This window comes from Rhamphochromis longiceps, linkage group LG12 (genome assembly GCF_057381845.1).
Source record: "Rhamphochromis longiceps isolate RC_006_pf linkage group LG12, R_longiceps_female_GT1.1, whole genome shotgun sequence".
Classification (NCBI taxonomy): Eukaryota; Metazoa; Chordata; class Actinopteri; order Cichliformes; family Cichlidae; genus Rhamphochromis; species Rhamphochromis longiceps.
In genome coordinates, this window is record NC_140568.1 from 1,738,378 (window position 1) to 1,858,138 (window position 119,761).

Consider the following 119,761-nt stretch of genomic DNA (forward strand, 5'->3'; position numbering starts at 1 on the left):
ATGATAATAATAATAATATATTGCCTGGTTTGCAATATAGCCCCTTTAAGTCAAAAGTGTCCAAACAGATTACACTTATGTTGCAGTTCAGTGCAGCGAACTTCAGCGTTTTCTGCTCATCACATCTTTTTGACCATTTTCATGTTAGTTTCACTCCTGTAAGCTATTTGGTGGAGCAAACTAGAGCTTACAGGATATCACATTTTCAGTTTACTTTATTCTACCTATTCCAAAATCTAGGATGAAGGAGGAGTTGTTGATATGTATTAGTTGACTTACTTTAGAACACTTGCTATTCAGTATTTTGTTAAAGGGAAACCAGGAAACCAGCTCGCCTGCATGATTTGACTTGAAACCTCAGGAGAGGTTCTCTCTCTCCCGTTTAGCCTGTTTTGCTATGCTCGCCTAACTGGAGGCTTTTATTTTGAATTTAACTGGAACGACTGGGTGTTACTTACTATGATGAGCTTTACAGTAGTAATAGCTCCACTCGGTTTTCTTTGGAGAGCAGGACGCGCACTGACGGGATCATCATGGCACCGCTGGGACTAAAAGCCATTGTTGGAGAAAGTAAAAAAATTTTTATTCTTATTTAATTCTTATTTTTATTCTGATTGTTGTTGTAACGTGGGGCCGAGCTGCTCCTTACTTTTTATTAATGAAATGTTGGTGCGCTAAGACGCACGGAATCACTGGAGCAAAGCATCTGCTCATAACATCTGAAGTGTCGCAGGCAGTGAATTAATTGCACTATTCGCTGGTGTTCTGCTAAATTCTGCCGTTATTGCCCGTTATTGTGTTGTCAGTGTAAAAGCATGGAGCCCAGGTCCGATGTAAATCCGGTCGCGCTAATCTTTGTGCGGATTAAATGCTTTGACATAATTCTCTGGGGAAGACCAGAGGTGGAGGAGGACAGATCCGACTCTGGCTGCCTCAATAACCGAAGAAGCCTTAGTTTATACTGCCTTTACTATCCCAGACCTGTTTCTTCCCCTCGTGCATCGATTCCACGGTAGTTGTGAGATTTTCACTGATTTTCGATTTGTGTTAGTTGCGCTTAATAAATCTTTAGACTTCCAAAAACAGCACGCACCCAAACGGCTAAAGGGAGGTTCAGTGAACTTGGCAGTGATGCGCCTTCACTAACTCATTGAGTAACCATATTAATAAAACTGGTTACAACCTATCAAGCCTTTGGATAGTGACTGTGCAAGTTATTGAAATACTGTCACAATTTAAATACATGTTAGCAGTGACATGGCCGTACACGGACAGGAAAGGTCTGACATTTACTCTAGACCAGTATAACAGCTCTATGCAGATCATATTTCCATTTAAAGGCAGAGATTTAGGCTATTTAAAGGATGTTGAAGAAATTCATCAAAGAAAATCAAAAATCAGACAGTTGCTGTCAAACAGTCGTATTGTTTAGATTGTGATGGAAATGAGACAGCTATGCTGGAAAACAACCGAAAATCAAGTGTTATTTAAAAACAAAATCACAAGGTAACAATCGCTCAGAAAAATACTAATGCAATACTGTAAAGTACTTAAATCCTAAGAAAAGTCGTTGGATGAAAGCACAGGTGTAGGCGTCACGATATTTACGACACAAAGACTCGTCCCCTGCTCTCATGAGCATCCCCTGAAAATCGTCTATGTCGAGTTTCATTGGGTGGAAATTTCATGTTTTAAACCTTGAAATCTATGCAGAGAATTAGACAGCTGTAAGCATGTAACGCTCACAGCTGCCTTGGTTGAGGATCCTCAGAGAAAATAATGGTAACATTCAGCTGCACACATGCTTCAACAGAAGAAAACAAAGTATTCACATTACAGTGCATTCATGCTCTCATCTGAGAATGCGTCGTGATCACAGAGACTGTCTGCGAGTCCAGAAACTTCCAGGTGAATCTGAGCAGTGAAGGGTCACATCAGAATGAATGATAGTGAGGCTGTGATGTCAGAGGGAGTGCCCAACAGGTTATCTGTCTGCAGACCAAAGTCATGACCATAGATGAGGGATTTAGTTTATGTTGCCCAAACATCAAAACGTTGTCTCTCATGAACACACTGTACAACATGATGACAGTGTTTGTCAGGAAAGAGAATAGTGAATAGGAGAGCTAGAACTGAAGCAACAGCCGACTGTGCCTGCTGCCCGTCAGGCGGTGCTCCGTTCTTCCACAGGCACTTACACCTAATCCAGCGGACTAATTGGATAAACAGGACTATTCACTGACTTCACTGTAGTGTGTCTCTGACAATAGCTTTTCTCGTCATGTAGCTTGGTCTACCTGATAAAGGTGTATCGGCTCATTGAGGTGTTGTGTCACAAATAATGTGCCTAAATCGATCATTTACAGTTATTGTAAATTCCTGCATGAGATGGCTGGCCTCACTGTGTGACTGTCATGTCACTGCAATGTGCTTATGTCAGCTGAACAGCAGCTCTTCAAGCTTAACGATACCTTTTGGAGGAACATGATATGTAGACTTATTTTGGAGAGCAAGTGTTTGTGTTTATCAGTGTGTGTGTGTGTGTGTGTGTGTGTGTGTGTGTGTGTGTGTGTGTGTGTGTGTGTGTGTGTGTGTGTGTGTGTGTGCGCGCACACTGATGCAGCCATGTATGCTGCTTTCCTGTGATGTCACGTCCGCTGACACAGAAATAGCTGTGAGCAGTAGGGAGTAGTGGATGGGGTAAGAGGATTGGGAGCAGATTAGAGGCAACAATTGCAGTGGGCCTGTCTCTCAGTCTCTCCGTGCTCATTCTCACATCCTGGACATGTGCTTAAATCCCCAATAAGGGAAACCTTGACACATTTTAACAGAATATTGGGAAATACTAGATTTGCTCTGCTTAAAAAACAATAAAAGAAAAAAGAATGAACTAATATCTTTTAGAAATGTCTCTTTGTGTTACTCTGTCTCTGTGAAAACAGTATTTTTTCCCTTCCTAGTTCTCTAGTGTTTTGCAAATTCTTCATAACGAAATGTTTTAAATTGTCAAACATTAGATTTTAATACCAGACAAAAACAAACTGGGCAAAGAAGAAAACGAAACTTTAACAGAACCTGAATCCAAAGATTAACAAACATACAAAACTAGAAAGACTATTGAACTCAAACCACGACAGCTGCGCCAGAAGCTTGGACGCTTATGATTCACCAAATGTAACCAGTCGTTCTTCAGCCCGTGTCATTGGTCTGCAAATATGGAAATAACTTTGAAGTCTAATCAGTGTATTGTTCATACATGTTGCACTGCTATTATTTTCTATTTTATGGTTAAATTGTTATAATTTGTAATTAAAATTAGACACAAGCTCTGAAAAAGGATTTATGTTACAAATTTGACATCCACACAGCCAAACATGTAAAATCACTGACGTCAGTTCAGTGCTTACATTTCTGTGGGAGATCTCCTGAGCTGTGACCATTGTGAAAGTTCAAGTATCAAACCTGATTCAAACAGAAGATTCGCTGTTATGCATCTATCGGCGTAAGTGTTTGCATGATAATCAAAATGCTGTTTGAATGTGGCTTAGAGCAAAACGTGCTTTGACTGCTCAGAGTTGAAAAGTCCAATAAAAGTATCCAAAGTACATTAACCAATCAGGTGAGGGGACAGGTGGCTGCACACATGTCAGCAGCATCCTCGCAGTGAATGCACCAAGGTGAAATAATAAGCTTTGCTGCAATTTGGCAAAGTCTGGTGTCAAATGAATAGTTTCTGATTTATACCTGCTACAAGAGTATTAAAAATCTTCTGACCGAGAGCAAAATAAAAGCATCTGTGATGCCTGAATAGAACTAAAATTCAGCATTGAATGGCTCCTCGCATTATTCCTGAGGTGGCAGCAGCACGTCTGTGACCATGTTTGTGTGTTTCTCAAAGATGAGATTAGAGTGGAAAATTACCCCCAACTGATTTTACATGTGTACATAAAAGACCTGTAGAGGACTTGATGCCCGATGTAGCTTTTCTGAACCAATAATAACAGTTTTTGTTTCATCTTAGTTTAACTTCAGGACCTTTGCACACATCTGTTAGACAGTGTATAGAGTGGGAAAGGTTTGCTCAATCAGTGGCTCTCACTGGAATGCAGAGCTGCCATCAGCACAGCAGTCTTATTAAATGTCATATGCCAGTATAATGTGACCTAGTGGTAGCATATACAGTGTAGACCTTTGGGGGACTCCGCTGCATAATATGGAAAAACATACAAAATATGATTTAAACGACTGCAGAGCTGTCGTAGATATACCAACCCAGTGCTACAGCCTCACTATGAAACTGTAATGATCCACTATATTAAATGCTACACTTGGGTCACATAGTACAAGAACAGAACATTCATCAGTATTGCTGCAACACAGTGAGCTATGATATCACCCTAACAAGCACAGTCTCAGGACTGTCCAAACCCTGACTGAGATGTTGTTCTGACTGCATGTTTCAGAAGGCTGAAGACAGTTATAATAGATAAGATAAGATAAGATAAGATAAGATAAGCTTTCTTAGTCCCACACGTGGGAAATTTGTTTTGTCACAGCAGGAAGTGGACAGTGCAAAAGTTATATAGCAAAAATTAGAATACAATAAGAATAATAGACTGTACACAACTGTACAGAAGAGAATAGAATAAAATAAAATACAATATACAATAGGATAAAAATAGAATACAAATTCTATATACAACTGAGTAAAAATACAACTGAGGTCACTTTTATAGCATGTGGACTGTAATCGTAGCAGCCAAGGATGAAAACATCACTGAGAAGTTATGGGAAAATATTATCAATAAAACAAGCAAGAGTTAGAATTTTTTATTTGATTTGATTCATTTTATTCTTTAAAAAAGTTTAGAAACTTTAATCTTAACGTGATCATCAAAGCTTTCATCTCTTGGTGATGTATATGATGATGATTCATCTTCATCCATCCAGTTCCAGTCTGCAGGATTGTCTTTTAAGAATGTGAATGTCTTTATTGATCCAGGCCACCAACAAGCACCACATTTCTTCTTTACCTTAAAAGCTGCAGGAACCTAGAGTGGACATGCAAAGAAGGTTAAAATGATTCTCTAGTCTTTCCTGTCTGAGATAGAAGGAACATTTCTGAAAATGTTTCTCATTGAGAACGCTCCTGCTTGTTTACTTGGAAACATGATATCAAAGAAAATACCTAATTGTTCTGATACAAATAAATACATTTAATATGAACTCATTAACACTGAAGAATGTCCACAGTTATGTGTAAGCCCAGTAACATGCTTTATAAAATCGTGTTAATTTATTATACCGAGGTGTCAACATTAAGATTAAAATCCCCAGCTGCTCAATCACGTTGGCAGCTGCTAAAATAAAACCAATTCTGTCACAGCAGCACTTTGAGACAGTGATCCAGGCCTTTGTTAGCACTCAGCTGGACTGCTGGACTTTATAAAGGGGTCAGTGCTTCATAGGTTACTCGTCTACAGAGGAGGCAAAATGCTGCAGCTCGTCTTGTAACTGGAACTCGAAAGTTTGAGCACATTTCTCCTATTTCAGCTCCACGTCACTGGCTGCCCATTCCTTTTAGGATTCATTTTAAAATTCATTTATTTGCTTTTAAAGCTCTCCATGGCCTCGCCCCATGTTATCTCTCTGAGCTGCTACAGCCTCATACACCCGCTCTGTCAGGTCAGCTGATCAGCTGCTCCTGCATGTACCCAGGACTGGGCGTAAACTTAGAGGAGATCCTGCTTTTGCTGTAGCAGCTGCCAAACTGTGGAACGAGCTGCCTTTAGAGATCAGACGGCTTCTTCTCTGCCTGTTTTTAAATCACTCCTGAAAACCCAGCTCTTCACCCTGACCTTTGACACCACGTGAGATGTTGGTGTTTAGTTTAGTTTAGTTGATTCTATGTTGGTCTGTTTTAATTTTAATTCATTATGTGTTTTATTTATTTATTTATTTTTTATTTTATTCTATTGTCTTATTTACTGTATCACACTTTCATGCTGTGCTGGCTATTTTAAAGCTCTTCATAAATAAAGCACTTTATAAAGTGCTTGGATTACTTAAAAGAAACAAAGAAGGTAAGAAAACAACAAACAGATGGTGTCAGTAAGAGCGGTCTCTCTGCTGTGACACCAGCAATGCTTTTGTTTTGCCAACATGCAGAGATAGATTATTGTCCTTGCACCAAAGTGCCAGCTGTTGCACCTCCTCTCTGTAAGCAGCAGCATCATCATCGTCCCAGCGCTCTGGTGTCATCTGCAAACTTGATAATGTAGTTTTTGTTGGAGCTGGAGGTGCATTTGTGGGTCAGCAGCGTGAAGAGTAGCGGTCTCAGCACACGTGCCTGCAGGGTGGGAGGGGGCCATGCTCAGTGTGATGGTGTTGGATTCCAACCTGTGCTCTCTGGGGTCTATCAGTGAGGTCCAGGATCCAGTTGCAGTGGAGCAGGGCAGGCTTGCTGATCAGCTGTTGGTGAATGATGGTGTTGAATGCTGAGCTGAAATCAGTGAACAGCATTCTTACGTGGGCGTTACGTTGATCCAGGTGTGACAGGGCCAGGTGGAGTGCCAGTGAGATCGCATCGTCTGTTGATTTGCTTTGACTTCATGATGATTGGAGTAAGTATTAGTGGGCGGCAGCCTTTGAGCTCCGAGGCTGCAGCTGTCTGTGACACAGCAGCTTGGCTCAGGGCAGCGGTTCTTAAAGAGTTCTGACAGGTGGGGCGCAAGTTATCGTGAGGATTGGGAGGAGTTAAAATGGAAAAAATGGAACGCCACAAGGAAGCATAGTTAGCCCGTTATTGTTTTCACTGCTGATAAATGATGTGTTTAAGAACATAGAGGGTGGAACGGGGTTTTCACTTTCTTCAGACGATGGGGCGATGTGGGCAAGAGGACGACGGTTAGACTTTTTGGTAAAGAAAGTACAGGCGGCAATCACAGCTCATATAAATGGGGGTTTAAACTCTCAGCTGATAAGACTAAATAATGTTTTTACGAGAAAAAGAGTTGGTGTTGACATCAGGGTCAGATTATATGGACAAGCATTACAAAGGGTAAAACAATTTAAGTTTTTGGGGTTGTGGTTTGATGAAAGGGTGACATGGACTGTACATATTCAGAAAATAATAGACGGATGCAAGAAAGTGTTAAATATAATGAGGTGCTTAGTGGGAACTGACTGTGGGGCTGATAGGAAATCTTTAAAAGCTTTATATACTGGGTTGATTAGGTCAGTATTGGATTATGGGTGTGTAGTATATAATTCTGCTGCCAGAACAAGTCTTCGTAAGTTGGATAGTATCCAATATCAGGCGCTAAGACTCTGCACAGGTGCATTCAAAACAACATCTGCAGCAGCTGTACAGGTAGAAATGGGGGAAATGCCATTACAAACAAGAAGAGAGCAACTGACACTGACTTACTGGGCAAGTTTACAAGGACGTGGTCAAGATCATCCGACAAAAACTGTTTTCCAACCGTGCTGGGAAAAAGAGAAAACACAATTGAAGAGCTTTGGGTCTCTTAAATTCACATACAGTGCAGGAATATATTAATCAGTATTATAGTCAAAATCTACACAGATGCATCAAAGAATACAGCCAACCAAAGCGGGATAGCATTTATACTTCCTGAGTTTAATATCAAGGTGGGGAAAAGGATCAGTGACGATTTATCAGTGTGCACAGGAGAAATGGTTTCATTATTGTTAGCAGTCCAGTGGATTGAAGAAACAAAACCACTAAGATCTGTGATATGTTCAGACTCGAGCTCATCACTGGCCAGTCTGCAAGACAGTCACTCAGACTGCAGACTGACATTCTGATAGAGATCCAGCAAACATTGTTCAGACTTGTTATGATGGGGCTTATGGTCACATTCTTATAGATACCAGCGCATCATGGAGTTAAAGGAAATGAAACAGACTGGACAGCAAAAGTCGCAACGAGGAGACCGATGGTAGATATTAGTGTGAGTAGGACGGAGCTCAAGAGTAGAATACGATACAAAATGAAGGAAAGGTGGCAGAAGCAATGGGAGGAGGAGAGGAAAGGGCGATGGTTTTATAAAATCCAAAGGAAAGTGGGGGAAATGAGAAGTACAGGCCGAAACAGGAGAGAGGAGACGATTATATCTCGACTGAGATTCGGACACACTGGTTTAAATAGCACATTGTTTTTAACAGATAAACACTGTACAGGGGAGTGTGGCTGCAGCAGGGAACAGGAAACAATAGAACATGTTTCCTTGAATTGTCAGAGGTTTGATATTGAAAGGAGACAACTGCTCAAAAAGCTGGACGATATGGACGTGAAGTTGGACTTGATTGATTTGTTTCACACGACCTCTGTAAGTGAAAGTTATCGGGCTGTATTTTGGTTTTTAAGGCAGACCCATTTGTTCGAGAGAATTTGAATTTTTTTTTTTGTCATTTCGGTCCACACCATCACGCCCTGCCGCAGCTCTGCCGTCAAAAACAGGCTCCCTGCAGCCACTAACAGTGAGTAGTATTAAACTCTCACTAAATTATATATTTTTCATCTCTGCTCACCAGTTTCTGGATCTTTTGTTTTTATAAGACTAAGACTGAACTTTATTTTTCCATGTTTGGCGATGTTCACATTCTGTTTAACTTGTTGCTTTTTTGAAGAAGTGCTGCAGACGAATGAAGCAGTCGAGTGACAAAAGTTAGTTGCTTGAAATGAAAGTTGTTTGTTTAAAACAAAAATTACTGACGGATTCAGTGAATCCTTCGGGGGGATAATATTTCTGCCATGTGAGGAATGATGTAAAAAGACTGAGAACCACTGGTTCAGGGAGATGTTGAAGACGTCTGCTCGGACGTCAGTCAGCTGACGATGAGGCGGCCTACATGGATGAAGTGAAGAATCTGGCATCGTGGTGCCAGGACAACCACCTCCAGCTGAACGTCAGCAAGACCAAGGAGCTGGTGGTGGACTTCAGAAGGGGTCAGCACAGAGACTACAAGCCCATCATCATCAATGGAGCTCCAGTGGAGAGGGTGCAGTCCTTCAAGTATCTTGGTGTCCACATCTCCTCAGACCTGACATGGGCTGCCCACATTCAGGTCCAGACCAAAAAGGCTAGGCAGCGCCTGTATCACCTACGACAACTGAGGAAGTTCAGGGTCTCTCCAAAGATCCTCAGGATTTTCTATACAGGCGCTGTGGAGAGCATCCTCACACAGAACATGACATCGTGGTTCGGGAACAGCTGTGTGAAGGACCAAAAAGCTCTCCAGAGAGTGATCCGTACAGCAGAACGCTGCTGCAGGATTGCTCTCCCCCCGCTTCAGGACACCTACACCAGGAGATGCCGGACTAGAGCAGATACTGAAGGACCCGTCCCATCCTGGCAACAAACTGTTCCAACTTCTGCAATCTGGTAGAAGGTTCCGCATCATCCGGGCAAGGACAGAGAGACTCAAGAGGAGCTTCTATCCCCAAGCCATCCGTGCCCTAAACACACACACCCGCCCTCTCACATCATCTATAATTGACTGAGACAGGACTCTTCCAGACACTAAACCAAGGCACAATGTACATTTCAATTCCTTTAATTTTAAATATGTTTATATTGTCTATCCTGTAAAATAGTCAGATGTCTATTCATATTAATGTACAGAATTCACCTGCTTGCTGCTACTACTGCACATTCACCCAGTGTATATACTATATGTATGTATATATATATATAATGTTCTTCCTCTACACCCCCCCCCCCCCCAATTTTTGCACATGTCGAGGAGCGTGTCAGGCTACATTTCACTGTGTGTTATACTTGTATAACTATGCATGTGACAAATAAAGAACCTTGAACCTTGAACCTTGATCAGCACAGGCTGTGAGGACAGTATATTGTCTGGTGCAGCAGCTTGTGGGGTGACTTTAGCAAGACTCCTTCTCACATCGTGGACAGGGACAGCACTCGTTTGTCTGGCGAGGGGTGGTTTTCTGTGCTGGCTCCTTGTTTTGAGTCTCAAACCTGGCGTAGAATGAATTAAGTGCTTCTGGCAGAGAGGCGGGGCCTTGTAATGATGGCTTGGATGTCTTGCCACATTCGCTGAGAATCTCTTGAGCAGGCGAAGTAATCACTGACTTTCTTTGAGCACTCAGGCTTTGTTAGCTTGATGCCCCAGCACAGATCGGGTCTTGTCAGTCTGAGCGCTGCCTCGTCGTTGGCCTTGAAGGCACCAACCCGTGCTTTCAGTAGTTCTTGAACGCCTGCAGTAAAGCATGGCTTCTGGTTAGTGCATGTTGTGACAGTTTTGATGATGGTGGCATCTCCAATGCATATGTCACTGTCTCAGCATACTCATTTATGTCTATGTGATGTTCAGTGGTCGCCGCTTCTCTGAAGACGCTCAAAACTGTAACTACACTGCACTCTCCAGATTTTATTTTACATTTCTGTTATAAGACCAAACTTAGCCAAGGTGGACAGAAGTCACAATTAGAGCAGGGCGATATGGCCAAAAATATTTATCACGATATAGATTTGAAAATTTGCGATAACGATATAACTGACGATATAATTGATGTGAGACAAAATGCAACTCCACAACTTTGCTAGCGTTTACAGCATCCTGCCATGCGACTGTATTTGTCTCTAACCCTCAGGAACCTTCACATTAACTTTTATCGAGTGGAAAAGTGTTAGCTTAAATCCTGCAGCTTCACTGTTTATGTTATGCTAACATAGCTGTGTCGCTAGCGATCACGTAGCACATCATTATATAGCAGCTAGCCCAACTTCAGTAACTTTACAAACATCTCTGCTGTTTAGTTTCCTGTCTTCATTTATGTTGGAAGTGACAGCAGAGCTGTACATTTGAATTTTTTCAGAAATCTCTCAGTCAGAACATGCTATATCATGTTTAGGTAACTAGCGAAACTAGCGAGCTAACTTCCGTTAACCACCTGCTAACTTCTAACTCCGTTAAATGTAATAAATTCTGTTTTCATGGATGCCTGGATGCTAAACTTCATAGTTACACCTGGTAAAGCAGCAACGCTGATCGTTTTATTAAAGATGAAAGAATTTAGACAGTTTTTAACTCTCAGTGACGCTGCAGTGTTCGTTTGACTTTGGGACTGACGGACAAACACCAAACCACTTCCACATCACTGAAGTGGCTCCATTTTTACAAACCTATTCTGGTTCATCCGTTTCACTCAACGATCCGCTTTCTCCATTCTCATTCTCCGTTGCCGCCATGCTTTTTCGGCCATGTGCGTATGAAAACAAAGGCACTGCACATGCGGGTTTTACCCATATTCTAACGCGATATTTCATTTTCTTATCGTTGCCTAACATTGTACCGGTATTACCGTGAACGGTATGATATGGCCCAGTCACAATGGAATTGTAGGTTGGAAATTTTCAATTTCAGTTCAGCTGGGTTTTTTTTTATTTAGCAACAACAGCCGAACACTTAATAAACTGGACGAGGCAGCAGATTTTCTAGGTTTGCACAAACTAGTCTGTTAGTTATTAAGACTGGAATATCAAAAATGGGCAACTGGCAGATTTATGACCTGATGTGTGAAAATGCTCTAACTCTTGATTGAACTGTACAATATACACAAAATGTTTTGTTTACAGAGATAATGAACAACGTCATCAAGAAGGCAAGAGAAAAAGGAAAATGGAAGGTAATTGTCATTAACATCATTATTCATACGAAGTTGGATATCTGTGATTCAAAGATAAACAAAGACATTCATTAAGTATCAGATATAGTAGTTTCCTTTGCTATGTGTGATTTTATTATAGGTTTTGGTGGTGGACAAGCTGAGCATGAGGATGGTGTCCTCCTGCTGTAAGATGACAGACATCATGTCTGAGGGAATCACTAGTAAGTACTACCAACCCAGCCACACCCAGCTCACTTGTATGGAAGCCCGTTTCCGCCACAAAAAAAAAAAAAAAGGATCCATAACTCAAAATTTCGAGTTATTTTCTCGAAATTCTGAGTTATTTTCTCAAAATTCCAATTTATTAACTCAAGATTTTGAGAAAAGCAACTCGAAATTTCGAGTTAGCGCTGCCAATCAGTAATCTACGTGAATGACGTCATTTCCTCGTTACCCGGAAGCTGAAGCCTCAGCTACAAATGCTACAGCTAAGCTACCGGTATTACATCCAGTCGTGAATGCACAGATTGCTGAGTGTTTTCAGCCTGGCTTCACAAATGATGAAATCCCTGTGTTATTAGCTGAATCACATGGTGTTGCTATCAGCAAACGTACTCGCGAAAGCGCCAATTTGTTGGGATCCGTTTTTGAGTGTGCGTTCCTCTGCGCCATATGCTTCCGGGTAACAAGAAAGCGACCTCATTCACGTATATTTTTGATTGGCAGAGCTAACTCGAAATTTTGAGAAAAGTAACTCGAAATTTTGAGTTATGGATACTAGCTGTTTTGTTTTTATTTAGTGACGGAAACGGGCTTCCATACACTTGACCTGTAGCTGTGTAGTTAGTTTAATCTGTTTTAAATAAATCAAATTTAACTCTAATTTCTAATTAAGTTAAATGTATCCAACAGTGTTTACAGTGTGAAAATATTTCTATATTTATTTATTTTTTTGCAAGGTAATTGAAATATTAGAAAAGGATAAGATCAGCTGTGCGGTTCCTCGGTCGTTGATCCAGTGTTTAGTTTATTTTCCTCTGTTCTCAGTTTAAAGTTTCTTATTGATTTCCAGTGTTCTTGTAATTATGTTGTGAATTACATGCTGGAGTTCAATGTTCGTAGTTGTGATCTAGTCCCAGAGTTTGACTTCATGTTTATTTTTCTTATAGCAGTCTGTTGAATACCGGCTGTTTAGTCTTCCCTACGTATCCCATGCCCGGTGTACGTGTCTTACTTTCCAATCCATCAGTCATGTGCCAGTTTTACTTCCCCCTTTGTGTTTCGTTAGATTCTGTTCACCTGTTCATTGTCCTCATGTGTGTATTTAAGCCTTCTGTTTTCTTCAGTTCCTTGTTGCATTCTACCAACAGGTGTGTTCCAGTATTGTTTTTTACTTTTGCAAGTTCCAATAAAAAAAGCTGTCTTTTATGAGTTCACTATTTTGAATAAAAATGTCAGATTAAAGACAGGCTTTGGTATCCGTTCCCACCAGAACATTGCTGACTAAATAGTACTTTAACTGTGAGAAACATGGCACCAGGTAGTGACGGTGTGATGAAATCCCTTGAATGTGTCGACTTTTTCCAGCCAATTGCTTTGCCAAAAGGCAGATCACACGAAGCTCCGTCCAACAGCTCATTTGGGAGTACTGCTGCGATGATGCATGTGGGCTACATACCAAACGTAATGATTAGGGATGTTACTGGCCATTAATTTCTTAGTTGACTAACTGTGGAAAAAATTCCACTAACAACTAGTCTAAAATTAAGAAAAACTCAGATCCATCCATCCATCCATTCGCTTCCGCTTATCCTTTTCAGGGTCGCGGGGGGCGCTGGAGCCTATCCCAGCTGTCATAGGGCGAAAGGCGGGGTACACCCTGGACAGGTCGCCAGTCTGTCGCAGGGCTAACACACAGGGACAGACAACCATTCACACTCACATTCACTCGCACATTCACACCTAGTGACAATTTGGATTAATCAATTAACCTATCCCCACAAGCTGCATGTCTTTGGACGGTGGGAGGAAGCCGGAGTACCCGGAGGGAACCCACGCAAACACGGGGAGAACATGCAAACTCCACACAGAAAGACCCCGGCCTGATGGAGGAATTGAACTCAGGACCTTCTTGCTGTGCGGCAACAGTGCTAACCACCGTGCCACCCAAAAAAAACAACTCAGATATTAAGTTAAATTTAAGAACCATCCATTTAATGGAAAACGTCAAAACTAATATCAGAGGTGTTTTGGAGAAAGCTAATTTCCGCCACATGTAGAAGCTTCGTCAGTTCTAATGTCGAGTGGTGGAGAGTCCCAGATTTAAGTCCTGGGGGAGTGTCCCCAAGAGGGGATCCTTTAATCACACGAGTCAGCAGTGTTGGGCAAGTTACTTTGAAAAAGTAATTAATTATAGTTACTAGTTACTTCTTCAAAAAAGTAACTGAGTTAGTAACCGAGTTACAAGATTCTAAAAGTAATTAATTACTTGAAAAGTAACTATTTCGTTACTTTAAAAAAAACCAAAACGTTTAACCCTTTTGATGTTTCCTCCACATTTCAACTTTAAAAAGTATTTATTTGCCTTGTTTGGTATCATCCTTTTCAGCACAACCTCACGTGTCTGAATTTACAGTTATGTTTTCATTTTGACATATTGTATTAACACAATTGATCTAAAATCAGACAAAACACATAAAATCCGAGTAGAAAAAGTTATATTTTTACTGTAACAACCACAAACATGTTTAATGAATCATGTTTCATAACTTTAAATGCAAAAATAAATTGACAATTTTAAAATTATATGTACAACATCACAGCCTGATACCTGCAGGTCTGACAGCAGCAGGTGCATCACTCCTGTTTCTATCTGGAGACAGCAGTCACCTCATTGTTCTGACACACAACACAAAACTATCCACAACACTACACACTAACTACACAAGACAACACGTCACTCCTAAATCTTCCCCCTCTTCCTAAACAACCAAATGTCATGTTGCCATGTCATTTTTTGATTTGTGATTATATATCGTTGTTGGGATGATAAGTGTCTTATATTGGGATATGAGACTTTAACCAGCCTGATGAACGCACTGACCTTGCTCTTTATCCACTTCAGTTGTCGAAGATATAACAAAGCGGCGTGAACCTCTGCCCAGCATGGAGGCCATCTACCTGATCACACCCTCAGACGAGGTAAATAAAGCAGTTCCTCTACAGCAGGGGCGTCCAGCTGCAGTCCTTGAGAGCTGCTGTCCTGCAGCTTTTAGACGCATCCTTGCTCCGACACACCTGAATCAAATGGGTGGCTTGTTACCAGGCCTTTGTCAAACTTGATAACCATTGATTCAGCTGGTTGGAGCAGCGATGCATCTAAAAGCTGCAGGACGGCAGCTCTCGAGGACTGGAGCTGGACACCTCTGCTCTACAGCCTCATTATGTGATTTTCTTCATTGCAAATGTTTGTCCATCAAATTAGAAACGACACTTTCCTTTGATTTGAATCCTTTACTACAATACATTTAGTTTGATGTTTGCTTTCAGTGATATGTAACTCACTCAACAATGTAGCAATGAATTATTAGTCTGTTCGTCTTTGCTCTTTCAGTCTGTCGAGGGTGTGATTGAGGACTTCAGAGACCCTCGGACTCCGAGGTACAAAGCCGCCCACGTCTTCTTCACTGACAGTGAGTAGACCAAAATCACACCCACAACATACACGATTTAGTTTTATTTATATAATTCCAAGTCATAACACATGTGGTCTCAGGACACTTTATATAACGAGGTTAAGACCATATCAGGATCACTACTCTCTAACTCGAAGCACGTTTACTGTATTTAAAAATCTTCACAGGTGTCTTTGGTTTCTGTATTTTTTCATCTGTCAGTATAGTTTCACAGCTGTTACTGGCTGGATGATGCTGTTTTGTCTTTCTTTTTTCCATTGGGAGATAAATACAACTGAATAAATGTAACTGAAAGTAAAATATCCTAAAATTTTAAGTTTTACAAAATGTAAAATAATTAGCAGCTTTTAATAGTACAAAATAGGCTCTTTGAGGAGTCACTATGACTAATAAATACCACTGCTAGTCCAAAATAGTAGATCATACAATACTGAAAACACATTTTAATAAAGTCCAACACGCCACACTGCAGCGGTGCTTTGTAGACAAGTGGGCAAAGTTACAGTCATTTAACTCGTGCAAATCCACGTGAATTTAGTACGCCTACATTTGCTTTTCAAAAAAGGAATTTAATTTGAAAAAAACAGGAAAAGAGTCTTTATCCAAACTTGGTCAGAGGGGTTACAGTCAGAGTGAGACGACAACAACAGGGCCCCTGAACACATCCTGGTCCCCAAACAGCTACAGATGCTCCACATATTTCCAATCATGCATGTCTCTATCACAGTATTTCACTGTGTTAAATGACTTTGGTTGTGCTTTTGGCTTTTTTTCCATTCCTTTGGAGTGTTTTAGGTTTTGTGCATGTGTAATGTCTGCCCAGCTTCCACAGCAGCATGTTGTTTTTTCTCGCCTGTGAAAGCTGAATGAATAAAAGACCTCCACAGCAGTGCAGGCTTTTCTTCCCTTTATCTGCTTCAGTGCTATGTTACAAAGTGAGTTATGTTTTTAAAGGCAGACACATTCTGCAAATTTCATGACAGTTTGCACACACAGACACAGGTCTGGTGGAAATGTTTTATTAAACTCAGACATGGTCATTGCAACATGGCTCCATAACAACACCTAATTAATGAAGTAGGTCTTTAGCATCGTTTATGGTGAATGACGCATAAACTTAAATTGACAACTTTATGGGGCTGATTTGACCATTTCCAGGCATTAGACCGTTCCAAACTCCTCCTCTGGATTTTATTGGAATCATTGTTTGGAACTTAAGAGCTGGTCAGTCTGAACTACTGACCATTTCCATTAAATCTGTCTGTGGTGTCAAGCAAATTTTAATAATTTGCCATGGACCAAACGTGGCTGTTATAAGTCTTTGAGACTCAACACATCCACTGGTAATGTTTCATATTAGTCATAGCACCAGTTAGTGAGAACGGGGAGCAGGCGGGTCCCAGTTCTGACTGAACAGAGCCATCTACAATGTGGTCATGAAAGCCTTAAAAGGTTAAGTGTTTCTTTTTATTGCCACTTTATTAAGGACGTGACCCTGACAGCAGGGTGAACTTTGTTTACTGTAACTCAAAGACACGCGAGCTCCAAATGTCACATGTTTGACAGAAGTCAAAGTATTCAGTCGTCTGAACGTGAGAGACATCTCTTTCCTAATCCATATTAATATGACGTGTTTTATCTTTGGCTGTATTTTGTTTTAATAATTTCTATATTTGTATTCCTCTGTTTGACTTTGATAAGCTGCCCATTACTACTGTAAATATGGACAGAAAAACTACACGTGCTTAATTATACTTTTATCTAAGACTGATTTAATGCGGCTGAAGTTATTTACAATTTTCACTCAAAAAAACCCCCAAAATCACTCCTTTGTTCAAATGTGTATTTTGGACAGAAAAGGAAACAGAATCCAGAACCATAAACACCATGTTGAGCCAAGCAGATAAAATAAATGAAACATTTAATTCTTACTCTGTAAAACCTACAGTTTCTCTAAGTAAACCAATATGTTTGTCTTTGCTTGCAGCAATCCCAGACTCTTTGTTTGGACTCTTGACCAAATCCCGCGCTTCTAAAGCGATGAAGGCCTTGACTGAGATCCACATAGCCTTCCTGCCCTATGAGTCTCAGGTAAGATCCTGGCCACCATCAGTCATGACTGATGGGTAACAATATTCTTATTGAGTGTTTTGAGATCTTTGTGTTTGTATAATTTGAATACAGATGAATGAATAGTCAGTAAAATCTCAGCTGTCTTTCCACGATTTATTGAACTGAGCTACAAGTTGACTTTTCATGTTGCAAGAAAGTGAGAAGAAAACTGATTGTGCTGAAACCATGTAACACATTTATGACCAGATTTAAGAACGTTGCATTATTAATGAGTAGAAGGAGACGAATCAGCTTTGCACAAGGTTCACAAGGTACCAGTTTGATTTCAGGATTATATAAGACCACCAGTAACCACCCAGACTCAGGCCTGCATTAAACTGGGAACTGCTGTAACACTGAAACACTGTGCACATGGGAGGTGTTGAGGATGTATCCTGTAGTGTTGCCTCTGTATACCACTTTACAATATTAAATATTCAATCAAATAGTCAGCCCAGTTATTGTCCAGTTATTTCTGAGCCTGTGAAAACTGAGCACTATGTAAAGAAATGGCTTTAATTACTTAATGCTGAAATTCAGTTCGATTAAAGCTGAATCCCTGCACTTCAATCGAGTATTGCTGCGTCTAAAATCCAGTGTTGTGGTGCAGATGGGAAACTATACAACTGTGTGTCGTCTTTGTACTGTTTTCTGTCGTCAGGTCTTCTCCCTGGATAAAGTGGATGCTTTCCAGGACTTCTACAGTCCCTTCAAGGCTGACGTGAAGAATAACATGTTGGAGCGTTGTGCTGAACAGATTGCCACCCTCTGTGCCACGCTGAAAGAGTATCCAGGAGTTCGATACAGAGGGTGAGCTCCTTTTGATTTTTTTAAAGACTGAATTGGCTTTCTATTTAAAAAGTGGTGATCTCTGATCCTGTGGGTCTGCCCCAGTAGGTCTGCAGGGTTTGGATGGAGCCAACGGGGATTCGCCCAGTACTAACTGCCTCTCTCCTCTGGGTGTCTACCATGTCTCCTCTGATTAAAAATCAGGAGCCCTGAGCAGGCTCAGTGCTGGTGGAATACAACTGGAGAATGTCAACAGTGCAGACTTTGAATGTAGCAGACTGTAGCTTTAGCAGCAGCAAAGCACTTATACTTATCAGCCTGCTACAAGCCTATGCTGACTTTGTTCTGATCTTTGTGAGGAAAATGCTTGGAGAGGACAAGCACAATCAGATCTAAAGATTCACTTATCTAGCAGCATTCCTTGGAAATTCAATCCCCCAGGAATACAGTGGAAATCCAACATGGCACAAATGAGCAGAGAAAAATAGAGTAAAACCATCAAAACCAATTTGCAGCGTCACAGTTTGTGGTTGATCCCTCTGGTGTGGTCTGTGCTTCACATTCCAGCTTCTTATTTCCAATCTCCTGACCTGACTTATATTGTAGAAAAGAATGGGAAGAACGACTTATCTCCTCTGCACAGCACTTTTGACCTTCTGAACATTACATCATTCGAGATGACCTTAGTCCCTCTGTGACACCCGTTCACCGTTGTTGACACATAATGACCTGATGTCCTGATATCCAGCAGCTCCTCAGCATCCTCTCTCTGACTTTTCAACAAACATGATTTGAAACAAAGTTTAAAATCTAAACTTTAATATCACTTCATTTCATTTTCTGTCTTTGTATGATGCACTTTACAAGATTTTTCTGTGTATGTGTGTATGTGTGTGTGTGTGTCATAATATGCTCCATACTGCTCCCATCACACACACACACGTTTAAGTCTAGATCATGTCTACGCACACACTCATTTCTATTCTAACACATTAATCACACTTGTACTTTGATTGCATCTCTGATCAAGAATGAAGATGTTTCATTATTAGCAAAAGCACATTTAGACTTTTAACATAACAGGCTGGATGTTAAGGCCTTTTCCCCTCAGACATGATCGGAGGTGAACCATCAGACTTCAGTCTCTGCTTTCTGGACAGGGTGGTGTGCACATCTTTCTCAAAGCAAACTCTACCAGAAGACAAAGAGGCCTGAGGGCTTTGTGTTGTTCTGAGGTTTAGCAGTTTAGCAGAAGACACTGTTCTCTTCTGGACATAGGTCTAATTTTGTTCCTGGAAAATGCTGGAGATACTCTTGCAGTTTGGATGTATGCGGCACAAATGTTCTCGTAGTCCACTTGCTTGATCCAAGTGCTGACTCAGCTTGCATCGTCCCGTCCTGCTATCATGTACCAGGCTGTCTGCAGGCCGCCTGTGATAGACTCCTGTCTCTATCTGGATCTGTTCTTGTGCTGCCTTGATCAGAGCTTCTGTGTTGTCCTTTAGGCTGGCGTCTTTCCGTTGCTTGTAAAGCCACGTGATGCTGTAATTTTGGGTGGAACCCTCCATGCATTGTGGAGAAAGTGACATCAATATCCTCCTGTTGTCAGCCTATTATTTCAGTTGAGTATCTGCTGACTGGGATATGTGTTGATATTCCTGTCAAGGACATCCTTATTCCATCCCACTGAGCTGTCCTACCTCCTGGAGGAATCACACTGTGGGTTTTTGTGTATTTCTTGTGGTTCCTGTCTGAGATGCCCGGCCCCCTCCTCTATCTTGCTTTTAACAGCTTGAATTTGGATGACCGTCTTCTTCTTGCCAACACTGTTTTATTAGAATCTGATTTCTGGACGATTTCTCTTATTTCTAAATAAGCCAAATGTTTTCTTCCTGGCTGTCGCTTCCATGCTGTTTGATTTTTAAAATGTGCATGAACTAATACCTGGATAAATGAATACCTGTGTGTGTTTGGATTAGGGACTACAAAGACTGTGCAGTTCTGGCTCAGATGCTTCAGGAGAAGTTGGATGGCTACAAAGCTGATGACCCCACCTTGGGAGAGGTAATGAAGTGAAATGACTAGATAATGAATGGAAGAACCAGATTATGGTAAACATGTGGACATTTCTGAAACAAGAGAAAAACAGAGGAAATTACACACAATGTAATAAATCGTACCCAGCTCTAATCTGCCATAACATCCAGGTTGCTTTTATCGATCATTAGTTCTTTTACAAGCTGCATTAAAAACTGTACAGCTGTTACACGTGTTAATTAGAGTTAAGTAAGAAAAGAATAAACTCACATAGTAAATAGATTTTCACTCAGCTGTAGTTTTAGTTTTCAGTGTTGGGGGAGATCAGCTGGACTGCTCCCATGATTAAGCATCGACTACGTCACTGTTGAGTGGGTAACCATCCACAGAGGATGAAACAGACGTTATGGTCTGTCTGTGGGCTCCATTGTTCTTGGGGCGATAACTAAGCTGCTTCGGTTCTTCCAAAGGTTAAACTGATTGCTGTTGGAACAAAGACGTGTGTTACATGTTAAAGCAGTGTTTTCTATATGCTCTGGTGCCTCCAGGGTCCCGACAAGTCTCGCACTCAGCTGCTCATTCTGGACCGAGGCTTTGACCCCGTGTCACCTCTCCTGCATGAGCTCACACTGCAAGCCATGGCCTACGACTTACTGGGAGTCGAGGATGATGTTTACAGGTAGAGATGCTACTAAAGGAGGTCTGACACCTGCCACATGCATTTTTTAATGTTATGACTGAAGGTTTGGGTCACACAAATAGAAATAATAGCGACAATGTGAAAATCAAGCAGTCTGTTAACACGTGTCTGTTAACACGTGTCTGTGAGGTTTGAGACCAGCGGGATGGGAGAAACCAGGATGAAGGAGGTAGTGCTGGACGAGGATGACGATCTGTGGCTGAGTCTGAGACATAAGCACATCGCTGAGGTGTCGACGTAAGTGGCTTTCACCTCCTGCTCACAAATGCAGTCAAACAAAGGACCGGTCCCTGCTGTCACTAACGTGCTTGCTCAGGATACTGAGAACTTTTTCTTTTATGTGTCCTCTTTGTGTCTCACTATGCACAGAGCTGTGACTCGCTCACTAAAGGAATTCTCTGCCAGCAAAAAGATGAACACTGGAGAAAAGGTAAAGGCCACGGCGTGTCTCTGTGTTCGGCTTTCTGGATCCTCTGTTCGTCCTTCACATAGTTACAGTGAAAACAACATGACCATACATTTGTTCACTCATCTCAGTCACTTCCTACCACCAATCACTAAATTCTCAAAGATTCTCAGACAGTTCATATAATAATAATAATAATAATAACAATAATGGATTGGATTTATATAGCGCTTTTCAAGGCACCCAAAGCGCTTTACAATGCCACTATTCATTCACTCTCACATTCACACACTGGTGGAGGCAGCTACGTTGTAGCCACAGCTGCCCTGGGGCAGACTGACAGAAGCGAGGCTGCCATATCGCGCCATCGGCCCCTCTGGCCGACACCAGTAGGCAAGTAGGGTAAAGTGTCTTGCCCAACGACACAACGACCAGGACAGAGAGCCCAGGGATCGAACCGGCGACCTTCCGGTTACAGATGCGATTCCCAACCCCCTGAGCCACGGTCGCCCCGTATGTCGAGTTATCGAGCAAGTCATCAAAAGTCAGCATTATTAATGACTAATAACCTTTCATTCACACTAGTGAGTCTGTTGTCTTTGTAGATGAAAGGTATTTGTTCTGTGTGTCTCTGTAAGAAGCACAGCACACTAAGAAGCCTCTGTTAATGTGCACAAAATCTTCATTTTTTATCCATAATTGGAAACTTTTGTTCTTTGAAATCAGCATTAAAGCCACTTTTGGTTTATTCTGCCTCCTCTCAGTCCTGCAGCTAATGCCTGCCGCTTCAAATAGGATTTTCAGTTACTGGAAAAATATTCACAAACATATATCGATGTGTACGCAATAAACTGAGCTGTAAACTTGTACTTTACTCGCAACTATTTGTAACGCTAAGTTATTTAAGGACTAGTTTATGGCAATGGATGAATTTACTGACTGACGCACAGAAGAAATAGTTCTTTATGGAGCCTAGATGGTGTGAATGATGAGACCAAAAACTGCAATGTCTTGTACCAAAAATATATTGAATAAATAGGGGAAAGGGGAACAAAAATAATTAACACAACACACAACGTAAATGTCCACAATTAAATAATAAATCAATGCTGTGATTTTTCTGTGCAAGAGTCCTTTTGCTAAGAGTCCTTTTTTTTTTGGTCCTTTTCTTTTTAAAGTTCACTTTTAAGGTATTCCTCCTTAGGGTCCAGCTTCATACAATGGGGAAATATGTCCGTAATCCAAAGACGGCTAAGTGGGGGAAAAGAGGGGAAAACAAAGGATGGTCCTACCGGCTCGCCACTTCAATATGAAGAAGATCAATTCAAAGGGGGAAAAAAAACCTGACCTGTAGGTCAGAAAAATGTCCATTAGCACATCAAGTTCAATTCAGTTTACCGGTAAACAAATATATTCTTCTGCAAGTCTAGGTAACAATGCAAATCATAAATCATCATCAATCAATGTACAACAGTTAAATCATTAATCATCTTGGCTACGTAGCTTAATCTATACAGTCCAGTAGCGTTCGCTACAAACAATACAAAAACAACAATAAAGGAAAACAACTGTCTAACAGACAGCATAGCCGAATTCAAGGCAACACATAACAATAATCATTCAATCGCACTTTGTTTCAAAGTAAGCCCAGAAAAATGCTTAAGTAAACAAAAGTGTTCAAAAACAGCAGTTTATGAACCGGAGTTCTGCTCGCGGTGGGAACGCTGCCGCACAAAGTCATTTTTTAATCGTGAAAACGATCGGCTGGTTACTGACAACCAAAGGTTGAAAGATATTAAGGACACTTACCGCTGAGTTTAAAGTTTAAAGATGAATTGAGGAGAGAAAACGCTTTGTTTTCCAATACCGCTCTAAATGCCATAAGCTCACAGCCACAGCAGGAGTCGAACCCGGAAGTATCCCTCCACAGCCGGTTTTCAGAGTTGCCGCGACGTGAAAGGAGCCAATCAGAAGAGGGACCTCAAATCAGCTGACGTGGGTCATGTGACAGGCAGTAGTTGATATGGGTTACATATTACTCTACTAAGGAGTATTAGACACATTCAGAAAAAAAAGTTATGGTTTATTTTGCAAATAAACTCCAAATTTTGTAGATCAAACTTGAAATAATATTTATATTAAGTCAATGTGGAGATAAAAGGAGTTGTTATTGCAATTCAGCTCCAATGGCTGCCTTGTGTAAGTTAGTTGGTGAAATTGTGCTTCTACTACTACTAAACACGAGTGTGGTGTAAAGTAGGGTTGTGTGGTATAAGGATGTTGCAGAAACATGCATTCAATCAGAAGGCAGTGGGTGTAGTCATGGCGATGGCTAAGATGCATGTTACATCAAAAGACACAATGAGACAGGTGATCGAGCTGTCTCACTGACCCAACAACACGAGGCATGTGCAGAGTGTGTAGCTGCACTGGGAGTTGACTTAAAATGACAAGTTCAACTTTATCCTCAAACTGTTTCAACATTACTGTCAAAATGAACAATGTTTCCTGATCCATTGTGGATTTACACCTGCTTGATTGCAACCTCTCTACTGACAAATTCATGAATTTGCGTGCTTTGGCTTTTGCAACACTTCTTGCGCAGATACCTGAAACCCGTCATTCCTCATTAGGTCCAGCAGCAAAAATGAGGGTGAACAAGCATTTTGGCTGTCAGTAATAATGTTAGCTAACTAGCTCTCCAGCATAAATAACACTGATCAGTATGGTGCTGTGACATTAGTGTCACATCAGTGTGTTCTCGTGCAGTTTGGCTCGTTGTTAGCAGCAAAAGAGGACAGTCAGCTGAGCCCTCGCTCTCAACCACAGGACTCAGGGGCATCAGGACATTCCACTTTAAATGACGCAAAACTAGTCTTCCTCAGTACGTTCTTGCTTCATGCACCCATGGTGCCAGTGCGCTCTTCCAGCCGGCATGTAGGCTTTATCAAAAAAGAAAACAAAAATGATATTGACCCACAAGCTCCAGATTACCAGTCCAGCCCTGTTGTTACCAACAGCCAAGATGATCGTTCACTCTCAGTTGTGCTTATGTAGCAAGGACTGAGGGATTTCCAGTGTCTGCATTGATTCCAGTAAGAATAATGGCAGGGACTAGAAAGAGACTGTATGTTTCTCCCATATTAGCTCCTCTTCATCGGCTCCCTGTCAAATCCAGAATCAAACTTCAGATCCTTCTCATCACATGAAAGCTACCACGCCCCACCTTATCTTGGTGACCTTATAGCACTGCGTCACCTTCACGTGATGCACTGGTGGCCTCCCCTCCCGTGGCCTGGTTCTGGTGGAGGTTTTTCCTCACTGTTGCCCAAATGCTTGCTCAGAGGGGGTCATGTGATTGTTGCGGTTTTCTCTGTTTGCTTTGCATTGTTGTGGGCTCTTTATCTTACAGTATAAATCACCTTGAGGTGCTTGATTTGGTCCTATAAAAATACAATTGAATAGCCTGTCTTGCCTGTAGTGGGATATTGCCTGTTTTGGCTGATACTACTGTACAAATCTTTGGTGTTTCAATCACTGGCTGCCTTAAAAAAATGTTTTTTCTCTTTTTAAATATACAGAATTCTACCGACGACTCCTTTAAACATCTGCTCAGCCTACAGGACAAACAAAACCTCAAAAACTCATCAAACTGAAGTTCTTCAAAATTATTCTATTAATATAACATTACAGTAAATATGATAAAATTATATATTAATATTACAATCAATTAAATATTGATATTTGGGATATGAAAGGCTTTGTACTCCTTTATGGAAGACATTTAAATGAAGGTGCAGATAATAAGTCATATAAGTGAATAAAAACATGATCCTGGTCCTTATGAGGGTAAAAAGCAGATAAATGTATTCAAAACATTGTTCAGTCAGTGGAGAATAAAACAGTAAAAGCATTTGGTTTATTGTTTTAGTTGTGTAGCATCATTTGTAGCTGATGTTGTTGTTGAAAGAATCTTTCATACCCAGTGAGCCAATGAATGAAGACATTTTATTCACTGCAGGTGTCTCATTGTCTTTCAGACCACCATGAAGGAACTCTCGCAGATGCTGAAGAAGATGCCTCAGTATCAGAAAGAGCTCAGCAAGGTAGGAGCTAAAGTCACAACAGACAACAGCGTTCATGGAATACTGAATCTGCGTATATGTTTACCTCATTATTCAAAATTGTGGTCACATTTAATGTGAAATCATGATGTTGTAGAATTATACTGCAGACATGACAGAAACCAAAAGAAAACATTAGCAGCAGCTTCTTCTGCTATGAAGTACATACATACATACATACAACATGCTGCTTTCCCCTCAGCATAAGCATAAATTATTATAAAGTTTTTGTCTTTTTATTCTCAGTCCATATGAGAATATTTTGTTTAATGTGTTGAATTTGTTTATAGCTGTGAACTATATTGATGTAGAGATGTGTGGATAATCCACAACACATTTGGTTCTGACACTTCATGACAAACAGCACGAGGAAACAAGCTCATTTAGAAGCGTTATGTAGAAAATATTAAGATTATTATTAAAATTTAATAAAGTTTAGATCTGATGGTGGTCACTTTGTCAGCCTGACTGGCAGCGTCTCTCTCTCTCTCTCTCTCTCCTGCTCAGTATTCAACCCACCTCCACCTGGCTGAGGACTGTATGAACCGCTACCAGGGCACCGTGGACAAACTTTGCCGTGTGGAACAGGTAAATCATCAAAACTCTGTTGGATCTGTCAACACTGAGGGAACAGGCCTCAGGGTCTTGTTTCAGTGTGACCGCTGGGAGCATTTAGAGTGCCGTGACAAAATATTTGTCCCCTTCCTCATTTCTTTGCATATTTCTCACACTTAAATGTATGACATCATCAAACAAATTCTAATGTTAGCCAAAATGTTAGCTAAAAAGAAAGTGTGGTTTGTCGCTATTATTGGACATGAGGGTTGAAAAAAAGGGTTTTCAGCTTTAACAGCTCTGTGACACTCGAGTATTCTTTCTTCTGAAATTTTGAGGCGATCTTTCGCCCATCGTCTCTCTGGGCATTGCCAAGTAAGCCAGGAGTTTAAACCAGATATTCTCCACTTAACCATCCAAGGTGGCAGGGGAACAACATGAGAACAGAACAGCAAGGCTGGAGTAATATGGGAGAAGTATGCAACGCATCTTCATTAATCCTGGGAAATCAGTATCAGTTGAATGATTGAGGTAAAAACATTATGACAAGATCAGAACTAATAAATAGGCTGATATTTAACACAAATGACTCTCGTTCATTTATTCTCCACAAATTGAAATCCACTTCTTTTTACACAAAATCACAATCACTTAGTTTAAAAGAGGAAAAGAGAAAAACAAATGAAATGGAACAAATTAAAAAAGAGGATTTCTGCATTTCCTAAAGCTGCACAATGTTAAGCAGAATTAATGTTCAGTGTGAAGGTCATCACTGTCACTCTCCAACATTTGCATGCTGTTCAATGCAAATACAACAAAACAGCACAAACATGTTCTCTGAAGGTTGTTCCAGCTGCCATGTTGTACGTTGTCCCATCCAGCACTGGGTAGTGATGTGCGAATCATGAACGAATCGTTCAATGCTCGAGAATCACTTTACTGACTCGTGAATCACGATTCACAAACCCAACTGACTCACTGACTCATCCCTGTGGCTGTTAGCAAACTAATTCCATTAGTACAAATATATCTAGCTTATAATTAAAATTGTGGGGGGGGAAAAACAGCCAGTTTCTTAACAGAAACATTTCTGCTCTGAACTGGAAGAAAAAACCCTGAGCAGAAGCTCACATCAAGACAATTGCTCCTCAGTTCACAGTAGCATCGCTCTGCTAACATGCTAGCAGCACATTTGAGCTACTCACCCCCTCCCTCCTGGCTCACAGCTTCTTCTTCTTCTTGGTTGGCAACCAATGTTAAGGAGCATTACCGCCCCCTGGCACACAGCTCAGTGGACATTTAGATGAGAAAAAAGGAAAATACTTAAATAATAAAATAAAATAAATGTTCTCTTTAGAAATCTTAATTTTATTTGCTCTTTTTTGCTCTATAAAAATAGTTGTTTTTCTTCTTCAATCACTCATCTTAGCTGTAGGATTTACATGAAAAGAGAAACAAATTAAGTTTGAGTGAAAATGTACATTTGTTGCACTCTCTGGTCAACTGACTCAGTGACTCAAAAAACCCGATTCACTTTGGTGAGTGACTCATTCAAACTCGATTCAGTAAAAAGAATCGAATTTACCATCACTAGTACTGGGCACCTCGTCATGTTGTTGGACACTCTCTCTGCTAATGTCCTCTTTCTCCGCATGTATTACTGTTCGTATACATGCTCTGTAGAACAGGTGTGCCCCTTGATCTCTTTTGGGTCCGTATATAACAAATAACAAACCGTGGGTAACACAGGAAGTCAAAGCTGTCCTCAACATGAAGAAGAAGGCTTTCAGGAGCAAAGTGAAGGAGGAGATGAAAGCAGCACAGCGGGAGGTGAAACGCTGCCTGAGGGAAGCAAAGGACACCTACAGGAGGAAGGTGGAGCAGAAGTTGGAGAGGAACAATATGAGGGAGGTCTGGAATGGTGTGAAAACCATCACAGGCCACAACACCAAGAAAAGCACAGTGGGGGGGACTGTGGAGAAGGCAAACGAACTCAACAACTTCTTCAACAGGTTTGACCAGCCCACAACCCCCCCACCCTCACCTTCACTACAGAGTCCAATCCCCACTCTCCTACCTCCCTCACTTCCCCCCCTTCCTGACACCATGACACCCCCCTCCTCCAATCCCTCTCTCAGCAGCAAGACATCTCCCCCCCTCCCCTCCTCCCAAACATCTCCCAGTGTCACAGTGGATCAGGTCAGGAGGCAACTGAGGAAGCTTCGCCCCAGAAAGGCAGCAGGCCCAGACAAGGTGTGTCCTAGGATGCTAAAGGCGTGTGCTGCTGAACTTGGGGAGCCGCTACAACGAGTCTTCAACCTCAGTCTGCGACTGGGGAGAGTGCCCGCCCTATGGAAGACATCCTGCATCGTCCCGGTCCCCAAAAAGAACCGGCCCAATGAGCTGAATGACTTCCGACCGGTGGCACTGACGTCACATCTTATGAAGACTCTAGAGCGGCTCTTCCTCAACCTCCTCCGACCACAGGTACAACATGCCCAGGACCCACTACAGTTTGCATACAAGGCGGGTGTCGGAGTGGAGGATGCCATCCTGTACCTCCTACACAGAGCCCACTCACACCTGGATGGGGGAAAAGGCACGGTCAGGATCCTGTTTCTTGACTTTTCCAGTGCCTTTAATACCATCCAGCCCTGTATGCTTCAGGAAAAACTGAACAGGATGGAGGTGGACCCCTGCCTGGTGGCTTGGATCTCCGACTACCTCACCGACAGACCACAGTACGTCAGGCTGAAGGACATCACGTCTGACACTGTGGTCAGCAGCACAGGAGCACCACAGGGAACTGTGCTGTGCCCTCTTCTCTTCACCCTGTACACCTCTGACTTCTGCTACAACTCTGAATTATGCCACATTCAGAAGTTTGCAGACGACACAGCCATCATGGGGTGTATCTGGGATGATCAGGAAGAGGAGTACAGAAGTCTGGTGAGGAACTTTGTCGCATGGAGTCACACAAACCACCTGCAACTCAACACCTCAAAGACTAAGGAACTGGTTGTGGACTTCGGGAGGTCTAGAGCAGGTCCACTGCCGGTTCAGATAGAGGGGGAGGAGGTGGAGGTGGTCAACAAGTACAAGTACCTCGGGCTGTGGGTGGACAATAAACTGGACTGGTCATGCAACACAGAGTACCTGTATAAAAAAGCCCAAAGCCGACTGTACTTCCTCAGGAGGCTGAGGTCTTTTAACATCTGCAGGAAGCTCCTGAGGATGTTTTACCAGTCAGTGGTTGCTGGAGTACTTTTCTATGCTGTGGTGTGCTGGGGGAGCAGCACAGCAAAGAAGGACTCATGCAGGCTGGAGAAACTGATCAGGAGGGCTAGCTCTGTGGTCGGCATGAAGCTGGACACTCTGGTGACAGTGGCAGAGAAAAGGACATTAAAGAAACTGATGGACATTATGGACAATGCTGGGCATCCTCTGCACACGGCCATAAACAACCAGAAGAGTCTGTTCAGTGACAGGTTGCTTCTCCCCAAGACAAGAACTAACAGACTTAAAAACTCCTTTGTCCCACACGCCATCAGACTGTTTAACTCCTCCCTGGAGGGGAGAGGGAGGGGAGACAGGGGGACAAAGGAGGGGGGAACAACTAAGCTGTAGTGCCTCTTCACCTCACTGTGCAATACCTTTTGTGCAATACTTTTGTAAATAGTCAACAGTGCAATAGACTCAATACTTGAAATGTGCAATTCACTTGTATTTTTATTTTTATTCCTATTTATTCTATTTATCCCCTTCGTATATTTTATTTATATTGTCTCTGTATTTATATATATGTGTGTGTGTGTGTGTGTGTGTGTGTGTGTGTGTGTGTGTGTGTGTGTGTGTGTATATATATATATATATATATATATATATATATATATATATATATGTATATATAATATTCTGTAACTCTGTAACTTCTGTCGGTGCTGTGCTTTTTTGGAAATCGAATTTCCCAGAGGAACCCACCCGAGGGATTAATAAAGTTCTATCTAATCTAATCTAATCTAATCTAATCTATATCTCGCCATGATATTTGGCGTCGATGCACATTGTGCTGGTTTGGAGGCGTTCCCCCACGTTGCTGGAGCAGGTGGGTTTGGCTGCTGTTGCTTCTGCTACTGATTGCTGTATCTCAGCCTCCAGATCCATAGATCTTACCAATATTTGTCCAGACCTCACCTTGGTCTTGGTGGTTTCTCTGTTCTTCTCTGCTATCTGATGTTCCAGCATTTCTTATGTCAATTATTCCTTTTCTTGCAATATTGATCCAGTCTTTGACACATTTTCACTCTTTGGATCGCCTCGTCTTCCAACTGTTGTTCCAGTTGGTCAGTTTCTCTCTGTTTAACTGCTAAATGCTCCTGGACTTGCTTCAGTGTAGTTTCTTTCTGTCTTGTCTCTTTGATGAGGTGAGTTCATTAATCAGGGATGCAGAAGCAGAACCATAGGTGTGGCCTCTGCAGCAGCTGGTCCAGTTTCATTAACACTCTGGCTTTGTGTTGTGTTTTCTGATCCATCAACACATTTTTTTAGGTATTTACAAATTACTAACTATGTTGTCAGAGTATAAAAGACTTATATGTTTTCCAGAAGACACCGGATGTTACACACTTCTGTTGGGCCGCCAGACTAAAAAAACCTGGTTGCTATTTTGTTATTCTCTGAGACTAACTCTGATAAATAATCTATTTAGATATCCTGGTCGGGGTCTGGGCTGTTGGGCTTCCCTGCTGCTGCAGTACCGGGGGCGGTCTGCTCATCTCCACCCCAGAGGACAGGGAAGCATCTCCTGGGTCTGGCACAGATCGCCCCTCTGGGGGAGATGGTGCCTGGATCTGGGAGTACAGAGTATGTTTGGAGGAGTGTGAGTGTGTGTACAGTGTTCATGTCTGTGTCTCCATGTTGGCTGAGTGCTGAGTATTCCTATATGTGTGCATGTTTGTGTCTGTGTGTGTCTGTTTGTCTAAGTTTATGTGTCAGGTCAAGGGTTAGACTCCACCTCTGAGAACATCTCAGGCCCCGACAGGTGGGGGGCCTATTTTCCCCCACCACACTCCCTGCCAGTGTCTGATGCCCCCACCCACTGGTGCGTTGGTGGTTCTTGGTGTCCGAGGCTGGGTGCTCGGGTGTGTACTGGTTCACTCTTGGCGGCTGCTTGGCGGGACCTTGGCTCAGTCAGACCCCTTCCAGGGTGTGGAGGCCCCTTGGATCTCGGGTCTCTGGGCCCGGGGCTCAGTCTGCTCTGGCGCAGCCAGCTGCCAGCACAGTCTGCTGCCTTGTTACCGAGGATCCCTGTGGCTTCTGCACTGTAGCTCCTTGGTAAGCCAGATGTGCTACCAGATGCTCATGCAGTGCAGTTAGCTTCTTTAGCCAGACATGAATCATGTCAGGGCCCGGTGGTGTTCGACTCTTTATGCTTGAGATTCTTTTTTGGATGTCTGCACTGGATGGCTACTAGATGCTGGGTCTATCTGTCTCTTCTACCCTGTATAGTGACATTTTTTTTTCCATAGTATTATTGTTCTTAGTTTATGCTGCATCCATTTATTCATTCATTTCTGCCCTGTCCACTCAGTGTAACTTTTTTAACACTGTATTTTCAGGTATGTTAGCGTAATTAAAGATAAGGCCCGTTTAAACTCATTAGACTCCTCTCCTGTTTATCATTGAATCACTTTTAAAAATTTTAATTCTCTAACATTTCCTGTGACATCACTTTTAGTAGACTACAAATGAAATACAGCTTAGAATTGTGACCTTAGTCTCCTGTTACTGTGTTAACCAGTGACTGGCATTAATTGCAGCAAGAAACCACTCTAATACTGTTCTCCATTATTTTGAAGGATCTCGCGATGGGAACAGATGCAGAAGGTGAGAAGATCAAGGATCCCATGAGGCTCATTGTCCCCATTCTGCTGGATGCCAATGTCAATGTGTCCGACAAGATCCGCATCATCCTGCTCTACATCTTCCTTAAGAATGGTCAGATATCCACCGTCATCCTGTTTTTAGTTTTTATCTATCGGATCACCTGCAAATGAAAGACGGGCAGCCCACTACCAGTCTTTCAGTTTTATCCTTAGACAGTGTCCTATTGCTACAGTTTAATTTTTCATACGTGTATTCTCAGGTTTTGATTTATTTTCTTTTGTCAATTCATTCTTTTTTTCTAAACATGCATGTTCCCATGCGTGTGAATTGCATGTTTGGACCGGGTATTTGTACTGCATGCATTTGTGTGTCTCACTGTGTGTGTCAGGTGTGACTGAGGAGAACCTGTGTAAGCTCCTGCAGCATGCTAACATCCCACCGGAGGACAGTGACATCATTTCCAACATGGCCCACATGGGTGTTCCCATTATCTCTGAGGTGAGCAAATCTGCCAACAACCTCATCAGCTCATTTAACATGACCCCCCCCCCCCCCCAAAATAAATAACAAACAAATAAAAGCTAAAAGCATTTGGAAATGTTACTACTGCAGCTTCCTGCATCAAAATGTCTCAATGCTGCAAAGATAAGACCACTGAATATTAATTTATTTAGTCAAAAGAATCTGAATCTCCAATTCATCCAGCCTATCCAGTGGAACACAGAGATTTAAGATAAGATAAGATAAGATAAGATAACCTTTATTAGTCCCACACGTGGGAAATTTGTTTTGTCACAGCAGGAGTGGACAGTGCAAAAGTTATGAGGCAAAAATTAGAATACAATAAGAATAAATACAGTACACAACTGTACAGAATAGAATAAAATAAAATACTATATACAGTAGAATAAAATAAAATAAATATACAATAAGATAAAAATAGAATACAAATACAAATACTATATACAACTGAGTAAAAATACAACGATGACAGAAAGGATTATTGCACTTAGTATTATTGCATATGTATGGATGTGTGTGCTTGATCAGTTAAAGTCTTTATTATGGAGTCTGACAGCAGTGGGGAGGAAAGACCTGCGAAATCTCTCCGTCCCACACCGTGGGTGCCGCAGTCTCCCACTGAAGGAGCTGCTCAGTGCTGTCACAGTCTGCTGCATGGGGTGGGAGATGTTGTCCAACAGGGATGACAGCTTAGCCGCCGTTCTCCTGTCACTCACCACCTCCACTGGGTCCAGAGGGCATCCTAGAACAGAGCTGGCCTGGGTCTGCTCTTGCCCCCTTCTGGTGGGACATACCTAAAACACCTCTCCAAGGAGGCATCCTTGCCAGATCCCTGAACTACTTTGACTGCCAATCTCGGATGGCTGAATTCCTCACCCTATCGCTAACAAAGAGGCCAACAGTTTCTGACATTTGTAACTACAGTCTCATGCTTTTGGTCACTACCCAGAACTCATGATGGTAGGGACGTAACTCGACTGGTAAATCAAGAGCTTTGCTTTTGTGCTCAGCTCTCTCTTTACCACGATGGACCAATGCGGTGCCCAGATCACTGCAGCTGTGTTCCCATTTGGACCCCGACTTGCAAAAGGCACTCCACGTTTTGCAGCTAAGGACCATGGCCTCAGACTTGGAGGTGCTGATTCTCCTTCCCACCACTTCACACTCGACTGCGAACTATCCAGTGAAGTCAACAAAGCCACATCATCTGCAAAAAACAGAGATGAGCTTCTGAGGCCACCAAAGTGCAACCGTCCACCACCTGGCAAAGTAATTCGATCCATAAAAAGTATGAATAAAACTGCTGGCAAAGTCCAACACGCACCAGGAATGAGTCCAACTTACTGCTGGCAATGTGGACCGAGCTCCAGGAATGGTTATGCAGGGACCGAATGGCCCATAGCAATGAGCCAGACACCCTACATTCCCAACCATCCCCCGCAGGATGAACTCTCCGGCACCCTGGCATAGTGTCTGAGTATCGTGATCCTCTGGTAGTTGAAGCTCACCGACTGGTCCCCCCTTGTTAAAAATGAAAACCACCATCTCAGTCTGCCAATCCAGTGGCACTGCTTCAGATCTCCACATGACATGTCAGAGGTGTGGGAGCCAACAATGCCCTACAACATCCAGAGCTTTCTAGGAAACCTCGTCCACCCCTTAGGCCTGGCTACCAAGGAGATGTTTAAAGAGGACATGAAACACATATAAAGGTTTATTTACATCAGAATGATGTCAGTACATAACGTTACGTCACCGGATTGGATTTGCATTAGTTTATGTTGGCTAACTAGTGACAGAACTGATAACTCAGTGGAAATCAAGGGGACTGAAAATCTGTTTAAAAGGATCACTTTTGTGCTGCCCCTGGCTGCAACAATGAGCTTTATGTTAAAACCAAGGATATGCTGTCCACTTTTTTGGCCCTTCATTGTTTGTTCGGCTGCACTCAAATGGGAAAATCCAGCTGTTTGCTCTAATGTTCGGTTTTGTAAAGGACTTTATGAATGAGGACGGTGTGGACGAGAGCCTGTTTGACTCAGTTTACAGGTGATTCACCGCAGCAACAAGCTGGAGTTAGAAACAGATTTTTCCTCATCTGGCCTAGTGCACTGAGCGACGCAATCAGCTTATGATCTTCAGCTTGATGCTTCCTTCACCTCCAGTATCCACCATGTGGTTCGGGGACAAGCATGAAGCTCCTTGCAGCTGCCTCGGCAATGAAGGTGGAGAACATGGTTCCCAGCCTCCCTTGGAAAGCTGCCAAAGTTCTGCTGGAGGTGGAAGTTGAAGATCTCTGGAACAGGGTCAGATGTTCCAGAGATCATGTTTGGGTGTGTCGGGTCTGTTCAGCATCCTTCCCCGCCACCTGATTCATCTGGTCAATTGACACCTCAGCTGCTCTCGTTATCTGAGTGTAATCATATCACATCAGGTCTGTGGCCACATTTATTGTACAAAGTCACTCAGGTTCCTTCCCCACCAGAGGCGTGGCGGTCCATGTCCCGATAGCCGACTCAGGTAGCTGAGGTTTGGATCACCAGGGCGCACATTGCACCCGACCCCTATGACACCTCCTGCAGGTGGTGGGCCTACAGGACGGTCTGCAGAATGACTTTTTTTTAAATTAAGGAGAAATAGGTCAACTATGATAGCCGTTTATTAAGAGTACCTTAAAAAGTATGAACATTTTAAAGAATAGTAATGTTTTTGGGCTGAACAAAAGTCATTTTTTGGTGCTCATGTGTCAACAGTAAAAACACTTTAGTTGAAAAGAGCATTTGTTCACAGGGCACCACCAAGAAAACCAAGAAGCCTGATCGCAAGGAACGGATCAGTGAGCAAACCTACCAGCTCTCCAGGTGGACCCCTTTTGTCAAGGATCTCATGGAGGTACTTTCCATCTGCTGTTGCTTTGTGTCAGTATTTAGGAAACAAATGTGTTAAACAGTATTTTGGGTTACAATTGGTACAGTTACAAATTGTTGCTACTTGCATGTCTTCCCACAGGATGCAATTGAAGACAAACTTGATCCCAAGCAATACCCGTATATTTCCCAGCGACAAGCATCTGCCAAAGCCAGTGCTCCATCAAGGTGTGTAGCTAAATACACATTTCAGGTGATACAAAATAAGAAGCTGATTGCCACTATCGTTGTTTCAAAGGGTCTACGTATACATGTGTAAAACTCTCAGGACTTTGGCATAAATGTTTGTCTGTTACTCATCATACAGTGCTCGCTATGGTAACTGGCACAAGAACAGGGGCCCCACAGAGGTGAAGACAGGGCCCCGGATAATCGTCTTCATCATTGGAGGCATGACATACAGTGAGATGCGCTGCGTGTATGAGGTCACCCAGGCCAATGGCAAGTGGGAGGCTTTGATTGGTGAGTTGATTTGACTGAGAATACTTATAGGAGAATTGGGTCATCTGTTAAGGGGCAATGCACATGTTTTATACAGGCGAATTGGTTTGCTCAACACAGAGAGTACTACTCATCTTTAGCATCCCTATAACTGAACTTAGAACGAGGTGATTTTGAAATTCATGCCACAGCTGCATCTTCTAGAAATCTTAGATTAGTTTGAATCGCACTAATCTCCACCTCAAGGTCAGAGGTCAAGTTTTCTCAGAATCTTGTGAATGTTAAGAAGTAATTTAGGATTTTGAAATCCGTACCATACTATGAGGCTGACAGCTAGCACTGGACAAAATACACTTTAAAGTATTTTTAAAACTCTTGCGACTCATTTTTATCAAAAGCGCTCTGATCCGATCCAGGCTCTGCTGTGTCCTCTGAATCTGAAACATCACCTGGTTGTTTGGTGTAGAAACACTGACCTCTGTGGACACTCGAGCATTTGTGACTTTTCAGTAAAACCTTTGCAGAGTATTTGTTTGTGTCTCACGTTATTAACAAGCTTTCATCCAGCACTTGCTGAGCTTTGAGAATTTTGTTTCCTGTAGGCGCCACCCACATCCTCACCCCGCCAAAATATTTAAAGGAACTACAGCACCCAGACTTCTTGGACCCCAATGCCTCACCAGAGGGCGCCGAGGAGCCTCCTGTACAATAAAAGAACATCTGGAAGTAAATACTGAATGTCATTTTGTTCTTTGTGTACCTCTGTGTTTGCTGCTGTAGCCCTGTCCCCCACATCATTTGATGCCCGTGGTTTTCACAAACAGTCAGAATCTGTGTTTGTCAGTGTTTTAATAAATCGTCCTGCAGGTGAACTCGACTGTCACAGAGATCCTCCCTGTTCCTGCTGGATTTCTACCATCCCTTGTGTTTGACAGCTGTCTGAGGCAGGACTGTGTTCTGGTTGTAAAATGGCACGGGTTACCTGCAACATACCATGTAATCTTTGAAACCTGCATTTTGTTCTAGCGATAACGTAACATTGTTGAAAAACATTTTAAATTCATAGCACCTGTCAGTTACAACAAAGTGATCTTCTAGATAACACATACAAGGACCCAACACCTCCAGTAACACTGTGAGGAATCCTGTAGTGTGCATATTAGACAAATATGTAGGGCTGCTCTCTTCATTTGACTTCTTTTTATTTTATTCTGATCATTTTGCATCCTCACCTCTATAAAAACCATAGATTACAGTATTACATGATGCTGAATTATCCTTTCGTTCTTGATCGAGTAATGAAAACTTTACGGTGCATCCAGAAACTATTCAGTCCTTCACTTGTTCCACATTTCGTAATGTTATGACCTTATTCTAAAATGGATTCAATTCATTTTCACCTCAAAATTTTACACACAATCCTATAACGACGAAGGACAGTGGTTTGCTTGAAATGTTTGCAAATGTATTAAAAAATAAACAAAAATATAACATCTAATTAAGTATTTACAGCCTTTATCATGACACACAGAACTGGGCTCAGGTGCATCTGGTTTCCTCCAGACTCCTGTCAGATGTTTCTACAGCTTGTTTGGAGTCTACCTGTGGTAAACTCAGTTGACTGGACACCACCAACACTGGTCTGTATAAGATCCCACAGTTGAGAGTGCAGAGCACAAACCACACCATGAAGTTCAAGGAGTTCATGTAGACCTCCAAGACTGGATTGTATCGAGGCGCAGATCTGGGGAAGCGTACGGAAACGTTTCTGCAGCTTTGGAGATCCCAGTGAGCACAGCAGCCTCAATAATCCATAAATAGAAGAAGTTTGAAACACCTGGACTCTTCGTAGAGCTGGACACCCAGCCAGTCGGTGTAGAAGGGCCTTTGTCAGAGTGATCATCAGTTCTCAGTCACCTCCCAGCCTGAGCTCCAGCATTGCCCTGTGGAGAGAGGAGAACCTTTTAGAAGGACAACCATTTCTGCAGCACTCCATTAATCAGGCTTTTATGATAGTGTCCAGTTGGAAGCCACTCTTCAGGAAAATGGCCCGACAGCGCTCCTAGAGCTCGCAAAAAGGCAACCAAAGACTAAGACCACAGGAAACAAAATTATCTGATCTGATGAAACAAAGATTGAACTCTCTGGCCTGAATGCTAATACCATTACTATAGTGCAGCATGGTGGGGCCCACATTATGCTGTGGAGATCTTTTTGCCAGCAGGAACTGGGAGACTGGTCGTGGTCAAGGGAGAGATGAATGCAGGAATGTACAGAGACATTCTGATGGTAGCCTTCTGCAGAGATTGGGGTGAAGTGACAAATAACATTTGTGTTTGAATGGTCTTCAGTGTCCCAGAGCACAAACTTGAATCTGACGATCCTCCTCCAATCCGATGAAAGTGAAAAGGTTCTGCAAAAAAGTTTGTAGCATCAAGCTCATAGACTTTAGGTTGTAATTGTTTCAAGCAAACCTCTTTTACTTTGTTAATATGGGGTGAGGCATTATTTTAAGGTGAGAAATGAAGTTAATACATTTACATTTCCCCCATGAGTACTTTTATCACTACACATTTTACACTTTTAAATTTATATAAATACACACTGCATATCCTTCCAAGGCAGGTGATTATACTGTGTATCACGTGTTCTCTGAATCCACCATTATACAGGATTATATCAGCTCGGTAGTCCTATGAAAGCTACAGCAGCCACATAACAAAGTCTAAAAGTACAAAAAGTACCTCAATCATAGCAGGCTGTGTAAGTAGTTACACTCACTGGACATGTTATTAGGTGCACCTTGTCAGTTAGATGCTTTGTTAGATAAAAAACCTTTAATGTTAGACTCTTGTAAATATGAAAATAAAAAGCCATCACGTAGAATTGTCTGCACACTGCACCACCTATACAAAACAAAACAGGAAGTTAACGTCCTCTGAGGAAGTAATTACATAGACAACAACTCTAATGAGAAGATGATGACGTCTGGTGGTTAACAGAACAAATGCAATCAGTGCAATCAGTGTTTAAATATTTAATCAGCTTGGTGTCACCATTTATCCTGCAACATGTAATAAACTGAAACAAAAAAGCAGCTGAAGCAAAAACTGACAAAGTAATTCACACACTTGTTGCCATGGTGAAGTGCAGCAGGTTTACAAGAACACTTTACAAACTGCAGAATTTCAAAAATAACTTTTATTTTATGTGCTCTGTAACATATTTATATTCACAGCTATTACTTTTGAACAGGCGGATATGCTAAATCAATATTTCCAATTCATCATATTTTAGCCTTGGCCTACCCAGAAGACATCCTTTAACCATTAAAAGCAGAGAGGATGTCTCTGCTTTAGAGGTTGATAGATCAATCAGAGTTTTGTTTGATAAGATAAGATACCTTTATTAGTCCCACGAGTGGGAAATTTCATGTTTGTGAGGAGATTTTAGATGAAATTCTGAATTTAACAATGAGCCACTGAAGAAAAAGAAAAAGTTCTTTCTTTTCATTGAAGACTTGAGCAAACAGACTGGTCATACAGCATCTTGTGTCTTTCAGGGTCAACTGAAACCTTTACCCCTTCTCACCTTGTAAAAACCCTCAAAGACTTGGAGAAAGAAGAACAGAGCACTGCCTGTAGTACTCCATAAACTCTTACTCTAGATTCCCCACCCACTCACATGTCAGAGCCAAACTTTGTGTTGTGTACAAATCAGTTGTTAAAACTCCAAACATGGAAACTGCTAATCACGCTGGAGTCTTTGTTGTTGTTAACTCTGTATTGTGGGATTATATTTATTCATCTAAACAATAACAGCTCTATGAGATTCGGCATTATTGGAGCAAAATCTGGCACTTCTCATCTAAAGTAGTGCTTTTCATGTAGTGGTTGCCATGGCATACTGTAAAAATCATTAGCTTTATAATAACGTCTGACCTGGAAGCCGCCAACATAAATGTAGCTGTAGCTCCATCATTTACTAGATAAGTAGATGTGATAGTGATTGTTTGTTGTACACTGAGTATCATTTTTCCTTTTATTTGACCATAATGCTTGGTTTTTATTTTATAGTGGTTCTGTATGACTAGTTATCAGCTGTTGTTTGAAAAGAGATCGCAGTGTTATCACACATTTGTACTTTTTTGTCCTCATCAATAAACAGTACTTGCTACAGGTGGTGTGTTCAACTAATAAAGCGACTTCCATTAATCTCTCCTCTCTCTGTGAGTTTCAGAGGTTAAAAGACAGAACATGAACAGTATATGTTCATATATGTATATGTATATGTACATATATGAACATATACTGTTCATATATGTACATATACAGTACTGTGCAAACGTTTTAGGCAGTTGTGAAACATCCTGTAAACAAAGAACGCTTTCAGAAATATAAATGATTGTTTATTGGTCCTAAATGTATTGTGCAGCAGGACAACGACCCCAAACACACAGCAAAAATCATTAAGAACTCTCTTCAGTGAAAATAAGAATAAGAAGTACTGGAAGTGATGGTCCGGCCCCCACAGAGCCCTGATCTCAACATCATGGAGTGTGTCTGGGATTACATGAAGACCCAGAAGGATGTGAGGAAGATCTGTGCTTAGTTCTCCGAGATGTTTGGAACAACCAGCCGAGCTCCTTCAAAAACTGTGCACGTGCACCTAGAAGAAGACAAAGGGTGGTCACACCACATGTTGATATGATTTAGATTTCTGTTTGTTCATTTTGTTGATGGATGAAAATAAATGATCAACAATTTTATTTTGAAAGCATTCTCTGTTCACAGTAATTTTTCACACATGCATAAAAGTTTTGCACAGTAGTGTAAATACACAGTGCTTAATACATTTATTAGACCCCCACCCAGTGTGAGGTGTATGCCACAGCTGCCACAGTACTGGTAATCACCAAAGTTTTAAGCTTCTGTAATGGTTGATCCAGCAAAGTGCACAGACAATTCTAATGTGATAATGAAATTATGATTGTTATATTGTACTTTTGTAAAATTCAGAAAACAATAGTAAAGCACATTATAGTTTTTTCATCAAAATACCAAATGCTGCTAAACTGTTAATTTCTGATATAAATTGTATGAAACATTGTTTTTTGTTGAGTCCTCAAATGCTTGTTTTTCCTTGTTTTTATAAGAGGTGGTCTAATAAATATGTTAAGCACTGTAGTTATTCTGTTACATAGCAGAATACATGCAAATGTTGGTCACTTGACAAATCGAGAGGTGTGAAGAAGGACTGAACCTGTCACATACATTATGGTCTTCAAGTTTGGTGTTGACCATAAGGACCAAATGCTTTGGCAATGTGACACTTTGATACTAATATTTGAAAATCTACCTTGAAAATATTTATTTTTTGCAATAGCAAACTCTTATTTATTCCTTATTTTTTTATTTCCACACAGAAACATGATATTATTTACACTACCAGACAAAGTGTGGACACGCCTGAGGTGCTTCAGTGCTTTTTCTTTATTTTTACCACTTTCTAGTTTGTATATACACACTGAAGATATGTGGAATTATATAGCAAAGAAAAAACTGTCATGTTGGTGCACAGCTGACAGCGTATTTAACAACTCATATTATGGCAAGAAGCAATCAGCAAAATAAAGAGACAGTCAATCGTTAAGAACTGAAGGTCAGTCCCTTTGCACTGTTTGAGTTTTGCATCTACAAAGGCGAAGAGGTGACGATTATTTCAGCACTTAGAAGTTCTGATCTGACTTCTCGCTCATTGCCAAGTCCCTGAATGGGAGCTTTGAAGCTTCCAGGCAGCTTGAGAAGAGAATGTTAAATGCTGCAGTTCAGCAGTTTACAGCACTGTGGGGGTTGATATGTCCGCTTCCTGTGCCTGTCTCAGGACTTTGCTCAGCATCTTAGATGCTTCTGTTTTCAGCATTTCAGCAGCCGGAAATGTGCAAACAAACATGGGAGTTGACAACCAGCTGATCATGGCTGCATGATCTCACTGCATCTTGACTTCATACCAGTTTCTCAGCCTCATGTTTAACATGCGTCAGGTTTTTCCTGGGCTTTGGTTTCTTTAAATGAACAGTCATGCTTGAAGTTGCCAAGTGTATTTCAGCCACAAACTGTGCAAAGAATAGAAAATGTGTGTCTTTCACACAACAGCTACAAATACAGAAAAGTCTTGATTTAAAACCCCACTGGGTAATCAGGCTCTTTTCATCCAGTGTGTTTTGGCCAGTGGTAAACTGCACAGGCTTCCAGCTGTTTAGAAGAAGCAAATTGGATTGTTTCTTTCTGCCAGAGCAGCAGAGTCGATATTTTCACTAAAACATCTCTTCAGTCTCATTGGAGGGCGGCAAAAAGGACTCAAACCCACGATTAGACATTTCATCTTGGTCTCTGTCTGAATCCACCATTGGTAGCATAACATTTAACAGTGTGGTGTCTGTGTTTCATCCTTACATTCCTATGATATGAAGTACTGGCTTCTATTTTATTTTATAAACATCATTGTTGCATCTTGTTTTCATTTTTCTCCTGTAGCTTTTGTGTACTTTTGGTCTTCTGTTGCTGCTTGTGACAAAACTTTGAAATGTCGGTTTTCTGAATCTGACAGCATGTCCGTGTACGTGCCAACGGGAGATCTGCGCTTTGTGCTGACATGTTTTTGTAGAATCTGTCGTTTACCTCCTCTTTAACCGTTTCCTGTGGTTTGGTTTGTGCTGTGGTTCATGCATTATTATTATTAATAATCATTAATTATAATAATTGTTATTATTATTATTATTATTAATGTCAGCAAATTAAAATGAACGAAAGGGCTGTTGTCAGCGTTTGCAGCCCTTCAGGGTGCCATTGGCCCAAAAGTCAGCCCTTCTGTGATTGGTTGGTTGCAGCTAATATAGTTACATTAGTTTATGTTAGCTAACTAGGGACAGAATCAATAACTCAGAGGAACACACTAAAGTCACACTCAGTCTCAACCAGTGACTATCTTTTATACCAGTGGTCCCCAAACTTTTTTTGCTAGGCCCCCTTTGTTTTACAACATTACAACAAGTGTTTGAACTAAAAATCACGAATGTGGGATCCTGTTTGTCCGTGAGTTAAACAGCCCAGCGCTGCTCACAGAGAAAACCAATCCTGCAGGGAGACCTACCTCGGCACTTGTGCAGGTGAAGCCAAAGGGAAGATTTGCTTCACCATATTTTCTAGTCTTTGGTGTGGAAGGAAGTTGGTTTGGAAACATATTCAGCGATGCTTCATCTCCTGCTTTGCGTTTGTGTGGGAGCCCCGTCAAAAACATGTCCGTTATGCTAGCAGTGTCTAAGCGTTCTTTTTTTTTCTTTTCATACCGCGCCCCCCCTGCAATGGCTCTGCGCTCCCCCTAACGGGCGGGCCCCACACTTTGGGAACCTCTGTTTTATACAGTCATTGGTCTGAATCTGCTGAATTTGAATTCACCAATCAGGAGCAGCTTGTGTCTACTCAGATTAAGCTGTTTGGTTTCTCCCACCAAAACACAGAAGAATTTGCTGCTGAGATACCAAGAAACAAATGGTTGCCACGCACAGGTCCCACTGTCAACTTTCTCCACTTCTTCTGGCACAAGGATAGTGACGTCAGTGGCATTTTTGGCTGTCTCCTGCCGTGCAGCCTCCAGCCTACGATGAGCCATCAGAGAAGCAGCACAGAGGCATGGTGTTGATACAGTTAACTTTGTGGAAGGCATGTATACGTGGATGATGGTTTAGTGTCTGTACCATCTAAAGATGATGCAGCTGACCACTTGCAGTGAACAAAGAACTCACTTGCTGATTCAAACATCTGTCTACACAGCTTTGTGTTGAATAGACAGTCAGTTACAGAAGAGTTTTCTCTGGAGGACAGCTTCAGTGACCAAGGATCTAGATTTCAAAACAGAAGCAACACTAAGCCGTACCAGATCAGATTATTAAGACTCTCTTTCGTCTCCTATTTCCAGTGCCACCACTAACAGTCCTCTCCCTCTGTTTCAGAAAACCACGCTTGAACCTCACGCACCACACCTAAGTGTGTAGCTCCACACTTGAGTATCCCATCAACCTTATCCCCCGTGACTCTTATTGTGTTCTGTAATAAAGTCTTGTTGAATTTAAGAACAGGCTTGCAGGCCTACCATTGACAGTGCGAACTTGAATGAATGCACCCAGATCTAGATCCAGCCCGAGCAGCCATCTCAAAACAGGATTCTGTTCTGGGCGCCCATGAACAGTCTATTCAGTTTCTAATGATGCGATGGTCGAGAGAAAATTCTCACTTCATAACAAAGCCTTCAACCCGTTTCTGTCCCTAATGCCATTCCTTCCGCACCATTGTCCCTCCCGTCTTGATCCCCCTCAGTTATCCAATTCCACAGAGTCGCTATGGGCTTTTCTTTTTTGTTTTTTTCTCCACGCTCATTTCCCAGCAATGACGCAAAATTATCTTACCTGGTGGGCAAGTTGAGGGGGAGGGCATTGACGTGGGCCAAAGCTTATTTATCCACTCAGTTGGTTCTCAGTCACACCAGAACCCATGCTGATTGGCCGCTCCTGGCTCACTCGTGAGACACGTGAACATTTTCACGCATTTGAGTGATTTTATTGTGGGTCCTCCGGCCATTTCCTGGCTAATTGTCCCAAATGTCTGCTGTTGTGATGATTGTGATGTGATGGCTGCTCTTAGACCCACTAGGCACTAAGCATTGAAGTGTGCTGCCCCTCCCTTCCTTCCCTCCCCATCTCCAGCTGCCTCTCTCTTCCCGCTCCACCACAACCACCCACACATGCAGGACCTTGGAGTAGGGGTATGTCACCAGGGTGCAGGGGAGGCATCCCCCCCCCCCCCCCCCCCCCTCTGTCCCCTTCTGGCTGCCTCTGCCTCAATTTTATCCCACAACTTAGACATTCACATTACTCACACTCTCATTACACATACATATAGGATCTTGGGGGTGGGCACAATCATGGAGTCCAAATTACCATCAGGGTGTACACCTCACCCCTGGCATCGTTGCCCACCTCTCAATTTTAAATACACGTAGACATTGAGGGCTATCAGGAGGGACTATGCGCTTACCTGCTGCTCTCTGGCAGGTAGCTCCATGCCCTCCTGGGTTTTAAATGCACCTTAGAACACACATGCATCAACACTACAATGAGCGGGTGGAGGGAGGTTTGGAGTCTTCTCTCACCCCCATTCTCTGCGACCTGCTGGAGCAGGGGGGCTAGGAGGAGTTGGCCGTCCGACTGCGGTCTGGGGTGTGGGGCCTTCCTGCTGCTGCGGAGTCGGGGCGGTCTGCCTCTCCCCACCGCAGGGAAAAGGGTAACACCACCTGGGTCTGGGTGCAGTTCCCCCCTCCAGGGGCAAGGGCACCTAGACCCGGTTTGTAGAGTACGCTTGGGGAGTGTGATCGTGTGTACAGCGTCTCTTTATGTCTGTCTCCACGTTGGTTGAGTGTGGAGTAAGTGCACATGAGAGCATGAGGGTGGGAATGGATGTTTGTGTCTGTGTGTGCCTGTATGTCTGTGTCTATATGTCAGGTTGGGTGTCAGGCGCCACCTCTCTGGGGACACCTCAGGCCCTCCAAGGTTTGGAGGCCTATCTCCCCCTACCACCACTTCCCCTGCCAGTGGCGGACCCCCTCAGACATCGGTGCGTTGGTGGTTCTTTGTGTCCGGGGGTGGGCGTCCAGGTACACACCGGCTCACTCCTTGGCGGCCGCTTGTCGGGGCCTGGAGCCTGGGGCTTGCTCGGGCCACTTCGGAGGTGGGGTGCCCCCGGCCTCTCGGCCTGGGGCTCGGTCACTCAGGCACAGCTGGCTGCCGGCGGAGCTCACGGGCGCGTCACTGCAACTCCCCCTGGCTTCTGCTCCGCGGCTGCTGAGTGAGCCCTCATCTGGGACTCTCCTCAGCTCTTTCTGGGACAGTGGCGCGGCTGCCCCTCTGTTGGTCTTCCTTGGTCTCTTGTGTTCTGGGGGCCTCTGGATGTCTGGAGTTTTGATCTCCTCCATACCTGCTTCATGCCCTGGAGGACGGGGCTGTGGCCCCCCCACACCCTCTAGCAGATTATTACATGAAGGAACCTTTTAAAAAAACAAGCGCGTCCATGCTCACAGGTGTACCACGGGTGATCACACCCACAAACTACACCCTTTTTGGCTCCTACCTCAAAGCACACTGTGTTCTGTTGATCTTATGTGCTGCACAATAATGTTTAATATTTAGTATTTACTGTCATATTCCCATATATCATTGTGATGCTGTTTATTCTATTACTCTTGTTCTCTTCTGCTTGTTTTCTTTTTTCTTTCTCAGCAGGTGATCCAGGTGATCGATATATGCATTTTTTATTTCTTTTTTTTTCTCTGCCCGTTCTGTTGGTTTTTGTCTTTTGCCCTTCTCCCCCATCCCTCTTCTCAGCTGTTTCTCTTTCCCTCTTTCTTTCTCCCCTTCTTTCCCCCAGTCAAGTCTGTCCCGTATTCAGTAAGTGAAAATAAAATAAACAATAAAAGGTGAATCAAATGGACCATTACGGCAAGGCTGGGATGGTCAGTTTGGTAAAGTAAATCCGTTGGGCATCTTTCTTTGCCTTTAGACAACAATTCTGATGCAAAAGAGCCAAACGGGACAGGCAAAAAAAAAAAAAAAAAAAAAAGAAGTGCGTCATTAGCTGCTAGCTAACTGGGTAAGGGCGTCATGGGTCTGTGGGTCTGTCCACTGTTTTAGAGAACGTTTTAAAGTAAGTAAAGTGACTCACTGATGTGAAGGAAAACAGACAAACAGAGACACCACCTACAATCAGGGAGAGCGTGACAGAGCAGAGGGAAACGTAGCTGACACTAATCAGAAAACTGAACATAACACACATGAAATAGACTATCAGAATAAAACAGGAAGTACAAACACAGAGACCAAGACCAAGATACATGGGCTTGACACAGGAGCTGGGGAGAACACAGACAGACATGGGTACATGACTGGGAAGGCTGGAAGATGCAGAGATGTGACTATGGAAGACTGAGGTCAAGAGACACCAAGTAGAACATAAACCAGGACCATGACAGCTTTTAATCTGTTACCTTAATTTTATTAAGTAAATAGGGTGTATGTTTTATTACAGTGCTTATTTATTAAGTCTTCAAGATAATTTAAGAGTATTTCAATCATTTTCACAAAGAATACTGCGAGATCCCTTATAGACAAAAACAAGTGAATTGTTTTAAATAGTTATTGATGGTGTAACAGCTGTGATTGGACAAGGGCAAGAAAACTTAGAAGGGATGTTAGCAGTTACATCAGCCACAAAGTAATTACATAATTGTGTATATAAGTCCTTTATCCTTTCATCACTTACTCCATATACACCTTTATAAATATATGTGAAGTCTTTTCAGACAACATATACATATATATATGTATATGTTGTCTGAATAGTTTGCGCTCATGATTAAAAACAAGCAAACAAAAACACGATTTTTATACGTTATTCAAATTGCACAGTATTCTAATCAACACTTCATTGATAAATCCAGACATTCAAACCCTACACTCGCAGCAGATCTTATCACTATACTACTGTGATGGGATTATAAGATTACAAAAATACAATAAAGCCATAATAAATAGCACTGGCCAAGACCACCATGTCTTATGGAATTAATAAACACTTTAAATAGAACATAGCAAAGTCCCAGATCTGACTGAGTCCTCTACTTTTTTCTACAACAGAGGTTTACAACCACTGCTCCAAAACTATACCAACTACGGTGTATTGTTAGTGTCAGCTAAATTTATAAAAACTGGAAGTTCCTGTTGAATCATCAATCAATTGGTTGAATCATTTTTGTAACTGAGAGACTATAAAAGGTAAGAATGTAACCAATATGAAAGCTTTCCTATTTGAGTGCTGTCTGAATGCCACTACTGTATAGGCCATTTATCCTCTTTTCTCACCTTTGGCAATAATAATAATAATAATAATAATGATAATAATAATAATAATAATAATAATGATATGGACATTTTCATGTCAAGCACTCCTCTTCCCCTAAGGTCAAGTAACAATAGGAAACAGCAGATCTTTTACAGGAAAATCAGCCACAATCACCTTTTTCTACAAAGGTTGAACACTGTGTAAAATGTCTTTAAAAACAGTATAAAGTCAATATACTTGAACTGAGACACAGTTTGCTCTCAGTTCATTTTGGTTTCAACACAAACACACACACACACACACACACACACACACACACACACACACACACACACACACACACACACACACACACACACACACACACACACACACTTCATGACATCTGTGACGGCAGCAAAACCAAACCAAGCCAAGAGAACAACTGGGATATGTGGTGCTTGTTTGAAGAATCTACGAGTTACCTTTTCTTAACTCTTTCCGATTTAATTTTTTATTAGCTCAGGACATAACAAAGTCATTTTGTGTCTGGCAAGTTTTAAAATTAGGTCATGATTTTGCAAAGATGTGCAAATCTCAAAAACCCATATTTTTCAATCTTTAAAACAACGGTTTTCCATCAGGACCAGACCAGATCTGAAGGCATCCATTAAGCATGTACCAAAGTGAAAGCGAAACCTTTCATGTTTCACAACTGCTTCTTGTCTGTTTGCTTCCATTGTTCACATTACTACCATTTTCTAGCTGAGACTGGCTATTGTTGCTGAAAGCTGCTCTTGCCTTAGATCCCATTTTTAAAATAAAGTGTTTCTTGATTTCACAGGTGTGTAAGTGTCTCCTTAACAAACACTGGAACCTGTCAAGCTGAGAAGGCTTTTTCTGGTTGTTTGTGCATGCACATTGTGGATAAACCTCCGGTCTTTGATGGTAGACTGATGGGAGATGAGTGTGCAAGACAAGCTGCCACTGACCTTTTGTTATGGAAGGGCGTACATGTTTCAGCAACACAATGCTAAGTGGCACACTGTGTCTATTAAAACAGCAAGGCTTTATAATAAAAGACGTCTGTGTATCGGCTGCCTGAACAGGTTTTCTCTCCCAAAAGTCCAACAACTAGTTTCCTACGTTCCCAGACATTTATGGACTCAATCATTTTGGTACAATTCTCATAGCAGAAAAATCACTCATATTGCAGTTTTCTCTGCAACTCACAGACTCAACAAAAGACAGCAACAATCGAAAGCTTCACCATATATGTCAAAACATGAGTCAGTCAGTCCCTTCAACTGATGAATGATTGAAAACCTTTCACAACCATTTTAAGACTAAGACATTGAAATGATTTTTACTTTTTCAGAAGCATCACTCTTTTCTGTAGCTATTTCATTATACAATCATTCAATATTTCATAGTATTTATCAATGATAAGAACAGGGATGATTTTATCTTTTATAAATATTAATCAACTTTGTTAGTATCCCCAGTAAAGCCAAAGCACTTTATTTCAACAGTTTTGCAATAAATCCATGTAAACTCTAATTAGGAGTGATGCAGTTCACTGTTGATGATGACGTCCAGTGATTTTATATCATTTTTAGATGATTTTCAGCAACAGCTGTATGGGCAAACTGTGAGTTCCTCCATTCAGTAAGTAGTTGGTCAAACTGCTTTCTGTATAAACATGAATATCATAATCATATATGGTGATTCATGTCAGACTCGCACTGATATCTACAGTATGTGTTTGGACATGGTTTCATGGTGAGGATGGCACAAACATATACAGCTGGGTGAAAAAAAAGAGTTAAAGGTGGAGTAGGATTATAATAATATAATAAAGTGTTATTATAATATTTATTAGAATTAAACTGTTTTAGTTTTTCATGTAATATGTACAAGATAGTATTCCATTTGTATTTGTGTGGAGCTATTAAATACTGTAAAACTAGTGTCACTAAAAAAGAAAAAACACTTATTACTTATTAGTCTGCTTGAGTTGCTTGGTCATCTTTAATTGTAAATTGGCTTTTATCACTAAATCCTGCCAGTTGTGATCACGTGGTACTCATTATGTTTATTACTGGAAATCTTAGAAGCAATTAAAATGGACCAAAATGGACTGAAGCATTTTTCTAGTCTGACTGACAGCTCAGTAAGCTTTCACTCACTAAACAACAGCTCGCTATATAGGAATCAGTTCATTCACCATTTACCATAATGCAAAGTACAGAAATGCATGATTGGTTGACATACAGTGCACAGAACCCCAACCTCAACCCCATCAAACACTGTTGGGGTGAACTAGAATGGAGATTGTGACACAGGTCCTCTCTTCCACCATCAGTGGCTGATCTCAGAATTGCTATTCTAGACGAATGGGCAAAACTTCACACAGACACGTGAAAAACCTTGCAGAGAGGTTTCCCAGAAAAGTGGAAGCTGTGGAAGCTCAAAGGACAGACCGACTCCATATCAATGCCTATAACTGTGGAATGAGATGTATTAAAAGCTACTGAAGATAAAGTGTGTAGGTGGCCCAACATTTTAGTCCATATAATGGATCTTCTAATTAAGCAATTAATCTGACCTAACTGTATGCTTGTATTGAAGTTCTACATGCTAAGTTGGTAAGTGCAATAATACTGTTGCTCTTTGCCATAAGAGACTGTAAACAGTTCTGTTTCTCTGGATTCTCTAAACAATGAAAAGCATACAAAGACCAGGTTCACTCACTTTGGCATGATTGGCTGTTGTCAGTATTACTTGCTGTAGCATCAATTAGTGCTAATAGCTCTTCTAGTGAAACAAATAAAATGAAAAAAACTAAACAACTGCAAATAGCACAGGTATTTATAACAATTGTTATCATACTACCTACTTTAAATTGTGCAAATTTCTGTAGAGTGCAATCAACAAGTACCTGATACATCAGTCCAATAATCCTTTCCCTGAAAATAAAATATGAGCCTTGATTATAGGACAACACCATATGGAGTTTAGCATCATTCACGTAAAACAGTGTTTTCTTAAACCAAGCTGCATAAAGTGCAAAGTTCCAATACTAGAGCCCTGGCTCAACTACCAGGAAGTCAATGTGTCCCTTTTCTTTTGTCTTGAAGGCTTCAGCGATGATCCTGGCAGCATCTTTGTGTTCCCGGCCTTGCAAGGGGATGCCATCAACCTCCAGAATGACCTGGCCAGTTTTCAGCTGGCCGCAGTTATGAGCCGAGCCTCCTTTCTGTCAGCGGGAACATGAGAGAAGAATAGAAAGACAATAATGTTAGCAGGATTAAGGCGCTCATGGACAGAACAGTTTGTTGTTCTTGAAGTTACAGTACAGTCCAAGGCAACTATAGCTTGAAACACACTTGGACTGAATTTAAGATATAAATAAAAGTTTATGATTAGTTCAATAAGGCAGATGTGTAATCACACATCTGCCTGCTTCCCTCGTGTCTGGTGACTAATTCATGCGTCACGCTTTCCCATGCTTTCAAACTCGTTGCTGACATCACTGGTCCAGTCAAATCATCTTTCAGCCTTCTTCAGCCTCCACTCTGCGCACTTTAAATCTCACTGTTCATCTGTTCGTCTACCTTGAAGATGTCTCTCCCATATAACTCAGGCTCCATTCAAGCCTCCATCTTGATCTCCACCACCTGCATCTAGACGCCAGGGTTTCCTGCGCTCATTCCTATCACTGCTGGAATTCCATTCTGCTGTGACGGGACATTACTTGCCAGTGAAAAGTTTGTTTATAAGATTGGGGAAACCTGCAGTCAGCTGAGACTGAAGAAGTCACCTGGGTGAGTGATGAAACGTGACTATGGTGAACCATGTCGGGGCTTGGTGCTGTCCAGCTCTTCACTCTTCATCTGGGATGTCTGCCACTGTGATGATTACTGGGCCCTGTTCAGCGAGGTTGCTGTGGTCTGTTCTTAGATCCACTAGTCACTCAGCATTGCTGTTATGGGTTGCGTCCTTCTCCCAGCACAACGAAAATAAACTCCACCTAAACTTGGTTCATATCTGACCCAGATAGACTGCAGGTCATAACTTCTTACCTGAAGTTCAGTTCACCTGACACTCGGACCGGCGGCCGCCTCGCGTCTCTCCTCCTTCTGCCTCCCCTTCCCTCATCCACCCACTGGCCTCTGTGGAAGCTCCGCTACAGCCACCACCAAACAACTGACTTATTTTTACACACCGGCCAGATCCTGACCAATCCACCACCTTTTATTGTTTATACCACTACAAAGAAAAAACCCAAACCCCCCAAAACAAAAAAAATCATCGGCCCATAAAAACAAAAAATCACATCGCAAATGCCCGGTGGGCCGATTGCCAGTCCAGCTTTGGTTGTACCATCAGTTAACCCTTCACATGTCAGCTGTGGCACACATGCCCAGGGTTGCCAACCCCTGGTCTCCAGCCTTGGTGGTGCTGTTCTCATATTGTTACCTGCCACTGAGAGTACACCTTGGCTGCTTCTGTGAAGAACGGCTGGTTTATTCTGCAGCCTTCTATTTTTCTGGTGTATGTCTTCAAGCGGCTGGCCAAGGCTGTGAGACTTTGCTTTGCAGTTTCCAAGGCCTCAGTTATGGACAGCTTGCTGCACTTCTTGGGCACCTCCTTTGTTGCACCTTTCAGCAGCTCCGATAGTTGGCTACCCCCCGTTCTACCTTGATCCTGGCCTCTAGTCTCCTTCTGCATGCAGGGTACTGCTCCTTGTTCAACTTGTAGCTAAGCTTCTCACTGATTGCTGCTGCCATGCTGTAGATCAACTTGTTAGTCTCAGTAATGGTGGTGGTAGATATCTTCCATAGTGCTGCATTCACATTATCTACTAGATCTTCTGAGGGTACATAGCAATACCGAATGACAGCAACATCAGGAAGAAGGAACACAAGAAGCTTGAAAAGCATCAAGGGCTCAGAGAAGATAAGAGGGTGGAGGTAACAGTGGTCCCAGTGGTAATCGGAGCACTCAGTGCAGTGACTCCCAAGCTAGATGAGGGGCTCCAGCAGATCCCAGGAACAACATCTGAAATTCACACTTGAAGGATGGATCACCCACAAGGGCGAGAGAGGATTTTCTTTTTATGTTTTACTGTTTTTTGCAGTTTCAGTACATTTTGTTGCTTGGAAGACTTTAAACAGTGACTTACTTGAAACCTTCTAACGCTTTCTTACCTGAATGGAGACTATGCGAGGCAAAGGTTGGCGTGTACTTCCTCCACCCTCTATTGCGATGCCCAAGGTGTTTGAATTTTTCAACACTCGCACCAGCACAGCAGTAGGCACTGGTACAGGTGAAGGAGACTGCTGGGAAACAAAGCAAGGAGAGCTAAGAAAAATATATTTGTGAGCAAGAAGTAGCATCTTACTGCATGCAATTTAGCCACTAGCTTGTAGGTGAACATCTGAAAATCTCAATATAGTAAACAACATTTCATTTTCTTCAGGTGATGGAGCCTTATTTACACATCAATGCGTCTGAGTCTAATGTTACTGTGTTCCCTTTGTTTTCCCTCGCGTGTTCTAGCCTAATGCTAATAACAAGATTTCCTTTGAATTCAATAAAGCTTTTAAGAGTTTTGTTTAGGTGCCCACAAAGTAACTTCAGGTCTTAAGATCACAATCATAGACAGTTGTATAAACAATCACCAAGGAGATTACTTTAATCTCCCTCTGCTTTTGTTGGTAAGAACTTGTGGTTTTACTTTGCAAACTTGACCGATTAAAATAGAAATTAAAGCAACAAAAGAGGTGATCCAGTGAATTCTGAAATCACAAACTAAAACTGGGTTTACACCAGCACTAATTTGCTTGTTTTGAACACATTAAAAGATATGCTACTGAAAGATTGCTTAGTAATGAAAACCCTCACTTGTCTGCCAATCCCTGGAGAAAGTGCATGAAATCCTGGCTGTTCCAGATGGGTCCGGTGAGTTTTGCTAGGTCGTGGGCTGCCATCTTTACTGAAGCCTCCTGCCTCTGCTATATCCACCCCGCTGTCCTCACTCAGAGTCTGGCCGCTGTCTGACAACTGTGACAGGGTGGCCCCTGGGGGGAGGAGTTAGCTAGCATACACTGAATTTAATTCAAATTTAATTATATAGAAAAAAAGCGCTTTGGCGACAGTGGGAAAGAAAAACTCCACAGGAAGAAACCTCCACCAGCACCAAGCTCGGGGAGGGGTGGCCATCTGCCACAATTGTTGGGGTGAGGACAAAGACACACCGTGGAAGAGAGCCAGACATTAATAGTAACTAATGTTTATATGCAGAGAGGTTTCTAAACACACAGTGAGTGAAAAGGGTGACTGAAGAAGAAACACTCACTGCATCATGGGAATCTCCCAGTAACCTACACCAGTTCCAGCAGAACTAATGGAGCATTGAGGATCATCGGATCCAACCTAAACTCTGTGCTTTATCAAACAGGAATGTCTTAAGCCTAATTGTCATGGTCCCTGTGTCCCCGGCTGGCTCAAACAGGCTACAGGTATTTGTTGTTGTTTTTCCCCCTCGCTCTCTCTAGCGATTGCTCACTTGTGGCTCATTATTCCCGCCTCTCCTGGCCAGCATTCAAGACGTTGGCTCGGTGTTTCTCGTCACTGGAACGTTAAGCAACTATCCTAGTGTTGCCCGGCTGTAAAATTATCTCCAGTGTTTCCTTCGTGGCTTTCCTAGTGTTGATTCTCTCATCTGTCTCCATGACTAGATTCCCTGGTTTGTTTGTGTTTCCCATCCCTGGACTACCTGCGCGTGAGTGTGTGTGAATTACAAGTGTGGCGGGGCAGAAGAGGAGTGTGTGTGGAATTTCCCTCACCATTGCTCTGCCTCCCATTCTACTTTTAAATACTCTAGGAACAACAAGTAGGCCTGCAGCGTGAGAGCGAAGTGCTCTAATAGGGTGATATGGTACTACAAGGTCATTAAGATAAGATGGGGCCTGATTGTTTAAGACCTTGCAGCCAGGGAGGCAGAAGAACATCAAGAAGGCCCTGAGTAAATGTGGTTATCCCAGCTGGACTTTTGTCAAAGCTGGGAAGGCTCCTACAGAAAGCTCCAGCCGATCCAGGAGAGAAGGACAACCGCTGCCTAAGTGAAAACCTGTAGTGATCCCGTACGTGTCAGGAGTATCAGAGCAGTTGAGACGCATTTTTTCTAAACACCGGGTCTCTGTGGCTTTTAAACCCCAAAACACGCTGCGCCAAAAACTGGTCCACCCCAAGGATCGGGTCCCCCGACACAAACAGAGTAACATAGTGTGCGCTGGTAAGTGCAGGAGGATTGGCAGGATTTATACATCGGGGAAACCAAACAACCTCTGGCTAAGAGGACGGCACAACACAGAAGAGCTACCTCGTCAGGCCAGGACTCTGCAGTCTGTTTACACCTACAGGCCAGTGGACACTCTTTCAAGGATGAGGATGTAACATCCTGGACAGGGAGGAACGCTGGTTTGAGGGCGGAGTCAAGGAGGCCATTTACGTGAAAAGGGAAAGACCATCTCTGAATGGAGGAGGGGCCTAAAGGTACATCTGTCACCATCTTACAATGCTGTGATTGCAGCCATTCCCCAACTCTCTGTGAATGGGACTCATGGCCATTGATCAGAGGTACATTGTGCAAATGTACTGTTTATAAGGTTGTGTAAACCTGCAGTCAGCTGAGACTGAAGAAGTCACTTGGATGATGATGAAATGTTTCTCCCACTGAACATGTCCAGATGAACAGAACCAACTTTTGGGGATTTCCTCCCCTGGATGATTGAGCACGCATCAAGATATAAGCAGGGCAACCGCCTACATGTTTCTAGTCACAAAACATGTGTTGTTCTGGTTATTACTAATACATTTTACAAGTTGAGTGCTTCTCTGTACTGAGAAACAACACAAACACACAGAGACACAGACTGTGTACCTACTTAACTCCAAGTTACCCCCAATGGATCCATCAGAGAATGTTGGTTAAAAGTGCTTGGGCATAGACAAAAGCTTTTAAACAAAAGTGTGTCTGAATGGGTGAATGAGACAAGCTTTAAGAACATTTGTGTGCTCAAATACAGCAGAAAAGTATTACATACACACCATTTACCTCTTTGCTGTGGTCTGGCATCTGCTGATAGCCGGTTCATTTCTGTTACAATGACTTTCTGTGTGAGAGCAGGTGAGCAGCGTTGGTCAGCGCTAAAGGATGGAGCAGCAGGCGTGATGAGAGAGGGGCACGGGGACGGACATGGTGAGGGATGATGAGATGGTTGAGGGGATGGCAGGGGAGTTGCTGCTTTTGAAGAGGATGCAGACATTGACAAGACGGAAGACTTTTCATAGGAGCTGGATCTAGAAGAAAACTTGATAGATGCCTCTGGTTTAGCAGAGCTGGGCAAGTCCCGGTAATGCAGGAAACCTGGGCAGGTGTGGTGACCTGAAATGGGCTGGCTATGATGGTGGACATGGTAATCAAAATGGGGATTATTGTGGTGTTCAGAATCAGAGAGCTGGAAGGAATTCTGGCAGGTGTGTTGAAGGGAATTAAGGGAAGTGTAGTGGGTGGGACCAGGGCATGCATGGTGGGGGGAGGCTGGTTTTGGCTGGTGTTGGCTGGTGGGAAGGGATTTGATAGGCTTGTGGGGACAGTCCTGGAGTAAATGGGTGGGACCAGTGACGAGCAGGCAAGAAATGGGCTGCACCACTTTGGCTGAAGGCTTGCAATTGAACTCTTTCTCCGGGAATGGTCTTCTTTGGGCCTGGACAGAAGCAGCTCTGAAGGGTGGAAGAGGTTCACTTGAAGCCTGCGTTTCATCCTGTCATTCAGAAAAAGGCAGTGACATACAAAAATCCAACATGAATAGTGAATGTTGCCTCTTTAATCATTATCTTTAAGATTTTAGATCTTGTATATTTAGAAACACAGCTTGTCACGGACTAATGACTTTTTCAGAAAAATAAAATGAGAACATCTGTAGCCATCACATGGTGCATGTTGAGTACAGAGAGTCAGAACAAGGTTAGATTAACGTAAAGACAGAAAAACATGTATTTAAGAACTGTTAATTATGTAAAGGCGGATAAACTGTTAGATATTTGTACAAGCAAATGCAGTGATGTGAAAAAGTTCTTGATTTCCTGTTTTTTTTGTATGTTTGTCACACTTAAATGCTCCAGATCATCAAACAAATTTAAACAGTAGACAAACATAACACAAGTAAACACAAATTGCAGTTTCTAAATGAAGGTGTTTATTATAAAGGGGAAAATATCCAAACCTATGTAGTGAAATCTAAACTAAAAAAAGGAACAACTGATTTCCACCTAAACCTAATAACTGCAACAACCTTAGCGGCAACGACTGCAATCAAGCGTTCGCAATAACTGATATTGGATCTTTTACAGTCCTATGGAGGAATCTTGGTACACTCATCTTTGCAGAATTTTTGTAATACAGCCACACCTGAATCTGATTGAGATGTTGTGTCATGACCTTAAAAATGCAGGTCAGGTCTTTGACTGGCCACTCCAAAGTATTTATTTTGTTTTTCTTAAGCCATTCATAGGTGGACTTGCTGGTGTGTTTTGGGTTATAGTCCTGCTGCAGAGCCCAAGTGCGCTGCAGCTTAAGGTCATAAACAGATGGCTGGAGATTTTCCTTTAGGATATTTTGGTAGGCAGCAGAATTCATGGTTCCATTTACCACAGCAAGTCTTCCTGGGGCATCAAAACAGACACAGACCATCACACTACACTTTATATATGTAACGTTAAAGTATGAAATCTTCACATTAAAGGATGTATTTGAAATGCAGGCATACACAAAACTGTCCACCAGCATGAGTTAACCATTCATTCATCCATCCATCCATCCATCCATCCATCAATCGTCTTCCAATTATCCAGGGTCAGGTCGCGGGGGCAGCAGCATAAGCAGAGAAGCCCAAACCTCCCTCTCCCCAGCCACCTCCATCGTAACTGGGGGAACAAAGATGTTTCTAGGCCACCCAAGATATAGAAGCTCTCCAGCATGTCCTGGGTCCTCAGGGGCTCTTCCTGGTGGGACATGCCTGGTACACCTCACCAGGATGTGCCCAGGAGACAATCCTAATCAATTGGCCAAACCATCTCAGCTGGATTCTTTCGATGTCTAGGAGTAGTGGTTCTAACTCTGAACCTGCCAGACGGATGAGTTCCTCACCCTAAGGGAGAGGCCAGCCACACTTTGGAGAAAGCTAATTTCCATTGCCTATATATGCAGTCTTGCTCTTTCAGTCACTACCCAGAGCTAGTGACCATCAGTGAGGGAAGGGATGTAGAGTGACCAGTAAATTGAGAGCTTTGGTTTTACGCTCAGCTCTCTTTTCACCACAATAGAGCGATAGAGCGTCTGCATTACTGCAACTGCAGCACCAATCCGTTTGTTGATCTCCTGAAGCACTTCCCACAGTATACTCCAAGCGACACAGTCAAATGCCTTCTCTGGGTCCATAGATCACATCTAACTGACTGCACGAACTCCAATGCAACCTCATATATCCTTGAGAGGATAAAAAGCTGGTCCAGTCTTCTGGGACCAGGACAAAAACTGTTGTTCCTCCTGCATCCAAGGTTCAACTAACAGACTGACTCTACTTTTCAGCACCCTGACATAGACTTTCCCGGGGAGGCTGACAAACTATAGTAGGAGCCTGCCTCCAGTCCTTCTTGGGAACCACCACCCCTGTCTGCCAAGTCAGAGGTACTGGCCCTGATGTCCACACAACTTTGTAGAGGCATATCAAATAAGACAGCCCTACAATATCCAGACTCTTCACCTTTCATTGGGAACCTACCCACCCCAGGGGTCCTGCTACCAAGAAATTATTTGACTGCTTCAGGGTGGTTTAATCCCTGGCTGCTCCAGCCTACATGCCAAATATCCTTGCACAAGAGTTTAGTAACAGAACAGCTTAGGTTCAGATCAGGCAGGCCTTTCCTCCCAATCACACCATTTCAGGTCTCACTGTAGGCACAGCAGGACAACAGCATTTCCAGGGCGAGCACCCTCGAGTACCCCACCCAGGGACTCTAAGAAGGCCAGGTACTCTGAGCTGTTGTTTGTTGTGTAAGCGCAGATGACAGTCAGGACCTGTTCTCTGATCCGAAGGGTCTGGGGCACCTCTCAACCTCACGCACCTGCTCAGGCTCCTTCCCCACCAGAGAGGTGATGTTCCATGTCCTAATTGCCAGCCTTGGTAGCCAGGGATCTGTCCACCAGGGCCTCTGCCCTTGGCCACCACCCGGCCCACACTGCACCCAACCCCTACGGCGCATCCTGCGGGTGGTGGGCCTATTGGAAAGGTGGCCCATGTCCCTTATTTGGGCCACACCAGGCCAGGACCCATTGGCTAAGGCCCTGCCAGCAGGTGCTCTTCCTTGGGCACCCTCCCCAGGCCTGGCTCCAGGGGGGTACCCAGGTAATTCTATCTCGGGCAGAGTGAACTGTTCCCTTGATTGTGTGCACATAAGGGTCTAGTGAATCACCCTTTGTGTGGTTCCTCATCCAAGACCAATTTGCCATGGGAGAGACCCTACCGAGGGGCAAAAGCCCCCTATCGACATAGCCCGGGGGATTCCTGGGACACACAAACCCCTTCACCATGATAAGGTAGCGATTACTTCACTTCACTTCAAGACAAATCAAAAGATTAAAGGCATTACACCACACAATGTACTTAAAATAAATAAATAAAGGACCAACCATAGCAGGGATGGTTTGCTCTGCATCATGGATCACAGGGGCTATATGGCTACAGTGGCCCTGAGACTGCCACACTTCTAGGCCTCCACGCCAGGACTGGTGAGACTCCCTTCCATGTTGCAACACCAGTCTATCATACACGTCCAGATCCTGTGGCGCCACCAGTCTCCTCATCTCAGACAACATGGACAACTGGCAGAAAGAAGAAGACAAAACAAAAAAAATAAGATATGATTATAGTACAGTGAAGAAAGGATTATACAGACATGGAGTCAGGTGATGTGTAGCGATGTACCTTTGCATGTGTATTGAAAAGCTCAAACAGAGCCATGGTCAGAGACTCTACTCCTATATGTCCTTCTTGGTACTCCTGCAGGTAGTAGGCCATGGTTTGCCTCTCTGGATCTGTCAGCAACATGTAGGCCTGCTGTTCCAGTGACACCTGAGCACTGGGTGGGCCCACACCTCTGTATCCTGCTGGCTGGATGGAGCAATAGTTTGACAAGTGAAAAATGATGGAATCAAATATAGGAGAGATGAAACATGTTGTCATTGTGTCTAATACTACAAGGACTGTGACATGCAATGGAAATTCTTCATATACTGCTGAGTTATAAGAAATACTGTTTTCAGAGTGTCATCACCTTATTTGTCTTATTAGAAAAGAACAGAACAGACTGCGCAGGAAGCCAAGGTCATAACTCAGGCTCACTGAGAGAGAGAAAGAATGTGGATGTTTAGGTTTTAGGACGGGGGGGCTGAAGCTATAAGAATGTGAGGAACGCTCAGACACTTCGAGATCAGGCGGACACCCTCCCGCGCTCCCGGATGGTTATTGCGCAAAAGTGTTGTATGGAATAATGAGAATTGTATGGAATAAAATGATTGTGGATTTATACACCGAGTGTTGTCCTTCCTTCAGCCCAAAGATGAAAGAATTGGGAGGTTTTAACAGAACAACACAGGTTGACCAAATGTGCTTATAAATAAACTGATTGATTGATAAGTTCAGTTCACCTCAATTCAAGTTGATTTGATTTATACAGCACAACAGTATACCAACATACGCCTCACAGGGGTTATTTTCCAAGGCTCTATAGATTGAAGGATTTGTTGTGACCAGTCATCAGTACTTGTCATGACCTAATATCTTTTAGATGATATTAGGTCATTATTAGGTCATAATTACAATGATTTCTTAACCTCCTAAGACCCAAACTCTTTCATGGCATTTTTAATTTCTCTTTGCTATTTGGGCTGATCTGGACCTGAAGAATATAAATAAAAGAAATTACCAGATTATCTTATTTTTAAAAATGGGATTTCGATAATACAGTAGCAGTATAATATCAGGCCCTTGTAGAGCAAAATTTTGTATTTTGGTCTAGACAACCCAAATTGTGATGTCCACATATGTGGACGCCAGGTCCTAGGAGGTTAAAGAAGCACCCAATCATTGCTGGATTCTGCCTGCAATTATTGTCCTCCAAGGGCTGCTGACATGGAAGTGGTTTCTCAAAAGGCAAATATGGCAGAATACACAACAACACTATATTAGTGAAAAGAGTAAAAGTGCATTCCTTTATAGAGGGAATAAAATATAGGAGAAGGTATTTTGCTCTTTTTTTATCCACTTTCTTCTTATTCTTCTGTCAGCTAGGGTTGCTGACAGAAGAATATGAAAGGAAGCAGATGATCTGCTTCCATCTCACCCTATCCAGAGCATCTTCTCTGTTACACCAACCCTCTACATATCCTCCTTTACTAGATCCATGAACCTCCTCTGACGTCTTTTTTCTTTTAATATTGACTGGCGACTCTATTTCCAAATTCCTTTGTCCAACATATCCACTTTCCTCCTCCTCCATGTCCAAATCATGTCAGTATGCTTCTCTAACTGTCTCCAAACCACTGAAACTGAGCTGTCCCTCCGATATGCTCATTTCTAATATAGTCAATACTGGAACTCTTGATCTTGAGATTAGCCACCTAAAACGTAACTCTTTGAAGGCCATTTATACCACTTATTTTTGTGTAAAGCTAACTGAGCCTTGCATAATATAATATAATATAATATAATATAATATAATATAATATAATATAATATAATATAATATAATATAATATGGGCTGTCAAAGTTAACGCGATAACAATGTGTTAGTGCAAAAAAATGTTAACACCTTCTTTTTTTTTTGACGTGGAATTAACGCACTCACACACCTGCGGTCTGTGACCTTTGGCACAGTTACCTTTTACCTGTGACCTTTGGCACGCCCAGTTTTTTTTTTTGGAAATCAGGAAGCGACGCATGCAGCAGTTGTAGATGTGAGCAGAAATGGATAAAGAAAAAGGTCTTTTGAACAGCAAGTTCAATTTTAAAGCAATGCCATATGGTTGTCTTGACAAGACCAAAGTAATTTGTATTTACCGTTGATGTGAACTGTGTTATCACCGCAGTACGTCCAGTCTCAAATACCGCTTGCTAGCCAAGCACACAGCTAACGCAGAGAGCCCTCCTCCCTCTCGCCAAAGGCAGACCACGCTGGACAACTTTCAAAGGAGACGTCTGGACAATTCTACAACTAACAAACTTTCAACAGCCACAGCAAAATGGGTGGCTACAGCTTGCAGGCCGATTAACATTGTGGAGGAGGAGGGGCTACTTGAAATAATTCGCATAGCATCCAACAAATCCACGCATGAATTGCCTTCAATAGCTACCACTGTAACCAAGATACACAACTTGTATGAAGATGAGAAAGTCGAGGAGGCTTTGGGGCAGACCAACACGGTTGCACTCACCGGAGGCCATTGGACTTCTCTAGATATTCACAGTTACCTTGGGGTAACAGCGCATTATTTTTCACCACAGAGGGAACTTCAGTTGCATGCTTTGACTGTTATGAAGATGGAGGAGAGGCACTTCACTGACACGTGCGCTGAGCACTTTATGCAGCTAGCTAGACAGTGGGGAATTGAACATAAGGTCAGCACGCTGACCACTGACAGTGCACGCAACATGGTCGCAGCGGCAGGCAGCTGCCGTTTGAGCACATGCCTTGCATCACACACAGCCTCCATCGAGCCGTCACAGTTTCTCTACAGAACAGTCCATTTAACAGCACACTGACAAAATGCAGAAAGGTCAAAGGCCATTTCAAGCATAGCCCACCAAACGTACTGGAACTTGAAAAACAGCAAATTGCACATTTTCATAAGAAAGAGTCACTCAAGAGTCACACAAAGGCTCTAAACAGTACCCTGGAGATGATCAGGCATGTTTTAAAAAATCAAAAACCACTGAGAGATGCACTGGCACTACATCCAGCCAATGTTACAATGCCAACAGCAGCTGAGCTGGAGAAACCGAGGAAGCTGGACACTGTGCTGGAACAGGTAACTTATTAATACTTACTCTTACCACTTCTGACATAGGAAAGTGTGTGTGTGTGTGTGTGTGTGTGTGTGTGCGTGCGTGCGTGTGTGCGTGTGCGTGTGTGCGCGTGCGTGCGTGCGTGTGTGCGTGCGTGTGCGCGTGTGTGCGTGCGCGCGTGCGCGCGTGCGTGTGTAAAGCATTTTACCCTTATGTGAGTGAATGTAGCAAATTCTTAATGAAGTGTATTTCTCTATAACTGCAGGTATATAACTGAACTTTTGGGAGAAGTTTGTCTCCTGCTCAGTGGTGCTGCCAACTTTGTGTCACCTGTCGCGAGTGATGGAGGTCTCTGAGGATGACCCAGCTTAAGCTGGGCTACACTGTGCAATTTTTTCAGCCGCGTTATTCAGCTTCTGCTCAAACTGTATGATTGACTCGCAGGGGTTAGAAGTTTGTAGGTCACGATGCTCTGATGCAACCCGAGTGCTCACACTGTGCGTCCATAAAAATGAAGGTAATCTGTCGCTCACTCTCCCTCTCAGTCTTTCACTCACACAGACACACCACCACCATCAACTTTGCTAAATTGCTAATGAAAAACATTGATCAGCTGTGATTGAGCAGCAGTGTAAATCCAACTATTTTCACGGTTGTTGTGGTCGTGATAATTTTGTGATGCCACATCGAAAAGGCTCGGATGAGCTTTCCAAAGTTCTACAAGTGCCTCCATCGCTTGTGTCCAGATCACACGCTGCACTGCCGTGCTGCTCCATCTTTTTCACCGACGTTTATGTGTTTACATGGTTAAACTCGAGGAGACCTTCAAAGCAAAAATGAAGAAGAGCAAGGAAAAAAGTAACATCGTACGGCTCAGGGTTGCGACAGCTCTGGATCCTCGGTTTAAGGATCTTAAGTGTCTAAGCATACCTCACAGGGCTGAGGTGTGACGCTTGATCAGCGCGTTGCCGAGGGAGAAGCAGAGGCCTGCACAGCCTGAACAACCAGCAACATATAAAGGAATAAAGGCTCACTTTTCTTTAAAGTTTAGCTCCACCTCGTTCGTCTGCATTTGGGTACGCACAACACAACCTCCACGCAGTCTACCATGGCAGATCATGACAGTACAAACTGACCAGAATGGAGCCAGCAGACTCTGCATGGAATCTGCAGCATGCGGTTTCAGACGTTTGTCTCTGTGAGGGCCTTCACACGTCCAAACTGGGAGTGCTGCAGCTGTTCCTTTGTTTTCTCTTTCACTGGCAACAAGTCCCGAGGTCTCCAGCTCTCTGGCCCCGCAGGAGGGGTGCGTGGCAGGAGAATAAGGATTGTGTGGCTGAATTCTGCGGGCTTACTCTGCTGCAGTGCTTCACTCTCTTTTTGGGATTTCCAAGCTCAACTGCCATGCTGCCACCTGCTCAGACACCTGATCAAGCGCCTGCGGCTACCACACCACCATTTGGTCCTCTATGCCAGAGGTCATCACAACCGCACGGCCTGCCCGTCCACGTCCTGACTGTCCATGGCCTGCATGCCCTCATACATCCACCAAACCACACCAACAACAGCCCTTCTTCGCCACTGTTGCCCTCCAGCCCTGTTTTTCCTGTGCTGCCACTGCTTCCCATGTGGTCGGCCCTCATAACTGTTTCGGCGCAGTCACCTTCCACGTGGTCGGCCTCCTCAACTGCTGTTTTTGTGTTTGGACTGAGTTATTTTAGATCCAGAGTCCACTACAGCTACAAGAGAAACTGATTTATAATCACCACAATTCTTGGAAGACATCAAATCTGGAAGTCAGGATTCACTAGTAAATTCTATCAGGGTTCCTACTTCAACTTGCAAGCCTGGTTGCCATAACAAGTGTCCATAAAGTGTTGCATCTCTCCACAATACAAACACTCACTTACCACGATTCTTCTGTTATGCTCATTGAGCGGCAGGTGAGCTCAGTTTTAATAGTAGGTCTGGTGGAGTTGAGTTAGGAAACCCCAAGTTTAATCCGACTCACCCAAGAAGACAAGGGAAGGGATTTCTGCCGACTCCAGAGGCTGTGTAATTGATTTTCAAATGGTTTCAGTTGAATTAGGCCACTATCAATTTTCAAAAATATAACTTCATGATCTATAATAAAAAATACATCAGCGATAGAACAAATGTTCAAAAATGATATGGAAGTTCCCTATCAGATGTTTCTTTGTCTCAGTAATTGTAATGTTCTAATTGTGACAATTGTGATTTGGCTAAATATAGATTATATCAGTAATTTGCTTATAATTCAAAAATTGATTTTGGGGAAATTGTAATTTTAACAAATCTAATCTATATGCAGACAGACTTCAGGTCGAAGTCACTGAGATTTGAACTTTTCAGTATCTGCACCCTGATTGACTTCCTCTCTGCATTCACAAGAATTTCAGAAAACTCGGCCTCTGACTTTGAGATTGAGGTAAATGAGAGTCAAACTTATCCAAGATTTTTAGTAGATATAATTATGGTACCAATTTGAATCTCCTTGAGTTACTGCGTTCACAATGTAGGTGTCCACCCCAACAGCCTTTTACGGCTGAGGGGTAAAAATCGAATAGGTGATGAAAACAAAGATAATTAGCGTGATGATCAGTGTCATTTCCTATTAGATGAAGTCATACAAGTGACCGATATCTACCATAAGTCACGACTTAGCACTACATACAGTTCGCGTGAGGATGGTGCAAGACGCTTATGTTAAGTATGGATCTAGGAACATGAGAATATGAAGACAGTGGTGAAGTGTGCAGAAAGAGGGACAGATGGGTTTGAGGTGTGGGTAGGATTACACCATCAGCTCTGAGCCCTGTCTTGTTTGCAACGGTGATGGGCAGACCGACAGTTAAGGTCAGGTTGGAGTCTCCATGCACTGTGATGTTTCCAGGCGACATTGTGATCTGTGACGAGAGTAGGGAGGAGTACTGGAGGTATAAAATGAAGATAAGAGGAATGAAAGTCTGTGGACAGATTACATGTGTGTGGATAGAGGGAGACAGAAAGGTGAGGATGGAAGGAGTATTCAAAGCAATGGACAATACACAAGAAAGGTGAAGTGGCAGGTTAGAGTGGAAGTTCATGGTTTCAGTGAAGGAAGACAGAAAAGGGTGAGATGGAGGAAGATGATCCACTGTGGCAACCTCTAAAGGATGCAACTAAAAGAAGTACTGATCATATCTCGCTTGGTAAAATATGTTGTGCCAATATTATTTCAAGGGTGTGACAACCTATACAAACCTAAGAGTAAAGAATATTTTTCTTGGGTAAAAGTTAAATGTCAGGGCCTTCTATGGCTGTTTATTTTAGTTGGACCGTGCCGTACACTTCGTGATGTGCTAATACAAGATCAAATTGAACCCACATAAACCATTTTAAACAAAGAAACTCCAAACATGTCTTACATACACTAATTTTAAGTGGTTTTTTTAACTTATAAATTGTAACTTAAACCTCACTGGGAGGCAGTGCAGATGCTTTAACAATGACATGAGATGAGAAAATGTATGAATGGATTAAAATGTTGTAACAGCATTTTGAACAGATTGAGGGATTTGCAGCTCCTACAGACAGACAATATGAAAATAATGCCCTGATTTCCTCCTAGTTGGATTAAAGTAATGCACTAAGTTCACTATTTGAGATCATGCTCTTGAGTTTAGCAATATTTCTTAAATGAAAAAATCAAAAGCTGGCTGGAACTTGAAGTCAAGGACTGATCGAAAGAAAGAAAGAAATGGTTTTAAAACTACTCATAATGTGACTTAACTGGATAATGTACACTGAAAATAACGAGGGACCCTAGGGGGGCCGCAGATGCTGTGGAGGAAGCACACTTGGAGGCAGGGATTCTCTTCACCCAATGTGCCATTTATTTACAAAAAAAGCCAAGCTGGGGGTACGAACAACAAAAACGAAACTTGTACAACCAAACTTAAAGCAGGTCCAAACGCTAGGCTCATGCCTAGTGGGATGCTACCCAGCCTTTAGTCTTACAGCACCACCTTGAACTCAGCATTAACTCTGCTTTTAAAGCTTAAACCCCTCCCCAAGAACAAGCCATGCAAGGCCTTCCTCTCTTTCTCACACTACACCACAAATCCTGCCAATGATTCACTTCCTTATAAACATTGAATCAGGTACTGAATCAGTGACATACTGAATGAAGCTTTGTCCCTGATCATGTGTATCTGGCTAGATGAACCAGACCACAGTGCTTCTGAAGTGGTGTGATGTTTTTTTGACACATGCGCCGGAGCTTCAGGTTCAAATGGACCAGCACTAGCAACATGAAACAGAGAAACCTCCAAACATTTTGGTAATACTGATAATCTAACAGTAAATGGTTTTGAATACATGGGCCCACTGCATAACTATTTCATGGTATGAAACTTAGGAGCATTTTATTTCACTTCCTTAGGACATAAAACAAACTAATGAAGGAATGGTCCACATCAGCATTAGGCTCACATTCATAACTAAAACAACTCTATGAGGATGGTGAGGAGTCTGCATATCGACAGGAAGTTGAGCGGCTGGTACTCTGGTGCAGTCAGCACAACCTGGAGCTGAACATGCTTAAGACTGTAGAGATGACAGTGGACTTCAGGAGACATCCCTCAACACTGCCCCCTCTCAAAATATATCAGACAGCCCTGTGTCGACTGTGGAGATCTTCAGGTTCCTGGGTACCACCATCTCCCAGGACCTCAGAAAGACCCAGCAGAGGATGTACTTCCTGAGACAACTGGGGAGGTACAGTCTTCCACAGGAGCTGCTGATCCAGCTCTACACTGCAGTCATTGAGTCTGTCCTGTGCTCCTCCATCACAGTCTGGTATGGAGCAGCCAGTGAACAGGACAGGAGCAGACTGCAGTGGACTGTACGGGCAGCAGAAAAGAATATAGGCGCCCCCCTGCCCTCCATCCAGGACCTGCACCTCTCAAGAACCAGCCAATAAATTCGATTCTGATTCTGCATCTGGAGCTCATTGAGCCTTGGTCCCTCTAGGACACTGTTATTGAGTATGGGGGGACTCCCTCTATGCTGCTCCCGACTAGTTGTTGTCCCCCCTCCCATGGGACTTGGGCACTTGGTGGCTCTGTGGGTTAGCTGACTTGGACCTCTTCATTGTGCAATGGGGGCTCTGCCAGGTGTCAGGAAGTGAAGGAATTTCTAAAGAGTTCCTGAAGAATGGATGAAATGACTTGTTTGAAATCGAGTGACGGTTAGACGCAGCCATATTGGCAATGGCAAAGCAGCTCCAGTTAATACAGTAGGGACTCAGTTTCAGTGAGTGAAGCACACTGCTTCACACCACTAAACTGTGAGATGATAATATAATCAATAACATGTTCTGGAAAGATGAGCCTGAGATCAAACTTCCTGATGAGGCCAGTGAACAGAACAGCAAGACTGTTCCAACAAACCCTGGTTGGTGTGTCCAGGAAGTTCCAGCAAAATCTTCGACTGTCACACTCAACTCGGGATGAATCAGAGCTTCAATTATGAAATTATACAAGCTCAGTTGTATTTGTTCTATTTGGCTTGGCTTTATTCTGCAGTTTGTTTGTTTTTAATTTAAGACAGGTTTTCTACAGTTCATGTTCATTTAACCACTTTTGCAGTAAAATACTTTTACAGATTCATAAATGAGTGAAACAAAAGACCTTAGAGAATATGAAAAACATTGTTGTGATCTTTCTACTTCTGGCTGGGACATCTTGAAATTTCGGTAGCATTTCCAGTGTGCCGTTTTCCTTGTTTGGATGGAGAAATAGGATGTATGCGTACGCAATGCTTCAGTGAAGCAGTGTACAATTTCAGGTAGACCGTGTTTACAATAGGCAGTAATGCAAAGCTGCCATTCTTACCTTTCCTAATACAGGTGTAGCTCTGGCTGAAGACGGTCTGATAGAAAGAACACAACAAACAACAAACAATGCTTAGCATATTTAAAAAGTAAACACACAAATGATTAGTTATGCTTATAATTGGACTGAGACCAACACAGTCAACTTGTTAAAAACCACAACGTCAACAACATCATCATGAAGTGACGAGCTGAGAGTCTCCGTAATCTTCTTCTCTGTCGTGACGATGCACTTCCTCATGTTTTCCCATGAAGAACTATAGTGAGAGCTCAGGTTGGTTTGTGGTTTGGGTTACATGCACTTCCATATGTTAACCACATATGAACTAAAAATGTCTCGTCACATCTATTACCACCCCAAATTCATAAAAATTGGAACACTGTGGAAAATGTAAATATGCAATGATTTGCAAATCTAACCCCATCAGAACATGTAACACACGTTTTTAAATGTTTTTACACATAATGTTCAAACTGTGACATATTACTATTGCATGAAAAGTATTAGCCATTGGTACAAAAAAGCCCAATTAATCAAGTTAATTGGGTAAAAAGTCCCCACAATCACCTCCACACTTCTGCCTTTTCTTCTTTCTAGCTGCGTGCACCCTGTTCCTGTGTCTTCAGCCATCAGCAGCACAGTTTCCATCTGACTGATCTGTTAGGAAATCTCACCTCATGTCTGATTTGGCAAAGATTTTATACTGGATACATACAAATGTTGTGTGTATCCAGTTTTGTAGGGTTACATGACTTTGCCACAGTCGTGTAAACCTGGGCCTGGCATTAGGAGTATGGTTTGTGGCACCGCCATAGCTGGAATATATACTTTCAAGGGTAAATCAACCTTTCCATTTCTCAAGGCTCATTCATGATTTTTAACATTGTATAGATTTTACAGTAGTTACCTGCTGGGAGCAGGTTGTGATGTTACTAATATTAGGCATTACAGTGAATAACAGCTTAAGAAGTTAGTTGTCAGTTTAATTAGAAATGGCGATAGTGTAGAGCAGCGGTCTCCAACCTTTTTTGCGCCACAGACCGGTTTATGCCCGACAATATTTTCAAGGACCGGCCTTTAAGGTGTCGCGGATAAATACAACAAAATAAAACTAGTACCGGTACCGAAAAAAAGAAGATTTATTCATAGCACACGTGAAAAGACCCAGGAAAACCGAGTAAACGATAAAAACGATAACAAAATAACGCTGAAAACCGATAAAACCCCTGAAAACCAGACATTTCACACCTGAGCCTCAACTCTCGCGGCCCGGTACCAAACGACTCACCGACCAGTACCGGTCCGAGGCCCAGGGGTTGGGGACCGCTGGTGTAGAAGCTTCAAGGTGGAGGGGCATTAAGTCCTATGATAAGGTGGGTAATGAGGACCACGTGAGACAAAATAATATGCAGTATCTCAGCCAGGGTTGCCTTCATGGTCACTACAACAACATTAGGCTGGGTTGGGACCAGTGAAGGGAGAATTAAGTGTAAACTACGCTTTCTCCTCATCAGTTTGAACAAATCAGACAGACGCACATTCTCATATAAAACTTTGTATTCTGCTAAGCAGGGTACTCGCTTGACTGCAGCTGTTTTACAGCATGTGGTTTTCTGAACAAACGGGATCCACGTACATGATGCTTTATAATCAGTCAAGGCCTTGTAAATAAATGTATCAACAGAAGAAGTGTTTTGGCTGCTGCTTCCTCGAGGTGGATAAACAAACACGCTAACACAAACCAGCGCTCAGTACAATTAAAAGGAACTATTCAGATGATGAAATAAGAACAAACTGGTTATCAATTAAAAACACTCTAATTCCACACAGGGACAAGTATTCACATTTCTAATAATCATTCTCAATCGCTCTCATATACTTACCTTGTACAACAGTTACTGGAACTGCCACTACCATGGATGCCACTGCTGATAGTGGTGTTGGGGACAGAACTGGGGTTAGCAGGCGCACTGGACTCGATTATTCCCCGACCGCTGATACATTTGGGCTCATCCACCACTGTGCATGCGTGAGGTAGACGGGCAACATCCCTCACGTTCATCAGCAAGTTGTACCCTGTTTTTAGGATATGAACCGCCTCATCGTGGGAGATGGTCACAAAGCTCTGACCGTTGACTTCCAATATCTGATCACCCACCTGCAACAGAGAACTCTGGTTATGCACTACATGCTTATCTATGTCTCATAACACCTTCTGTACATAGTTCCTACACGCCTGCATCTGGGAAGTATTCACAGCGCTTCACCTGTTCCACATTTTGTCATTTTACAACCCAAAATAAATGTAATTCATTTTTCACCTCAAATTTTCTACACACAACATAATGTGTGTAACATTTTTGCCATAATTACAAAGTGAAGAAATTTGCCTGAAATTCTTGCAAATTTCTTCAAAAAACAAAAGGCATGTAGAGAAGCATTCACAGACGTCCATAAATGGAACAAAGCTGGGACCCTCAGGAGTCTTCATAGAGGTGGCCATCTGCCCACCTGTCAGTAAAAGGTTTGGCAAAAGGCATCTGAAACAAAGTTCTCTGTTCTTCATCATCATCACCTTCATTTATAAAGCACTTTAAAACAACCACAGCTGACACAAAGTGCTGTACATAGGAACTATATAATAAAAGTACATAAGATATAAATAATGTTGGCCCTGCGACAGACTGGCGACCTGTCCAGGATGTACCCCGCCCCTCGCCCTATGACAGCTGGGATAGGCTCCAGACCCTGAAAAGGATAAGCGGAAGCGAATAGATGGATGGAAGATATAAATAAAAGCAAAAGAAAAGAAAAAGTAAAATAATTAATTAAATAACTAATTTCATTACAAGAGAAACTAAGTCTCACTGAGGTTAAAAGCCAACAAATAAAAATGGGTTTTAAGACGCGATTTAAAAGTGGAGAGGGCTCTCTAACGTGCACGCGCAAATTATTCCATCATTTAGGACCCACGATAGTATAGGCCTAGTGGGTACTTTGCTAGTACAAACTAACACAATGAATATATTTTATAGAATAGAATAAACAAGGGGAAATTTGTGTGTAACAGCAGCAAAAACAAAACACAACACATGTATGTACCACCATGTGGACATCGCTGTGTGATTCTGACTATTTTTTCAATTCAATTCAGTTTTATTTACACAGCACCAAATCACAACAACAGTCGCCTCAAGGCGCTTTATATTGTAAGGTCGACCCTACAATAATACATACAGAGAAAACCCAACAATCATATGACCCCCTCTGAGGGGAAGAAGACAGGATCAAAGACATGCTGTGGAAGAGTGTGTCTCTGATTAATAATAAGAAATGATTCAGCGCAGAGAGGACTCTATCTATGGGCGAATTTCGATCCCCGGGCTCTCTGTCCTGATTCCTTGGGCAAGACACTTCACCCTACCGCCTACTGGTGTTGGTCAGAGGGGCCGATGGCGCGATATGGCAGCCTGGCTTCTGTCAGTCTGCCCCAGGGCAGCTGTGGCTACAACTGTAGCTGCCTCCACCAGTGTGTGAATGTGAGAGTGACTGAATAGTGGCATTGTAAAGCGCTTTGGGTGCCTTGAAAAGCGCTATATAAATCCAATCCATTATTATTATTATTAACACATAGTGAGTGAAGAAGAAACACCCAGTGCATCATGGGAATCCCCCAGCAGCCTACACCTATTGCAGCATAACTAAGGGAGGATTCAGGGTCACCTGGTCCAGCCCTAACTATATGCTTTAGCAAAAAGGGAAGTTTGAAGCCTGATCTTAGGAACAACAAGTCAGCCTGGAGTGTGAGAGTGAAGTGCTCTAATGGGGTGATATGGTGCTATAAGGTCAGCAAGATCCTGATAATAATGAATTACAGTCTATTATAGAAGTAATGGCAGATTTTTTTTACTCATGTCAAGCAAAAATATCTTGTATTAAGTGAAAAAATCTGCCAATGGAACAAGTGAAAATTCTCCAGATCCAAGATGCACCGTCTAAAAACAAGCTCATATATGTCAGTGAAATGTTACTATGTAGCTGACTCTGTCTTATTTTAAGTGTGGTGAAATATGTTTGACTAGAAATTAGAGAAATATACTTGGTAAGATTTTGAGTTTTTGCAGTGAGGCAGAAGAAAGAACAAACAACAAGAACAAATACAGGCCTGCGGCCTACTACTGCCACCCTCACTGCTGATGAGGCCCACAAGCCCACACTAAGGCAACAACAACCCCAAACTGCAGCACGGAGCGTCACACCACAGGACCTCCCCTCCCTGGACAGCAGTGCAAGGACAAAGAGACAGACAACCCACACCACACAGTTCTCCCCTAACCTACATAACATATGAGGGCTGAGCAGGTGCAGACTGAGAGAGAGCAGCACCCACACACTCCCACAGCCTCACAGGATGGAACAGTAAAATGATCCCGAGCCTGTATAACTGGGAACATACTTCACTGCATGACAGAGTTAGAAAAGCCACATCAGCTTCCCTGCAGCTGAGTGTTGGACATCCTGAACCAACACTCATGTCAGTTACATCCCACTTGGTGTCGTGTCCTGTGGACTGTTTTGAGTCCAGTGAGAGACACATTTCTGGGAACTTAGCAGAGCTGCTGCTCAAAATGGCAGAGTGGGCTGAGGAAAACAGTGCAGTGGTACTGACAATGCAGCTAACACGATACCTTAAGCAACAAACATCCTGCGTTACTTGTACATCCTTCATCTTTTTGTAAGAGACGTTCTGACGGTGATGAAGCCCACTGTGGGAGCACAGCAGTCACAGGGGAACGACACATGGGCATGCCTCAGTCACTCAAACAGGAGTGTATTACAAGCAGGAACTCAACGTTTCATATTCTCAAACATGGATCCACTCATCTCTGCGCTGGCTGTTATGAATGCACTGATGATCTTTGGGAGACACTGCAGCCATGCACTGTTTGGAGCCATTTGAACACAGCAGTGCAGACAGGTGTACAAATGTTTTATTATTGTTATTATTGCATCATTGCTATGAAAGGCAGAGCAGACATGAGTGGAAATAAGTTTTAAGAGAATATAACAACAACCACCATGCTTGACCCAAGAAAGGGGAAAAAACGCAACCTTTAATGAAAACAGAGCAGCTGATGAAAGTTTTCTGAGAATAACTGCAGCAACAGTAAAATACAGCCAGCCAACTCCACTGCCAGGAGGAGAGGAGGCAACAGAGGAGCAAGAGGAGTCACAAGCTTCTAATGTTTGGAGGTTCAACTGGAGACAAGGAGAGAAGGAATCCCTCAGCTGATGCAACGCGTGAGGAGCTTCTATTCCACTGACCCGCTGAGCCCAAGGCTACAATCCATCCACGTCTTACACTGACATGAAGACTGTGCGTGGTATCAGTCCCCTCTGTTTTATCTCCTTTAAAACAGAGAAGAACCACGATTAACCCCTCAAAGCTGAGGCGCACGGCTTTTCTTAATGCCAATCGTCACTAAAAGCTAAATCTGTTACCTGCTGTTTTATTTGTTTTACAGATTTAAATGCATATTTTGTAATGTGATTCTGTTTTACTGTAAATAGTTAAAAGCGTATAAATATTAAAGATACAATCAGAGACTGAATCTTTTGTCACTTTGAGATGGGTCTTTGTTTTGTACTATTTCTTTTTCCCAGCACTCTGTTCCATGTTTAGTGTCATAACTCATAGAAATAATAACATTCGTTATAATATGTGGTTTGTACATTAGTCGTTTATTTTATACAAACATTTACTTAAATCCATCCATCCATCCATCTTCATCCGCTTTGTCCGGGACCGGGTCGCGGGGGCAGCAGCCTAAGCAAAGAGGCCCAGACCTCCCTCTCCCCAGCCGCCTCCTCCAGCTTATCCGGGGGAATACCAAGGCGTTCCCAGGCCAGCCGAGAGATATAATCTGTCCAGCGTGTCCTGGGTCTGCCCCGGGGCCTCCTCCCGGTGGGACATGCCTGGAACACCTCACCCAGGAGGCGCCCAGGGGGCATCCTTGTCAGATGCCCGAACCACCTCAGCTGGCTCCTTTCGATGTGGAGCAGCAGCTGCTCTACTCTGAGCCCCTCCCGGATGGCCGAACTTCTCACCCTATCTCTAAGGGAGAGGCCAGCCACCCTTCGGAGGAAGCTCATTTCTGCCGCTTGTATCCACGATCTCGTTCTTTCGGTCACTACCCACAGCTCGTGGCCATAGGTGAGGGTAGGGACGTAGATCGACCGGTAAATTGAGAGCTTCGCTTTTACACTCAGCTCCCTCTTCACCACGACGGACCGGTGCAGCGTCCGCATTACTGCAGCTGCAGCCCCAATCCGTCTGTCGATCTCCGGCTCCCTTCTCCCATCACTCGCGAACAAGACCCCGAGATACTTGAACTCCTCCACTTGTGGCAGGAACTCATCCCCGACCCGGAGTGGGCACTCCACCCTTTTCCGGCTGAGAACCATGGCCTCAGATTTGGAGGTGCTGATCCTCATTCCCGCTGCTTCACACTCGGCTGCGAACCGCTCCAGTGCGAGCTGGAGGCCCTCACCCGATGAAGCCAACAGAACCACATCATCCGCAAAAATCAGAGATGCGATTCTGAGGCCACCAAAGCGAAAGCCCTCCGCCACTTGGCTGCGCCTAGAAATCCTGTCCATAAAAATTATGAACAGAACCGGAGACAAAGGGCAGCCCTGGCGGAGCCCATCACCCACCGGGAACGAGTCCGACTTATTGCCGGCAATGCGAACCAAGCTCTTGCAACGGTTGTATAGGGATCGAATGGCTTAAATCCTTTGTAATAAATTGATCTGAAGAGCTGCTTGGGAGCCAACAGAGCCGACTCACTGAGCCATAAGAAGCAGCTCTCTTATTAAAAGAGCCAGAATTCAAATCACTAATAGTTTCCATCACTGTTGAATGAGCTGGCAAAACGTTACAGAGAAGCACTGTGTGACTGTCCAACAGTTGCTAATGGTTTGAATTTACACCTAATATTCACTGAGTGATGTTAGGCACCCACAGTGACATATACACTCTGTCTGTACTGGAAGCGAAACAAAACAAATACCAACAACAGCTTTGCAACATGTACTTCTGTCCATATACTGTCAGTTATTCTGTGTATCCACAAACACAATCAGACCTCCTGCAGGACAAAGGGTGAAGATGAAGTCACGGCATTAGATGCTGAGTTTGAGCAAAGAGACTAGAAAACTTTATGTTTCATTATTCTGATGCAAATTTGAAATTATAAAAACTGTTCATTTATTTAACAATACAAATACTTACATTTTGAATTGTCTTTTAATATTTCTTTTCCAGGGTTAGAAAAGTGACTCTAACTGAATGAATTTAACCCTTGTGTGGTGTTTTTGTTACTCAGCCAGTGTTCATGGGTCTGGTGGACCCGCTAGAGTTTTGGCTTTCCAATTAACACTATCAAACAATTTTATGTTAAATTACTCAACAGATGTTTACTTCATCCCAATTACGAGCCATGAGAACAGAAAACATGGTTAATTTTTCCCTTCACCTTTGTTCGATCACATTTATGAATTAATGTGCTTCTCATTTTTTTAATAAAATGTTAGAAAAAATAAAATCAGTTATAATCAAGTGTAAATATCTTTATACCATATTTTGCAGGTTTTGATGGTATATACTGCCTAAAGGGGCAGCGGCCTCCACTTGGCATGGGTCTCACAGACCACCATACAAGGGTTAAGTCGATTTCTATCACTTTCTAATGCATATGTAAAATAACGAACAGGCGACACAATTGGTCACACATGTAAATACACATATACACACATATAAATGAGCCAGGTCCTTTCATATGGAGCTGTGATGACGACTCTGAGGCTACGCTGCCTCTGGTGGCCACTAGCTGTATATGCCATGTGATCCAGTTCACTAGCCAAGCCTCCATCTTATTAACTGCAAAAACAATTTCTGACAGGGACGAAGGATGGATGCACAAAGAGGAGGAAGGAAAGGTTATCGATTGATTGATTGATTGATTGATTGATTGATTGATTGATCATACTTTATTCATCCTGAGGGAAATTGGGTTAAGGCTGCCAGCTGTGCCAGCGCCATAATCCAGCCTCTTGGTCCAGCTGCTGATCCCACTATAACTGCAGGATCACGCAGTCGGCTGCTGCGTGACCAGCACAGCAGACACACACAGATCCACACACACTAGCAGCTTATTACACAATCAATGAATCACTGCAGAGTATCAATGAATGAGCCTTATCTCGACAGTGAGGACGGAGCTTCTTCATACCTTTATCAACATCTTCTCTGTTGTTGTGGCTTTAACACTTTTTTTCATAGTGTGTAAAGTATGCCAGTCCCAAAAATAGCTCTTTATCTCTCTGTTAAAGTAGTGCAGCAATATCTCCCACCATGCTTCTTTGAAAAGTTTTAAATTTGGCTTTTTCTCTTGTTTTTAGCTGTCCCAATTATTTCAACACGTAATCTAGAATGCTGCTTTATTTTTATCTCCAAGTCAGACGTGGTGTGACAACATCAAGAAAGCCATGTTGTTCACAGGCAGGAAGCAGTTTCTGTTCTCCTCCCCTCAGGCAGGTTGAAAAGGCCTGAGTCAGAAGACTGACCTGAAAGCACACAGCGACCTGGAACATATATATAAAAATAAAATTCCCATCTCGCCCCTGCGGGCGGTTTATCCTTCAAGCTCGGGTCCTCTACCAGAGGACCCGAGCTTGAGGGTCCTGCGCAGTATCTTAGCTGTTCCCAGGACTGCGCTCTTCTGGACAGAGATCTCCGATGTTGTTCCCGGGATCTGCTGGAGCCACTCGCCTAGCTTGGGAGTCACCGCACCTAGTGCTCCGATTACCACGGGGACCACCGTTACCTTCACCCTCCACATCCTCTCGAGCTCTTCTCTGAGCCCTTGGTATTTCTCCAGCTTCTCGTGTTCCTTCTTCCTGATATTGCTGTCATTCGGAACCGCTACATCGATCACTACGGCCGTCTTCTTCTGTTTGTCTACCACCACTATGTCCGGTTGGTTAGCCACCACCATTTTGTCCGTCTGTATCTGGAAGTCCCACAGGATCTTAGCTCGGTCATTCTTCACCACCCTTGGGGGCGTCTCCCATTTTGCCAGTCTGGTCCTGCAGTCTCGGCTGACTGCTTGGTCTGCCAGTAGCTGGTGTTTTGCGCCTCTGGTATTCTTGGCTCCCCCTTGCCGTAGCATTTATGTTGTACCTCGTCAATCTCTAGCTGTGAGAGCAGTCCCTTCTTTCGAATGTTGGAACACTGAGCTACTAGTTGTTTCGCCGTCATTGTGGATGTTGGGTATCGAAGAATCCATAGGTCCCTCATCCTATTCATGTAGCCCCTTCCGCCGGGGTTACTTGCGTAGTAGCATTCCAACAACGCCCTGTTTTCGTCTCTTGCCCACCGATGCCTTCTTGTTCCAGTAGCCCACTTCTCGTCACGGTGCCCTGGTTCCTCAACACCTGACGCGGACCTTGTTGATCCGGGCGACGTCCGAGCCGGCATGCCTTCATACTTATCTGTCTCGCTTGCTTAGCATAGGGGGTCTAGCCTTAGGACCCTTACTGGATACAGACGCCCCAGGCAGGAATCGAACGCCTGGGGCGTGTATATATATATGTGTGTGTGTGTGTGTGTGTATGATATTTAGTGTATAATTTCTAAGGAGTAGAAGGTGGAGTAGAAAGAGTAGGTAAGGAAAGGGGCAGACGGCTTGCTGCTTTAACTACCAACAAATTACGGCACATTTCTGTAGCTCACATATTTGAAGATAAAGGACCTGAATCTCAGGAGCGGGACCACGCCTCCAAACATGCTCCTTTCGGTTCTCATCTATACATGTTCCCCCAGTTCTACAAGCTCCTCAAATGAGGACGCGGGCCCAGCAGTGAATGAACAGTTACCACTAACATAACATTCAGAGATGATACTGATCCCACTGCTTACAGAGGGAGTTTACAGACACCATCTTACTGCATCACATTCACTAAACTCTTTCACAGATGTTTGTAAAGCAGACTGAAAGGCTCGGCGCTTGATTTTTATATACCTGCAGTAGTGGGAGTGCAGTGTGGGTTTGTATTGTGTTGTGGTGTAATACAGCAATGCTCTGAAGGACAGATGAGACAGGCTACCTTTAGTCCACCAATGTCTGCAGCAGATCCAGGGTCCACTCCAGTAATGTATATGCCCAGTCCATACTCAGCACCACCCCTGATCATTAGACCCAGAGATCGACCTCCTTCCATGTTCAGGTTCACCTTTAGGAAAGACAGGGTATTCAGATCAATCTGTGTTGTTAGTAAACAAAGACTTACAGAAGAAAAGTTTGGAGGCAGAATAGTCAGAATAATAAACAGAGTTTAAAGAAACGTTCTTTCCTTGGAATCAACACATGAACAGCTGTGGTCAGCCTTTATGAGCCGTGGCCATCAAAGCTGAATGGAGGACTCAAAGGCAGACAAAACCCAAACAGTAATCGCAGAGTTAAGATCTTTATTTGGCTAAAAGTAAGGATTTGTTCACTGGACTGATGGGAACCAGGCATGTTGTATAGAGTGCTTTGAGTACTCCGGGAGAGTAGAAAAGCGCTATAAAAGAATCAGTCCAATTATCATTTACCATGGATTCTGTTTCTGATTGGTAAGAGTTATTCACACCAGTGGCCTGCGAGAGGTCATCCTGCAGGGCGATCCTCATGCTGTTGTTCCTTGCACAAGGACGGTTTAGGTTCTGTAGGGTTCAGGTATCACCTCATACTAGGAGTAGGGACACTGACCCTAACCAAGCACGAAAAAAAGAGTCAGAAAAGAGAAAGGTGGGTAAAGTGTCAGTGGCTGCAACCTGCTAAACTATTTCAGGTTTTGAGGTTGTATCACTGTTGCCTCTGTAGTGCACCTGTTGTTAATTTCATTAACTCCAAAGCAGCTGAAACTGGTGAACAGTTCCCTCTGCTACTGATCTGACTGGGTCACTATCCTGGAAGTTTAATTCACTTCATGCTTTACTTTGATTAAAAAGTGTTCTTTTGTTTTAGCAAAAATATATATAGCACCAATTCACAGCAGTCACCTCCAAGCACGTAATGTTGTACAGACTCTGCAATATTAGAAACAACAACTTTCCCACCCATCATTTCAATACAAGCTAAAACTATATTAAATAATTCAGATGACATTATCTTTCCTCCATTTTGCCCCCTGCTGGTGAGATACCTGATTTACTGGCAGTGGATAGTTTGAGTGCTTAGGTAGAAAAGCTTTATTTAAATGCCAGTCCATTCATCTTTCACACTTGTTACAATGTTTAAACCAGTAATCATTCAATCAAAACATCATTTATAGATTTCATATATGTGCAACATGATGCAGCAATGGGTCTCTATTTGAATTCCACAGGCCACACATACACACACACACACACACACACACACACACACACACACACACACACACACTAGCCTACCCGCTGTATGCCCTCAGCCAATCACAGGTAGGTAAGTGAGATAGTTGTGACAACATTTGGAGCCTTGCAGTCCATTAATGATTCATTCAGGAATTGAAATGCTGCACTGTGAGAGAATCTCTGATTTAACTAAGTAGCAACTGTGAACACATTAACGTTAACGACACAATAACCAAATTAACTTGTAATACATTACAACCCATCCATTAGAAAATGCTGTTGTTGTTGTTTTTTTTTTAACTAGTTGATCTCATTTCAGTCAGTTAACCAAAGTGGATTTAAACATTATTTCTGGAAAGACACTGATCTGAATATCCTTCCATCAGAGAAGCAGAAGCTCTGAAACTCAGTGACCTGAGGTGGACAAACAGCCCCTGGTCTGCATACTCATCTGTGTCTACTCTAATAGCAAACTATTCACTGAGTGAACTGTCTTGTCTATGTATTAGATTTTGTTTTCATTCGGTGTTCAGATTACAATGGTTGGGCATATAGTAAGTGATCAGTTTATTCTGCAAACCAATATAATTTTAGAGACCATAAAGACCACCCAATTCAACAGTCTGCCACTAAGGAAGGGAGACCATGCAAGCTGACACAAGATAAAAAGTGGGGTTATAGTAGAGATGGACCAATCTGATATACAGTATCGGTATCAAACATAAAAAAGTGGTATGGTGCCATCTCTAGTATAAAGGCTGAACAGGTCAAATTGAACATCAAAACTTGTGACAAAAAGCTCACAGCCACACTGCACTGCTGTGCTTCCTGCTACTACTAATACTGCTGCTGGAGGGCAAAAGATTACTCCTTAAAGACGCCAATACTGGACAGTCTGTAGTACTACAGGACAAAAAGAGTTGCTTTTTTCTTTTTTGCACCCGTGTTGATCCAAAACTATTTGAGTCATCTATCCATGGAGGAAAAATGAAGATGGGAAGAGAAACTTTTGAGATTTGTGACTGATATTTTGCCCCAGCAACTTTATTTAAGAATATCAACGTGTTGATTTGAATTACTTACATAGTAATTGTGAAGGTAGGGCTGTGCGATATGACCAAAATCTCATATCCCGATATAAATCACAACAATGTAACATTTCCTGTAAATTCTGTGAATCTCGGGCAGCTCGACTTGCCTGAAGTGTTTCCAGCTCTGCATCCTTCACCCGGAGTCGAGCGTTTTAACAGATGCATGAAACTATACATTTTTAGACATAAGCCGTATTTATTACACAGCGTGCTGCGGGGAAAAGCCTGTTCTAACGTTTGAGTCTAAGGTTTATTTTTTAGCACCTGGCGGCTCTTTTTTACTCTTATTTACTTCTCATCCGTAAATAATCTTTCACGTGATTCAGTTTATTTTGAAAAGTCTTGATGCACGTGCAATCATCCAGGAAAGTAAATCTCCAAAAGTTGATTCTGTTCTTCTGGACGTAGCGTTTTGTGGGAGAAACGTTTCGTCACTCATCCAAGTGACTATTTTGAAAAGTCTCAACAGGATCTTGAGCTTTATTGTGAAAGGTTTATGTGGAACATAAACAAGCGGACACGCGATGGTGTTACCGTCGTTGTTGCTAACGACAACGCATAAAAACAGGCGCTTGTCCGTCCGTAGTGTGGTTCTATTAAATATAAGAGAAAGAGAGAACTTTATTAATATAACCACTACAGTGACCATCAGAACCATGAACAAATATTGCCGTAAACAGTTTATTTTGCGACACCACGAAACAAACGATAGCGTAAAATGAAACGATAGATGTTTTTATATCGTCATCCGATATATATCGTTATATCGAACAGCCCTATGTGAAGGTGATTTCTATTCATCCTCACTGATTTAAACCAAAGAAAACTGAATGACAGATACTCTCTGAAAGGTTTGAATTCTACTGATGCCTCTTACATCACCGAGAGTCCATTTCCAGTGTTTGTCCAATGCAGTGCAGCTTTTTCATCACACTGGTATGAGTTGGTGTTTGGGCGGTGATTCGCTTCTGTGGCAGGTGCACTCTTGCACTTCGTGAGGACACTGCGTGCACTCACTCATGAGGACGGAGCAAAATGATCACAAACAGCTCTTCTACTGTCTTTCACCATGATGGTGTTAAAAGCTCCATCCAGCATTTTATTTTTCTGTGGTCTCTGCATTTCTTGTATTCACGAATAATTCCCATTGTGGAGAATGTAATAGTCCAGGATCCTTCCAGACTCCAACCGAAGGCCTTTTCTAGGGTCTTCATCAAAAGGAAACAGACCATAATCTGAAACCTGTCCATTTTGAGCTGGTCTCTGATGATCAGTAGGACTGTAGACAGCCTGCTGTCAAAGCAACTTTCTTGACAAATTTTCTTGCCAGGCGATATGGACCTCCACCTTATCCATCCATCCACCTCCAGTTATCCTTTTCAGGGTGGCACTGGGGGCACTGGAGCCTATCCCAGCTGACTTAGAGCTAGACCTTATAGCTGAGAAAAATCCAGCCTTGGATATCTACTGTAATAAATGTAATATTGCAGGATAAATACAGTTGGTGACAGTACAGGTTGTTCTTACACATATTACCAGGATGAGTAACTTGACTGTGAAAACACTCACCTGATGAGTTTACTTTGTCCTCTCAATACATCTTTAGATTTGTTTTGAATTCAGACACGAGATCGTCTTTCACTCTCTGCTGCAGGCTGGATGCTTTAAAATAGCAACATTTGAACTTTGTGACTCTGTGGCTCCAATGTAAGACTTTGAATATCATGTAATCCAAGGTTAGTCCAAGTATGTACATCTTTACTCATAGTATGAAGTGAACAACATAAAGTAATTTATTTCTCCTTTCATTTATTACGTTTTCTTATATTTATACTGATTGAGGAACCTTTGGATAATTTGTCTATACGTAGTTGATTTTCAATGCTGCCATCACCCACATGTTGCCTGCATGTGTGTAGACCTGAAGACACTGCATGACGGCAGAGACCAGAGTTCTGAAAGATTCAGTTTAAAGACTTTCAAACATGAATGTCTGTTTTCCCCGAGAAAGCATCTTCAACAATGGTGTTCTCTATAAGTGAGAGCTTTGACAAACATTTAACATCTTTCAGTAATTTCACTGGTTTTCTTTCCAGACTTTGCACATAATTACACTCATATAAAAGTGACATCCTCTCAAATTTGGTCTACTATGGGAACAGCAAATGACAATGTAGAGTTACAATGCAAAGTAACAGGATTGATTTTTTGGTGAGTCATTTTGAGCAAACCTTTTCTTTGCCAGCAGTCACTGGATGAAAGACCTGTGCTGGGTGATTTTATTTTAGGATGAGTCTGTCTTTCAAAATGTCGGCAGCAAAGGTCATGAGGACCTTAGAGGAATATACTGCAGCCCCAAGCTGACTGCTGTCAGACGCAGGAGGAGGACCACTGCAAAAACCTGGTAATAAATCCTTGATGATAAATAGTTCTGGATCTGACAGCTGCTTTAAAAGAACTCTCGCAACATCTTTGTTTCCAGTGACAACAGTCTCAAGTGTTTGTATACTTCAATCTGCTGGTCCTCCATATTTCACCACCAATACACAATTCCACTTTGTTCTTACCGTTCGCTCTTCCATCCTGTGCCCGTGCCTTTGACTGTCTTCCTGGCTATCAGGTGGCGGGGAGACACTCCGGCCCTGCGGGTCCACCCAGCTGTACAGATTATTGGTGATGTAGCCGCCAGGAGTCGGTCCCATGGAGCACACAGACATGTTCAGCGTCTTGCATCCTTTTAGCACCTGTATTCCAAGGACAGTGACGTTGCAGATTCCATTAACGTGCAACAGCAGACTTTATACCCTCACATGTGTGTTATTTCATGTTATTTTGACGCTCAATAAACAGCGACCCTGAATGCAATATTTTATTGCAGAGAAGTTTGGCCTCTGATTAATCAGGGCTCCGTATGCTCTTATTTCACCCGTCCAATTCCACTAGTCACCGGAAAAATACATTTTAAGGAATTTGACAGCTCTGAAAACATTTGGAGTCAAGTAAGACGAAAGAAAATTGATAATTGACTAATCAGCTATTTGATTTGTATGTAAACAATGCCATACTGTTAGCTTTTTGTTGTTTGTTTGTTTTACTGTAGATTACGCAAAAAGTGGCAGATAGAGGACAAATGAGACCTTGAAGCATCAGTTGAAGAAGTTCAGACTGTTCAAGATGAGCTTTTGTTTGGTGACATTAAAACACACCGACAACTGACAGGAGCTGAGACCAGAGATGGAGAAAAATGGATCCAAAAAATGGATTTAAATGTTCATTTTTATAAGACCTACAAGAAGTTCAAACTCCATGGGCAAGAACACAGTTTGTATAACTGAACAACACATTTGCAAACAGGGCAAGCTTCTCATACACAGTGTGCAGGTGAAAGACACAATAACATGATGCTGTTTGAATATTTCAACAGCGCTTGGTCTGATGGAGGTTAAACTATGTATATGTTTGAACAGGAAACGGGACAAGACCAAATATGGAAGCAAAAACATTAAAGAACAAAACATGCATGTACATGAAGGACAAATAATGGCTTTTATGGCCAGTTTTCCTTGTTTTAACACTCTGTTTATCTTCACTACAATGAAATCTTTTGTATTTTCTGAGTCATGTATTTTCAGTGGCTGAGCACCAACAACACAAATACAGACAAAAGTTTGCATTATTACTATTTTATTCAATATATTTTTGCTACTTTTTGCTACTGTGGACCCTACACAACTAAAAACTGTATACATGGGACTACATGTCTACATGAACTTAATGTTACCAATGAACTCTCTTAACAGGAAGAACCAGGCAGCCATCTGCTCTGACTGATGGAGGTGAGGAGACGTAGACAGCGGAGATTCATAATAGAGATTTACAATAGCTAATGATTCCATTCAAAGTGATATATAAACATGAAGGGGTGAGTGAAGGAGAAACACTGGGAAGCAACTGTTGTTGTGATTTGGAAACATAAACATTACAAAACAAACCATCATAAACAATATAACTTTATATAAAACTGAGCTGAATTCAAAGTCCCCTGCAGCTCCAAACTACTGTGCACTTTTTATGTTTCTTCTGCCTTTTCGTTGCATCCTCCTGCAACGCACTGATCACTTTCAGTCATCAGGAACTAACAGGCATCGTCCTTTGCCTGAACCTAGACTTTACTTCAGATTGGACCGACCGGGCGCTCCATTTGTTATTTCAGCAAGTGATGCAAACAGTGCAGGGAGAGGAAACAAGAGCAAGGATGAAGAGCTGTCTATCCAATCCAGCGGCGAAACCAAACCAGGCCATGTCCATTCAGCGCAGGCGATTTTATCTACCTCATGAGCTAACACTAACCATAGTTACCATTGTTTACATTCGTCCGAATGCTAACGTTAGCACCCAACCACTTCCAACTTATTATAAGTGAACAGCAGAGAGGGACCTGTTGGGCGTCCATGTTGTTGCTGGGAACTTTAATAAGCCATGTTTGAAATCTGTACTCCCCAAATTCCACCAGCATGTTTAAGTGTCCTACCAGTGGGGACAGGACACTGGACTGTGTGTACAGTAGCATCAGTGCAACATCCCTCTGCCACTGTGGACAATCTTACAACCTCTCTCCACTCCTCATCCCTGCCTCCACCCCCTCAAGAAACAAACCCCTACAAGCAAATTAAAACATGACCAGATGATGCTCCAGCTACAGGACTGGTTTGAGCTGACAGGTCCATCTTTGAACATCTTGACCTGGAGACTTTCACTCAGTCTGTGCTCTTCTACGTTAAGTGCTGTGTAGAGAATGTGACAGTGACTAAAACCATCCAGGTTTTTCTTAAACGAAAACCTTGGATGACGAGTAAAGTCCTGGTTCTGATCAGAACACATAACTCAGCCTTCAGGCTGAGGGACAGTTCTCTCTACAGCCAACCTGAGGAGGGCTTCCTCAGAGACAACAACCCCCACCAGGTGTGGAGAGGCATCCAAGCCCCCCAACCCCCGACAGCAGCCTAAAACTCACAGAGGAGTGCAACACCTTCTTTGCTCAGTTTGAGGCTGATACAGACTGGTATAGACATCCTCAACTACAGACCTGTAGCCCTCACGTCTGTAGCCAGGAGTTGTTTTGAGCAGATAGTGTCTCAGCATATCAGAGGCTGTCTAAACCCCTCCCACGACCCTCATCAGTTTGCTTACAGAGCAAACGGGGATGCCACGACCATCATCCTTCAGTGAGAGCTGACCTATCTGGAGAACAGGAAGATCTACATGAGGATGCTCTTCGTGGACTACAGCTCAGCTTCCAACACCATAGTACCACCAAACTGGACCATCTTCACCTGTCACCTGCTCCTGAATCAGCTTCTTAACAAACCAACATGTAAATTTTTTGTCTCAGAAACTTTTCTTACCACACCTTTTCTCTTCATTCAAGTTTCCACTAATGTGTTTTGATACAGGACTCTGTGAACAGCCAGCCTATTCAGCAGCGACCATCTGTGGGTGATGGAGGGTGCTGATGTTTGTCACCTGCACAGCTATCAAGTTAGCAGACTTCCCCGTGATTGCAGATGTGTTTACTGAACTAGGCGAGAGATATGTGGTATTTATACTGTTGATTTGCTCTGACTGGGCTATATAAAAGCTTTCCTTTTTGAAATAAGTTACAGAGAATTATTTTTCTTTTTTTCCTTGTGCATTAGTATGTTCACACTAACAGAAATGACTGAATAACACAACACAGGTTAAACTGTTATACTAACGGGGCAGACCATAGCAAAAAAAGGTAATAACAGTGGGGGGAACCATAGCCCTGCCCCCCATGACACAAAGCTGACGTGTACCGTAAACCTACGCATACAGGTCAGGATTTAAGGTTTGACTCTCATCATCCACTGGAGCACAAACTGGGCGTCATCAGGACGCTACAACACAGAGCGAACACCAAGAAGAAGAAGAAGTCACTTCGATAAGTGATGAAACTCCAGACGTCCAGATGAACAGAATCTATCACATATGAATACACTTAATGTTTCATTCAGCTCATGCAGTTTATCTTCAGATTTGTCCTCACTTCATTCTTACATGAACATCCATGTCCACATAATTTGGTTTTAATCCAGTTGCACAGAAATGCTTTCTTCGACCCTTTCTCTTCAGAACTCCGTGTCTGCTGATCAGAATATAATCAATGCCATTTATTTTATTAAATCATAACTTTAAAGTCAGACATTCTTTTAGATTAGTGGCTTCTTGGTGTTTGCACATGCTGCACTCTGTTTTAGCACTCTGTACCACTTTTAACAACAAGGTTGGATGTTAAGATCTTTTAGTCTCTTTCAGGTGCGATAACAGGTAAGCCATGGGTGCTTCAGTCTGTCTGTTATATGGTGTTTCATGGCTTGCAATGTTCTGCTAGTCCTAAAAATGCTACTACCTTCAATCAACTGTTCATGGAGCTGTTCTCTTGCTTGTAGACTGACAGTATACGCCTACTTCTTCGACAGTTTTTCAACTTGACTAGATGAGTAATTAAGTATTCTTAAAGCAAAAAAAGAATATGTTTTCAGAAACTTTAGTTTCTGACACAAAAAGTAATTAACCAGGGAGGCAAAAGGAACAACTTTGTTTTCCCTTATGTGATAACTTTATAAGATAAACTCGAGAATTTTCTCCAAGTGTCACAGTGAAGTTCAGAACCAGCAAAGCCCTCAGATGAAACCCGTTCCTCTCCAGGACAAAGCACAACCTAAACCATATAGTGTATGCTGTGCAACACAGTGGACCCTTAAAAAGATCAAATGCTAAGACCTTTTACCCTCTCTATAAACTTTCATAGACATGCAGGAGACCAGGTCAACAGGGCAGTACATCAATGCCCAAAGGAGAAAGGACACTATTTCAAGCATGCTAATATTCCCATTAGGATCCAGTGGAAAACAGCCAGTGGAAACTGTGCCACCACTGGCTGAAGACAAAGGAAGAGGAAGGTTTGTTAAGTGGGAAAGGACATTTAAAGTCCCTGATGATAGGAACTATGACTATGATAAAGGGAAAGGGTTGGCTTACATGATGGAGAGAAGAAAACTAAATATACTGTGTAAAACCAGATAAACGGGAGGTAAGGCCAGGAGCACTGGAGGCAGATTCAAGCTGTTCTACCATGGTGTTGGTAGAAGAAAGAGGATATAAACAGGATTGTGACGAGAGTGTCCAAAAGGCTCATGAGTTTGAAGCTGGAAATTGAAGGGATAATATTAAATGTTGACAGTAAATATGCCCTTCAGGTTGGATTTGTACCACAGGGACCACCGTTGCCTTCAAATTCCACATCTTCTCTAGGTATTCTCTAAGCCCCTGCAGTTTCTTCTAATGTTCATTTTTCCTTATGTTGCTATCACCTAACTGTCGCTACGGCCTTCGTCCTCTGCTTGTCCACCAACACTACATCCTGTTGTTTAACCATTAGCAGGTTTTCTGTCTGTATCTGGAAGTCCCTCAGGATTTTGGCTCGGTCATTCTCAAACACCCGAGAGGTTAGTCCGTGGGCCATATTTGGCAGAGATGTTCCTGTACTATGCTAGTCACTTAGTTCCATGTAACTCCCTGCTAGCATCTTGCACCTTGTTTTTATGTGCTGGATTGTCTCAGGGGCATACCTGCACAACCTGAACTTGGAGTCTTGCCTGGTGTAGTAGCCTCTATTAATCTTGTGCTTAAAGCTTGTTCCTGTGATTACTCTCTGCTGTCGTAACTTAGTCTGTATCTCAGTGTCAGTAGTTTCCTGTTTTATTTTGGTATCTGTTCTTCCCTGTATCTTGTGTCTCTATTGCCTCAGCCTTCCCTTGCTTTTTGTCACATTCTCCTGTGTGGTTGTGTCCTCCCTCCCAGTATGTTTTCCTTGTTGAGTTCTTTTTAAAAATGAAAAATGTATTTTTCATGAGTGATCTGGGCAAGAGGGAAGAAGATAACTGTTCTATGCAAATATCTGAAATGGACGAAAATTACTGGATTGACTATAATGCAGAACAGAAAAGTAGGTGCAATAACGGGTTATAAAAATATTTGCAAAACAGGTAATTTTTTTATAAGCGAACCCCTTCATAACTTCATTTTCTTCATAACCTTTATATAAGCTAAGCCCTTCGTCTGTTTGAGTACAGGCACAGGAAACATAAGCAAAGACATTAGAGATAATAAAAAAAACCCAAAGAAATATCTGAAATTATTTTTGGCACACATTAACTTTTTGGCAAAGGTGAGTGTGTTATCGCTGGCTGTGCTGTGCAGCTGAACTGGGCAGATGGTTCAAAACGCATCTAAACATTAAATAAAAAGTGAAGGCCTGAAAAGCAGTGCGGAGGAAGTAAAGGGCTTTAAAATGTGTTTCTTCTGTTTTTGTAGCCAGCTGTGAAACTAGTTTTATCATTACAAACTTAACCTCTTCAAAAAATGGTGTCTTTGCCATTGCTGCACATGTTACAGGTCCGGGTCAAAATGAAACCTTCTGGCAGTGCTAGTGTTAAATGTGTTATCCTGTTACTGTTTATATTAGTCTGCTTGAAGCATCTCACATCTCCTTGTAATGAGTGAAGCAGTGGTAAAGATTGGAATCAGTCACCTCACTTCCAGTTTTTCATTGTGACATATTAGGCCTCAAACGTTATCAGTCACATGATCACAATTTGATACAAGCCGCTAAAAAAGCGCGAAACAGGCTTCGGAGCCTCAATGTCCCATCGATAATAAAACCTCTTTTTACTTTACTCCTCTTGTTACTCCTCGAGTCCTGCTTTCTGGGTCCAACTCTCCCAGCAACACAGCCAGCCCTGACAATTAGACTTCTCCACAGACAATAAAATAACTGACCCAGTTAAGCTACAGAGATTGATAGTGGTCTGCAACTAGAGCTTCACTAACAAATGGCAGACAGAAAATGCTGGATAACAAAGTATGTCACCGCGGGCGAGTCACTTTTCTTTGTTCAGCCTTGCATCATAGCAGTGCTGAGGCAGAAGTAGCTGTTCTATTCTGAGCTCAGTGTTTCTGCAAGCTCAGAGCCATCCAGAGCAGGAAAGAATCAAAGATGGGTGCTGTAACAAGCAGAGACAAGTGGCACTCAAGTGCAATTTGAGCTATATATGCTTCCCCACAATGCTTCAACTGTGAGGGAGTGGGTGGAAGAGGAGCTCTTAGCAGCCCTTGCATGGGGCTGGATGGGTAGGTGGTTAAAGAGAGAAAAAGAAGGGAAATGTTTCTATGATAAAATGGATTTATTTTTATGCTGGAGGCGAGGTGATTCACAGGACAAAATGACAGTGCCGAGGTCAGCACTGGTCACTCAGATTATAAGGGCCACAGTGAGGGCCCTTAATTGTGACTGAATCACTACTTCTGCCTCTAAGCATTGCTCATGCTTAAGTGTCGGTTTGTTTTCTACTCTTTCTGCAGAATAAGAAATCTGAAACGGTCCAAGAAAAGTCCAAATCATTTAAATCCTTTTTTCATCAGGTTTCATGGTTGATGGTTTTTTCATGCTAGCCTGGAGAAAACAAAACACAACAAATAAACAACTTGATTCATGCAGGATTTAATTATTTTTAAATAAATCTATACCAGTATTATTTCATTCATAATTATATCGATTCGCTGGCTCAGCTCAAGTTGTTACTTGCATGTTAAATTTAAAGCTTAATCTAATGAACATTAGTAAAACATGTGTAGTGTGTTTGTGTGTACCAACAGCAATACACACACATGTGTAAATCTTTCTCAATAGTCTAAATTTGTAGTCGGCTGCTTTGATTTGGTTTTCTCTTCTGCTACGTGGCACTATCTGTTTGTGTGTCTGTGTGTGTGTAGATGTGTCGACTGTCATCTCTAATCTGCCATGCCAGCTGTTTTCCTGCACTTCATCTATCATAGTTGCTGCATCTGAATTCTCTTTCTCTTGCTGCCTCAGTCTCTCTGAAGCCCACAGACATGTATGTGTACCTGAACTGCAGATTCAATTCAATTCAATTCAATTTTATTTATATAGCACCAAATCACAACAAAAGTCACCTCAAGGCGCTTCATAGATACAGAGAAAAACCCAACAATCATATGACCCCCTATGAGCAGCACTTTGGCGACAGTGGGAAGGAAAAACTCCCTTTTAACAGGAAGAAACCTCCAGCAGAACCAGGCTCAGGGAGGGGCGGGGCCATCTGCTGTGATTGGTTGGGGTGAGAGAAGGAAGACAGGATAAAGACATGCTGTGGAAGAGAGACAGAGGTTAATAACAGATATGATTCAATGCAGAGAGGTCTGTTAACACATAGTGAGTGAGAAAGGTGACTGGAAAGGAAAAACTCAATGCATCATGGGAATCCCCGGCAGCCTACGTCTATTGCAGCATAACTAAGGGAGGATTCAGGGTCACCTGGTCCAGCCCTAACTATATGCTTTAGCAAAAAGGAAAGTTTGAAGCCTAATCTTGAAAGTAGAGATAGTGTCTGTCTCCTGAATCCAAACTGGAAGCTGGTTCCACAGAAGAGGGGCCTGAAAACTGAAGGCTCTGCCTCCCATTCTACTTTTAAATACTCTAGGAACAACAAGTAGGCCTGCAGAGCGAGAGCGAAGTGCTCTAATAGGGTGATATGGTACTACAAGGTCATTAAGATAAGATGGGGCCTGATTATTTAAGACCTTGTATGAGAGGAGCAGGATTTTGAATCCTGAATATTCAACATTCGGACACCACGGCGCCAGCTGCAGGCCCAAGGCTGGAGCCCACCAAAACAACTCCCTGATAACGACTGTGTGATGACTATTCTTCCTGTCCCATGAAGGCCACCTGGGTTGGCTAGCAGACTGTTTACTTAGCCTGATAGTGCGAAGGACACTGTCTCCGCTGAACTCTGGACACACACACACACTTACACTGATATGCACACACTGATCCCCCCTCCCTTTCCAACGCCTTCGATGCTTGTGCCCTACCGGGGAAGATAGCAGTCAACTGGACCAGCGCAGATGCTGCAGGACCGGATGCGCTGTCTACGCCGGCTCTCTCTTACCCTTTACCCGCCCCTGTTGCTTGTCTCGTGTTTCTATGGTGTATTGATAGTCATGTGCTTTTGTGCTGAGGTGTTTTTTCTTTTATCAAACTGTTCTCCCACCAGGAGCTCAGTCTGAGTGGAGTTAAATTCTCCTCCTCTTACCTCATGTTATGTATTTTCGTTGTTTTTTCCTATCAGCCTACCTTTCTGACATGTCTCCCCAATGTGATGTTTGTGTAAAGTTGGTCAGAAGGTTCCTTTGTGAGTGCGCATGCGCCATTAGCGTGCTGCCTGCTGTAACCCTAATTTCCCTCGGGATGAATAAAGTATTCTGATTTCTGATTTCTGATTTAACAGGAAGCCAAAACAGGAGAAATCTGCTCTCTCTTTCTAGTCCCTGTCAGGACTCTTGCTGCAGCATTTTGGATCAGCTGAAGGCTTTTCAGGGAGTTTTTAGGACTTCCTGATAATAATGAATTACAGTCGTCCAGCCTGGAAGTAATAAATGCATGAACTAGTTTTTCAGCGTCACTCTGAGACAGGATATTTCTAATTTTAGAGATGTTGCACAAATGGAAGAAAGCAGTCTTACATATTTGTTTAATATGTGCATTGAAGGACATGTCCTGGTCAAACATGACTCCAAGGTTCCTCACAGTGTTACTGGAGGCCAAGGTAATGCCATCCAGAGTAAGAATCTGGTTAGATACCATATTTCTAAGATTTTCAGGGCCGAGTACAATAACCTCAGTTTGATCTGAATTAAGAAGCAGAAAGTTAGCGGCCATCCAGGTCTTTATGTCTTTAAGACATTCCTGCAGTTTAACTCATTGGTGTGTGTTATCTGGCTTCATGGACAGATAGAGCTGGGTGTCATCTGCATAGCAGTGTAAATGTATGCTATGTCTTCTAATGATGCTGCCTAAGGGAAGCATGTATAATGTAAACAGAATTGGTCCTAGCACTGAACCCTGTGGAACTCCATAATTAACCTCAGTGTGTGAAGAGGACTCTCCATTTACATGCACAAACTGGAGTCTATTAGATAGATATGATACAAACCACTGCAGTGCAGTACCTGTAATACCTACAGCATGTTCTAATCGCTCTAATAGGATATTATGGTCGACAGTATCGAACGCTGCACTGAGGTCTAGCAGGACAAGCACAGAGATGAGTCCACTGTCAGAGGCCATAAGAAGATCATTTGTAACCTTCACTAAAGCTGTTTCTGTGCTGTGATGAGCTCTGAAACCTGACTGAAACTCTTCAAATAAACCTCTGCAGATGATCTGTTAGCTGTTTGACAACTACTCTTTCAAGGATGTTTGATATGAAAGGAAGGTTGGAGATTGGCCTATAATTAGCTAAGACTGCTGGGTCTAGAGATGCTTTTTGAGTAAAGGTTTAACTACAGCCAGCTTGAAGGCCTGTGGTACATAGCTGATTATTAGAGATAGGTTGATCATATTTAAGATCGAAGAATTAATTAATGGCAGGACTTCTTTGAGCATGACATTCCCAAACAAATATTTCTTTGGTACGTTTTCTATAACAAATAATATATAAACTAATAAATATGCATTCACACCTAGTCTGCTGTGAGAGTGCCGGCTTGCTGCTGCAGCTCCTGCAGTTTCTTGTGTTTTTCTACATAGTTTCTTATAGTTGTAGATAATGTTTTTAAAATGTTAGTTTTTAAAAACTATGGACCTTAGTCAATTTTTCTGTGCTTTTATGGTGCTCACAGGCTTTTTTCATGGGGGTGGGGGGACCAACAGCTGATGAAAACTGACTACAAGCTGACTCTGGTGCTACTCTTAAAAAGCCTTTGAAAAAAGGTGTGTTTTTAAAAGTGATTTCAAGTGTTGGGGCCAGCCTAATATGAAGGGCAGTTTATTCCATAATTTGGGGGCCAAAACAGCAAAAGCTCGGTCCCCCCGGTGTTTCAGTCTCAACATGGGGACAGCAAGGAGTGACTGGTCAGTTGATGTGAGAGACCTTTGTGGAGTGTATCGGTGTAGGTCTGACAGGTAAGAAGGAGCCATTTAAAGCTTTAAAAGCAAACAATGAAATGTTACAATTTTAAAATGATTCTAAAATGGACAGGCAGCCAGTGTAAAGACGCACTGATACCAAATATAGTATTAAAGTGACATTAATACCATCCAACCACAAGGTGCTCAGGATGGGTGTCACCACCTCTACTGTCTCCTGGATTGCTGACTGTAAGAGAGCCCTCAGTTTGTACAGCTGGGGGGGGGGGGGGCATCATTCTACATTCCTAAGATTTCATACGATTTCCAGTGCAACAGCAGAACATCCTACCTGGAGAATTTCTGTGATGATACTGCAGGTGGGCAGGAGTTGAAATACAGGGAACTGGTGAGAAACTTTAGTGAGTGCTCCAGCTACAGGACTGGTTTGAGCTGACAGGTCTATCTTTGAACATCTTGACCTGGAGACTTTCGCTCAGTCTGTGCTCTTCTACATTAAGTGCTGTGTAGAGAATGTGACAGTGACTAAAACCATCCAGGTTTTTCTTAAATGGGGGACAGTTTTCTCTACAGCCAACCTGAGGAGGGTTTCCTCAGAGACAACAACCCCCACCAGGTGTGGAGAGGCATCCAAGCCCCCCAACCCCCGACAGCAGCCTAAAACTCACAGAGGAGTGCAACACCTTCTTTGCTCAGTTTGAGGCTGATACAGACTGGTATAGACATCCTCAACTACAGACCTGTAGCCCTCACGTCTGTAGCCAGGAATTGTTTTGAGCAGATAGTGTCTCAGCATATCAGAGGCTGTCTAAACCCCTCCCACGACCCTCATCAGTTTGCTTACAGAGCAAATGAGGATACCATGACTAGGACTGTGCGATATGACCAAAATCTCATTTCCCGATATAAGACATCTATCGTCCCGATAACGATATAAATCACAAAAATTTAACATTTTCTGTAAATTCGGTGAATCTCGGGCAGCTCGACTTGCATGAAGTGTTTCCAGCTGTGCGTCATGTAGCTGGAGTCGAGTGTTTTAACGATGCATGAAATGATACATCTTTAGACATAAGTTGTAACGGTGCCGTTTTCTTTGTGAGTATTTATTACACGGCGTGCTGCGGGGAAAAGCCTGTTCTAACGTTTGAGTCTAAGGTTTATTTTTTAGCACCTGGCGGCTCTTTTGCTTCTCATCCGTAAATAATCTGCTCTTTCACGTGATTCAGTTTATTTTGAAAAGTCTCAACAGGATCTTGAGCTTTATTGTGAAAGGTTTATGTGGAAAATAAACAAGCGGACACGCGGTGGTGTTACCGTCGTTGTTGCTAACGACAACGCATGAAAACAGGCGCTTGTCCGTCCGTAGTGTGGTTATAGAGAACTTTAATAAATGATTACAGCCACTACAGTGACCATCAGAACCATGACACAATATTGCTGTAAACAGTTTATTTTGCGACACCACGAAACAAACGATAGCGTAAAATGAAACGATAGACGGTTTTATATCGTCACCCGATATATATCGTTATATCGAACAGCACTAGGAGAAGTGTAGTCGGATGGTAACAAAGAGAGGGAAGGTAGTCAGAACTGAGGGGATCGAAATACCAGAAGGCAACGTTGCAGACATAGAGGACAGCTACAAGTACCTGGAGATCCCACAGGCAAATGGGAACCATGAAGAGGCCGCTAGGAAAGCTGCAACCACCAAGTACCTGCAGAGGGTCAGGCAAGTCCTGAGGAGTCAGCTGAACGGTAAGAACAAGATCCGGGCCATCAACACGTACGCCCTGCCCGTGATCAGGCACCCTGCTGGGATAATAAGGAGGCCAGAGGACGAGATCAAAGCTACTGACATCAAGACCAGAAAACTCCTGACTATGAATGGAGGGTTTCATCCCAAGTTCAGCACCCTGTAGGCGAGTGGCTCCAGCAGATCCCAGGAACAACATCGGAGATCTCTGTCCAGAAGAGCGCAGTCCTTGGAACAGCTAAGATACTGCAGGACCCTCAAGCTCCCAGGCCTCTGGTAGAGGATCTGAGCATGAGGGATAAAGACTACAGGAGTGAGAGGAGTATTTTTTCTATATATATATTACAATAAAGTTGTCAGATGGTGGGTCTGTGACAGAGAAATCTGCAATAGATTGCTTTTTTAAGTATAAAAATTCAAACCTACAAAAACATATTTAGTTTTTCATGTCTAATATTTGAAATAAGTCCTACAAAAAATGTTCTGTAGAAAACAACTGGATCCTGGAGATCACTCCGCCTGTGCTGATCACACAATCGTGCAATACTGTGACCACGGTCCTGCTCTCCGATCTCTTGTAGCAACAGAACATGATGTCAGACTGCTGCCTCTCTCTTCAGGGAACTGAATCAATTCGGTTTCTCCCACACACTGATGTCTGTTACTTAGAATATGTGCTTTGCATAGAGAGCTGCATTCAAGGGCCCTTGACAGTAACATAACTTTGGGCTTATCAAGCTGACAGCAAAGGATAACTTACTCCTCCTCCTCCTCCATTTGAAAAGCTGCTATTTTGGGAGCTCATCGAAGGCCGGTGCCTGTGAAGTCATCTGATTGTGATTATGTAATGTTATTTCTCCACATATAAGTAGAATGAAAGAGTCATTGTTTAAAAATAAATTCAAACACTTGCCAAAGTTAGACATGCTGCTGCTCTCAAAGATCACTACAAGCTGAACACACAGAAAATACTGCAATAAAGACTCAAAGTGCTTTTCACAGATTTCACAACATCTGATCTGCTGTTAACGTATAATAGTTTTGAGTCCACAAAAATGGATTCCCTCTGATGTTTACTATGAGATATACAAAACCACCACAGCATGTTTAAACCAGCGAAGAACAGTAATAAATGTCAAATAAATGTCAAATAAAATAAAGGGTTTGCACACAATAAAACCACTAAGAAAATGCTGAATTATATAATAAAAAACAAAACAAAGCCTGAGTCACATACTTTTCTGAAATTAATCTCACTTAATAGGTCAAGGTCGAGTTTATTTATATAGCACATTACCAGCAGTCTATGCTGCATAAAGTGCTTAACAATGTAACATGCCACTAAAATAAATAAAATGCACAACAATGATGCAGTAAAATATAGATAAATAAATAAAATAAGTAAATATAAACAACTGAAACAACAACAACAAATAAGTTATTCAAGTTATTCAAGATGGCGGCGCGCACAGACGCAGCGGCTCACTGCTCCTCACGTTCGGTGTTTTGTTTTTTACTTTCTCTACATGTATCTGTGTGGATGTGTGTGCTTTTTATCATTATACATCGAGTAGAGTCCACCTACAGTCGTCAGGACCTTTTGAGTTTGGGATTACGCTGTGCAAGGAGCATTACATCGGACTACCACCACTTTCACAGCATTCCGGAGGACATAATAAGAGCTCCAGGGTCTCCGTGGTTGGTTCTTCCCAGCGGCAAGACAAAGAGGAAACGTAAACAAAGGAGGCAAAAGCGTGGCTGCAGGGCGGGTCCACTAGCTCGGCTAAAGAAACAGCCATTTAAGCCACCGCTTCCGAGTATTTTCCTCTCCAACGTCAGGTCCATAACCAACAAAATCGACGAACTGAGATTACAAATTGCAGTCAATAAGTGTGTACGGGACAGCAGCATAATATTACTCACAGAGACTTGGCTGCAGCCATCAATTCCGGACTCGGCTATTGAGCTAGCAGGCCGCACGGTCCACCGTCACGACAGGAACGGCCACTCCGGTAAGATCAAAGGAGGGGGTTTATGCATCTACACCAATGACAGCTGGTGCAAAAACACAAAGACTGTAGACAGCCACTGTTCCCCGGATTTGGAATACTTGACTGTGAAGTGCAGACCCGTCTACATACCTCGCGAGTTTACTGTTGTCATGGTAACGGCCGTGTATGTACCACCCGATGCTAATGCTAACTCTGCCATGGAGGAGCTGCACAAGACAATAAGCAACCAGCAGAACTCCCATCCAAACGCAGTGCACATTATAGCTGGGGACTTCAACCATGCTGATTTAAGGTCAGTATTCCCCAGATTTGAACAGCATATTAAATGTGCAACGAGGGGGAAAAACACATTGGATAAAGCCTACAGCAACATCCAAAAAGGCTACAGAGCAACCCCTCTACCACATCTAGGTTTGTCAGACCACACGTCCATGCTGTTGATCCCTGCATACACTCCCATTAGGAGAAGAGCCCCCCCAGTCACAAAAACTGTGAAAACCTGGCCAGAAGGTGCATCACATCAGCTGCAGGACTGTTTTGAAAACACGGACTGGAGCGTGTTCGAACATCAGGACCTTGAAGAGCACACAACATCAGTGCTCTCATATATTAACTTCTGTGTCAACAGTGTCACTGTGGACAAACGTCTCCGGGTGTATTCCAACCAGAAACCCTGGATGACTAAAGAGGTCCAGGTCCTGCTGAAGCAACGTGACGCCGCTTTTAGATCCGGTGATGGTACGCAGTACAGTGCAGCCAGATCTCAGTTGAAAAGAGGCATCAGAGAGGCCAAGGCAGCGTACAAGAGAAGGATCGAAGACCACTTCACCACCAACAACTCACGACAGGTATGGCAGGGAGTTCAGCACTTAACCAACTACAAACCTGGCAATACCACGTTGACTGAGGGTAACGCGGAGCTTGCAGAGGAGCTGAACCACTTCTTCACACGCTTTGAGGTGAAGGGACCAAAGGCAGCAGCAGCAAAAACATCGGACAGCAGCAGCCCAAGCCTCATAGTGCAGGAATATGAGGTGAGGCGCACACTGAGGGCAGTGAACCCCAGGAAGGCCACCGGACCAGATGGGGTAACCGCAAAGGTCCTAAAAGAGTGTGCAGACCAGCTGGCTGGGGTCTTCACTAAGATCTTCAACACTTCACTGTCCCAGTCCTGCATCCCGCCGTGCCTAAAGTCAGCCACAATTGTCCCACTGCCAAAGCGTACTAACATTAGCAGCCTCAACGACTACCGACCAGTTGCTCTAACACCTGTTATAATGAAGTGCTTTGAGAAACTGGTCTGACGTCACATCATGTCCTGCCTGCCACCCACACTCGACCCGCTCCAGTTTGCATACAGAGCTAACAGATCAACTGAAGATGCCATTGCTACAACGCTCCACACCACCATCTCTCACCTGGAAGTGCAGGGCCGTTACGCCAGGCTGCTCTTTGTTGACTTTAGCTCTGCTTTCAATACGATACTCCCGGACAGACTAATAATCAGAATCAGAATCAGAATACTTTATTGATCCCTGGGGGAAATTATTTTTTGTTACAGTGCTCCATTTTAAACCAACATTAAGACAAGACAGACAATACGCTAACTAAGAATAGTACAATATATACATATATATACATACATACATACATACATACATAAGTCACTCATAAATAAATAGTTGGAAAAGAAACATGTGTAGCTGTAGCAGCAAACAGTGTGTTAAGTGGATGCGTTGTACAGGGAGCCACAGGCAGGAATGATTTCCTGTGTGGTTCAGTGGTGCTTTTCGGTAATCTCAGTCTCTCACTGAACGAGCTCCTGTGACTGACCAGCATGTCATGGAGTGGGTGGGAGGTGTTATCCAACATTGTCTTTATCTTGGACAGCATCCGCCTCTCCGACACCACCTTGAGGGAGTCCAGCTCCATCCCCACAACATTGCTGGCCTTACGGATCAGTTTATTAAGTCTGTTGGCATCTGCGACCCTCAGCCTGCTCCCCCAGCATGCAACAGCATAGAGGATCGCACTGGCCACAACAGACTCATAGAAAATCCTCAGCATTTTCTGGCAGATGTTGAAGGACCTCAGTCGCCTCAAAAAATAGAGACGACTCTGGCCCTTCCTGTAAAGTGCTGTGGTGTTTTTAGCCCAGTCCAGTTTATTGTCAATGTGTACTCCAAGGTATTTATAGTCCTCCACAATGTCAACACTGACCCCCTGGATTGAAACAGGGGTCAAGTGTTTCCTGGTCTTCCTGAAGTCCACGATCAGTTCCTTGGTCTTTGCCACGTTGAGCTGCAGATGATTCTGCTCACACCACGTGACAAAGGAGTCGACCACAGCCCGGTACTCTGTCTCATCATCCCTGCTGATGCATCCAACCACCGCAGAGTCATCAGAAAACTTCTGAAGATGGCAGGTCTCTGTGCAGTGGCTGAAGTCTGTGGTGTAGAGGGTGAAGAGGAAGGGGGAGAGGACAGTCCCCTGTGGTGCCCCTGTGTTGCTAATCACCTTGTCAGACACACACTGTGGGAGACGTACATATTGTGGTCTTCCTGTCAGGTAATCAACAATCCAGGACACCAGAGAAGCATCCACCTGCATCGCTGCTAACTTATCACCCAGGAGGGTCGGCCTGATGGTGTTGAAATAGATAAACTGCTGGAAATTGGACTTCCTTCCACCACCTGCCGCTGGATCAGAGACTTCCTCTCAGACCGTGTACAGAGAGTTAGAGTGGGGCCTCATCTTTCCTCAGCCCTCAGCCTCAACACCGGCTCTCCACAAGGCTGTGTACTGAGTCCCCTACTGTACACTCTGTACACACATGACTGTGTTAGTTCCCACCCAGACAACACAGTCATCAAGTTTGCAGATGATACCACCGTGGTGGGGCTCATCTCAGGGGGAGATGAGACTGCATACAGAGCTGAAGTTCAGAGGCTGTCAGATTGGTGTGCAGACAACAACCTGGACCTCAATACCACCAAAACAAAAGAACTGGTAGTTGACTTCAGAAGGAGGAAGTCCGAGCTGCAGCCTGTCAGCATCAACGGGGAGTGCGTGGAAAGGGTCTCCAGTTTCAAGTTTCTGGGTGTGCACATAGACACAGACCTCCAATGGAGCTCTAACACCTCTGCGGTCTTAAAGAAGGCCCAACAGCGTCTCCACTTTCTGAGAATCCTCAGAAAAATGGACCTGAAGAAGGAGCTGCTGACCGTCTTCTACCGCTGCTCCATTGAAAGTGTGCTGACATATTGCATCGGTGTGTGGTTCTCCAGCTGCACCACAGCACACAGAAAGGCACTCCAGAGGGTCATCAACATGGCCCAAAAAATCATTGGACATCCTCTTCCCTCCCTGAAGGACCTGTACAGCACTCGCTGTCTCAAGAGGGCACGCAGCATCCTACGGGACTGCACACACCCAGGACACCGGGTGTTTAAGCTGCTGCCGTCTGGCAGGAGGTTCAGGCTGCTGAGGTCCCGAACAAATAGACTCAAGGACAGCTTCTACAACAGGGCAATAGCCCTGATCAATGTAAATAGCTGACCTGACTGGATACCTCCCTGGACTTTTTAGGGGGAGGTAACAATGTTTAAAACGATAACAATAATATTTATATTTATAACAAGGTGCAATAATAATTAATGTGCAATAATAACAGTGTGCAATACACATACACTTCTTCTTCTTTTTTATACTAAGTTAATATACTGTGTTGTGTTGTTTGTTACGTTGTGATGTGTCATATCGTGTCGTGTTGTGTTATATGTAGTGCCGACGTAGGACAGTTTTTCCAATTTCATTGTACTACTGTACTATGTATGACTGTGCAATGACAATAAAGAGTTATCTTATCTTATCTTATCTTAAGGCTTTTAAAACCAAGATGTTTTATTACCAAAATATTTAGGACGTGTGTTAAAAGCCAGAACATAAAATGTGTCTTCCGTAACAATTTTAAACGGTCAAGTGGTTGTGCAGATCTAATAATGAGGGGAAGACTACTCCACAGTCCAGGGCCTGCCACAGAGAAGGCTCTGTCACCACGAGATTTCAGTTTAGACCGTGGAAAAGTTAAGGTTAGTTTTGACCTGGACTTCACCGTTCTTCCTGGAGCATAAATAAATAGGAGCTGAGACAGGTACGAAAGGGCTCGGCCGTTAAGTGATTAAAAAAGTAACATTTTAAATTGGACCCTGTGCAGAACAGGAAGCCAATGTAGAGAAGCCAAAACTGGGTAATATGCTCCTTCTGTTGTGCCAGTTAGCAGATGCTAAAGACGATAAATAGAGGCCTGGTCCAAACCCAAGCACAGAGAATTGCAGCAGTCCAGTCTGCAGTTAATGAACAGATGAATACTGTAGGTGGGAGTAGCTCAGGAGATGGAGCAGGTCATCTAATGTTAAGATGGTTGGTGGTTTGATCCCTGGCTCCCCCCAGTCTGCATGCCAAATATCCTTGGGCAAGATATTAACCCCAAGTTGTTACTTACTAACTATCATTCACACTCTGAAGCATCCATCAGAGTGTGAATGATAGTTAGCACTTAAAGAAAGTATAGAAGGCAGTGCTTGTGTGAATGTGGCATGTTGTAGAGCACTTAGAGTGCTCTGGGAGAGAAGAAAAGCACTATATAAGAATCAATTCATTTACCATGAATAACATGTTCAAACACGTTAGCTGGAAGCTATGATTTTACCTTGGCTCACTGTTTTAAATGAAAAAAGCTTGATTGAACTACTGTGCTCACCTGCTTACACAGTTTAAAGGAACAGTCAAGGTTTTAACATTTGACTTACAATAGGAAGATAAAGGGCCAAGAGCGCTGTCAATGTGATTATTAACGAAGGTGCCAAATATGACAACTTCTGTTTTGTTTTAATTTAAATAAAAATTTACAGACATCCACATGTCCCTGCGTTTAAAGATGGATAGATCTCCAAGTCATCTGCAAAACAGTGAAATGAAAATTTTTTACCGTGAGAAAATAGACCCCAGTGGCAACATATACAGTGCAAATAAGGCAGGACCTAAAAGAGAGCCTTGAGGTACACCATAATTAAGAGGGGCTATTTTGGAGCTGTGGGGGCACATGTTGACATAAAAGGTTTTTCCAGATAAGTAGGACTGAAAACACTGAAGAGCAGACCCTTTTAGGCCAGCATATGATTCCAGCCATGAAAGCAGGATATCATGATCGACCATCAAAGGCTGCTGTCAGGATTAACAGAAAACGAGCAGTTTTAGTTCATGGGTGAAACTAAACAATAACCTAAACTGAGGGAACTAAAACATGAAAAAACCTTAAACATGGTGAACTGACATGGAAACCTGAAGTGGATGAGCAGACGACCTGATAAGGAATGAGTGGAAACACACGGGCTAAATACACACAGGAGGAAAATGAGGGAAGTGGGAACACATGGCGAAACAGCTGACGCACATGAACATAATGACATCACAAGGGGAGAGTAAAACTGAACACAATGAACATAGCAACACAGGACCTCTTCAAAATAAAACAGGAAACATAATGAGACACAAACATGAAACACATGAAGGGCGAGGGAGACTTAACAGGGGTTGAAAACACAAGGGGGACTAACAAGCAAATGAACTTAGATAAGCTAATGAACTTAAACAAACCATAAACATCAAAATAAACTAAAACGCTGGGTCAAAAGACCCAGGATCGTGACAAAGAATATCATTAAAAACCCTTAAATGTGCCGTCTCAGTGCTGTTGAGCTGAGCACAGAGCTGCTGCATGCAGACAGGCAGTCCCTGGAGTGGAGCGGACAGGAAACATGCTACTTCTGTGGAACCATAAATCACACTTTCTAATAATTCAATTTGGGGAATTTCAATTTTATCTATACAACGCCAAATGCAACTTGAGACAACAACAGTTGCCTCAAGTTGCATTATATTGTAAGGTAAATAATGCAAAGAAAACAGAAAAAAAAACTAACAATCATCTATGAGCAAGCGCTTTGGTGACAGTGGGAAAGAAAAACTCGCTTTGAACAGGAAGAAACCTCCAGCAGAACCAGGCTCAGAGAGTTTTTCCAGCGTCACTCTGAGACAGGATATTTCTAATTTTAGAGATGTTGCACAAATGGAAAAATCAAATCACTTTTTTATTGTCACATCACATGTGCAGGTACATTGGTACAGCACATGTGAGTGAAATTCTTGTGTGCGAGCTTCACAAGGAACAGAGTTGTGCAAAATACAATAAAGTAAACAAGCAAAATACAAGAATGGCTACATCTGAAACTAATAATATATATATATATATATATATATATATATATAGCAGCTGGATAGCGTAGTGGTTAGACTACACGCCTTTGGAACAGAGGATCGCAAGTTCGATTCCTGCCTGGGGCGTCTGTATCCAGTAAGGGTCCTAAGGCTAGACCCCCTATGCTAAGCAAGCCTACCGCAGACATGAGCGAGACAGATAAATATGAAGGCATGCCGGCTCGGACGTCGCCCGGATCAACAAGGTCCGCGTCAGGTGTTGAGGAACCAGGGCACCCTGACGAAAAGTGGGCTACTGGAACAAGAAGGCATCGGTGGGCAAGGGACGAAAACAGGGCGTTGTTGGAATGCTACTACGCAAGTAACCCCGGCGGAAGGGGCTACATGAATAGGATGAGGGACCTATGGATTCTTCGATACCCAACATCCACAATGACGGCAAAACAACTAGTAGCTCAGTGTTCCAACATTCGAAAGAAGGGACTGCTCTCACAGCTAGAGATTGACGAGGTACAACACAAATGCTACGGCAAGGAGGAGTCAGGACGCCAGGTCAGGGGGGAGATATCATCACCCCCACCCGAGATTGGGTACATAGCCCCAAGTGCGATAGGAGAAGGATCGTTGAGTGCGAGAGGAACTGACCTGAAAAATAGGATCATGGCCAAGCTTGAAACCTGGATCCCCCGTAGCCGGTTACCAAGATTACGTGAAGTACCCTCAGAAGGTCTGCTAGATGATGTTAATGCAGCACTACGGGCAATACCTACAACCACGATTACCGACACTAACAAGCTGATCTACAATACGGCAGCAGTGATCAGTGAGATGCTTGGCTACAAGTTGAACAGCCACAAGGGGCAGTACCCTCCATGGAGAAGGAGGCTAGAGGGCAAGATCAAAGTAGCACGGAGGGAGGTTAGCCAACTAACGGAGTTGCAGAAAGGTGCGACGAATAAGGTGCCTAAGAAATACAGCAAGCTGTCCATACCTGAGGCCTTGGAAACTGCCAAGCAAAGACTCACAGCCTTGGCCAGCCGCTTGAGGAGGTACACCAGAGAGATAGAAGGCAGGAGAATAAACCAGCTGTTCTCCACAGAACCAGCAAAGGTGTACTCTCAGTGGCAAGGGAACAATAAGAGAACAGCACCACCAAGGCTGGAGACGGAGCAATACTGGAAGAGCATATGGGAGAAGGATGCAACCCATAACGGCAATGCTCAGTGGCTAGTGGATCTGAGGGCAGACCACAGCGACCTCCCTGAACAGGGTCCAGTAACCATCACAGTGGCAGATATCCAAGAAAGGGTCTCCAGTATGAAGAGTTGGACAGCACCAGGGCCCGACATGGTTCACGCCTACTGGCTGAAGAAGCTGACTGCACTCCACGAGCGTCTGGCAGCACAAATGAACCAGCTGCTAGTTAACGAGAGACACCCGGAATGGCTAACTGAAGGCCGGACGGTCCTGATCCCCAAGGACCCCAAGAAGGGACCGGTCCCCTCCAACTACCGACCAATAACCTGCCTCAGTACTACATGGAAGCTCCTGTCAGGCATCATATCGGCTAAGATGAACAGACACATGGGTCAATACATGAGCGGGACACAGAAAGGAATTGGCAAGAATACCAGAGGCGCAAAACACCAGCTACTGGTAGACAGAACAATCAGCCGAGACTGCAAGACCAGACTGACCAACCTGTGCACTGCCTGGATTGATTACAAGAAGGCCTATGACTCAATGCCCCACAGCTGGATACTGGAATGCCTAGAATTGTACAAGATCAATGGGACCCTAAGAGCCTTCATCAGGAACTCAATGGGGATGTGGCGTACAACACTAGAGGCCAACTCCAAGCCCATAGCACAAGTTACCATCAAGTGCGGGATCTACCAAGGAGATGCTCTGTCCCCACTGCTGTTCTGCATAGGCCTGAACCCCCTCAGTGAGATCATTAACAAGACTGGCTACGGATACCGACTACGGAACGGAGCAGTTGTCAGCCACCTCCTGTACATGGATGACATCAAGCTGTATGCCAAGAGTGAACGAGACATCGATTCACTGATCCACACTACCAGGCTATACAGCAATGACATTGGAATGTCGTTCGGACTGGAGAAGTGTAGTCGGATGGTAACAAAGAGAGGGAAGGTAGTCAGAACTGAGGGGATTGAACTACCAGAAGGCAACATTGCAGACATAGAGGACAGTTACAAGTACCTGGGGATCCCGCAGGCAAATGGGAACCATGAAGAGGCCGCTAGAAAGGCTGCAACCACCAAGTACCTGCAGAGGGTCAGGCAAGTCCTGAGGAGTCAGCTGAATGGTAAGAACAAGATCCGGGCCATCAACACATACGCCCTGCCCGTGATCAGGTACCCTGCTGGGGTAATAGGCTGGCCAAAGGAGGAGATAGAAGCCACTGACATAAAGACAAGAAAGCTCCTGACCATGCATGGAGGGTTTCACCCCAAGTCCAGCACCCTGAGGCTGTACGCTAAGCGGAAGGAAGGGGGCCGGGGACTGGTGAGTGTCAGCACCACAGTCCAGGATGAGACAAGGAACATCCAAGAATACATTGGGAAGATGGCCCCAACTGACCGAGTGCTCAGTGAATACCTCAGGCAGCAGAAACCCAAGAAAGAGGAGGGAGACGAGGAACCATCATGGAAGGACAGGCCCCTGCACGGTATGTACCACCGGCAGATAGAGGAGGTGGCTGATATCCAGAAATCCTACCAGTGGCTGGACAAAGCTGGACTGAAAGACAGCACAGAGGCACTAATCATGGCAGCACAAGAACAAGCTCTGAGCACAAGATCCATAGAGGCTGGGGTCTATCACACCAGGCAAGACCCCAGGTGCAGGCTGTGTAAAGATGCCCCAGAGACAATCCAGCACATAACAGCAGGGTGCAAGATGCTAGCAGGCAAGGCATACATGGAACGCCATAACCAAGTGGCCGGCATAGTGTACAGGAACATCTGTGCCGAGTATAACCTGGAAGTCCCGAGGTCAAAATGGGAGATGCCCCCAAGGGTGGTGGAGAATGACCGAGCTAAGATCCTGTGGGACTTCCAGATACAGACGGACAAAATGGTGGTGGCTAACCAACCGGACATAGTGGTGGTAGACAAACAGAAGAAGACGGCCGTAGTGATTGATGTAGCGGTTCCGAATGACAGCAATATCAGGAAGAAGGAACACGAGAAGCTGGAGAAATACCAAGGGCTCAGAGAAGAGCTGGAGAGGATGTGGAGGGTGAAGGTAACGGTGGTCCCCGTGGTAATCGGAGCACTAGGTGCGGTGACTCCCAAGCTAGGCGAGTGGCTCCAGCAGATCCCGGGAATAACATCGGAGATCTCTGTCCAGAAGAGCGCAGTCCTGGGAACAGCTAAGATACTGCGCAGGACCCTCAAGCTCCCAGGCCTCTGGTAGAGGACCCGAGCTTGAAGGATAAACCGCCCGCAGGGGCGTGCTGGGTGTTTTTTATATATATATATATATATATATATATATATATAAATAATAGTGTATGCATTTCTGGATGTGTATACTAAATATTTTTCTATGTGTGTGTGTGTGTGTGTGTGTGTGTGTGTGTGTGTGTGTACACATATTTTACAAATTAAATAGAGTAAACAATAAATAAAATATATAAAATAAAATATACAGAGTGAGACATGTGCAAAACAGTGGCATTACTGTACAGTATGGAGTGCATAATGTTAAAGTTCCAGTAGTGAAGCTGAGGTGTCTATGAAGTGTTCAGCAGTCTGATGGCCTGATGGAAGAAGCTGTCTCTCAGTCTGCTGGTACGGGACCGGATGCTGCAGAACCTCCTTCCTGATGGAAGTAGTCTGAACAGTTTATGGCTGGGGTGACTGGAGTCCTTGATGATCCTCCCCGCTTTCCTCAGGCAGCGCTTCCTGTAGATGTCTTGGAGGGAGGGAAGCTCACCTCCAATTATCCGTTCAGAGCACCGCACTACTCGCTGGAGAGCTTTGCAGTTGTAGGCGGTGCTGTTGCCATACCAGGTGGTGATGCATCCAGTGAGGATGCTCTCAATGGCACAGTGATAGAAGGTCCTGAGGATGCGGGGGCTCATGCCGAATCTTTTCAGTCTCCTGAGAAAGAAGAGGCGCTGCTGCGCCTTCTTCACTGTTTTGTTTGTGTGTACTGACCACGTAAGATCCTCAGCCAGATGTACGCCAAGGAACCGGAAGCTGCTCACTCTCTCCACAGCAGCGCCGTTGATGGTGATGGGGGTGTGTACTTCTCTGCACCTCCGGAAGTCCACTATCAACTCCTTTGTCTTTGCGACGTTGAGGGTGAGATGGTTGTCTTGACACCAGTGGGTCAGGGCGCTGACCTCCTCCCTGTAAGCCGTCTCATCACCGTTGGTGATAAGACCCACCACTGTAGTGTCGTCCGCAAACTTCACAATGATGTTGGAGCTGTTAGTGGCTGTGCAGTCGTAGGTGTAGAGTGAGTACAGGAGAGGGCTCAGTACACACCCCTGTGGAGCACCAGTGTTCAGTGTGACGGGGGATGAGGTGATGCTGCCCAGTCTGACCACTTGGCGTCTGTCAGACAGGAAGCTAAGGATCCAGCTGCAGAGGGAGCTGCTCGGTCCTAGATCCTGCAGTTTCCTGTCCAGCTTCGAGGGAACGATGGTATTGAATGCTGAGCTGTAATCTACAAACAGCATCCTCACATACGTGTCTCTCTTCTCCAGGTGTGACAGGGCAGTGTGTAGTGTCAGGGCTATGGCATCATCAGTGGACCTGTTGTGGCGGTATGCAAACTGTAGAGGGTCCAGTGAGTCGGGTAGTGCAGAGCAGATGAAGTCCCTGACCAGCTTCTCGAAGCATTTGCTTACGATGGGGGTCAGGGCTACAGGTCGCCAGTCGTTCAATGAGGAGATGGTGGAGGATTTGGGTACAGGGACGACGGTGGCCATTTTGAAGCAGGCTGGGACTACAGACAGAGAGAGGGAAAGGTTGAAGATGTGCGTGAACACTCCAGCCAGCTGAGCCTCGCATGACCTGAGGACGCGGCCGGGAATCCCGTCCGGACCAGTAGCTTTGCGTGCGTTCACCTTCCTGAAGCACCTCTGCACATCCTCCTCAGACACAGTGTGCACACTGACGTCATCCGCGGTGCGCACACTGTCCGGTCTCATGGTGTTCGCTGTGTCGAATCTAGCGTAGAATACGTTTAGATCCTCACACAGAGAGGCCGTGGTCTGCGGTGTGCTGGTTTTCCCTCTAAAGTCTGTGTTACACCCTGGCCTAGGCAACCGGAGTGCAACACGAAAAAAGTAAAAATAAAGGAAAAAAAAAAACACACACAAAAAAACCCCACTAAAGCTCACCACCAAAATCCCGAAACGAAAGTATCGACAAATCTATTTACAACAAACTATTTATTTACAACAAAACACCAAACTATTTACAACACGGGGGAGATCGCGACCATGACACACTGAAACACAGGGTTTAAATACCTAGAGGGAGCAATCAGGAAAATGGACAACAAGAGGGAAACACAGCTGGGGCAACTCAGAACTGACGAGACAGGGAAACGTAAATTGAAAAGACTAAGATAACACAGACTTTCAAAGTAACACAGGAAACACATAACAGTCACGCCAAAAACAACACACTGACAACACCGAAACGTAACAGTTCCCCCCACCCAAAAATCAAACATTTAACACCAAGTGAAAAGTTTGATCCAGACAGACGAAGCCAATGAAGGCTGGAGCGGTCCCACTGACCCTCCAGCAGACGACGAAGGCTGGAGCGGTCCCACGGACCCTCCAGCGAAGGCGGATGAAGGCTGGGGCGGTCCCACGGACCCTCCCCTCAGCGAAGGCAGACGAAGCTGATGAAGGCTGGAGCGGTCCCACTGACCCTCCAGCAGACGACGAAGGCTGGAGCGGTCCCTCGGACCCTCCAGCGAAGGCGGATGACGGCTGGAGCGGTCCCACGGACCCTCCAGCGAAGGCGGATGAAGGCTGGAGCGGTCCCACGGACCCTCCAGCGACGACAAAGGCTGGGGCGGTCCCACGGACCCTCCCCTCAGCGAAGGCAGACGAAGCTGATGAAGGCTGGAGCGGTCCCACTGACCCTCCAGCAGTCGACGAAGGCTGGAGCGGTCCCACGGACCCTCCAGCAACGACAAAGGCTGGGGCGGTCCCCGGACCCCCCAGCGAAGGCAATCCCGGACGAGCCCCCATATGTTACACCCTGGCCTAGGCAACCGGAGTGCAACACGAAAAAAGTAAAAATAAAGGAAAAAAAAAAACACACACACAAAAAAACCCCACTAAAGCTCACCACCAAAATCCCGAAACGAAAGTATCGACAAATCTATTTACAACAAACTATTTATTTACAACAAAACACCAAACTATTTACAACACGGGGGAGATCGCGACCATGACACACTGAAACACAGGGTTTAAATACCTAGAGGGAGCAATCAGGAAAATGGACAACAAGAGGGAAACACAGCTGGGGCAACTCAGAACTGACGAGACAGGGAAACGTAAACTGAAAAGACTAAGATAACACAGACTTTCAAAGTAACACAGGAAACACATAACAGTCACGCCAAAAACAACACACTGACAACACCGAAACGTAACATCTGTGATCGTGTTTAGTCCCTGCCACATACTCCGAGGGTTGTCAAACTGTTGCTCCACCCTGTCCCTGTACTCACGTTTGGCTGCTTTGATCGTCTTCCGGAGTTGGTAATGTGCGTGTTTGTAGTCCGATGTGTTCGCGGAGGCAAAGGCGGTGCTCCGTGCCGCGCGAACATCTCCGTTAATCCAGGGTTTTTGATTTGGGAAGGATTTAACTGTTCTGGATGGGACGACATCTTCCACGCATTTCCTGATAAATCCGCAGACTGAGTCTGTGTACTCATCTACTGAAAACTGGTGGCACCAGTGTCCGGCAGCCTCGCCTCTGTCAGTGCGCCCCAGGGTGGCTGTGGCTACAATGTAGCTGCCATCACCAGTGTGTGAATGTGTGTGTGAATGGGTGGATGACTGTGTATAGTGTAAAGCGCTTTGGGGTCCTTAGGTATACAAATACAGGCCATTTATGTCTCAAGACAGCATCCTGGAGAGTCTGACCTCCATACCTCATTTAATGAGGATGAAATTCCAGGCTAGGATACAGTTATGTAAAAGAAGGAAGGGAGGCAGGGAGGAGGAAAGCATGTGTAGTGGTGTAAGTCAGAGAGGGTGAGCCAGAATCTTCTCGTGCACCTGTAAAAGCACACTGTGTTTACATGCGTGTTAGGTTTTCTGCCTGAATTGCTTTGGACACACAGGCAGCACAGAACATGCTCCACATGTCTTACGTTGTCTGCATGTCCTGGACAAATATTAACATAAATGTATAAATTGCCAAACTTTCGGCAACAAAATTAATTTCATGGCTGCAAAGTAATTGTAAGTTACCACAACAGCAGTAGGCATGCTGTTCAGAAACACTGGTGTTTGTGTAGCCATAAACAATTCAACTTTCAATTCTATTCAATTTTATTTATATAGCGCCAAATCACAACAACAGTCACCTCACGGTGCTTTATATTGTAACGTAGACCTACAATAATACATACAGAGAAAAACCCAGCATCTGTCCTCGCTTGAGAAGCTAGTCAGAAAGACACTCTAAGCCCCAGAGGCCTTTGTTTTGTGCGCGATCAATCATCTACCTGGAGCCCCGTTGCTGTCCAGCTGTCTGAAAAAACTATGTCGACCAATCATGTTAACATTATGTGTTTGCCTGGGTGCAGCAGTCTTTTGTCTCTGAGCCACAGAGAGCAGGTCCATGGTGCTATGTAAAATTCATTTCAAATTCTGTTTTGATAATAAATTGAGAAAACTGATAATTGGAGTGTGTTTGTCTTCTCTGTCTCATTAAAAAAAAAAAAAAAAACCCTACACCGACCATAAATTAATGTTTCAGTCTTAAATATGGTCAGTCTGTTTCTATTAATGGCCTACAAAGCACAGACCTTCAAGCTGGCAGTAAACAACCATCAGCTGGCCCAGCTGTCTTAGCTACTTGTTGGATAAACTGAAAAACCTTTGAAAGAGTCGTTGTAAACAGCTAACTGATGACTGACTCTCCATCAGGCTTCAGAACTCCAATAATATTATTATGACCTCTGACAGTGGACTCCGCTCTGTGCTTGTCCTCAGTGCAGCGTTCAATACTGTTGACCATAATATTTTATTACAGGCCTTTGTGTCTTTGAGTTACAGCAGTTTCTTGGCGAATGATGAAAACTTGACGTGCCGCCATGAACATGCCGTTTCACAAAACCTTAAAACCTTCGCCATTTATCATTAAATTCAAAACGTCTGACTTCCTGTTGGGTTTAACATGTGGCTCCAAGAGACTGTTTTGCATGTCTTGATATCGTACATCAGGCGGTCAGAGGATGGGCCTTATCTACCAAGCTACTAAATTTAATCCAGTTAGTTACCGAGTGCATCTAGAGGACAGCTGACCGATAGAGCCGAGGGAATAGACACTATCATTTCTGCAGAATCAATTGCTACAGACTTCCGAACTCCATATAAATATCAAACTTGGCTCAAGAACAGTGCATAAATAATTTCGTGGAATGGGCTTCCATGGCCTAGTGGCTGCATCAAAGCCTTACTGTACATCACCAAGCACAAAGCAAAACATGCAGCCACTGGACTCTACAGCAGGGGATATGTGTTGTCTGCAGTGATGAATCATGCTTCTTGCATGAGTCTTTGCCAGGACAACAATACCTGTTGGTAAAATAAAGTGGAGCAAATGCACTTATATGTGACCCACAATGTTTTAAAATTGTTCCTGTGCTTCTGGGCTGGTTTAACCTTCGCTAGAGTTGAACCAGTCTTTGTGGTTTTAATTTAGTGGAATATGAGCTCGATGGAACAACAGAGTCCAGGACTGCAGTGTAAGTACCATTAAACAATGGATCTTGACAGTTCAGTGTAGAGTCTTGGCTCTAGCTAACAGATCTGCAGTTGTACATGTGATTGGAGCATGGATCACGGGTGTGGCTGTGGCATCAACTTCAAAAACGACAGGCATTGGTCAGAAAAAGTCACATCCTCAACACTACAGCAACAAGATTAGATCAAGCATAAGACCCAGCTCGTGATTGGATCCAGCAACCGTGATATTAACATAATCAAGAATTAAATACTGTCACATTTAGACTACTTTAGGCTACGTTCACTCTGCAGGTCTTGATGCTCAATTCAGATTTTTTGATCAAATCCGATTTTTCTGTCTGCTTCTTCACACTACAAATAAAATGCGACAGCAAACGCGCTCTAGTGTGAACGCTCAAAGTGGCCGCATGCGCAAAAGAAGACGTCACACACAACGCGCTCTGTTTAGACCCAGAGCAACAGTGTTGTTTGACTGATGGACCTTAAGACTTGTTTCGGACCTTACGTTTCCCAATTTTTGCTTTAAGTTATTTTGTTATCTACATTTGGTCTAATATTGATCCTTATTGCTGTTTTAGAGGAGCTTCAAAGGATAGCTGCAGATTTCTGTCAGAATCTGCAGATTATACAGTACAAATAAAATGTTCACGTTTCTCCAACGTTGTTCCCAACAGTTTCACCGGATGGTCAGGAAGCGTTCGCGATGTCTTCTCCGGCGCTGATAGTTGGCGTCTGTCTTGTGTCAGTGACGTAAAAGACGGATTTAATGCGACGTGACCATCAAACAGCAGTCGCAGATTTGTATCGTATTCAGCAACACATACCAAAGTGACCCAGGTCTGATTTGAAAATATCGGATTTGTGCCGTTCACACTGTCACACCATGATCGGATAGATGGTCGCAGAGGGTCAGTAAAGTCGGATTTGGTGCGCTTTCGCCTGCAGTGTGAACGTAGCCTTAGTTAACAATTCAGAAAACTCCAAGATAAAATTATTATGTCCTTAATTTGGCCATACATACCGATTTGTGAAATTTTAGCTTCATATTTCAAATAGTTTGCAAGAGGCGTGTTTTTAAATGGACCAAATTCCAGCATGTTATTCTCACGTTTTAAACTCTGAAGCTATGTTTGAACATAAGTATCTCAAAAACTAAAAACTCCAACATGAAATTAATACAACTGAATAAGTATCTGTAATTTATGAAAATTCAAGCCGTCCTATGAAGCCTGATATTTGAGGACACACTAATACAGAAAAAAGAAAATCACATTTCAAACGACACCTACTGACAATTTCTGATTGGTATGTATATTTGTATTTTGCAATAATGCAAAATTAACCTTTTAGAATCATTTTTACACTCTGCCAGTGTGAGCCAGGTATACGGTCACGTTGCTTCTGAGCTGTTCAGCCCTTGCTGAAATGATTCACTAACCCTTGCACAGGCAGGTAAAAGTGTCCTTTTTTCTGTTAAACAACACGTTACCCAAGGCCTGAGCCATTTTACCTCCACACAAAAGAGTCGTTTCTTTTAGAAGATATCTGAAAGTAGAGTGCAATTCAAACTTGCAAGGTCATAAAATCATTCATCATCAGCGCATAAAACATGTATGCATAATAATTAAACAGTCCATTAACAGTCCATATTTGTTCATTCAGCTTAAGTAACTTTCCTCCTACATCTTTTCATCTTCCACAATGTGTTTCTGCTGCGTGAAGCAAGAACCAAAATCTTAGAATCTGGCAACTACAAGCTACAGTTTTAAAAGGTACAATGGATTTTAAGTGCTGCAAAGATTTATTTAATATGTTTTTGCTGCAAAGTTTGCACTTGGGTCTGGGTGTAATTTGTGTCCATCTTTCCACTAAGTTAGTTTTCAATAGCATACAAATTATTTTCATCCACATCCATAGGAGCAGGAGCTGGTCAAACTGGGGTCAGTTGGACCAGCAGTTAACCCATTACAGAATAAGTGACTGCAACCGAGATGGTGTAATCAAGAGTCCAATGTCAAACAGACAGAAACAACTCGAGATGTCAGAGATGAGCCAGCGCATTCTATGCTACATTTTGCTCTTATTTCATCCTGACTTGTTCTAATGCCATGCACAGAAAAAACTAATAAGGTGCTTGTTTGTCTGCATTTATTATAGAAACTTTGCTTATGCAAAACTGCCATGGAGATTTGTTTATTATAAACCAGCTGATTGCAAAAAAATCCAATGGCTGCTAAAGTGTTTTTAAAATTGATAAAAAAAAAAGCTCATAACATTTGTTTTTACTATAGCAACCATACCCAAAAGGTTTTTACCCCGAACAGTTTTGTAGGTCTAAGCCTGAGGTATATCCATCTGAAGCTAAAATGATCTAAAACTGAACTAAACTAGATGTGAGAAATATTTTTAGATATTTTGAATTTAAAAAAGATCTAAACTAAAAAGCTTTACTAAACTGCATACTAGTTTAATAAAAAAATCTATGCAAATTGAAATCAAAATCTATAGCTAATATCTTTTGCTGTATTCTTTGGTAATGGGGTTAAATCTGTCAGCCTGCCTGATCAGGCTTCAGTGAATGATCACACAAAGTGTTGTTAGTACTGTATCTAATTTTAGATAATTGTGTGGTGAAGCACATTATCTCCACATGCAGTGTAGTGTTCCCTCAGAATTATCATCATCAAGGATTCCTGCTGTATGGATCATGAAATAAGAACTTCAGCCGGTCTACTTTACATTTTAGTTCATGTTGGTTCCCAGCCTGCAGCCAGATGTCAAGTGGTGTAGAAGATTAAAAAATAAATAAATAATAATAAAAAGTTAAACTAGAGGTAGTTTAGCATTGGACCCGAGGGCTGGCACAGAAAGCAGCAGTGAAACAACGAGTGTGTTTTTAGGACAGCCGTGCATGGCCCAGTGCCTCCTTAGTAATGTGTGCTTTCTCTGCCTACAGCATACACGGTTTGAATCTGCACAAAACCTGCAGTGCACACACCACAACAGTCGCACTCATAAACGCCAGCATTTGCGTGAAGTCCTACCTTCACCGCCTCTATGTGAGTGACATTGTCAAACAGGATGTCATTAGCGGCCACTATCTGGTCCCCGACTCTCAGTCCTTCTCTCTCAGCCGATGAGCCTGGCTCCACTAGGGACACATAGATGCCTACGCCGTGCTCTGAACCACCTCGAACGCTGAAGCCCAGACCCTCGTGGCTCCTGGAGCGCGTGAGGGTCACTTTGCGCGTATCTCCAAAGGGGCCCACGCAGAACGGTGGGACCACGCACGCAGCGAGTTCAGCAGCTGCGCTTAAACCGTCCGGGCAGCCCGACGACGACAGGACCTGCTCAGGGATGGAACTGGCAGCTGAATCTACCTCACCCGCAAAGTCCTCTGCGATGCCGTTGCTGGGGATGAGGTCCGACTTCAGATAGAGCCCCTCGGACGTGTACTGATCGAACAGCAGCTGGTCGGACCTCGGGATGACCAGGCGCAACATGGGCAAGAGGTGCCGTTTGTCTGGCGTGTTGAGAATCACTTTAAGAGTTTGAACCAAGTCGAAGACGTTGCGCTTGGCGTGGTAAACATTGAGACAGTGGATGAACTGCTCTCTCTCCCGGTCATCGAGCAGAATATTGAGAGCTTTGTGCAGCCTTCGGACGTTAGTCGAGAGCGCACGGCCGCCCAAGACGATCGAGTTCAACGACGTGTTGAGCGAAACGCTCTCGAGGTCAGCGCTCATCCTACAACATAACAGAGCGTCATACAGATACGAGGTTTGACCGTGAATATGATCAAATTCACCTCAAGTCGGCACTCCCCCTTAAAAGTAAAACTTGAAACGCGCATCAGACAGTTTCAGCAAGTGCCACGCACACGATGTGTCACCTCGAAACAAAACATTTCCACAGCCGATGCCCGTATTCATCTGGCTCTGAACAAAGCAATATGTCCCCGCGTGTTTTATTCCATGCACAGCGCCAGCTCCACCGCCGTCCACGGAAAGCTCTCCTTATCAATATACACAATCTAACTGCACCTCATTCCAACATTTGATTCATTTTCCCTGCAGCTCGATCAGTTCCCCCAGCAAACTCAGCGCGCAGAGTGGAGCGCTGAACTGAACGCGCTGACCCTTTATATAGGAAATGACGCAGGTGCGCGCGTGTGTGTTGCTAAGAAACTGACAACACTATTCACCCTTATTTAAATTATTATGTTGGGCAATTCATTACCTAATATTTTAGGCCACAGTGTAGATGAGCCGACCTGATGAACAAAAACAGATCCCTGTTCTGTCCAATCGAGATTTATCCAGACAACTTAAAAACAAAGTGTAGGCTGGATCATCCACATGCATATAATAGTAGGTGTCGACTTATCAGTCTTTAAGCTGATAAAGCAAATATCTCTCAGAGACATAACTAAAGCTTTTTCTAAGCAGCAGTTTATAGGAGCCTCCTCATGAGAGCAAGACTGTCTCACAAAACATTTGTGTTGCACTATTGTGCTGCTGAGGGGACACTGACAGCACAGCATGACTCCGTCCAGGTAAACAAAAGATCATAAAAGCCCCTTTGGCATGAAATCAGCCCTGGGTTCCCTGTGTGATCCTACAGAATAAATGTGTACCGCCTACTGTTTTCCACATAGTGGCTGATCACGGTAAATTTATTTATTTGTTGAACAGTTGTTTATTAAAATAGACAGCAATAAACGTTTAAGACATAAATAGAAACTTCCATTGGCTGACACTTAAAAAGAAGAAAAAGTCAATTTAACTTCTGGGATATTGATCTGGTCCATTAAGTAGCAGCAAGGGTCGTTAAATCGGTTTCAGCTGCTTCTGTGTTAATGAAATGAACAACAGAGAGACTAGAAGGACAACAGCAGGATGGCTGTAGCTCAGGGAGTAGAAGGTCGTCCACTAATAGGAAAGGAGGGAGCTCAGTTAGCCTTGTATAATATTCAGGCATTTTACAGAGAAGGAGACACAAATTGCAGTGTAAGTCATTCTATGGTGTAAATAATGTTAAGTAGTAATTTCATGGTAATTTAAGGAAAACCAAACAATATTTCCAAATCTTACAGTGTAAGCTGCACTTTTCAGGACACAGGCCATATTATGGAGTAACTTCATCTTGTTATCCAGGTGTATAATGAATATTCTACTAATCAACTGTCTTTTTATATGAAATACAAAATAACACTGTGATGAGAACTTTTCTGCCCTCTTATTTGATTTTATACATTGATACATACAATCAACCTTTGCAGGACTCACCTGAGCATATAATAATACAGACAAGGTGAGTTTCATTAACCTTTTTAATTAAAAACAAAAACATCAAACTGAACAACTGAACTTTGTGAGCGAGGATAGCACACTGAAGCTTTCTCCTTTCAAAGGACAACTGACAACAACATGAAATTAGAGTTTGGCACAGGATCCTTCTGTGACCAGTAAGAAAACAGGCCTGGACCCCTTTTTTCTTCAGAGCTGTCTTAATTCTTTGAAGGTCAGATTCAACAAGGAGCTGGAAACATTCCCCAGACAAGACATGAGATGCCATCTGAATACTAAATGTTCAAAGAACCAGTTTGAGATCTCCTGCTAGAAGCATCCACACCGACAAGATATTTTCCCACAGAGAATATTTTCACACATCCTCAGGGTGGTTATGGGGGAAATGCCAGCATATCTGAACAATCATGCAATACTCGGAGTCCTTGAAGTGACTTTTCTTTCCCATTCTTACCCTTGGTTTGAATATCAATAGGCTGTTTTGACCTTGTCTACATGCATGCAAACACACTGAGTTGTTCCTGAGGTCGTAGGTTAATGGCTCAGTGCTTGGTTAAAACATATTTACATACTACATTTACTTTTGTATGAGAGAAGAATGACAAAGTCAGTAGAAATATTTTTTAAGTAAATGTTAGGGCATTACACTCTTTTCATTTTATGTCAACAAGGTGAATAGGTGAGGTGTTCTCTCAGTGACATAGTGTCCCATGTCTCTCTTGAAACTTAAATTCCTTGGTGTCTGTTTCATTATAGACAAAGCTGTTTTGACTCTGAATCCTGCCAGGGGATGGTGAAACAAATAATAAAACTCACGGCGTTCATTAAACCCTCTTCCCCCACAGAGGACTCGGATAGCTCAGTAGGTAGAGTGGTTGCCCCATGATCGGAAGGTCGGGTGTTTGAATCCACTGAATGGCTACCCTGAGGTACCCCAGAGCAAGGCACCGTCCCAACACACAGCTCCCCGGGTGCTGGATTGGTGGCTGCCCACTGCTTCACTGAGTGAATGGGTAAAATGCAGAGGACTAGTT

At 43.2% G+C, this 119,761-nt stretch overlaps 2 protein-coding genes across 4 annotated transcripts; one reads left to right on the forward strand and one right to left on the reverse strand.

Moving 5' to 3' along the window:
* The first annotated feature begins 504 nt into the window (after nt 1–504).
* stxbp1b (syntaxin binding protein 1b) lies at nt 505–40,091 on the forward strand. Of its 2 annotated transcripts, XM_085424305.1 has the most exons (20): nt 505–570; nt 11,631–11,680; nt 11,802–11,883; nt 14,787–14,863; nt 15,276–15,354; nt 17,345–17,448; nt 18,131–18,279; nt 20,238–20,322; nt 20,844–20,974; nt 21,125–21,232; nt 21,365–21,425; nt 25,442–25,507; nt 26,033–26,113; nt 31,939–32,077; nt 32,355–32,464; nt 35,279–35,380; nt 35,498–35,583; nt 35,723–35,877; nt 36,459–36,582; nt 39,419–40,079. In XM_085424305.1, exons 1-19 carry the CDS (start codon nt 534–536, stop codon nt 36,566–36,568), a joined length of 1,812 nt encoding a protein of 603 aa, XP_085280431.1. In that variant the 5' UTR covers nt 505–533; the 3' UTR covers nt 36,569–36,582; nt 39,419–40,079. The 2 variants fall into 2 exon arrangements, with proteins under 2 accessions (XP_085280431.1, XP_085280430.1); XM_085424304.1 differs by having other exon boundaries at nt 36,459–40,091.
* A 7,996-nt stretch (nt 40,092–48,087) lies between these two features.
* On the reverse strand, nt 48,088–117,545 carry LOC146656543 (whirlin-like). Of its 2 annotated transcripts, none has more exons than XM_085424307.1 (11): nt 116,463–117,545; nt 83,914–84,090; nt 78,986–79,111; nt 70,699–70,973; nt 68,816–68,852; nt 59,840–60,025; nt 59,545–59,736; nt 55,909–56,617; nt 53,694–53,869; nt 52,997–53,125; nt 48,088–51,042 (listed from the first exon to the last, which is right to left on the reverse strand). In XM_085424307.1, exons 1-11 carry the CDS (start codon nt 117,162–117,164, stop codon nt 50,866–50,868), a joined length of 2,886 nt encoding a protein of 961 aa, XP_085280433.1. In that variant the 5' UTR covers nt 117,165–117,545; the 3' UTR covers nt 48,088–50,865. The 2 variants fall into 2 exon arrangements, with proteins under 2 accessions (XP_085280433.1, XP_085280432.1); XM_085424306.1 differs by having other exon boundaries at nt 52,997–53,128.
* Between the last annotated feature and the right edge of the window lie 2,216 nt (nt 117,546–119,761).

What these genes read in the sequence shown, in the direction of transcription:
- stxbp1b (XM_085424304.1), top strand. Translation starts at nt 534, where the DNA reads ATGGCACCGCTGGGACTAAAAGCCATTGTTGGAGAAA. An exon ending in GAGAAAAAGGAAAATGGAAG is followed by an intron (nt 11,681 to 11,801) that starts GTAATTGTCATT and finishes ATTTTATTATAG; the next exon opens with GTTTTGGTGGTGGACAAGCT. An exon ending in CACATCGCTGAGGTGTCGAC is followed by an intron (nt 21,233 to 21,364) that starts GTAAGTGGCTTT and finishes CACTATGCACAG; the next exon opens with AGCTGTGACTCGCTCACTAA.
- LOC146656543 (XM_085424306.1), bottom strand. Translation starts at nt 117,164, where the DNA reads ATGAGCGCTGACCTCGAGAGCGTTTCGCTCAACACGTCGTTGAACTCG. An exon ending in CTACACCTGTATTAGGAAAG is followed by an intron (nt 60,026 to 68,815) that starts GTAAGAATGGCA and finishes TGCTCCATCCAG; the next exon opens with CCAGCAGGATACAGAGGTGT. An exon ending in CTCCAGGGATTGGCAGACAA is followed by an intron (nt 53,129 to 53,693) that starts GTGAGGGTTTTC and finishes TTTGTTTCCCAG; the next exon opens with CAGTCTCCTTCACCTGTACC.